At 42.8% G+C, this 106895-nt stretch overlaps 8 protein-coding genes and 1 long non-coding RNA gene across 19 annotated transcripts; 3 read left to right on the top strand and 6 right to left on the bottom strand.

Moving 5' to 3' along the window:
* Nucleotides 1–16132: 16132 nt before the first annotated feature.
* Nucleotides 16133–17514, top strand: LOC131104563 (galactose-specific lectin nattectin-like). Its single transcript, XM_078796768.1, has 6 exons — nucleotides 16133–16270; nucleotides 16377–16404; nucleotides 16477–16562; nucleotides 16842–16970; nucleotides 17138–17246; nucleotides 17322–17514. Exons 1-6 carry the CDS (start codon nucleotides 16208–16210, stop codon nucleotides 17396–17398), a joined length of 492 nt encoding a protein of 163 aa, XP_078652894.1. The 5' UTR covers nucleotides 16133–16207; the 3' UTR covers nucleotides 17399–17514.
* Nucleotides 17515–20481: 2967 nt separating this feature from the next.
* On the bottom strand, nucleotides 20482–21823 carry LOC131104561 (galactose-specific lectin nattectin-like). The gene is made up of 7 exons (XM_058051872.2): nucleotides 21767–21823; nucleotides 21631–21693; nucleotides 21511–21535; nucleotides 21356–21441; nucleotides 21049–21177; nucleotides 20774–20876; nucleotides 20482–20702 (listed from the first exon to the last, which is right to left on the bottom strand). Exons 2-7 carry the CDS (start codon nucleotides 21691–21693, stop codon nucleotides 20626–20628), a joined length of 483 nt encoding a protein of 160 aa, XP_057907855.1. The 5' UTR covers nucleotides 21767–21823; the 3' UTR covers nucleotides 20482–20625.
* A 1071-nt stretch (nucleotides 21824–22894) lies between these two features.
* On the top strand, nucleotides 22895–26142 carry LOC144901810 (uncharacterized). Its single transcript, XR_013629917.1, has 3 exons — nucleotides 22895–22954; nucleotides 25211–25299; nucleotides 25378–26142. It is a non-coding gene; the product is annotated as an uncharacterized LOC144901810 (long non-coding RNA).
* Nucleotides 26143–34122: 7980 nt separating this feature from the next.
* On the bottom strand, nucleotides 34123–36095 carry LOC131104562 (ladderlectin-like). Its single transcript, XM_058051873.2, has 6 exons — nucleotides 35963–36095; nucleotides 35843–35867; nucleotides 35688–35773; nucleotides 35395–35523; nucleotides 34470–34572; nucleotides 34123–34393 (listed from the first exon to the last, which is right to left on the bottom strand). The coding sequence occupies exons 1-6, from the start codon at nucleotides 36032–36034 to the stop codon at nucleotides 34317–34319; spliced, it is 492 nt and encodes a 163-aa protein (XP_057907856.2). The 5' UTR covers nucleotides 36035–36095; the 3' UTR covers nucleotides 34123–34316.
* A 15563-nt stretch (nucleotides 36096–51658) lies between these two features.
* Nucleotides 51659–56694, bottom strand: LOC131104212 (galactose-specific lectin nattectin-like). Its single transcript, XM_058051166.2, has 8 exons — nucleotides 56425–56694; nucleotides 53230–53445; nucleotides 53079–53141; nucleotides 52678–52699; nucleotides 52516–52601; nucleotides 52297–52425; nucleotides 51986–52088; nucleotides 51659–51905 (listed from the first exon to the last, which is right to left on the bottom strand). Exons 3-8 carry the CDS (start codon nucleotides 53139–53141, stop codon nucleotides 51817–51819), a joined length of 492 nt encoding a protein of 163 aa, XP_057907149.2. The 5' UTR covers nucleotides 53230–53445; nucleotides 56425–56694; the 3' UTR covers nucleotides 51659–51816.
* snphb (syntaphilin b) lies at nucleotides 56169–70023 on the top strand. Of its 8 annotated transcripts, XM_058051148.2 has the most exons (8): nucleotides 56169–56332; nucleotides 56469–56563; nucleotides 59565–59679; nucleotides 59875–60027; nucleotides 61213–61383; nucleotides 61886–61993; nucleotides 63624–63773; nucleotides 63853–70023. In XM_058051148.2, exons 3-8 carry the CDS (start codon nucleotides 59630–59632, stop codon nucleotides 65657–65659), a joined length of 2439 nt encoding a protein of 812 aa, XP_057907131.2. In that variant the 5' UTR covers nucleotides 56169–56332; nucleotides 56469–56563; nucleotides 59565–59629; the 3' UTR covers nucleotides 65660–70023. The 8 variants fall into 8 exon arrangements, with proteins under 8 accessions (XP_057907131.2, XP_057907130.2, XP_057907133.2 ...); XM_058051147.2 differs by lacking the exon at nucleotides 56169–56332 and having other exon boundaries at nucleotides 56368–56563; XM_058051150.2 differs by lacking the exons at nucleotides 56169–56332; nucleotides 59875–60027 and having other exon boundaries at nucleotides 56369–56563.
* On the bottom strand, nucleotides 68720–76463 carry sdcbp2 (syndecan binding protein (syntenin) 2). 4 transcript variants are annotated; one of them, XM_058051160.2, is made up of 9 exons: nucleotides 76275–76463; nucleotides 74770–74821; nucleotides 74010–74109; nucleotides 73570–73673; nucleotides 73335–73496; nucleotides 73063–73238; nucleotides 71565–71736; nucleotides 71395–71486; nucleotides 68720–71017 (listed from the first exon to the last, which is right to left on the bottom strand). In XM_058051160.2, the coding sequence occupies exons 2-9, from the start codon at nucleotides 74818–74820 to the stop codon at nucleotides 70963–70965; spliced, it is 912 nt and encodes a 303-aa protein (XP_057907143.2). In that variant the 5' UTR covers nucleotide 74821; nucleotides 76275–76463; the 3' UTR covers nucleotides 68720–70962. The 4 variants fall into 4 exon arrangements, with proteins under 4 accessions (XP_057907143.2, XP_057907140.2, XP_057907142.2 ...); XM_058051157.2 differs by having other exon boundaries at nucleotides 73335–73499; nucleotides 73570–73676; nucleotides 76275–76462; XM_058051159.2 differs by having other exon boundaries at nucleotides 73570–73676; nucleotides 76275–76462.
* Nucleotides 76464–79225: 2762 nt separating this feature from the next.
* On the bottom strand, nucleotides 79226–87938 carry nsfl1c (NSFL1 (p97) cofactor (p47)). The gene is made up of 9 exons (XM_058051156.2): nucleotides 87769–87938; nucleotides 85885–85988; nucleotides 85658–85735; nucleotides 84752–84917; nucleotides 84581–84679; nucleotides 83696–83805; nucleotides 83488–83625; nucleotides 83148–83318; nucleotides 79226–79895 (listed from the first exon to the last, which is right to left on the bottom strand). Exons 1-9 carry the CDS (start codon nucleotides 87868–87870, stop codon nucleotides 79733–79735), a joined length of 1131 nt encoding a protein of 376 aa, XP_057907139.2. The 5' UTR covers nucleotides 87871–87938; the 3' UTR covers nucleotides 79226–79732.
* Nucleotides 87939–95750: 7812 nt separating this feature from the next.
* Nucleotides 95751–99881, bottom strand: LOC131104386 (protein FAM110A). The gene is made up of 2 exons (XM_058051495.2): nucleotides 99406–99881; nucleotides 95751–98372 (listed from the first exon to the last, which is right to left on the bottom strand). Exon 2 carries the CDS (start codon nucleotides 98360–98362, stop codon nucleotides 97013–97015), a length of 1350 nt encoding a protein of 449 aa, XP_057907478.2. The 5' UTR covers nucleotides 98363–98372; nucleotides 99406–99881; the 3' UTR covers nucleotides 95751–97012.
* Between the last annotated feature and the right edge of the window lie 7014 nt (nucleotides 99882–106895).

The following is a 106895-nucleotide window of genomic DNA, read 5'->3' as shown; positions in this document are numbered from 1 at the left end:
AATTGAAGGTGAGTATGTGACATTTTACCATGACATAACCGTACAATGCTTATTTACGTCAACATTGATGGTTAAGTAAAAATGTAGCCATGCTGACATTTACTGTAGACATGACTGTTATGACATCCTCCAACCTGTGTCAGATATTTCGTAGCCCCCGACGTGACATCAACACACCCTGGGCTAGGTACTTTAGCTTGCTGGCATGGAGCAAGCAGTAGCCAGCACTGAGCTGAATTTGAATTGAGTCCACCACAGGATGTTCAATTGAATTCAATGCAATTCAGAGAAATTCCTTCTCATCACATATCTCCAATTGTCCATAGGTATGAATGTGGGTGGGAATGGTTGTTTGTCTATATGTGCCCCGCCTCTCCCCCACGGCAGTTGGGATAGGCTCCAGCATACCCTAATGAGGATAAGCAGTATAGACAATGGATGGAACCTACATTCTTCTTCCAAACCACTTAGCAGACTCTATGACATTAAGCGTACTCCTTAATGGTGGAAAGCGGATTTGGGCGCTATGCACCATATATCCTGATATTTTTGGGACGTATCACAATATCTACTGTAATACTTTAAGCATTTTGCACATAAAGTCCATACAATAGTATTCTTTGGATACAAGTCATGTTTTAAATCTATACTGTAAAGCTTTATTGTAGCGTGCACTTTTTAAATTGTCTAGCAAAAACAACACATTTGAATACATTCTATTTCGGGGTGTCCAACTTAGCCACTTTGGTATTTGTCAAGCAACGCATACAGATATAGTAGGAAGTGATATACTGCACAAGAGAAAAAACACATCTCAGCTAAAAAGCCTACTACTAGTATCAAAATTTTTTTTTAAAGTTTTACAACTATTTCATTTTCAGGAATGTAGCTTGACCTGTAACTTGGGCGCTCTGCATCTGCTCCGTTTCTGCTTCACCACAGCCGACTGTTAGACTTCCAATTCTGATGGGACGCTCATGAACAGGAGGATAGGACTCAATAAACCAAACCACGGGCAGAACTTTGTCTTTTGCCGTCTGCGCCTTCCCCTCACAGCTTTTTCCGAACTCGGTACATCATAAGTTTCGATTTTACATTCCTATTGGACCTATTGTTGTTTTTTTTTCATTTCTGCTGATTTTTAAATTATTTTCCAAATCTTTCAATTTTCTTTTTGTAAATTGTCTTATAATCGTATTTCGACTTTATTCTCATAATTCTATACAATGGGGCTGGGGCTGTCAAAGTTAGTGGAAGTTTCTTTTAACGGCACACTTTTTGTTTTGATGTGCGTCAAACGTGCATTAACGTTCGTCCGGTTTGACCCCGTAGTTGTCACAGTGCAGCGACAAGCAGGAGCAAATATTGAGCAGAAATGGTGAAGAAAGGCGAATTTTGATTGGGAAATTTAGCTTTCAACTTTATGCTGCTAAAATCTTCCACATAGTATTACATTATTCTGGTAAAAGTATTATTTTAGTTCGATTGCCTTTTCCCTCTCTTAATATATTGATATTTTCATTCATTCATTCATTTTCGACCGCTTATCCTCACGAGGGTCAAAGGGGTGCTGGAGCCTATCCCAGCTGTCTTCGGGTGAGAGGCGGGATACACCCTGGACTGGTGGCCAGCCAATCACAGGGCACATATAGACAAACAACCATTCACACTCACATTCATACCTATGGACAATTTGGAGTGGCCAATTAACCTAGCATGTTTTTGGAATGTGGGAGGAAACCGGAGTACCCGGAGAAAACCCACGCATGCACGGGGAGAACATGCAAACTCCACACAGAGATGGCCGAAGGGTGGAATCGAACTCAGATCTCTTAGCTGTGAGGCCTGCGTGCTAACCACTCGATCATGTTGATATTTATTCTTGTTAATTTTCCTGTTGAAAAAAAATAATTCTTGTTAAATTCTAATTTGAGTGTATAAATGAGCCGCACTTTGGACACCCTGTTCTATGATGTTTTATTAACAGCAGTGGACAATATCCAGGTATCTGTCTAACATTCCAGGGGATGAAAAGCCATATACAGAGATGATAATTCCAGAACAAAAAGGCGAGAATTTCAGTTTTTCCTCCTTGCAGGTAAAATGACAGCAACGGGGTCTTTTAGTTCACATCTTTAGCACAAAGAAATGAATGCTCTTCATTGCATTTGCTATCATTCCACTGCTCATCTGGAAGGAAACAGTCCAATTAGTGATATCAACAATATTACCCTCATATATGTTGCAGCAGTACAAGTCCAACACACACACACACACACACACAGATGAATGACATGAGTGAAATCCCAAACATCCATTCATTGACTTGAAATGACAAATCAGTTTACCACTGTCTTGCATTTCAACGCAGTCGTCGCCATTAGGTTCTCCATCTCCATAGTCGGTGTAGTCAGTGGGTGAACCATCCGTCCACATCATGTCCCCCTCCTGCAAGACAACGTCACATTTCAATCGTGACTCTGACCTGTCCGCCCTCGCTACTTGGCGGTTCCAACACCACTCCTTCGCTTTTGGGGTTTTTCAAAAATTCAATAATGAATAAATGATACCTGTTTTGTGGTTGAATAAGCCTATTATTTGGGAAAACATCACATTTAAGCAACTTTTACGCCTTTTTTGTCTAAATTAGGCATTATAAGTACAAAATGATGAAATGAACTAAGATCCAAATACAACGTTGTACACTGGTCACTCGATGTCAGTAATTGTTTGGTGAGAGGAGCACCAGACACCTCTTATTGCAGATTTCAATCATCTCACAACAGTGAACGATGACCATAAATAAAAATAAGGCTACTGTTCTAAAACTCGACATCACTTCCTGTCCTCCACACATCTGTTTCACAAATGTTTTACCTGGACAGTATCATGGAGTCCGATCCAGGTATTTTCAAACACGGCAGACCCTTTCCGAATGAGTTCTTTAACGACTGCATTTTCCAGGGCGCTGTGGATGGACACCAGATTCCCACCAAGAACTCTGCAGACGCTCTGACAAGAGAAAACAAAGTACAAATTGTTTTATACAATAGCACATCAAGGTAGCGCTGCCTAAATAGGCCAGGAATGTGAATACCAAGGTACTGTGAATGGCTTTCAAATCATGTCATTCATCATCCCACAGTCATGCTTTTAGTTTATCTGTGAAACTGGGAACCATTTTGGTGTTGGGCGTCTGGCTGCTATCGGCTAACTGCTCCGTTTCAGGTGGCCATACATCAGGTTGGCGTCACCGCCTCAAACAGCCTTTAGGGGTGGGGGGCATTTCGTGTATAATTGTTGCTGGAGGTCAAATATGAGCGAATATTCCGCATCTTCGGAAAAAGTTACCACCGGCGGGCCTTGATGAAGGCGGAATAAGTCAGATGGCCTGTGGAAAAAAAGGTTAAGAAATGCTAGAATTCCAAGGTTCAATGGTTCTCATGCTGTCACTTTTATAGACAATGTATACGTATTATATTTGTATTCTTTAATACAAATACCTATGGACAATTTGGAGTGGCCAATTAACCTAGCATGTTTTTGGAATGTGGGAGGAAACCGGAGTACCCGGAGAAAACCCACGCATGCACAGGGAGAACATGCAATCTCCACACAGAGATGGCCGAGGGGTGGAATTGAACTCGGGTCTCCTAGCTGTGAGGTCTGCACGCTAACCGCACAACCACCGTGCAGCCTCTGTCCAAGCATATTTTTGTATTACTATTTTCTTTATTATTAGCATATTAGCTCTTAAACACGGCCACAAAGGTTCAGCAAATACAAAATGTGAGCGAGTGAGACACCAACATGTTTGATGACATGTTGTCATGTTGCTGGACATTTGTTTAAATTAAAATGTTAAATTTCCACATTTAGTCCAAAAATGTACATCTCAAAAGAAAAAAAACACCAACAAAATAACTCATAAGGCCAATAATCACAAGGCAGCACGTTTTTGGATCTGGAGTGGAAGGTCATGCGTCTGTGGAGGATATGGAAGACGTCCACTATTCGGAACTGTAAAAACAGGCCTGGTGCTGTTTGGATTCTGCACTGCCCCACAGTATCGCAGAATTGGTAAGACGTTAGCACTCGGACTGTGACTATGAATCACAACAAGGAAGTCATCTTGGAGAGGTTCTCGGCTTTGCAAAGGCAGATGGATCCATTGAGAGACCAGAATGGCCAAAGAGTGGGCCTGTCTATGGGAATGTGGCTACTCTCAATAACCCACCACAGTACCTTAATCTGGATTTGGGATTTGGGACGGACCATCGAACCCAAAACAAAAATCCACATCTTTGAACTTGCGACACCTCTGGCTCCCTTCCACAACATGAGGGCTCACAAGTGAACGGATGAAGTGTCCCCTCTCCCAATTTGGGGGCCTTGGGATCTCTTGGGATGATGTGTTCCTCATTGAGCTGTGACCTTCAGCGTTTACCCGGGCGGTTCGCACTGAGACTCAGGGCCTCCAAGTCTGAGGTGATGGTTCTCAGATGGATTAGGGTAGGTTGAGGACTTTCCCCGCATCTTGGAGTCTTGCTCACGAGTGTGGGACGGCTGAAGTGTGAGCTTGCCAGTCGGATTGGAGCAGCATCTGCAGTAACGAGCTGGCTGTGACGGACCATCATGGCGGAGAGACAATTTATAGATGGATCTATGCTTTCTGCCCTCGCCTTTGATTGTGAACTTTGGGTCGTGACTGAAAGCATGAGATCACAGGTACAAGCGCTTCCTCCTGGACGTTATGGGCATACCCAGCCCCCGGGCAGACCGCGGGCACGCAAGAGGGATTATGTTTTTCTTATGAAGATTGTTTAGTGAGTTTAGTCTGACCATGAAATGTTTCAAGGAGCATCACCAGGACTGTGTGAAACGGTGGTAGTACCTCTGCATCTGAAAATCCCCTCTTCTCCATTTTGAAGATGTAACAGCGTTTGTCCAACTGGGTCCATCCATCGGGACAGTCATCATCTGAAAAACAGTGCTCACTTTAGATGAATAGCACATACGGTACGAGGAGTAGACGTGAAGGTTGAATGGAGACACTGACCACCATCAGACTGAGATTGCTGTGAGGGAGAGAAGACAATATGTCATGACAGAAGTAGAGAGCCTGCTGATGTGTTCCAAACGTTGCAGATTGTTACTTACACTTCCAGTCAACAGCCCACTCATCACATACAGGAGGAAAACAAAGTGAAGAGCAAATGCCATCTGTGGATAAAGCACATCATCATCATCATCCCAAGTTAGTGACAGCCAACAACAAACAACTGTGAGATGTTACCTTTGCTGATGTTTGAGGCAACAACACGACAAGGAGCATCTTTATATATGTCAGCCCCACCCTGGAATGTTCTACAAGTGCTCTCGGGAATCGTCAAGACCACAACCAGGTTGAATTCCTATCTGTATTGACTGAAGTCATGGTCCAGTATGGAATGCTGAAATAGGTGGATACTTGTGGAATGCTAAATCTGGTGCAGGGGTTTACAGGAGTCCGAATAATACATTTTACTTGGAAGGCAGCACCATCCCGACACAACCAGGTGGAATTCCTATCTGTAACGTTCACTGGAGAGAACAGGGGTCCTCAACTGCTTTGGCACGGGGGCCCATCATCACTACTAGAACACAAGCGACACCCCAAATGGCAGAAATTTGAACTCCAATTGAATAAAATGACATTGCGGTGCAGTTTGAATGGTTGCACAGAAACGGTACATTTGGTCTTTGTGGGTCTTGGGACATAGAAGCCAAGATGTTCAGAACATCTTATATGTTCTCAATATTGAGAACATTTATTGTGCAAAAGAGTAATGAGATTGTGGCTCATTTAAATACAAGAAACTTCAAGTATGGGCCACAGAGACATCAAAGAGGAGGTCTCTTTCCTTTTGTTCAACCACCGTCTTTGAGTCTCTGAAGAACTGGAAAAACTGGTGTGTTTTTCAGCCCTTAGCAACATTGTTTTTGGCTAAAAAGCTCCTAAATGTCACACCCAAAGAAAGTATCGAGCTGTCACTCAGCTATGTGAAGTAGAGGCATGACTTTGGACTCTTTTGACAGCAGACAAACACGAAGGAGAAGGATTTGGGGTTTGCTGATATTTTCCATCCATCCATCTGCTTCCGCTTATCCCAAGTCGGGTGGCAAATCCCTGTCTTCCTGGCGAATCTCAAAGTGTTCCCAGGCCAGTTGGGAGACTCCTGGGCCTTTCCCAAGGCCTACAACCGGTCAGACGCCCTCTACAGGGAGGCATCCTGACCAGGGGCTCATCGGGCTTCATCAGGCTTGTTTTGTTGAACGTTGTCATCATGGTGAAATCAGGCCTGTAAAGTATACTTTCTACCAAGAGGAAATGTGCGCTGTTGCTGCTGCTGCTGTTCTGCACAGCCTGGTTTGTGCTGGCGGTGAGTGGAAGACATGGTGGCGAAATACTGCGATATAACCCGGAAGATTTGCTGCTTCTGTGGAACACGTGTAACGGCACAGACAATGATGGGCCTCCCTCTGGCAACGTTATACGCTCATCAGATGCTAGAGTCGCTTGTGTAGGCGTGGCGGGCTGGACCGGAGAGCCTTCTGCCTACCCCCTCGATTGGCCCACTGGCTGCTGGGGCATGGCGGCTCACTCGGGGTGCCCTGGGCTGCGGGATGCTTTGATCTGGTCTGCCTAGCCTTCTTGAGGGTCCCGCTGGAACCAGCTGACGCTGGGGCTTGCCCTTGGGGCGCGGTTGGCGGTACCTCTTTTGGTCTATCCTGGGTCGCACCTTGCACCTCCAGGCAGTGGGTCCATGCTGCTGGTGGCCTGAAGTCTGCAGTGGTGGCTTGGGGTTGCTACGCTGTGGTGGCTGCTGCGGGGACCGGGCTGTGTGTTGGGATGGGGCCTGATCTCGCTCGTGGGGACGGGGGCCTGGGTGGCGTGTGGGGGGCATGCGCCTCAGAGTCGGGCCTGCTGGGGGGGACGATGCTCTCCCGGGCGTTTGGTTATCTGCTAGCACTGGTCTCTATGCTCTATGCATCGCTTTCCTTGTCTTTGCCCATCCACGGTCTGTCTTAGGGCTCGTTGGGGATGGTTCTCCGGTACATGGGTGGTGCGCTGCCGGTTCTGTGGGTGGAGAGGGGGAGGTCGGGCATCCCGGTGGATGGTGAGGTCCGTTGGTGACCTAGTGCTGGTCTTGACTCCTCGGCTCTGGTGCTTGGCCTCCCCGTGACTTGGAGCTGTGGCACTTCCTCTCCGGGGGTGAGCTGCCCAGCGGGTGTCAGCTGGTGCGGTGGGCTGCCTTTCTGCTCGCCTGCGCGCCCCCTCCGCTTGCTCATGCGCGGGCCTCCCCCCCTTGCCCGCTCCTTTGTCTGCCTCACTGCTGTAGCTCCGACGCCATGGTCGAGGGGGGTCTGTGGTGCTATCCCTTGGCAGTCCGTATCTCCCTGGGCTTGGGGCCTGGTTGCGGGTCTGGGACCCCTGGGACCCCCGCCCTATAACGCCCCGGACGCCCCACCCAGGGACGTCCACGGTGTGTGCTTTTGTTTTAAATGGTCTCCCGCCGGTCTCGGGGGTGTGGCTCCCCTCTGGCCTGCTGGTGCCCCGTTGCTGGTTGGGATTGCTCCTCCATGGCCCCTTGCTGGTCTCTTCGGGGGCGGGTCTTGGGGAGTCCGCCCTGGCTTTGTCCACACCCACGGGGCCGGTGGATCTCTGCCGGTGAGTGCTTGACCTGGCTGCACGGGGCGGGGTTTACTGGGTGGTAGAAGGAAGTCCCATTCCTTTTGTCATTCTCAGTGACAATTCACACACAGGCATTCACACATATGAGTACACTTATGCACACATATATGAATATGCACACTAACAGAAGTACACACCTCCATATGTATGTATCTACTGTCTTATCCTTGATGTCTTTATGCTATTGCTATGCTATTATTACAGTAATAATGATGTCAAGCAGTGAGATTTTAATTACTGCAACTGTATTGCTGTAATTGTGTTTACTATCACGGTTCATGTCTTCATTGTTACTATTGCCACTGGTAAGTTGGACTGTTTCATTTCACTGATATCATCTCCATTGTGGCCCTTAGCCATCATTGACATTTAACTGATGGAGTCCTGTTTGTCACTGTTGTTGTTATGGGAATTCTTGTTGCTGCTGCTTTTGTCTCTCCTTCTCTCTACTGTCACTCTACTTGTCACTCCTCAGCATTTACAACAGAAGGGTTTAGCTCAAAGCTAGCATAAAGCATAGCTTCGTGTATTACTCACACATTCCACACAGCCTGAAGTTCCTAACGTTCTTAAGTAAATAAGCAAGTACGTATTTATCCATTTTTCTGTAGGATTCATGAACTTGACGGTCATTTTTTGGATTGGACCACAGACTTTGATCAGCCTCTTTCATCGTCATTTACATTAACAAAGTCCTAGGATAAAAAAGTAATTAGTTATAGTTACTACAGTAAACCTCGGATATATGGGATTCAATTGTTCCCACTGGTTTTGTCCGATATAAGCGAAATCCGTTATATGCGTATACCGGAAAATGTCCGCCACATTCATTACACGGACGCGCAATGCCATGGGGGAACTTTCTTTGATCCATGTTCACAGCCAAAGCTGAAGATTATAACATCTTTGTATGAATTACAGACATGTACATGAGCATGTACAACGAAAAAAAAAAAAAAATTATCAAATCTGTAGAAATGCCTTCTTGTTGCTATTAGGGAGGTTTAGAAACCAAACGATAAACATAAACGCAAACGATAATGACATCACAGGCTATTGACAAGTCGGCAAGTTTCCATACATGTCAATAGCATGTGACGTCATTATCGTTTGCACTTACGTTTATCGTTTGGTTTCTAAACCTCGCTAATAGCAACAAGAAGGCATTTCTACAGATTTGAGAATTTTTTTTTTTTATTTCGTTGTACATGCTCATGTACATGTCTGTAATTCATACAAAGATGTTATAATCTTCAGCTTTGGCTGTGAACATGGATCAAAGATGGATCAAAGGCCACGATGCGGCCATCCGATATGCGAGGGAAATTGGAACGGGACTGGAGATTTTGTCCGAAATAGGCGAAATCCGTTATAAAAAATCCGATATATGCAATGAATTTTTATTGGAAATGCATTACAGAAAAATTGGTTCTTTTTTATCTGTCCCTTGTGAGCGAATTTCCGATATATCCGAGTCCGATATATCCAAGGTTTACTGTAGTTACTTCTCAAAAACATACTTTTAAAGGATTTTAAAGTCAGGCTCCAAAAATAATTTGCCCAGTCACCTGAAAACTCAACATCCAACAGTAAGAGTGGCAGAGGTGAGAAGAGAGCCAGATGACTCGGTCTCTGAAAATACCAGTGCCTCTTTTGCCTCCACATAGTGCTAGAAGTCATACCAGTGCTACTACCACTCTAGCCACAGATACCGCTACAGCAGCCTCTGATACCACTGGGCCCACATCTTTGCCTGACCAAGCACCTGCTGCTTAACTGACAATGCTGCAAACATTACTAAGGCTATTCAAATAATAGGATGGAGCCATCTTCCATGCCTGCCGCATACCATTCATCTTGTGGTCAGAGATGCCATTAATGGTTCGCAATCTATCATCGATAAAGTGAAAGAGGCAGTGGAACACTTTCACAGATGCAACAGTGGCTGCACAAAAACTGAAGGAAACACAGCTCCAAATGAAGATGGATGAATAACGACTCAAACGGGATTGTCACAAGATGGAACTCTACATATTACATGTTGAAGAGTTTTCTGACCAACAAAAATCCCATCGTGTCCACCCTAGCCATCACCAATGCACCAGTCCGCCTTTTATCCCAAGAAGAATGGACTACACTGCAGGAAATGTGCACCATCTTGAAACCATTTGAGGAGGTCACTGTTGAAGTCAGTGCAGAAAGGTGTGTTGTTCTGCAGTAGAATTCTATAGCAGGCATGCAAATTAACTTATACTAAATGAGGGATATCTGTATAATCAGCGGTTGAGTGGCTGAGGGACGAATAAAGGCATATCTTAATCTTAATATTAGTGTGCAGACCTCACAGCTAGGAGACCTGAGTTCAATTCCACCCTCGGCCATCTCTGTGTGGAGTTTGCATGTTCTCCCCGTGCATGTGTGGGTTTTCTCCGGGTACTCCGGGTTCCTCCCACATTCCAAAAACATGCTAAGTTAATTGGCCACTTAATTGGTGTGTGTCTAATGTGGGTGTGAATGGTTGTTTGTTTATATGTGCCCTGTGATTGGCTATACCCCACCTCTTGCCCGAAGACAGCTGGGACAGCACCCCCCACAACCCTCGTGAGGTAGAAATGAATGAATGAATGAGTGTAATCTGTGTTGTACATACAGTGCATCCGGAAAGTATTCACAGCGCTTCACTTTTTCTACATTTTGTCATGTTACAGCCTCATTCCAAACTGTATTAAATTAATCTCTTACCTCAAAATTCTACACAAAATACTCCATTATGACAATGTGAAAAAGTTTTTTTTTGACTTTTTTTTAATTTATTAAAAATAGAAAACTAAGAAATCACATTTACATAAGTATTCACAGCCTTTGCCATGAAGCTCAAAATTGAGCTCAGGTGCATCTTTTTTCCACTGATCATCCTTGAGATCTTTCTACAGCTTAATTGGAGTCCACCTGCAGTAAATTCAGTTGATTGGACATGATTTGGAAATATAATAACTGTCTATATAAGGTCCCACAGTTGACTGTGCATGTCAGAGCACAAACACCAAGCATGAAGTCAAAAGAACTGTCTGTAGACCTGCGAGACAGGATTGTCTTGAGGCACAAATCTGGGGAAGGATACAGAAACATTTCTGCTGCTTTGAAGGTCCCAATGAGCACAGTGGCCTCCATTATTGGTAAATGGAAGACGTTTGGAACCACCAGGACTCTTCCTAGAGCTGGCCGGCCTTCTAAACTGAGCGATCGGGGAAGAAGGGCCTTAGTCAGGGAGGTGACCAAGGCCCCGATGGTCACTCTGTCAGAGCTCCAGCGTTCCTCTGTGGAGAGAGGAGAGCCTTCCAGAAGGACAACCATCTCTGCAGCAATCCACCAATCAGGCCTGTATGGTAGAGTGGCCAGACGAAAGCCGCTCCTTAGTAAAAGGAACATGGCAGCCCGTCTGGAATTTGCCAAAAAGCACCTGAATGACTCTCAGACCATGAGAAACAAAATTCTCTGGTCTGATGAGACAAAGATTGAACTCTTTGGTGTGAATGCCAGGCGCCATGTTTGGAGGAAACCAGGCACTGCTCATCACCAGGCCAATAGCATCCCTACAGTGAAGCATGGTGGTGGCAGCATCATGCTGTGGGGATGTTTTTCAGCAGCAGGAACTGGCAGACTAGTCAGGATAGAAGGAAAAATGAATGCAGCAATATATAGAGATATCCTGGATGAAAACCTGCTCCAGAGCGCTCTTGACCTCAGTAGACTGGTCATGTACCTTGACTATATAGACAGTAGACATTAGCACACAGCCAAGATCTCAAAAGATTGGCTTCAGAACCACTCTGTGAATGTCCTGGAGTGGCCCAGCCAGAGTCCAGACTTGAATCCGATCGAACATCTCTGGAGAGATCTGAAAATGGCTGTGCACAGACGTCTCCCATCCAACCTGATGGAGCTTGAGACTTATTGCAAAGAAGAATGGGCAAAACTGCCTAAAGATAGGTGTGCTAAACTTGTGGGATCATATTCAAAAAGACTTGAGGCTGTAATTGCTGCCAAAGGTGGATCAACAAAGTATCAAGCAAAGGCTGTGAATACTTATGTAAATGTGATTTTTTTGTTTTCTATTTTTAATAAATTCAAAACATGTCAAAAAAACCTTTTTTCACATTGTCATAATGGAGTATTTTGTGTAGAATTTTGAGGTAAGAGATTAATTTAATACAGTTTGGAATGAGGCTGTAACATGACAAAATGTAGAAAAAGTGAAGCGCTGTGAATACTTTCCGGATGCACTGTAATATTTGTCATTGTTTAACAACTTCATAATCGTATCATTCACGTAACATGTTTTTTTTTGTCACTAGCTAAGTGACAGCCTCCAAAGTCATACTGTTGGCTAGGCAACTGCAAAGAGCCACAAATGATTTCCGGAGGAGGGCAACAACACAGACAGAAAAAGACATGGTCAACGGTCTTTGTGCAAGCATGTCGACTCGATTCCAGTCAAGTCGAATCAAACCACATCCTTGCAGATGCTGCTGCTCTTGACCCCCGTTTTAAGAGGATGACTTTCGCTGATGCCAGAACTGCAAATGAGACCTTCCAGATGATATCAACTGCAGCAGGAAGACTCAGTGCTAACAGCAGTGAACCCATCCAGCAACCAGTCGTTGTGGAAGAAGCAGGCAGTGCGACCGCAGCTGAATCAATTGATTGGAGATATTTTCCATGAGGATGGGAGGGTGGCAAAAATGTATCACTTTTCTGTAAATCTATGATGACATCAATCTTATAAAATATTGTTGTATCTCCCACCACGCGCAGGTAGCGGGAACAGTATCAGCCAGGAATCCCACGGCAGATGCTGTCATGGAGGTGTGAGCCTACTTAGAGGAGCCTCTTCTTGCAAAAAATTAGGATCCCCTCAAGTAGTGGGAAAGTCGGGCCCCTGTGTACCCCAGGCTTAGCAAGCTGATGGCCAAGAAGCTGTGTGTTGTGGCGACATCAGTTCCCTCTGAGAGAATATTCTCGAAAACCAGACTGATTATCTCAGAGAAGAAGTCGCCCTCAAGCCTTCATAGATCAGATCACTTCCTTAACGCTAATTTGCCCAAAGACAAGATGGACAGTCAGAAGAAGCCATAAAATATGGAAATGCTTTGCATTTGTTTACATTGCATTTTGCATTGTTCAGTTAAGACTCGAAGGGGCAGATCTCCTGTTTTACGAAAAGGAGCTCATTTGCATACAATTGTAGGACAGTCCACCAGTCAATGCAGAGTTTGTATTAGAAGTAATAGTGTGCTGTATGTTCATATTTTCTTATTATTTATTCTAGTTTTATCTATTTTTCTAATACTTGAAATATTTTCTGTAATTGAAGTCCAGTGTTGCAAGTTAGTTTCTCAGATTTAGATTTCTCAGGGTTTTTTTTACAGAGCAACAAAATGCACCCCAGGACAGTCCATCAGTCTATTGAACAGTTTATTTCTTTGGATGTTTTTTTTATTCGCACTAAAGGCTGTTTTACAAATAAATTCATTGCAGCTTGCTTTGTTTTTTTATGTTTATATACGTTGAAGTCATGGTTCACACACACACATACACCGAATTTGTACATTTAGGGTAATTCAGAACAGTGACGTCACTGCCAAAGCAGTGTTTATAGCACCACCTTGTGGAATAGTTACAATGAATCCAGATCAGACTTTAAAAAGTTATAATCAGTATTTCAGAATAATTCAAACTCATATTGGTGGGATGTAAATTCATTCCTCCCAGTGATTATTTCTATGATAAAACGAGTTAAGGCCGGGCTGGCTACTAAAAACTTAATAAATGTAAAAATGAGCCAAATGAGCCAGTTTTTTGAACGGCTCTTTGAAAGGAACGGCTCACCAAGATCCGGCTCCCCTCAAAAATCCCATCTCTATCTGTACTTCCATTTGGCAGACGCTGTTTGCACGTGGGGCTAGCACGCAAACCTCACAGCTAGGAGACCCGAGTTCAATTCCACCCTCGGCCATCTCTGTGTGGAGTTTGCATGTTCTCCCCGTGCATGCGTGGGTTTTCTCCGGGTACTCCGGTTTCCTCCCACATTCCAAAAACATGCACTGGCGACCAATCTAGCCCCAAGACAGCTGGGATAGGCTCCAGCACACCCGCGACCCTCGAGAGGATAAGCGGTAGAAAATGAATGAATGAATGCTCTAAACACCCGCCCACTCAAGTTCTCTGGCTAGAGACGCAATCTTACTAAACTTTAGCCAATCCTCGTTGCTTATGTGCTCTAAACACCCGCCCACCCAATCTTACTAAACCTTAGCCCAGTGTTTTTCAACCTTTTTTGAGCCCCGACAGGTTTTTTTACATTGGAAAAATCTTGTGGCACACCACTAACCAAAAATGTTACAAAATGTCTCGCGGGCCGCGAGTTTGAGACCCCTGGGTTAAAGGAATATTCCATCCCTGTTCAATTCTTTCCGTTTGAGCAAATAAACCAAATGCAATTAGAATATTTGGGTCCATGTATACTATTGACATAATAGCTATTGATATAATATTTGCAAATGATGATTAATAAATGTTAATTATAAAAAGTTATATTGGATAATTCCTCACGGCACACCTGACGGTTTCTCAAGGTACACTAGTGTGCCGCGGCACAGTGGTTGAAAATCCTAATTGCTTATGTGGTTATCTCACCCCCTCCCTTGTCGCTCTGCGACACTCTCACTGCGCTACAGATTAGTTCTGAAGTCGGTGATATATTTTTAGGCGGCTTCAGTAACGTGCAGTAACGGGGTGTCGAAAATGGTAACGGTGTTATGCTAATTAGTTAGATTACCCGTTACTGAAATGCCGTTATACCCATCACTGTTGTTAACTTTGATAGTTTGGATCCTCTTGCTTTCAAATGCCTTCAAAGGTTTTCTTCCAAACCTTTTTTTGTGTTTTACTGCCCCCTTATGGTTAGTTGTGGTACTGCAGCTCAGTGCCTCGGGCTCTTCGGTATGCGCGCCGTTGTCCACTGCCTAATTCACTATTTCCACTTCAACAAGTTGTCATAAGTAGTCATAAGTGACTCAAAACCCACCGACTGTTATAATGACAAGACCAAACCTGATGTGACTTCTTGTTTAGCCGGCTATGGAAGCTCCTCCGTGGGTTCCATCGCGCCTACAAAGGGGCATTCAACACATACAAGGACGAGGTGGGGGCGACATATTTACTTGTAGAGCACACCTCTTCATCACCACGTAGCAGTCGTAAGTACTCCTGTACAGCAGTAAGTACTTCTGTGTGCTACTGTGCTACTTTTGCTGCTGTCAACCTGAAATGCCCCCTTGTAGGACTGATGAAGGCATATCATGTCAACCATCGGGCTTGAGAGCTTTGATGTTCGACCCCAGGATTCAGAGAGCGGGACCAAATGCAGGTAAATAGCAGCAGCAGGATAAGCAACTCGGGAACGACCATGATTCCACGCAGGGAGAAGCGCACACCTGAAGTAAATACAAACAGAAATCAGGGACAGGTGTGGATGCTTGGGGCAACGAAGGAAGACAGGGCAAAGTCGGAAGTTCCATACAAAATACGGGTGTCAAAAAGGGAAACTAAAGCCCAAGAAGGTAACTTAAGCAAACTGCCACGCAGGAGCCTACACAGGGCGTGACAATATCATATCTTATCTTAGCTTAGTTTATGCTAGGAGTCCACTGGGCCGGCGCCAGTTGGTGTCAGTTGGTGCCAAAGATTGACGTAAAGTGACGTAAATGTAGCTAGTGTCTTATAGCAAGTACTATATGCAGTATCACGGTATTTGGTTACAGCTTCAATTGTTGTCTTCCCCTCTTTTTTCATATTGTGGATCATATTATTATAATATATATGTCATTAGCAGTTTTTCATACTTTGTAGAACCTATGGAAAATTGTTCTGTAATTTTTTTCCAAAGTGAGTAGAAAATGGTCCTAGAATCCTTTTAATCCTGGATCCAGGTGTTGATCGGGATCACCCCCAAAATTGAATCAGTTCTTCCTTATCCAGTTCCTGAAAATACCATCCAAATCCATACAGAACTTTTTAAGTTATTTTGAAGAGAAACAGATCCACCGCGTAAACAACCTCCGTAGTGCGCTTGGCGGCGATAATATAAGGTTTGGCAAAGAAAACAATAATCCGTTTAATTGTTGGGGTGTGACTGCCATTGGCTCCCAACCAGTCCAGGATGAACGTGTTTCCATTGATCATTTAAATGAATAACCTAACGCTGTGGCTTTTCTTGTCTTTCCTCATTGCATACGTTGATATGTTCGACATACAGAACATTCCGGGGTTGCGTTCCAGGAAAGCTGGCATATAAAAGGATGGCCTTGTGTTGTCTACAGCATGAAGCATCATCATACGACACAGACTACTTCTCTCATTCCGATTCCTGTCATATTTTTATTATAGCGAAATTTGTCTATCGTTGCACAGATGGCATCTGGTCTTCATGTGACCGTCCTGGTTTTTGGGTTCAGTGGACTTTTGGCTGGAGTTGTAGGTCCAAGTCTCATTTGCTGTCCTCCGTAATCACTTGTGTGATATTCTCTTTCAGTAACTGCTGTCTGTGTATTTGTCTCTCCTTGTTTCTTTTCTTCACAAGTGGTCTTGGCCCTTCCAGAAGGACAATGGTTGGTAGCTGGGATTTTATTCCATTTTTTTCACACAAATGTTCCATCTATCAAACAACAATTGTCTTATAGGTGTTTGCTGTCCTAAGGGCTGGACCACGTTGGATGACCACTGTTACATCTTCAAAAAAGGAGCCAGGTCGTTTGTAGATGCAGAGGTACGGTAGAAAAGCACGCAGTAGACTAAGAAGGACGAAGAATGAGATTGATGGCAGTTTGTGGAGCACTTGTTGCCACCACCCTTCTATGGAGCGTGGGGGTGAGGAGTCGGGACATTGGTTCAATCAGGGCCACATCTCCTTTTCACCGCTGACTGAATTCTGTTCTTTGGTCCACCCTTTCATCACCATCTGTCGCTTTTCCATGACTCCCCCAAGATGGAATTTATGACCATTTTTTGCCAAGAAATAATTTTTTCACTCAGTTTCTCCCATCAGAGCATCTGCAACCTTCTTGGTGGGAACCTGGCTTCGATCACCAGCGAGCTGGAGAACCGAGTTGTTACTTCACTGGTTGATTCGGGAGAAGCAAGGTCAGCCTGGATTGGACTCAGCGACGCCATCGAGGTGAAACATTTCCCAGTACCAAAGTTGTCTAAAAACCGATAGAAGTATTTATTAGAATACGGAAAATGAAAGCCTCCTCCGGATTAAATGGAGACTAAAACGCAGGGACGGAGATGTAGAACGTTATCTTTAAGAGGGACTCACTCAAATGTGACTTTGCCTTCCAGGATGGAGACTTTTTGTGGACTGATGGCAGAGAGTTTGGCTTCAACCAGATCGACTCCGGAGAGCCGGGCGATAATGACTGTCTGGAGATTTTAACCAAAGGAAGTTCAGGTATAATCATTCAATTCTCAGTACTTCAGCTTCAAATGTAGAGTCTTTCTGAAAGCCACTTTTTTTCTTTTCAAGGTCCGTGGATTGGTGAGTCGTGCGACATCGAGCTGCCATACGTTTGCATCCGAGAGGCGACTTGTTCCAACCACTAATCATACCTCCTGCTCTCGTATCAAAATCAAATCTTTCTTTCTCTGGCTTTACCATCAAGTCTTCTTGTCGTCTTCTTCTCCACATTCCAACCTAGAAAGATCATCAGTGTTGCCAGCTCCACATTCCAACACCTCTTGACGACATATTTTCACAGAAACGATAAATCTAGCCACTTTTTCTGATTGGTTGTTGGGGACTTTGGGGGGTATTTGGAGACTCAAAAGTGATGAAATGATGGCCTATTTTAAATGAACAATCCAGTAATCAATCTTTCTAAAGGTAATGAAGGTGTTTGGGCTCTCCTACATCATATGCAAATGAGATGCAAATTAGCCGCTAACATCATTCAGCGACTTGTAGCAGCGCCAACAGCTTGTTGTATTACTAGCGGCAGTGTTGGCAGCAGTGCAGTCAACTGAAGAAAAGAACAATAAAATGTGTTTTGGGGTCTTATTTTCCACACATTCCATTCTTAACTGACGTTGTGCTTTTCTTGATCATAGAATGGCAACCTAGTCCAAACACAGCACCTTTTTTTTTGTCCCATCCAGCCATTGGGGCAGGTAGTATTGTTGATCTAAATGCCCTTACATGCTAAACAGATTTGGTCTGTGTCAGGAAAGGTGCTGGCTACAACTTCCCTGTACCATGACATTTTATTTGATGTTTTTGCGCATTTGGAGCGACCGGACCGGAGCAAGAAGAAACACAGAAAAGAAGAAGAGAAACTGGGGCCAAACACAGCACCTTAAAGGGGGCCCTCCCTTTGTATTGACTTGTGGACTCATATAGAGCAGCTGCACACCACCGCGGCGTACCTGTGGGCTCGCCCTCTCCGCTGTGATTGGTCATACTCTCATTTTTTGCAGGACTACATTGTTTAAAAAAAAACCTGTGCTGTGGCGGGTCCGAAAGCCTGATTGAAATGTGTTAGCAATATTATGGGTGGACAGATATGACCTTGGACAGGAAGAGCAGATCGGACGGACGGATGTTGGACAAAGTTGATGTGTCCAGGTTTGGCTTTTGAGGAGCGGTTTAACTACAGCTTGCTTAAGGGCAGTGGGGCAATGGCCAATGGTATCTATAACCTCCTTCATCATCCTCGCAGGGAGGACATCTAGAGGACAGTCTGTGGTTTTAGGGGGCAGCCAGGGGGACCAGGAGCTGAGATCTTTGGAATGGATTGTCTGACTGTTGCAACCTTGTCCATAAAAAAACTATTTTAACTGAAATGCGTTCCACGTGTGTCCGGAAACATCAGTAAAAACAGCAAGTGGCCGGATTAATGACAGAATGAATTAACGGACGGCGTACCCACTTTGGGGAAGTAAGATATGTTCATTGATTTCATTTGGGACTCAACGTATAGTCATGCAAGAAACGCTAAAGCGGCCCACCAGCTGACGAAGCTTATGAATTTATGCAACTTGTAGCGTTTTAGTTCCGTTCGGTGTTCGCAGTAAAGCATAAATAGGCGACATGCTGAAGGTAAGCAACCAAAGAATGTTGCCAAAATGATGGCCCAGAGGTGTACTGCATTGTAATGTTCCCGTCTATGTGGAGGTGGAGCTCAAGCAGCACTTTAGCTTGACCAGGAGAACCAGGAGAACCATGGAGAGCTTGCGTAGGCCGTGCCCAGAAAGAAGTCAGTGCAGAAGTCTGCGTGTTTATCTATTTTGGCTGACAACAAACATTTTGCTATTTCTTTAGCTATGATTGACTGGCAACTTCCATGTGTGCCAAAACAATACTGCAATTTCATTGTTTACTCTCTGACAGATATTTCTGGTAAATCCTGTTTATGAAGTTGACTGGTGTTATAGTATTGTTTCAAGATTATTTCCTACTACAAATTAATGTGCACACATTTCTTTTATTACTTTATTACTACTTTTATTACTAAATTACTTTTATGTAATTTAGCTCAGAAACATCTTTTTATAAAATACCTTGTCAACAAACTTGCATTTATTGCAGAACGTAAAAATGAAATATCAAATAAAAATACATGAACAATATCAAATATTGACATTTTCGCCACAATTTTTTCATTTTTCTCTTCGTGACTCCTCTGTATCAAGGATTTTGAAGGGACGGGGTGGTGTGAGTGACAAGGCGGTGTGAGTGACAAGGCGGTGTGAGTGACAAGGCGGTGTGAGTGACAAGGCGGGGCACGCAGTAGTCGAGTCTGAAGGTGACGAGGGCGTGGCCTCCAATCAAGGATCATTAAATATGGACACTGCATTCATGAGCCACTTTGCTTTGAGCATTTCAGGGGAATTGAAGGCGTGGAGAGGGCGTGGCTAGGGGTGGAGTTGCATACGCACATTTGGACAGCAGGTGGAGCTCAAGTAGCGTGAATGTGTGCGTATGCTACTTTTATTCTATGTTTCTCCTCGCGTCTTGGGTTCCTGTCACGGCGCGGCATGTCTGTGTTGCGGTGCGACCCCAGGATGCAGAGAGCAGGACCGAATGCAGGTAAAAATATTTATTTTTTGCAATAATTGTAGCAGCGGGAAAAAGGCAACTAAGACAGCAGACGGACAAACTAACAATGATCCCACAAAGGGGAGATGCACACACCTGAACTAAATACGATTGATGAAATAAATGATTAAGGCAACCAAGGACGACAGGGCAAAACAGGAAAATACAAAATAAGAGTGCAAAACGGAAACCAAAACCTAGACCGGAACTCAAACATAAACTGTCACGGGCAAACCCACACAGAGCGTGACAGTTCCTGGTGCTAACCTGGGTTAGATTCCATTGTAGGCGAGGCCCCAGGCTTTTATGGTCCTTGATTACGTTTACACTTAAGACATTGCAGCAGATGAAGCAGTTTGAGGAAGGAAATCTTTTATTTTCCAGTGCAGCCCCATTCTGTGCTCCTTGCGGCATCAATGTGTTTTTACCCAGACTGACCTTGACCTCGTTCTGCCTATCATTGTCATCATTCTCAAAGCCAGCCTTTGAAACACACAAATCAAGAGAACACACAAGGACAAGTTAGATTTTCTGCCATTCCATAATGAAGTTTGGAATCGGGCGTGTAGAGGATAACACACAAAGACTCATCTCGATGCTTGATGCTTTATTGGGTGGAGAGATTATCTACTTACATTGTAGAAGAAGAACAGAAAACGGTGATAGAAAAGCACTAAAGTTAGATATTGTCTCAGTCCAGTCACTGTTCAAGAAGATACCATGGTAGGAGCGATGATCAGTGTTTGTAACATTCGGCGTCTGCGACGCAAACGTACGGCTCCTCAGTGTCGCACGACTCGCCAACCCATTCACCTGGAAATGAAAGAAATCGGTTGAAGAACGACTTAAGGTTGAAGCTGCTGATTGACGGTAGATCCTCGTACCCCCTGCAGCTTCAATGGCCACACATTCATCGGCGCCAGGCTCGCCCGAGGCAAAGTTCTCAAACACAAACTTTACGCCGTCAGTCCAAAAATATTCGTCATTCTGGAAGACAAGATGACATTCTGATGAGTGGCTTCTACAAAGTTCTGGTACTCCACTGGCATACGGTATCATCATGAAACACAAATCCTTTACATTCTGGATGATATTCCTATTCATTCTGGAAATATTTGTACTCATCCCTAGACAGCTTTGGTCCTGGTCAATGTTTCACCTCAATGGCATCACTGAGTCCAATCCAGGCTTGATTTGCACCCGCCTCCTCAACCAGGTGATAAACGACTGCATTTTCCAGCTCATCGCTGATTGAAGCCAGATTCCCACCCAGAATGTTGCAGATACGCTGGTGGGAGAAGCAGAGTGGAAGAATAGATTTCATTCATCTAGTTCCATCAGATAGTTGGTCAGAGTTGGACTTCTGACAAAGTGTTCAATGAACAAACAGCGGATCACTGCGGATTCCCACAGCAGTCGACCGGTTCAGAGCTCCATCACAACCACCCGGTGAAATGGTTCCATACCTCTGCATCTGCAAAAGTCCTGGCTTCATCTTGGTAGATGTAGCAGCGATCATTAAACTGATCCCAGCCCTTAGGACAGCAAAGAGCTGCAACACAATTGTTAGTTTAGGTGGATAACAACACATGGACTAAGTCATTCAGCCACAGCCACCAACCTCGGTTCCTGCTTGGCCAAGCCCACTATGAAGAAGGAAGGAACACAACATCGATAATTATGAAGACCAGAGTGAATGAAACACAATATCAAATGAATGTTTGTTGAGTTGTGGACTTACTGCTCCAGTCAACAGTCCACTGAGTCCACAAAGGAGAACCAACACGTGAAGAGAAAACGCCATCTGTGCCATCAGTAGACAAATCCTGTTATCATAAATCTGGTAGGTAGAAAAGTAGGATGCCAGGTTGTCTTACCTTTGCAGCGGTGATGGGGGATGCTGAGCATAACAGAGAGCCACCCTTTTATGTGCTAGCTTGACTCGATCCTGGAATGTGCAAGTCAGTTCTGAGACGTCTACGCAACAAGGAAATATGGAATAAAAAAAATCAGTTGTTTTTGGCTGAACTCCAAAATTGACTGTGCTCGGTTTCACACCCACACAATTAAAGACATCATTGTTGCTCTCATTGCCTAGCCTTGCATGGCGACTGGTGTCATGCATACAATGTGGCAGGACAAGCCGAAACCACAGCAAAGGCAGGAAGAGGAGCAATTAGAACCTGTAATCTAGATGACTAGTAGATTAGACTTGGATATTTTTCAACATTGTTGAATTACTTTTTGACTTGCCTTTAATTTGTTGATTGTGGTTATGAACAGAGCAACAATCAAAACAGAGCATAAAACATAGCAACAATTCTGGTAAACATAAAACCACAACCTTTTGTGGGCAAGTCAACACTACTTAATACAACAAAGTCAAAATATCACTAAAATAATGCGATTGTTCCACTTTATGATTTACAGTCCAGTGTGAGATGCCGTTTCTCTTGCTGGGGGTGAAGCGACACCAACCACCTTTGCCTGATGCTCCTTCGACCCCAATAAACGTTTCATGGGAGCCATTGCTAACACCGTAAACAAAGAGCTGGAGGGATATCTGGGCACGCCCATATAAGGAAGCTTGTATGTCATTGACATCACAAAGCTCGGCATTAGAAAAAACTCTCAGAAACTATGAAGTATTCATATTCATACTGTGTGAACTGAACTTGGATCTAGTTCTGAACCTGGAGCAGATGCCGTACCCAGTTGACCATCCTTTCCCCATTCAGGCCAAGATGTCAGGACTAAGCTTGGAAAATCCCATCAGATTTATGAGCATACCAAGCGAGCCAAGGTCCTACCTGGTGGGGACACACCATGGCGTGGTGTCTCCACCAGGTCCCGGGGACAGTCCAACCGCCAGGAGCTGTCCCGGCCTCACCACAGCAGGTCTCCATTACGCTGAGCAGGTTTGGGTGGAAGGAAACATCGCCAAGCAGGCTATCACTGGATCCTGCCCATGAGAGCCAGGCAGCCAGTGGGCGGAGGTCGGAGGTCAGGCTGCCTCTCAGCCATGGAGACCACAGGGACGGTGGCAGTGGGATTCTTGACTCTTGGTATGTTCAGGACATTTGCACACGTCTTCCTACCCCTTTAAAAAAGATGGCGTGAGTGAAAATGTAAATACAGTGAAGAAAATAAGTATTTGAACACCCTGCTATTTTGCTATTTCTCCCACTTAGAAATCATGGAGGGGTCTGAAATTTTCATCGTAGGTGCATGTCCACTGTGAGAGAGATAAACTAAAAAGAAAAATCCAGAAATCACAATGCATGATTTTTTAACAATTTATTTGTGTGATACAGCTGCAAATAAGTATTTGAACACCTGTGTATCATCTAGAATTCTGACCCTGAAAGACCTGTTAGTCTGCCCATTAGAAGTCCACCTGCACTCCATGTATCATCCTGAATCAGATGCACCTGTTTGAGGTCGTTAGCTGCATAAAGACACCTGTCCACCCCATACAATCAGTAAGACTTTAACTTGTAACATGGCGAAGACCAAAGAGCTGTCCAAAGACACCAGAGACAAAATTGTACACCTCCACAAGGCTGGAAAGGGCTACGGAGCAATTACCAAGCAGCTTGGTGAAAAAAGGTCCACTGTTGGAGCTATCATTAGAAAATGGAAGAAGCTAAACATGACGGTCAATCTCAATCGGAGTGGAGCCCCATGCAAGATATCACCTCGTGGGGTCTCAATGATTCTAAGAAAGGTGAGGAATCAGCCCAGAACTACACGACAGGACTTGGTCAATGACCTGAAAAGAGCTGGGACCACCGTTTCCAAGGTTACTGTAGGTAATACACTAAGACGTCATGATGTGAAATCATGCATGGCACGAAAGGTTCCCCTGCTTAAACCAGCACATGTCAAGGCCCGTCTTAAGTTTGCATATGACCATTTGGATGATACAGAGGAGTCATGGGAGAAAGTTTTATGGTCAGATGAGACCAAAATAGAACTTTTTGGTCATAATTCCAATAAGCGTGTTTGGAGGAAGAAGAATGAAGAGTACAATCCGAAGAACACCATCCCTACTGTGAAGCATGGGGGTGGTAGCATCATGCTTTGGGGGTGTTTTTCTGCACATGGGACAGGACGAGTGCACTGCATTAAAGAGAGGATGACTGGGGCCGTGTATTGTGAGATTTTGGGGAACAACCTCCTTCCCTCTGTCAGAGCATTGAAGATGGGTCGTGGCTGGGTCTTCCAACACGACAACGACCCGAAGCACACAGCCAGGAAAACCAAGGAGTGGCTCCGTAAGAAGCATATCAAGGTTCTAGCATGGCCCAGCCAGTCTCCAGACCTGAACCCAATCGAAAATCTTTGGAGGGAGCTCAAACTCCGTGTTTCTCAGCGACAGCCCAGAAACCTGACTGATCTAGAGAAGATCTGTGTGGAGGAGTGGGCCAAGATCCCTCCTGCAGTGTGTGCAAACCTGGTGAAAAACTACAGGAAACGTTTGACCTCTGTAATAGCAAACAAAGGCTACTGTACCAAATATTAACATTCATTTTCTCAGGTGTTCAAATACTTATTAGCAGCTGTATCACACAAATAAATTGTTAAAAAATCATGCATTGTGATTTCTGGATTTTTCTTTTTAGTTTATCTCTCTCACAGTGGACATGCACCTACGATGAAAATTTCAGACCCCTCCATGATTTCTAAGTGGGAGAAATAGCAAAATAGCAGGGTGTTCAAATACTTATTTTCTTCACTGTAAGTACTAAAAAGGGGCAGAATAATCCTTCCTTTGGATGGGAGGCATGCCATCCCCAGGATGACCGATGCTCCCTGATTGTTCAGTGATGTTAAAATGTTGGAATAGACAGTTGGAAAACTTTATGCCGCTTGAAAACTGTCTTGAGCTAACTGACAAAATGTATGTATAATTAGTGGGAATAATGTCTTGTAATGTTTCCGTCGCTTCTAAAAAAGAAAGACGCCAGATTTCTGTCTCCTTTTCCACACACCTTGTAAGTCAGAGTACTTGCTCCTCAATGAGGAGTACTTATTATTGTGATGTCAAAGGCGGCACGGGCGGTCCATGTTTCCTACCACATTAACTTGTGTCGCTTTAAAACTTCTAAACCTCTTTTCTAAGGAGGTGAAGGCATGTTAACGATGTGTTAACGATGACAGGATCAGTGGGTGTAATTGTAGTACTTCACAAGGCGGTGCTGATGTTTCTCCATTTTTATGATGTCACTTTTCCATCTTCATTTCTACCACCAGATCGGGTTTTGTCGTCTTGGCGTATTCATATTCTTTGTCTTTATTGAACACTTCTGCATTCACAGCACAGCAGTCACAGGTCAAGGCCCCCATTTCCCCGGGTTCCCGTCCTTCAAAAGGGGCACCCGAGGGTGTGCTCCAACACTCCTTCCAGGTAAGGTCTATTCAGAGGAGGACCACCGGGTAGGAGGAGCAGTGTGGTTTCCTGTTGACCAACTCTACATCTCCGCAGGGTCTTGGACGGTGCACGGGACTTTGCCCAACCAGTCCGCATGTGTTGTGGACTTGGAGAGGAGGTCTATGGGGACGACTTGGTCCACATTGTCCGACTCCTTTCCAGTGAGAGTTGGACTCCGCCGGGCGTTTAAGGGGGTCCCTATTTGGGGGGCTGCAGGATTGGGTCTCTGCTTTATGCAGATGATGTGGTCCTCCTGGCTTCACCGGGCTGTGATCTTCGACTCTCACTGGATCAGTTTGCAGTCCAGTGTGAAGGGGCTGGAATGAAAATGGTCATGGTTCTTCTTCAGATAAAAATATTTTTCTTTTGCCGGCTGGGAATCAGGAACTCCAACCATTGGTGTCTGACGGTGCTGTCTCCAGGACTTGGAAACAAGTGTAGCTTTCCCTTGCTAACAACGTCAACACAGAAGCAGACATTGGGAGAGTAAGGAAGAGTAAGGAAGACCGGCCATGTGTGACATCACAAGTGTACTGTTTTACCATGCCCCCAGAAAGCGAGCATTCACAGCCACCCCAAACTTCTTCAAGGGCTGACTTCCAAACCTCATGATCTGAAACTTGGGCTGGTTTAACAACAGAATAAAGGAAGTGAACAAATGTAAGAGTTACTGATTGTAAAAGTACCAGATGGAGGGGTAGGATTTAATAAGCTTTGCTTCTTCCTACTCCTTTTGGACATGTGGAACTGTGAACTGATTATGGGATGCACTCAATTGTAATCTGATGCATGTTCAAATGAAATAAAACCATTACCATATGAAGCATTCATATTCAACATGTCAATTTAACACGTAAATTTACATTTAATATTTAGCCGCATGGTGGAAAAAGTGGTCACCATTTCATATCGACCTCATGTTATGGAAGGAACATGCATTCAGTGTATAAAAGGTGAGCCAAATATTCCAAATATAATATAAGTAATAATAGAAACCAACTTGGGGTTTTTGAAAGGTATTAGTACACTGTAAATAATTGCAGTATTATGGTGTTTTTTACGGTCGAGTGGTTAGTGCACAGACCTCACAGCTAGGAGACCAGGGTTCAATTCCACCCTCGGCCATCTCTGTGTGGAGTTTGCATGTTCTCCCCGTGCATGTGTGGGTTTTCTCCGGGTACTCCGGTTTCCTCTCCCATTCCAAAAACATGCTAGGTTAATTGGCCACTCCAAATTGTCCATAGGTATGAATGTGAGTGTGCATGGTTGTTTGTCTATATGTGCCCTGTGATTGGCTGGCCACCAGTCCAGTCCAAGACAGCTGGGATAGGCTCCAGCACCCCCGCGACCCTCGTGAGGAAAAGCGGTAGAAAATGAATGAATGAATGAATGAGTATCTTACTGTTAATACTAAATTACACCCCTTTTACTGTTTTCTAGAAAACAGCACTCTACCATGAAATCATCTTAACTAACTGTATCATGCAGTATTTTTGGCATTCTAGGAAATGCTTCAAGTGAGCTGCGCATGTGATGCTAGATACTCGCCTTTCCCGATCCATCTCCATCTTACTAATTATTTGCCGAGTAGCAATTTTATTTGATTCAGCAGCTAGCTACATCTTCTAAGATGATTGCCAATGAACTAAGTTAATGTGTGTTGACACCTGCCATGTTGCCAGTGAATTCATGAAGCTTTATGATGAAGCCTCTTGTAAACATTTTACAGTCTATGTATTGTTATGTATTGTTGAATTACAGTTGAATTAGGCTAATATTATGTAAGACTATAGTGCATGCAAATTGTGTGGGATTCAACCCATGTTCTTGACGGGGATTGCTGCCTTATTTTCCAGCTTCTACACCAGGGGTGGGCAAACTATGGCCCGGGGGCCAAATGCGGCCCACCAAGCATTTGAATCCGGCCCGCCAGTTGCTTTCTAAGTATTTCAACTTTTAACATACAAGCTGGCAACATGACTTGCAAATCGGATGTCTTATTCATTCATTCATTCATTCATTCATTTTCTACTGCTTATCCTCGGGGGGTGCTGGAGCCTATCTCAGCTGTCTTTGGGTGAGAGGCGGGGTACACCCTGGACTGGTGGCCAGCCAATCACCGGGCACATATAGACAAACAACCATTCACACTCACATTCATACCTATGGACAATTTGGAGTGGAAACCCGGAGAAAACCTACGCATGCACAGGGAGAACATGCAAACTCCACACAGAGATGGCCAAGGGTGGAATTGAACTGGGGTCTCCTAGCTGCGAGGTCTGTACGCTAACCACTCGAATAATGTCTTATTCAGTAAAAAAAAAAAATGTAAAATTCAATTTTACATTTGTGGTCTGATGTTTAAAGTGCTCCTGAAAAAAGGGACATGAGATCATATAGTATGACACTTTTACAGATAATATTAGACAACTAATTCAATGCTAATGCAATGTTAGAATTGTAAGAGTAAAATAGTGTGTGTGTGTAAAATAGATTTTCTGGCCCCCTGGACAATTTTGTTAACTCAACGAGTCAAAAAGTTTGCCACCCCCTAATCTCCAGTACCAAGAAGAGGCTGCATGCACCCTCGAGTTCATCCAGAGGTTAAATACTTTAATTAAATAGAACCTGAATTTTTCTGCCATTTTCTGCCTTTTATTGTGTTATTAATCTGATTGAGTTCAACAACTTTATTTTTATAAATTGAATAAACACAATCATTTTTCAGGTGTTTCGCTGCAATAAACCCGGAGAGAGGCACCAAGACTGTACGAGGCAAAGTTGTATCCAAGAAAACGTCACAACCAAAAAGAGTACAAAAATCAACCCACATGTGTCCACTCTGCTAAAGAGACTTGTGGATTTTGAGTGGGACTTCATTCGAGATGGTGAGATTACTCAATCCCATTAATATGTTTGTCAAAACACTAGTTTGTCTCAATGTTCTAATTGTCTCTCCCTCTTCCTCTCGATGTTACTGACTTTTTTCCTTCATCTCTCTCCCTTACATAGTTGTCTGAATCCCTCTTTTCTTCTCTCGCGCTGATATTTTTTTATTCTCAGTCATTCTTTTACTCATGACATCTCTTTTTTTTACACCTTGTATTAGTTCTATTATTTTCTCTGTTATTGTGTTCTGTTTCTGAATCTACACATAAACTGTTTGAATGTTTCAGGCTTGGGACATTTTGTTCATTAAGATAAGATATTTTTTTATTTTCTACAACTGATACACCTCAAGGCTGGGTAATACAGTATGTTATAATACGGTACAAAGTTGATCAAGTCAATATTTTTGACTCCAAGTGTTTTGTCAGCAGTTGTTTAAAACGCATTTGTTCTGCATGTTTTGTTCCGGCTGCTGCTCGCATCGGCTATTTTTCCCGTGGTGGCGCTGGTCTTGTGTCTATGTGTGTGAACAATGTTTTTACTTGTATGCCAATTGTATTTAGAGGTTTTTTAACAGTCCCACACTGTGCTCCTTCATTTAGGAGTCTAGTTTGGAGTTGTTGTTTTTTTCCCCTCTCCTAGTGTTGTCCCCCTTCTTCACCTCCTTCTTCACCCCCTTCATCGCCCAATCATCCCGTCTTGTCACCCCTTGTCTCACTGCATAGTATGTTGTATATGTATGGATGGATGATTGCACTATTTTGCTTGTACTTCTGTATGAGTGATAAGAATAAAGGGCTACATCATGTTTTCAAGTTTTGAACTTTACATGAAAAAAATTAAAGTGCAATAAGAAGCTGTGTGGGTTTTTTTCTCTTACAGTGTAATCACAGATTGAAAAATCAATGATTATATTATATTATATTATATTATTATTATAACATGTTTTCTTAACAAAAGTGCCTGTAATTGTATGTCATCATATGACTGTTTATGTCTTAATGTCATTTTTCAAAATAGTTTATTATGGTGTATAAATAATACAAACTAAATAGTCATTTAATTGTAAAATACTGTGAAAGTAATTTTAAAACCAGTTCATACTGTATTTTTCATGAACAGTACAAAACCGTGAATTTCAGTGACAATAAAAAGATGTTAATTTTACAGCAACATAATGGCAACCCTGCTGCCAGTTGTTTACCATTTTTTACAGGAAAATTTCCAACAGTGATATATACCGTATTTTCCGGACTATAATTTTTTCATAGTTTGGCTGTTCCTGCGACTTATACTCCAGAGCGACTTATAAATGAAAAAACTGTTTATGTTACACAAATACCGGACACCTTTTCTGTTCATGTTTATTTTTGGTGTAGCTGAATAATCATTGTGTTAGCATATCTTACATCTATTCAGGCTGTTCTCTATTCTTTTATTGTTAGAGCTTGCCTTCCAAGAGGATGTAATGTCTGTTTTGGTCAAGTAGTTTGTAAAATAAATGACTCCAGTGCAACTTATGTATGTTTTTTTCTACCTAATTATGCATTTTTGGCCTTGTGCGACTTATACTCCGGAGCGACAATCATGCAAATACAATCTGCTTTTATGAATGCAATAATAATAATAATAATATTTGTCCAACAGTAATATTGCAGAGCTGGGTCGTGACTGGATGACATTTCATTTCCTGTCAAATAGAACTCATGGCAGACTTGACATGTGCTTGTGTGTCCTCATCTGTAAGATCATGTCCCTCGGCAGCATACCAACCAATTAGCTTAATCACTCACAAAATAGAGGACATTTTAACTGCAGGGAATGTGAAGGTCCCAGTGACTGACGCACCCATCTCCAGTATTCGTCTGTACTGGATGAGCTATTTCCTGCTGCGGTGATGACAACTTTGATTCTTGTCTTTCTAAGCTTGGCAATTTCCAGCCTCACCGTCTGCCGTCTTTTAGACGTGTGTCTCAGCATTCCAGGGTGGACAGGCTGCCATTGTGCTCTACGCGTGACGTTATAAAAGACGATAATCATTCATTTGAATGATGACTGTTACATCTTACAATAAGGTACACAAAATGTGTAGTATTAGTAGTTAACGAGGAACCAACCTACACACACCCTAACCATGACTCAGTAGTTCCTTCCTCAATAATTACTGCTACTATTTGTGTGGACCCATGGAACATCTTACCAATCTGGTGGATCTCAAACGGGGGTCCAAAAAATGGGGGGCAAAACTTGAAAGAAAGAGGGAAAAAAAACACCCTGGATGGATGAAAAGAGCAGTAATTTTACAAGAATAGTCTGAATACAAAGATAATTAAATTGCAATATTCTGAAAAATAATTGTGCTGTTCAATTGTGCTACTTTAAAAAAAGTTGTTACATTAAGATGCAAAGTGCAATCACGTTTTGAATCTGTAGGCACACAAGAGAACAAACCAGCGGAGATGTGTTTTATTGCTCTGTCCTTCAGGTATGTGTAGAATAAGGGTGCGGAAAATAATCAATAGTAATCGATACATCGATGCGGATGCGCGCGATGGGGGTGCATTGGCTCATTCACTGGAATCTAGATTCAACTCCGATGCAAGCGCGTTTTTTTAATGTTCAACTTCGCAATATATGCTGTTCCCCAGGCGCCATGAATGCACCATCATATTTTGGCCTTTTGTATTGAATACGGACGGAAGCCGTGAGGCACATCCAACTACTAGTAAAACAGCATGGAAGTTCTCACGCAAGCAGTTAAGAAGCCACGTTCAGAAGCCGTACAAAAGCAGCACTACGAACATGCAGACCCCCTTAAAAAGGGGACACCACAACGCAGACAAGTCTACCCGCCCCCTTAGCCCGTCTCGTTCCTGGTCGGACACCGGGGAAGAACCAAGCAAATCAGGTCAGTGGCTCTTCAGCTGCTTTCCAAAGCTATTTGTCCGCCCCCCCCCAAACGAGTGCTCAGAACAGCAGAGCAGTTGGCTTCTTCCTGACTTTGGAAACAATTTTAAAAGGGTAGAAGTTGTTTTCCACTTTCTGCTCCTCACTACTGTATTAGCCTAGCTGCTAGCTCATTCATATTAGCAGTATGTTTTACAGACAGGAATATAAACAAACATTGATTCCACTGTTGAAAGTGTCACTTTAACTTTGTTGTTGCTGTACTGTATTTTTTACAGCAGTAATTATTGTTGAATTGTTTTACTCCACCATTGAACCACTGCTATTGGAATTGCATAGCTGATGTGAAAGTGGGAGGAAAAGTTGTTGCTGTTTTAAGATGGCAAAAAGAATGATCAAGAAGTGGTGCATAGTAAAAAAGACAAACAGCACTTTAGTTGAATTTACTGCCAAGTGCCTAGAAGGAATAAAGCCAAATCCTTTTTGTAGGACCATACTGAATTCCATTTTTCCCTTTACTTATTTGAATCATGTTGAATTGCATCATATCGCAAAAAATTGCACCATATACCATCGGATTGCATTGATTTGAACTAAATGACTATCGTATCACATGGCATCGCATTGTGAGGAGGGTGAATCGTATGGCATCCTATCGCCAGAAAATTCCATGTATCGCCATGTATCATATCGCTGGCAGCGCATAGAGTAGACTTGTAGAAGAATCTAGTGTAGAAGTTTAATACTTATGTGTCACTCTTCCCTTCCACCCAGTTCTTTACCTTGGCCACTAGTCGGCAGTGTTTCCACATTAGGTGTAAATGGTGCAGTGTGATGTAAATATATTGCAAATGTAATGCCTGTGATTTGTATCCACGTGAAACAACGTGCTTGGCATCAACAGATGAGAAGATGTTTATTTTATTACTCTGTTCTTCACAATAAACGCCCATGCGCCCGTGTGGGCCACTTAAGGCGCCCGCAAGGCATATTCTAAAAATAGCACTGGTCACAAATTATCATTATTATTTTGTACTTTAAATTTTTAATCAGAATTGCTTACGTTAATGAATTTTGATTTGGATGTATAACGAACTCTGACCTCAGGTCAAAGTTCACGTGTGCGCACATCACGGTGATGAGGAGTTAGCTAACTTGTGCAGTTTAGCCGAAAAAAACATGGCAGAAAGGTGAAAAAGAACTTACAAATTTCACAGTGACTGGGAGGAAGAGTTTTTCTTTGCTTTCTTTTAAATAAAAATATAAGTGTCTCATTTGTGGCACAATGTGGATAGACCTTACAAAAGTTGTCTCAAACGCTCTAATGCGAGCTAGCCACCCGGCAGCGCATTAAGGACGGAAAGAAACAAAACGGCAACATCCAACTACAAGTCATATTTAAAGTTGTTGTTTTGGCTAGTGCGATAAAATATTAATACTTTCCATACTTCAGATTCGGGTTTGATGCTAACCCGTTGATATATTTTAATAAGCAGGGCTGTCCCACTGTGTCATTTTGCCTTCTTGAACTGGACTTTCAGTCATACGTGACTTCTGATGGTGACGGTTTATATTTTCATGTTGGCCATGAAAATAAAGTACTACATCACTCACAACAATGTAGCGGAATAAAGACACAGTCGTTACTTTATGTGGGCACCCATGAAAAGGAAATGAACATAATTGAGAATGCCCATAAAAATGTGTATTTTTGATCTTTATGCTCAAAAAGGTATTCTCAATTCCACATATTGATACTGCTTTACTTTTTGATGTATTAACTGAGTGATGTGTACAAGTAGATTTTAGAGAAACTCTCATTATTCGTCTTTATTCGTGACTCATTTATGTGCCTTAATAGAAGTACATTATAGAAATAACAGTTATCGTCTATTAAATGACAAGTAGGTTAGAAATAATGCTGTATTAAAGTAGGTCAAAGGTCAGTGCATTTTAATCTGTCAATGGCATTTCCCACTGTACTGTTTAGTGGCCACTATGCAGCTGGACGAGCCCACAAACTGGCTGAACCCTTACAAAAAAAAATATATTTATCAATGTATTACTTGAAATATATAGAAATATTATAATATATTATTTTTCCTTTATATTTTCCAATACATTATATATTATAAATACATGAAATAATATATTTTTGTACATATACTATACAATATATTACATATTCATGTAATATATGGCAATATATTGCAGAATATACAAATGATTGCCGCTTTTAATATATTGAAATATATTAAATCCAAATATATAATATATGAGTTTATATATCCCAAATTCTATGCAATTTTATATTTATAAATATCCACCATAATGTATTAAGATTTATATGGGAAAATGTATTAGTAATATATGTAAAAATAGCGTCAAATTTATGTTATGCAGAAGCACTTGTCTGTGTAGCATTATAGCGTGTGCATACAGGGAGGGGGTTGCTAACAGCTGTTTGCCACCACAATTAGTGGCTCTACCAGAGTTTTTTAAACACTGGTAGTCCTGCAAAAAAACTGTGATGGCCACATTAGATGTTACCCATGCTGTAGAAAACCTAATGCTAAAATGCTAAGGCTACTTACCATTGAGAGACATCATGAAGTCACCTCTTTTCTGGAGAAACTTGGGACTGTCCAGTCTCTACTTTGGATGGGATTGGGCATCCAAAGCAATGGCTGAATGTTAAAAGCCCACATTTTAAAAAGATACATCACCTTTATTATGAACTCCGATACCGTTTATCAACGCCCATAAAGTTGGGTTCTCAACAAGTCTTTCTAAACACTTGGGGGTGTGAGCAACCACAGCGGAGTGGGCGTGCCCGGACTTCACTATGTAACAAAATACCACAAAAGTACAAGTTATATGTACAGTTGCTGCTTTTTGGACAGTGTGTTGCCACAGGCCACAGACAATGACATCATGTTTGCAGAAAATGATTAATAATAATCATTTTGATATTGAATAATTCATCATGGCACAGTAGAGTGCCGCGACACAGTGGTTGAAAATCACTGGTGTAGAGGATAACACACAAAGACAGATCTTGATGCTGATTGGTCCTTTATTGGGTAGAGAGATGATCTAGAAGAACAGAGTAAACAAAACCACCACTAAAGTTAGGTACTGTCTCAGTCCAGTCATGTGATTGCTGAGGGAGGGTACGGTGGTAAGAGGGATGATCAGTGTTTGTAACAGTTGGCGGGTGCGACGCAAACGTAGGGCTCCTCGCTGTCGCATGACTCACCAATCCATTCACCTGGAAAAGACAGAAGTTTGATGAATGGCATGACGTTGAAACTCGAGGGAATTGGATTCACTGATGACATTCGTACCTCCATCGGCTTCAATCACCACACATTGATCGTCACCAGGCTCTCCTGTGCCAAAGTTCTCAAACTCAAAGTCTGTGCCATCAATCCAAAAAAATACATCATCCTAGAAGACAAAGTCACATTTTACTGAGTTACTCCTAAAAAAAACGACTGGATGCAATTTCATCGACTGCTTGTCACAATGCAGAAAGATTTGTAAATGACTGGTTGTTGGGATCAGCCATATCATAGATATAAATATGAACTTTACTAAAGTAGGCAGGTGCCTAAATTTGGGCACCCTTGTTGTTATATTGATTTGAGTATATTTAACACTAATTATTGGAACACAACATGTGTTTGGTAAGCTCATTGACCCTTGACCTGCATAGTGAAGCCAATCATGAGAAAGGGTATTTAAGGTGGCCAATGGCAAGTTGCATCTTCTCTGACGAGTAGCACCATGGTAGCATCAAAACAACTGTCACATGAGCTGAGAGCAAAGATTGTTCAATATCATGGTCTAGGAGAAGGATACAAAAGCTAGCTCAGAGATTTCAGTTGTCAGGTTCCACTCTGAGGAACATAGTGAAGAAATGGAAGATCACAGGCTCAGTTCTAGTTAAGGCCCAGAGTGGCAGGCCAAGAAAAATCTCAGATAAACTTAATTTCCCTTCTCATCTATGACTGCGTTGGTCTGCTATATGATATTTTCCTGGGATGGCTGATTCCAACAACTAGTCATTTTACAAAGGAACATCTTGGAAATTATCAGGGGTGCCCAAACGTTTTCATACGACTGTATTTAAAATCTTGATTGTATTGAAAAGCATTATACGGTATCATCATGAAACACAAATCCTTTACATTCTGGATGATATTCCTATTCATTCTGGAAATATTTGTACTCATCCCTAGACAGCTTTGGTCCTGGTCAATGTTTCACCTCAATGGCATCACTGAGTCCAATCCAGGCTTGATTTGCACCCGCCTCCTCAACCAGGTGATAAACGACTGCATTTTCCAGCTCGTCGCTGATTGAAGCCAGATTCCCACCCAGAATGTTGCAGATACGCTGGTGGGAGAAGAATAGATTTCATTCATCTAGTTCCATCAGGTAGTTGGTCAGAGTTGGACTTCTGACAAAGTGTTCAATGAACAAACAGCGGATCACTGATTCCCACAGCAGTCGACCGGTTCAGAGCTCCATCACAACCACCCGGTGAAATGGTTCCATACCTCTGCATCTGCAAAAGTCCTGGCTTCATCTTGGTAGATGTAGCAGCGATCATTAAACTGATCCCAGCCCTTAGGACAGCAAAGAGCTGCAACACAATTGTTAGTTTAGGTGGATAACAACACATGGACTAAGTCATTCAGCCACAGCCACCAACCTCGGTTCCTGCTTGGCCAAGCCCACTATGAAGAAGGAAGGAACACAACATCGATAATTATGAAGACCAGAGTGAATGAAACACAATATCAAATGAATGTTTGTTGAGTTGTGGACTTACTGCTCCAGTCAACAGTCCACTGAGCCCACAAAGGAGAACCAACACGTGAAGAGAAAACGCCATCTGTGCCATCAGTAGACAAATCCTGTTAACATAAATCTGGTAGGTAGAAAAGTAGGATGCCAGGTTGTCTTACCTTTGCAGTGGTGATGGGGGATGCTGAGGCTAACAGAGCCTGACTCGATCCTGGAATGTGCAAGTCAGTTCCGAAACGCAACAAGGAAATACGGAATAAAAAAGACCAGAGTTGCCAACAATTGTTGCTGGTTGAACTCCCACTCCTTCAATTAAAAGAATGATTACTTCCATTGCCAAACCATTGCCTAGCAGGATTATTGTTGCAATGACACATCATCAGTAGGGTAAAACTAACCTGTCTCACGACGGTCTAAACCCAGCTCACGTTCCCTATTAGTGGGTGAACAATCCAACGCTTGGTGAATTCTGCTTCACAATGATAGGAAGAGCCGACATCGAAGGATCAAAAAGCGACGTCGCTATGAACGCTTGGCCGCCACAAGCCACTTATCCCTGTGGTAACTTTTCTGACACCTCCTGCTTGAAACCCAAAAAGCCAGAAGGATCGTGAGGCCCCGCTTTCATATATTTCATATATTCATATATTACAGTTCAGTTACAGTATATTATAGTTCTTATATTACATGCGGAGTTCCCCAGGGGTCAATACTGGGACCAAAACTGTTCAACTTGTACATCAATGATATCTCCAAAGTCACGAAAGACTTCAAGCTGGTATTATTTGTGGATGATACCACTGCTTTTTGTTCTGGAGGGAGTACAGACGAAATCATTAGAAAGATCAGAGAAGAAATGGTCACACTAAAAAGATGGTTTGGTGATAATAGATTGTCCTTGAACCTAAGTAAAACTAAAATCATGCTGTTTGCTAACAGCAGAAAGGACACGCACCAGCAAATACAAATAGACAGTGTAGACATTGAAAGGGTGAAGGAAAATACATTTCTGGGGATCACAATAGATGAAAATATGAGCTGGAAACCTCATATTACAAATACATATACATAAGGTGGCCAGAAATATTTCAATATTGAACAAAGCAAAATTTGTTCTCAATCAGAAATCACTCCACACTCTTTATTGCTCTCTGGTTCTACCATATCTTACTTATTGTGTGGAAATATGGGCTAATAACTATAAAAGCAATCTTCACTCGCTAAATGTACTGCAAAAAAGGTCAGTAAGAATAATTCATAATGCCGCCTACAGAGAATATATTAACTATTTCTCACAAATACTTCAACTTGCTGATATAGTTCATCTAAAAAAGTTCAGCTAAAATAATGCATAAGGCTAAAAACAACCAATTACCAAAAATGTCATCCATTCTCTACAAGAGAGGAGAAATATGATCTCAGGGAAGAACTACATTTGAATGAAGAGTCTTGAACCAGTCATGATGTGCTATACATATCACTATATTGAAACTTACTATGGTACCCATTATGTCATTGGATGGTCATATCACCTTGTACTTCGGTATGTGACAAAAATAAAATTTAAAAATAAATGAAAACATTTAACTATATTAGGAAAGCAGGAAGTGAACAAATGTAACAGTTACTGATTGTAAAAGTACCAGATGGAGGGGTAGGATTTAATAAGCTTTGCTTCTTCCTATTTCCTACTCCAACTGCGGCAACCTCTGCTGGGCCCCCTCTTCAACAAGGGGCGGGGGGTGAAGCGGCAGTCAAGCAGGGCAGGAATACTATTAACTAAATGCTAAAGTGTAAAAATACCCTACTATATGACCAAAAGTATTTGCTCCCCCATCCAAATGATGAGAATCAGGTATCCTAATGACTTGGCCTGGCCACAGGTGTATAAAACCAAGCACCTAGGCATGCAAACTGTTTCTACAAACATTTGTGAAAGAATGGGCCGCTCTCAGGAGCTTAGTCAATTCCAGCGTGGAACATCGGATGTCACCTGTGCAACAAATCCAGTCGTGAAATGTAAATATTCCACAGTCTACTGTCAGCTTTAATATAAGAAATCGAAGAGTTTGGGAACAACAGCAACTCAAGTGGTAGGCCATGTTAACTGATGGAGATGGGTCAGCGGATGCTGAGGCGTATAGTGCAAAGAGGTCGCCGACTTCCTGCACAGTCAATTGCTACTGTGGCCTTCAGATTAGCCCAAATACAGAACACAGAGAGCTCCGTGGAATGGGTTTCCATGGCCGAGCAGCTGCATCCAAGCTACACCAAGGCGATGCAAAGCGCCGGATGCGGTGGTGTAAAGCACGCCGCCACTGGACTATAGAGCAGTGGAGATGCGTTCTCTGGAGTGATGAATCACGCTTTTCCATCTGGCAATCTGATGGACGAGTCTGGGTTTGGAGGTTGCCATTTGGGACTACAATGTGCCGAGTGTGAAATTTGGTGGAGGAGTAATTATGGTGTGGGGTTGTTTTTCAGGAGTTGGGCTTGGCCCCTTTGTTCCAATGAAAGGAACTTTGAATGCTCCAGGATATTCCATGCTCCTAACCTTGTGGGAATAGTTTGGAGTGGGCCCCGTCGTCTTCCAACATGACATTGCACCAGGGCACAAAGAAAGGTGTTTGTCTTTTGTAGGCAAGTAACAGAACCTTAAAGACGCATTATTAACTTGGAGCCACGGCAAGTTGGCTTGGACTGGAGAAATATGGTGGAATTGACATCCTTGGGAAAAGTCCTGCTGTAGCCTTTTGTACTAGGGATAAGCGAGTACACCTGTATCTGTATCCATATCTGTACACCCATCGCCATTTTTGATATCAATGAGACACGCCTGGAGAGTAGCGCAGTCCCGTGGGCCAGTTAGCTTTAATGGCATAACAGTGAAAGCTAATCTTATGTTTGCAAATTATGTCACCGAGCGGCAGCATGTAAATATTGAACACAAGAGGGCCAATCACTGATCCTTGTGGAACTCCCCGCAAGTGACACCACAGTGGGAAGTTAGATGCCGACCTATGTGAAATCATCTCAGGGTCGAATCACCGCAGTTTTGAAAGCCGGCATAGTTTATATATTTATATATTTATATATTTATATATATAGTTTATTATTATCATTATTATTTATTATTATTTATTATTATTATTTATTATTATTATTTATTGATATTTATTATTATTATTTATTGATATTTATTTATTATTTATTATAAAATACAATATTTATAATATTTAAGACTGAGGGAGCTAAAATTGGGAACAGCTCTTTAACAAGATTCACAGGAAGCTGGCCAACCAGACATTGTCTGTTTTGTTGCACTAACAGGTTTTGTAAGCTCGTAAGGAATATTCATTCATTAATAAATATATTAATATATACGTATATTAATATATGAATGTTCAATATTCATTTTCTACCACTTATCCTCACGACGGTCACGAGGGGTGTTGGAGCCTATTCCAGCTGTTTTTGGGCGAGAGGCGGGGTCCACCCTGGACTGGTGGCCAGCCAATCACAGGGCACATATAGACAAACAACCATTCCCACCCACATTCATACCTATGGACAATTTGGAGTGGCCAATTAACCTAGCATGTTTTTGGAATGGGGGAGGAAACCGGAGTACCCGGAGAAAACCCACACATGCACAGGGAGAACATGCAAACTCGAGTGTGGGATTGAACACGGGTCTCTTAGCTGTGAGGTCTGCGCGCGAACCACTCGATCGCCGTGCAGCCCCTCAAAATAGGAAAAGCTAGTAGGACGAAGACTAGATGTAAAGCCAACAGTAGTCTCGGCGGCCGACATGTTTAACCGACCTGGAGGCAGGGTGTCCTTCATTTCATTCCTAATGAGCTCAATTTCATTTTAAAAATTGCATGAACTAAAAAAAATTAAAGGAACACTATTTTTATTGGGCCTGGCATGAATTGAATTAAACCTGTCTGATAATTTTCTGGTTGGTTAAGCAGCTGAGGGCCTCGTTAATCAATTTCAGCTGTATTGGTGTTCATGGAATTAACAACAGGTCCACTTCAGTGGCAACAATTAGAAAACCCTCAAAACAGGACTGGTTTTGCATGTGGAGGTCATTTCAAGTTTCTCTCTCTTGATCTTTTTTGGCTGGTTTTCCACTCGTGCTGATTTTGGCTTGCATAATCATTTCTACTGGCAGTATGAGGCCATTCCTTAAGTTGCACAGGTTGTCCAACTTCTCCAGGATGGCACATCCACACGTGCTGCAGCAAGAAGGTTTAATGTGTCTCCCAGCACAATCTCCAGAACATGGAGGAGATTTCAGGAGACTGGTGGTTATTCTCGGAGAGCTGGACAGGGCCGTAGAAGGTCCTCAACCCCACAGCAGGACCGGTACCTGCTCCTTTGTGCAAGGCGGAACAGGCTGAGCACTGCTCGTGCCCTACAGAATGACCTCCAGAGGACCACTGGTGTGAATGTGTCTACCCAAACAATCAGGAACAGACTTCATGAAGGTGGCCTGAGGGCCCGACGTCCTGTAGTGGGCCCTGTGCTCACTGCCCAGCGCCGTGGAGCTTGACTGGCATTTGCTCAAGAACACCAGAATTGGCAAGTCCGCCACTGGCACCCTGTACTTTTCACAGACGAGAGCAGGTTCACCCTGAGCACCTGTGATAGATGTGAAAGAGTCTGGAGAAGACAAGGAGAACGTTATGCTGCCTGCAACGTCGTTCAACATGACAGGTTTGGTGTTGGATCAGTGATGGTCTGGGAGGCATATCCATGGAGGGACGCACAGACCTCTACTGCCTCGGAAATGGTGCTCTGACTGCCATAAGGGATCGAGATGAAATCCTTGAACCCATATATATATATATCAAACCTCTGTAAAATCATTTGTAAGCCAATGGGACCCATTTAAGAGGAAAAGGAGGCGATTGCTGAGGGCAGTGCAGTTACAGTTGAAGAAGTAATATTACCAGCACTGATTATGGCCAGAGAGACTTCAAATATTATGAAATAATGGTCGTAAAAAGCTAACAGTCGTAGAAGGAAGTTGCATCATATTGGAGGTGGTAATGCCTAGTTAAGAGTTAAGACTAAATTAAAGGTATTTCCATGAATGTGAGTCGGCTCAAAGAAATGGAAATCCAGGTTTTAAAAAAACTGCGTACGTATGTAGTCCGTTTTTTCTCCTGTAAACCTGGAATTTCCCCTATGGGGCTAATAAAGGGATATCATATCTTATCTATTACTGGGTGAACTAGAAAATTTACTTCAGCTCAGTTTCACACCATACAATTAAATAAATTATTGCTTTAACTACAAAAGACTTGCTTGGCAACTTGTGGTGCATACAGTGTGACAGGACAATCCTACACAAAAGTACTAACACGAACAGGTTCAATGACCTGTGAAGTAAAGGACTGATTAATACTATCACCCATACACATGCTGACACTTTTAAAAATATTTAATACATGTCACAATATCACCAAAATAATGCAACTCTGCCGCTTTATTTGAATTGAAGAGTTGGAGCAAAATAAAGTTAAAAGTGTAAAATAGGGGTGCTCCGATCCATCGGTATCGGCCAATATCAGTGAAAATGGATGGTAATGGCTTTAAAATCCCCTCTGTGTGTGGGACTTCCTTCCTTCCATATGATTGTCTTTGTCGAGAGTTTCCTTCCCGAGCTGTCAAAGCCCTTCTGCTGGGATCTGTGCTCTGTGTTGCCAAGTCGGCCATCATCGTCACTCCTTGCTCAGCAATCTCATTGAAGAGGGGGTGCAGCGGATGCGGCTGTAGAGGCCCAGCAGACGTGGGCAAACCTGCGTTTATTCAGGTTCCCAGTGAATAATGTGAGGCGCCTATTATATGAAATACTTGGATGACCTGTACACTTGGAAACTGTGAATGGGAAATACTAGTCATCAATTTGGAATAGTAGATTTTATATACAGTATATGTTTTCCAGAAAATTTTGAGTGCTAACCCCTGATATACATACTATAAATATAGTAAATATATGTCTTACACAAACATACACAAACACAAACTGCTTTTCTAAACAGCATATCTTTCCAACAGTAATATTGCGGAGTCGGGTTGGGGTTTGTTGATTATCGGTGTGGGGGTCCCAGCATTTGTTGCCAATTATAACTTACGGCAGACTTTACCTGTGCTTTGTGTGTCTCCACCTGTGAGAAAAACAACATACCAATCAATCAGGTTAATTACACACCTCGGAATACAAATGACATTTCGGGGAACTTATTCACAATGACTGACACACCCGTCTACACTATTCAAGTGCAGAGATGAAGGAAGTATTGTGTCCTACGGTGACGACAGTGACCATCATTGACTTCATTGTTTTGTTGGTCAATAGCTGTGCCTCACCCTGTGCTAGTCTTCTTTCACCAACGTGGCCAACGTGACTCAGCATTCCAGAGTGTACGGTGTGTCATTTTGGTAAGAAAACTTTATTGTAAACTTAGTAATGAGTAGAATTTTACTTTCAAATTAATCAAAGTAGTTGCTATACTAATTACATTCAATCATGACAATAAAAATAACTGCACATAAACTGAGTAGCACTAATATGTGAGTCAAAGTAGTATTCATCAGACACACAGTTCACGTATCACGTCCGGTTAGCAAGAAGCAGAAATGAAAATGATTATACAAAAGATTGCAGCCAAAGTCAAAGCAACATTTTTCAAAGGGTTCAGCAATGGGCACATTTTCCAATTCATCATGAAATCATTGGACCTATTATGCTTACTTTGGGCCCTTTTTATTGAGTTGTGGACTCCTGTAGAGCCGCTACACAAAATAACCCGCACAGAAAGCTTTCCACATCTTCCAGAATCTGCACCTATCCCAGCTGTGTTTCCTTGCATTTCCTGCTTCCGGCAATACGGTCTGTTTTAATTTATTCCATCCACAGCCCACCTCCAGGCACGCCCACTCCGCCGTCATTGTTTACAAGGGCAACTGAGGACTTCCGGACAGCTGCCGAACCCCTTTCTAATTTTGTCGGTGTTGGAGTTGATAATAAATGTGGTGAAAATGTGGTCATTACACGTTTTTTGCAGGACTATCTTGGGTAGACCCGCTGATTGCGGTGGGAAAAGACTATTAGCATCTCAGACAACAAAATCAACACAGTTGGGACATTGATAAATTGTTACTTACACCTTGCAACCGTTTGGAGCATAGTGCACTTTCATATTGGCCCATGTTCACAAAACAGTCCCGTGTGAAATGACGTTGACAACTGAAAATATTTTTCTCTTGCAGGCCTGGAATCAGGGAATTCCAACTTCCTCCTGCCGCTCGTTAGACCCAAATAAACATTTCCCGGAAGCCATTGCTAAAACCGTAAACAGAGCGTAGCAAAGCTGGGTGGAGGGCAGGCCTACAGCGTATCTGGGCATGTCCGTATAAGGAATTACGGATCTCATTGACGTCAGTGTTTGAAAAAACTCTCTGAAACCGAGCATTCAGAGCCATCCGAACCTGTTCAGAGAAGAAGTAGAAGAGAAGTGAAACTAGCCAGTCAGTTAGTTTATCCGTAATCAAAATAATAAATGAAAGCTGCGTCTCAGGAGCCACTCAGGAGGGGCGCTTCATGTCAGTTATGTCATATGAAATCTACCAAGCTAGCTTGGCCATCTACCGACGTTTCAGCTAAATACCACCTCTCAATCAAAGAGGGAGAAGAACAACTCGCTTGCTGGCAGCGTTGTGTCACAGCCTATACTTTGAGTCCAAAAGGTGCCGGCGCCGTCGTGCCCCATTTGGCACCACACCAGAGCCATCACTGAGTGCAGCCATTTTGCTTAGCATGTAGTGTCTTTCAAGCCTTGCATGGCTAATGTTTTTCTACTTGATGTTACATTTTTCCTTTGTGACTGAAAGTTTCCCAGTCCAACAGTCCCAGTTTTGTGATGATTGTTTATTCATTTTTAGTTTTGTGGGGATTTTTATTCTGGTCTTAAATGTTTATGTTGTAAGCTACGAGTACCTCATATCCTTTTCAGTCCCAATTTGAACCTCCACTAGTCTGGGCATTTACAGACGTCTGTTCAGGGATGGTGTGTTTGAATGTTTGGTAGTGTTCCTGGCACCACCTGGTGGAAAAGACAAGCACTAACAAGCTGTCACATTATGGAACACTACAAACAGCAGACTGCCTATTGTTGACACACCATCAGCACACAGCACTACAATCCCTAACAAGGCCTACAAGTCTGCCAACAAGGGGCCTCACACACGTCACTTCCTGTCTGTTCCGTTTTTGCCAATATAGGGCACGTAAATGAAGTCAAATAATCACACAAACACATGAACGAGCTCAAACTAAATAGGTCCTTACCCTATAGCACCAGTAGATGGAGACTATGCTCTGCTTAGGAGAGTCTCTGCATGTGGAACTCATAATCCACTACACACACACTGGGAAGTGAGGTTTGGTTGTGAGGACAAAGTAGACAAACTCTGACAGAGCGATGGCACCGGAGGGCGGCAGCCTAAAAGGAGGACACCAGTCTTAAGGGTGCTTTTTAAAGAAACTGATGGGGTAAAACTTGAGTTTTACCTGGAGGTGAAGCAGATGCTCACCAGACAACCGCTTTGTTTACGCTGGTGGCGAGAGCTGGGAACCCTGACAAGAATGTAACCAACGTGCTTTGGTTCAACTTAAAGCAAACAGCACATTGAAGATTATGCTGTGGAAGAGTTGACGTTGAAAATGAGACACAATTCCCACACACAGCCACAGCTCTGGCGGCGATGGACAGCAGGCCACACGCTGACATCATCCTGCCGTCTTTGATGGTGGAAAACCAGAGAAGAAACTCCTGCAGATACCTGGTTAGTGTTTAAAACCTGCCCTCAAAGGTATATGACCAGAGGAGGGGCACAAGAACTTAAAAAAGACCATAAAATACGTGCACACATGCAGAAGGAGAGCCCAAGCTGCCATCTGCAGCACCATCTTGGACAACAGCTTGGAAAATCAGGGCTCTACATTAACAACAAAAATGACTTGCCCATGGGGAATCCTTAAGGTGAGAACTACTTGCCCGAACTTGCCCCATGTAAAATGAAAAGACTGCCATAATGATATCATCAAATTTTTGTGGCATCACATGAGAATCTCAAATAAAGATGAAATGATTATCATTTCCTACATAGATCATGACGTTGCATGGAAATCTGGATTGTCAAGAGACTTGTAGGCACTTTGCCTTGATAAATAAAAGTACATTCATGATTGAATAAACATTGTGCTTAAAAAAAAATTGTGGAGATGTATATAAACATGGCATGCCATACTACCTTACACATCGTAGTCGTAGTAAGCAGTGATATTTATAAGTTGTGCACCACGATGAAACATTATTGAATAGACACATTTGTGTACTAGTAAAGTGTTTTTAATCCAGAAAAAAAGCTCAATGGTCAAACAATAATTTGTGAAGCAAAGGTGAGAAAAATACACAGAGAAATGGAAGCGCTAGATTTTGTAGCTTGTGCAAAATCAGCACTTGGTATTGGATTTAATCGGTGGTGTTTCATTGTGACCACTTCAAATTGTCACAGCAATGTGATTAACTCACCTGTGCCATCATTTGATTTGCTGCCGCTAATAAAATACTTGTTTAGGAGGCACTGGTTCATCACTCTTTGCTGTTTCCTTCAGAAGTTGTTGAAGAATTAGACCATGTTGGCAGGGACGCCATGATAAATGTTTTCCTAGTCAAACCATCGCTGATTGGTTGATCGCAAACAAGAACGGGTGTGGGTAAAACACGGACTGCGGTCTAAATAAACGATTCTGATTGGTCCATTTCAAGATTTGCAAGGATTGGTTTGCAAATTACCACCGGAATTACGCAGTCCGTGTTTTACCAACACCCAACAAGAACCGCTTTAAAAAAAACTCTTGGCAGTATGGCATGCCAAAGTGCACTTGCCCGACGGGAATATCACTGATTGAATTTACTTGGACGAATTTTGTTTTAACTTGCCCCGGGCCATCGGTACATCGTTATTGTTCAGCCCTGAAAATGAATCCAATGAGGTTGATTGCTGAAAAAAACAAATACTGGATAGATGCGTTTTTCATGCAGACAGGTTCCTTTATTGACTACAGAGAATATCTTCAAATGTGTTTGACTGGCGGTAAGCAATGACAACTTCACTTTGTGAAAGAAAAAATAGGTCTTGATAGTAAACCCAGAGATACAGAGGCACCGCTAAAGTTTGAGATGATCTGAGTAGAGTCATTGTTCCAGAAGATGCAATGGTATGAAGGCTGATTAGTGCCTGCCACAGCAGTACGCATCTCTGATGCAAACATATGGCACTTTGACGGTGCAGTCCTTAACAAACCATTCACCTAGAAGGAAAAGCAAGATCTTTAAGAATAACATTAGACTCAACCTTGGGTAAAATGCTTTCATCGACTATGCTTTTACCTCCTGCATACGTCACAACACAGGCACCATTATCACTAGGCTCTCCACGGCCAAACTTATCCAAATCAAAGCCGCTGCCATCAATCCATTGAAAGTCTCCATCCTAGAAGACAAAGACATTTTCTTTGTCGCAAGGAATACTTCAACTAGGCACAAGGCAACTTATTGGTGAATATTCCACCTCAGCGGGATCATGGAGTCCAATCCAGGCGAATTTTGCAGCCCCTTTTTCAAGCAGTCCTACAACCAGCAGATTTTCTCGGTAACTGTGGATGGTGACCAAACTCCCTCCAAGCGTTTTGCAGACATTCTATGGGAGAGACAGAGTGAATATAAACATGAACTCAAGGAGATGACTCACTGGTTTTGGACCGCATCACAACTACTGTGTCCAACTCTTACGTACCGCTGCATCTGCAAAGGTCTTGGCTTCAGCTTTCAAGCTGTAACAGTGATCATCAAACTGAGTCCAACCCCTTGGACAGCAACCACCTGCAACACAATTGTTATTTTATGTCGAAAGACCGAGACGAAGCTATTGTTATCAGTCATAGCTACCAACCATATTTGCCATGGTGAGACAGAGACCGCTGTGAAGAAGACACACAGTTTGTTCAATTCAGACAGCTGAACACTTGGTAAATATCAAACAGTTTCAAGTATGGGCAAACAAGACAACTGGAATTCTTCTTGGTTGTTGAAGACATATGACGTGGAATTTCTAGTACAGTTTACAAAACACAAAGGTAGCCCCTTCTGGTCCAGACTCTTGGACAGAGATGGTTGATGGTTTGAGAGAAAGCCATGAGGTGGCCGACTAAGCAGCTACACATTTCTATTAACAAGTCAGTCGGTGATATTTGGACTCACAGCGCCAGTCAACAGTCCACTGATCCCACCAAGAAGGAAGAGCACACGAAGCGCAAGCGCCATCTGTACAATGAAGCCCGATACTGTTACATTCCAAATGTCACATGGGATGAAGTCGGAAAAGGAGCATGTACGGTCGTGTCATCTTACCTCTGCAGTGGTGATGCTGGATGCTGAGGACAACCAAGAGCCATCCTTTTTATATGCTTGATTGACAGTCCTGGAATGGACGGCATCTCTCCATACAAAGGAACGTCATCACACATCATCACAAAACTGACTCACATTGATTTCTCTCACTGAGACTGATTTCCTCTTGGAAAGAAATTCAAGCAGATGTCACGTAGACAATGAAAGGTGGCAATGACTGGGACTCGCCATCAGCTGTTTCACGCTGGTGGAACAGGTAACAAAAACAAAGAGTTGAAAACTAAGCAGGCCACAGAGAATGATGAACCATTGGCTTGGATGTGTCATTCATTTAGTCAATTAGGTAGTTATTATTTGCTTTAATTAGTTGCAGAAATGTCATCTTTTGACAATCAGAATCACAGAAGTTGGTGTCAACCCAACTGCTTTGGAAACAAGACAAGGTAGCTTAACTGGTAGTATTAACTGTGGAACTTTACTACATCTGGATCAACGTATTAACTCTGTGGAAAAAGCGACAGATCTGCTTTCTCCTTCCTGTTCCTGTCTGAGCTGTTAGCTAACAGTGAGAACTCAAACAAGCCAAGAACTCGCTTCCGGACACTGGACTCACCAATGGTGGGCCTGGACAGGTATGACGTTCTACGAAGCCTTGGTCCCTTGGAAGTAAAGAAATTGTTTGGATTTTTGCAAAGCAGTTGTCCCTCAGAATATCCCGGTTGGATTATTGCTCACACTATGTCTAATTTTTTGAGAAATGTGTTAATTATCACCGTTTCATGGTAGACTATGGTCTACTGTTAGTCAAAACATATCGGAATACGAGTGATATGTAGTACTTCGGTCACTAGGCATCAGTACTGACACAAAACATTGAGACATACAACTGTACTTATGTAAGAGTATTGTTACTTTACAACAATTCCACTCAATAATAAAGGATGTGATGTTGCACATATCAGTATCAGTTGATATCGGAATCGGAAATGGAGGGTTGGACAATATCGGCATATCGGTATGCACGTTCAAATAAAATAAAACCATTACCATTACATTATTAGGGATGTCCATTATTGGCTTTTTTGCCGATAGCCGATATTGTCCAACCCTCCATTTCCGATTCTGATATCAACTGATACTGATATGTGTAACCTCACATCCTTTATTCTTGAGTGGAATTGTTGTAAAGTAACAATACTCTTACATAAGTACAGTTGTTCTATAGGCTACCCCACCCATCCCTGACTAGTACATATTTTAGTTATACAACAATACTTTTGTGTTTCTTGTGCCTTGGTTTATGTTATTTCTGGAAAGATTTGAAAACGCACCGAGATCAAAATCTCATTTGCAAGGGTGACCGTCATAATAAATACTAAAATCATTTACAGCCAGGTAAATCATGAAAAACACAAGCAGGCTTGTTAGCTCGCAAGTTTGCTAGCGAGCGGCAAGTTGATCAGACCCTGCGTTAAGCGATACTTCATTCACCTTACTTGTTTACCATGGTTAAGTTAGTTTCTCACGTTGGATGCTCCGTAGCAGCAGTTGTTCCGCTACATAGTTCCCACGCAGGCTGGGGACCGTCAATAAATGACTATTGCGTTGAAGAGAGTTTGTCTTAAAAATGCAATATATTCAAAATCACACCATCAACTTCCTCCTTTTTTGCTGGGCTCTGTGAACAGTGACAAAGACGTATTGAGCACTGACTTGTACCATCCATATTGGATGTGGCAAGAACAACGAATGGAGAGATGTCTACTACAGGTACTGCTTGGAATTTGTACAAACTGGTTTAAAAAAAATACTTTTGATTGTATTTGATGTACTAACATCATGGCATAACACTGAGGATTGCTACGGTGAGACCAACCTCCAAAAGCTCAGGAGAAAGGTTTGGTCTATTTCCTCCAATTATTTTACAGGCCAGATAGCGGTCTGTGTGTATCAGGTTGTTTTTGTGGTTTAAATCGGAGAGTGTAGACACCACTTGCAAGTGTACTTCCTAGTTCAGGCTGCAAGGTCAGATAAATGGAGAGGCATGTTTCAGCAGCAAAGTAAAACAAAGGTTGTTGTTTGCTTTATTTAGCTGCAGAAATGCCAACGTGACGATCAGAACCAGGCCAAGTGCTTTGGACCCATATGGACTAGCTGCATCGGCTGGTTCCCAACAGTGGCCTCTTTGGTACCAAGCTTTGTGTTGCCCTTATAGCCCATGCCAGTCTTGTGCTGGTCTACAATCTTGTACATGCGGTCCTTGGACAGCTTTTTGGTCTTGCCCTTGGCGGTTGAGAGGTTTGAACAAAAGAGACTATTTCTCTGGTAGGACTTTCTTTACACTGAGGAAAACGCCATTTTTGTAGTAGTCGCCAAATCAGCTGCATGGGTCACGTAGGCCCTGGGGAGCTGTCTGGGAATCGGAATCAACTGTTCCAAGCTGGTGAAAGGTGTGAGGGAAATTAAGCGAACAAAAACAAAAACGAGCCACAGAGATTGGTGTCTCGAACATTTGCCGGGGCGTGTCAATCAATTGGCCAATTACCTTGTATTTGTTGTTTAAACCAGAGAGTGAAGACATCACAAGCTCAGATAAATGGAGAGGCTCGCGTCAAGAAGGACATCTAGGGTCAAACTTAGTCATCCAAATTTGCCAGAGAAACAAAGGTTTCCATAACAGATTGGTATTTTGTGCCCGGTGACAGGAAGTCACCAGACAGACGGAACGAAGAAGAAGGAACAAATGCTGAATGGCGAAATGAGGACATTCCAGGCGTCAGTTAGGCTGAGAGCAGCTCCAGAGAGAATGAACAAAGGGAAGGCAGACAAGCATGATGGCAAACGGGTGGAGGAATAAAAAGGTTGGGGGGAGACAGTAATGGTCTTTTTGCATCTTGTTAAAATATAGATTTCCCAAAACATTATTACTGAGATAGTCCTTCATCAAGGGTAATTAACTTCAGGACACAACCAAAAAAACCTCCAGAAGGCTGGTTAGTCTGTCTCTCTGGTTGAGAGAAGCCAAATCTGTCAAAAGCTAAAGTGTACTCTCTAAGTACACATCAAATATTGTTGGATGCAAAATGCAGAACAAACAGACAACTTTTGATTTGACTTTTCATGCAACAGCATAAATATAACATCAAGATGACAAAGAAAACAACTAACAAAGTCCTTTCAGTGGATGTGTAAAACAAACGCCAAAACACGTGTGGTGGTGCCAGAGGAGGTTTTCCAGGGCTGTGTTGTCCTGCTCTGCTAATGACACGCCACCTCTGACCAGACACTCCAATTAATACTTCTATCCAGCGCTAGACAACTCTGCTACTAGTAAGTGTTTCTTCTCAATGGCATCATGGAGTCCAATCCAGGCACCCCCCGGCCCTGCAATGACCAGACTTCCTAGGTAACTGGGTGGAGACCAAGACACTCCCAAACCTCCTCATGGTGAAAGGAGAGAGAAAGTAAACATTAAAACCGACAATCACTCATTCTTGGAACTAATTACCAACATCCTAATACTACTACCGTGACCTGGATGTCTGAGAAGCTACACATTTGTATCCACCAGTTAGCAGGTGGAATCTGGACTTCCAGCTCCAGTCAACAGTCCACCAATCCCACAGAGGAAGAACACATGAAAAGCAAACGCCATTTTTGCCACAATAGAATCCTTCCTTGTCCCGCCTCATTTGTTCCAGTCCCGACCGTGATAATTAAATTCCGACAAAGTAGGATTCCTGTTTATAAACTTCATATTTGTATACTTAGAGCATCTCAAATTGGAGCTTTTAACGTTGTTGGAGCCCTCTACACATGAAATGACAGCCCCGTGGTAACCTTTACACTAGCATTACCCAATATGGATAAGATATAAGATATAATTAGACGGCCAATGAGCCATTTAAGACATAACAAAGTACCATACCAAGTACTTCCTACGGTCTCATCAATGTGACTAGAGTAGAATACACATCAAAAGTATGTATTTGAATGCATCTTCTGAATGCCTGTACTGTACTTTAGTTGATTTTGCTATTTTTATGCATTTTTACTCCAAAGCGACACTGAGCTTCACTGTGTGTATGCATCACCATTTTCCCCAAGTATAGGCCTTCTGTTAAACACATGTGTCATTTTCAGGCCTTTTCTACAAGTTAGAAAAAGAATTCTGAAAAAAGAAATACTGAAATAAGACACACGTTTGATGCACACAGGTTCCTTTATTAAGTAGAGAGCTTTCAATCGTGTTTGACTGATGATTGGCAATGTCCAAGCCAAGAAAACCTGATAGTAAACCCAGAGATACAAAGACACCACTGAAGTTTGATCACCGTGATTAGAGAATGACGCTGATACAGGAATCGTGAGAGGTCGGTCAGTCGTGCTAGGCTGTTTCGCGTTTGGCACAGCAGCTCGTATCTCTGATGCAAACATACGGCTTCTCCAAGGTGCAGGGCTTAACAAACCATTCACCTAGAAAAAATAGCCCAACACTTTAAGATTGGCATGACACTCACTCGTCAGTACATTGGATTCACGGAATATACTTTTACCTGCCACATAAATCACCACACAGGAACCATGATCACTAGGCTGTCCGTAGGAAAACTTATCAAAATCAAAGTTGGTGTTATCAGTCCACCGAAAGTCTCCATCCTAGAAGCCCAAAACAAATTTTAATTAGTCACTCTGAAAGACAAGATAACAAAACTTTGGAGTGTTTAAACATTCACAATTCAAGTTTTATTCAAGGGAATACGAGTCGCGGTGGAGCAAGAGTATACTTCCTGCTTCCTTCCTTCAGGTTTATGTGAAGATGTATTCCGGAGGAATACAACAACATTGCTACTGCTGAATGTTTCACCTCAGCAGGATCATGGAGTCCAATCCAGGCAAACTCTGCAGGCACCTGTTCCAGCAGTCCAAGAACGAAAAGACTTTCCAGGGAACTGTGAATGGAGACCAAATTCCCGCCATGTTTTTGGCAGTCATGCTAGAGTGAAAGTAAAGACAAACAGACGGATCCCAAATGAACAACAAATAAGCAGCTACGTCACCGCTCCTGTGTGAGATTCTTGCATACCTCTGCTTTTTCAAAAGTCGTGGCCTCGTGTTTGAATATGAAACAGTAATTATCCAACTGAGCCCAGCCCTTGGGACAGCAACCAGCTGCAACACAATTGTTATTTTAGGGAGAAACAAAACCATCTTCTTTTGAAAAAATGTCATGAAGTCAGTTACCAACCATCGTAGTAAGAGTCAGACCACTGTGAAGAAGAAAAGGCCTTCAAGTCAGACTTCTTGACAAATATGAACAGCTCAATAAATGACTCTCCGTTCCAAAGCTTTCTTTGTTTAATATGCAAGACTTGGATCAAGGCAACTGGAATTTTACAGTGTAACTTCTGGTCCAGACTCTTGGACAGAGAAGACTGATGATTTGAAAGAGGGGTGAAGGAAGCCCCCGGGCCTCACATTGTGTGTGTGGGAGATAAATGAACAGTTATGCTAAATCTCAGGCACACCTGGCAACAAAGGACAAGGGTCAAGTCCAGTTGCCTTGATTCTGTCGTAACATGGATGACTGACAATCTACACATTTCTATTTACAGTCAGCAGGTGGCATCAGGTGACATTTGGACTTACAGCGACAGTCGCTACTCCACTGATCCCACAAAGGAGGAAGAGCACACGAAGAGCAAATGCCATCTGTGCAATAATAAACAAATACGCTTATATTAACAATATCCCATGAAATGGAGGTAGAAGAGGAGCATGTATGGTCGTGTCATCTTACCTCTGCAGCGGTGATGCTTGATGCTGAGGACAACGAAGAGCCGTCCTTTTATATGCTTGCTTGATAGTCCTGGAATGCTGATGGCATCACTCCATACAATGTGACGTGACACGTCATTTTCGCAGTGACTCGGTTGATCATTCTCTAAACGTTTGTGAGACTGATTTCCAGCGATCACGTAGACAATGGGGGCGATCTGGCATCACCTGTTTCAAACTGGCAGTGGGAGGTTTGACAAAAACAAAGAGTTGCAGGATTGGCCACAGTAGACGGCATTGGCAAATCAACTGTATGTACGTACTTCTTGAGAAAGAATTCAGTTATTTCAATATATTTATTGGAAATGCTAATATTCCACTTTCATCATGCAATATGGTTTTAAAATGACTTGACTATGTTTCTGCTTTCAGTAAAGCTATTTCAACATAAGACATTTTGCAGCTGTAATTGCAATACAGTGATGGTGATATTTATACTGGCCCATGCCAACTTGGCGACTCCTGAAGCAGCTGACAGGGACCAACAGGCCAAGCCACACTCGACTTTGGTGGGAGTCGAGGCAAAACTTCAGCTGCTGGAGGGTTTTGGTGAAGCACGATGTTGACATGTCTGTTGAACCTCAACCGAGGATATACTAGTTGGGCAGTTGAAGGAACATGTCGAGGCCCTTCTCAATCCCACTGACATACCTTCTGAGGACTCAAATGCAGACTTGACCATCATCTTGGCTGAGGTATCTGAGATTGTCAAAAAATTCCTGAGCGGCAAAGCTCAATGGATAAATGAATTTTGCCCTGAAGGCCATGTATGTTGTGGGACTGACTTGTTTGACACGTCTTTTCACATTGTTTGCCCAACTGCTCCACACTCTTACGGTGTCCTGTGAGGGGGTGGTCTGGGAGTACGGGTTTGGGAGCACACTGCAAGGTTAGTAGTTGGTTGACCCTGTTCCTTGTTAAGGTTGGCCTCCACCAAGGCTGCACTTTGTCACTAATTTAGCTCTTTTTAGGTGCAGGTAGGGTAGTGTGAGGGTCAGTACTGTGAATCACGCTGGTTGGTGAAGTGTTCCGGGCATGCTCACCTGGGAGGAGGGTTCATGAAGGACCGAGGACACACTAGAGGGATTGGGGCCTGGGAATGCCTCAATGCCCCCCACTGGAGCTGGAAGAGGTAGCTATAGACCGGGAAGTCTGCGCTTCTTTTTTCCAAGTGAAAATAAATGCATGGAGGTCACGTCGCCACTGCCTGGGAATTAGCATCAGATGGTCCAAGCCAAGGGAAGGGGAAGGTAAGGGGTAAGGTAAGGTAACAAAACAAAGACAGGCCACATTGATTGATAAAACATTCACCAACGTGAGTCATTAATTAGGATAATTAGGTCGTCAGTCTTGGTGGTGGGGAGGATCTGCCAAATGATTGGACGAACACAGAAAAGGTAACCAGAGAAACTGGAAAGAAGGTGTTTGGTGTGTCATCTCGACAAAGGAAAATGATGAGACTTTGTGGTGAAACAAAGAAGAACAAAGGTGATGTTTCGAGTTGTGGCAACTTCTCCTTATCTTTGGACTTTTCCCTTCAGGGGTCGCCATAGCAACCCAATCTCCTCCATCCAACCCTGTCCTGCATCTGTCTCTCTCACACCAACTACCCTCATGTCCTCCTTCACTACATCCATAAACCTCCTCTTTGGTCTTCCTCTACGCCTCCTACCTGGCAGCATCCTTCTACCAATATATTCACTATCTCTCCTCTGGACATGTCCCAACCATCTCAGTCTGGCCTCTCAGACTTCATCTCCAAGGTCTCTAACATGTAATGTCCCTCTGATGTACTCCTTCCTGATCCTATCCATCCTGGTCACTCCCAATGAGAACCACAGCATCCTCATCTCTGCTACCTACAGTTCTGCTTCTCGTCTTTTCCTCAGTGGCAGTGTCCCTAGACCAGGGGTCGGCAACCTTTACTATCAAAAGAGCCATTTTATCCCCTGGCTCACTAAAGAAAAATAGACTGGAGCCACAAAACATAATTAAAAAAAAGCAGCGACGTGCTCACATTCAGAGCAAATTGCGAGTCTCCCAAAATTTTAATTAACTGCCAGATTTGGAGGGAATTTTGGTCAGATTTTTTTCAAAGATGCGTATTTTCCCCATTTGGGTGTTAAAAAAAATACTTCAGCATTGTGAAGGGAGCCACAACAAAGAGGTTAAAGAGCCACATGCGGCTCTGGAGCCGTGGGTTGCTGACCCCTGCCCTAGACCAACAACATGGCTGGTCTCACCAGTTTTGTATACCTTTCCTTTCATTTTTGCTGAAACTCTTCTATACCACATCACGCCCGACACTTTCTCCACCCGTTCCATCCTCCCTGCACACGCTTCTTCACCTCCTTTTCACAATCTCTGTTGTTCTGGACCATTGACCCCGAGTACTCCAAATTCTCCACCTTCTGCATCTCTTCTCCCTGTAAGCTCACTCTTCCACTTGGGTCCCTCTCACATGACACACATATACTCCGTCTTGCTGCAGCTAATCTTCATTCCTCTCCTTTCCAGGGCAAACCTCCACTCTTCTAGCATCTCCTCCACCTGTTCCCTACTCTCACTACAAATCCCAATGGCATCTGCAAACATCATAGTCCATGGAGATTCTTGTCTACGCTCATCTGTCAGTCTGTCCATCACATAGCAGACAAGAAGGGGCTCAGAGATGATCCCTGATGCAGTCCCACCTCCACCTTGAACTCTTCAAAGTCGATATTAATAAGAGACTTTTTCATCTCTATGACAAAGCGGAGATTAAATATAGAGCGTAACGCCTCTTAGCATATGTGGCAAAGTCGTGTGGCGCCCTCTGCTGTTAATAAATATGTACCAGTGACGGCTGCAGTGGCCAATGTGTCCATCAGATGGCAGCATGTGCACGTTTACAGCGGCTTGTAGATACCGGAAGTGGCTTGTTTCCTATGTTTGTCAACATTATTATTATTATGATTATTTCAGCCTGTAAAATAAAAGTGAGTTTGGGGGGGTGAATTAGTAGTATTATGATGATGATTATCCAGCTAAACTGAACGTCATAGCTGCCGTGGAACTGAAGTGAGGTAGGATGACGCAGCACATCCATCCTCTCTCCTTGCCTCCTCCCTCCTCCACTTCTCATCATCACACACTCACCCTTTCCTCCCCCTCCTACCGCTGCTGCTTTGAGCTAACGTCCTCTCTGTCGTCCGCCTGCAGCGGTGCTCTCGGCCGCGGGGGGAGCACACAAAGATGGCGGCCACAAGGCTGACGGAGGACTAACGGCGCCAACCGAGAAGGCGGGAGGCCCGCAGGTAAGACGCCGCTCGCGGTGAAGGGGGTTGGCGGTGCGCACCAGCCAGGGAAGGGGTCGCTTCTGCGCTCCACTCTAGGCCACATGGGCACGGTGCACGCGCTCGGGGGGGCGTCCATGGTGGTGGGAAGTCGTGACAGATTCTTTGGCGCAGCGGCAATTTGACCTTGCAGCATCTCCGCCTCTCGGGGAAGGGGCGTTTGGGGGGGGGCACAACAACACAAGACGAGTGAGGGCCGTATCCTGCTAACAGCTAGCATCAATGTCTGCCGCATAGTTACTGCACTTGTCCTCAACTGGTGGCCTGGGACCCAAGAGTGCCTCAAGGATCCATTCCGGCTGGCGGTGTCACACTGGATGTTCCTCTAAAATGCACAATTATCAATATTGTTGTTGTTATTCATGCTTCAAAAGGTGTCCTCTTTAAAAAAAAAACAAAAAACCAAAAAAAAACAAAGCCATTTTCTTGGTTGGAAATGGTTTTATGACAATTTTCTGAGAATAAACTGTGCTAATATTAGAAGGACAAAAACTATAAAAATCCAATTTTAATTTTTTTTGAAAAATTAAGTCATAATTTAATGGGAATACATTCATAATATTAAGGGAATATTATTATTATTATACATTGATTTTATGGGCGACCAATCCAGATGGAACCCGCCTCTCACCCAAAGTCAGCTGGGATAGGCTCCGGCATACCCCCGCGATCATAGTGAGGATATGTGGCATAGAAAATGGATGGATATTACAGGAATAAAGTCATAATATTACAGGAATAAAGTTGATATTACAGAAATAAAGTCCTATTATCATGGGAATAATGTCATAATATTTTAGCAATAAAGTCATAATATGATAGGATTAAAGTCATAATATGATAGGATTGAAGTCATAATATGATGGGAATAAAGTCAATATGATAGGATTAAAGTCATAATATGATGGGAATAAAGTCATAATATGGTGGGATTAAAGTCATAATATGATGGGATTAAAGTCATAATATGATGGGAATACATTCATAATATTATGGGAATATTATTATTATACATTGATATTATGGGCGACCAATCCAGATGGAACCCGCCTCTCACCCAAAGTCAGCTGGGATAGGCTCCGGCATACCCCCGCGACCATAGTGAGGATATGTGGCATAGAAAATGGATGGATATTACAGGAATAAAGTCATAAAATTACAGGAATAAAGTTGATATTACAGGAATAAAGTCCTATTATCATGGGAATTGTCCCGCCCTGTGTGGGTTCCCTTGTGACAGTTTGTTTGTGTTCCCTGTCTGGGCTATGGTTTCCGTTGTTGACGCTCTTATTTTGTATTGGACTTCCTGTTTTGGCTCATCTGCCTTCGTTGCCATAGTCACCCACACCTGTCCCTAATTTCTGTGTATTTAGTTCAGGTGTGTGCTTCTCTTTAGTTCAGGTTTGTCCGTCCGCCACCTGAGTTGCTTTTCCTTCTGCTGCAATTATAGCTAAAATAAATATTGTTATTATATATTATTGCATTTGGTCCTGCTCTCTGCATCCTGGGGTCGCACACAGACATGCCCTACCGTGACAGGAATAATGTCATAATATTTTAGCAATAAAGTTATAATATGATAGGATTGAAGTCATAATATGATGGGAATAAAGTCATAATATGATAGGATTAAAGTCATAATATGATGGGAATAAAGTCATAATAGTAGGAAAAGAAAATGTAGAAATATAATTCAAGAGAGGAAAAAGCTGCTGCAAAGTTGACATGCCGTACCGTGACAGGAATAATGTCATAATATTTTAGCAATAAAGTCATAATATGATGGGAATAAAGTCACAATATGATGGGAATAAAGTCATAATATGGTGGGAATAAAGTCATAATATGGTGGGAATAAAGTCACAATATGATGGGAATAAAGTCATAATATGGTGGGAATAAAGTCATAATATGATGGGAATAAAGTCACAATATGATGGGAATAAAGTCATAATATGGTGGGAATAAAGTCATAATATGGTGGGATTAAAGTCATAATATGATGGGAATAAAGTCATAATATGATGGGAATAAAGTCATAATATGATAGGAATAAAGTCATAATAGTAGGAAAAGAAAATGTGGAAATATATTTCAAGAAGAGTTGCAAAGTTGCTAAGTACAGTAAAGTCTCGTTATATCGATATTCTCGGGAGTCGGAAAAAATTGTTCTATAGCATAGAACAATGTCGAGCAGCTTAAATCAATCTTTGCTTAAGGATTTCAATACCAAAAAAGAACACGGCGAACGGCTGCTTCCAGTCAACTTTATTTTTCACACTTCCACCACCAGAGCACAGCACACACACCGATTCCCGCACTTCCTGGTTCACAGGTCATGCTCAACCCGCCCCACCTAGCTGGCCAAACACATGCCTGTATAGAATCTATACACACGAGAGAAACCACGAACGCCAGCATGTACATATGAAAAACAGTGATTATTGCAAGCGATAAAAAGATATCTGAATACAACACAATTAAATACATGTATTTGTACGCTTGTGTCTTCGTTGGAATAGGTGTGTATGCTATGTCAGTTGGTTCTTCTGTTGCAGGCATGTGTTTGGCCAGCTATGTGGGGCGGGTTGAGCATGACCTGTGAACCAGGAAGTGCGGGAATCGGTGTGTGTGCTGTGCTCTGGTGGTGGAAGTGTGAAAAATAAAGTTGACTGGAAGCAGCCGTTCGCCGTGTTCTTTTTTGGTATTGAAATCCTTAAGCAAAGATTGATTTAAGCTGCTTTTGTATCGATATAAGCAGACCAAATTGACTGGCGGGAGATGAAAAGGGCATCGTAGTAACCGGATTATCATAATAACCGGGTATCGTACTAACGGAACTAATTATATCATAAAAGACTAGAAATTTGCCGGGAAATGAAAATAGTATCGTAATAAGTAGTAATTCGTTATAACCGATATCGATATAATGAGACTTTACTGTAGTTTTCTTGGCTTGCAGGCTGACGTGACTCAGCTCAAGAGACAGCAGAACCCGCCCGGAACCACCCGGAACCGCCCGGCCCCATGTCTTCACCCGCTCCAGCCGCTAGGAGGACTGGCTCGGGCTCTCGCCGGTAAGTCCTGAACTCATATCACGCTGAAGGTAGCTTTGATGACGTGCTGGGACAGATAGTATTAACATACCGTACCTTGATGGGTTCGGGCCTAAGACCTTCCCAAGGCCCACACCCCTCTGTAAAAGGAACGTGCCTGCAGACGGCTCTCAACGTGTGGCATGGCTGTCCTCCTCTCTTCTCCCCCCCTCTCAGATTCAACCCTCTGAAGGCGCTGCAGCCCAAACGTCGCTTGCAGCAAATACTGGCCTCCTCCTCCTCCTCCTCCTCGCCCATCCCGGCGGTCTCCTCCGGGCCTGGGGCGGCTGCTACAGCGCCGGTGGCCATTCCGCTGGCACCGCGCCCCGCGTGAGCCCTCCGCCCCCGCCCCCACCCCCACTCTGACAGACAGCATGATGCGCTGCTGCTGCTGCAGCTCTGGCATGCGTAGTGTTGGCCACCCGAGCAACAAGGATGCATTTGGCAACACAACACATGAGCTGGCACGCTAACCCCCCTAAACTCCCACCCCCACCCTCCACGGGACCCTGCACTCATTGGATTATCATTCATCGTCATTCCACTACCCACAAAGGAAAGGAAATGTAAGGATGAAGGAAACTTCAGTTGCTCAGCGTAGACCCCTAGCTGTCATCGAACAAGAAAACATTTTACAAGAATAAAAGACAACTGTCATTTCATGAGACTAAAGTCAAAATATTAGGAGAAAAAAGTCATAATCTAACCAGAAAAAAGGATGCAATTTTATGACAATAAAGTCAAAATATTAAGGCAAAAAAGTCATAATCTAATCAGAAAAAAGGATGCAATTTTATGACAATAAAGTCAAAATATTAAGGCAAAAAGGTCATTATCTAGCCAGAAAAAAGAATGCAATTTTAGGAGAATAAAGTTAAACTATTAAGGCAAAAAGTCATAATCAAACCAGAAAAAAGGATGCAATTTTATGACAATAAAGTCAAAATATTAAGGCAAAAAGGTCATAATTTAGCCTGAAAAAGGATGCAATTTTAGGAGGATAAAGTTAAAATATTAAGGCAAAAAAGTCATAATATAATCAGAAAAAAGGATGCAATTTTAGGAGTTAAAAAGTTAAAATAAAAAGTTAAAATATTAAGGCAAAAAAGTCATAATCTAACAGAAATATTTTGACTTTAATCTAATTTGTTTTTTCATGTCCCCCACAAGCTGGCTGCATGTGTAGCAGGAGGAGAGGTGCATCCACCTGGGCATGCGCTTGAAAAGGGGGTGGCTTCCAATCAAGTCATCGATGCTATGAACGCAGACTTCTCTCCCTCGCGCTCCATGACAACATCGGTTGTGCTGCTGCTGTGTTGTACAACGTCAGCCTACGCGCTGGTGGAACAGCACATGATGCTGCCGGAGCCCGTCCTGGCCACTCTCGCATGTGATTGGCTAACAGCCCCCCCCCCACGCTGGCTTTTAGCGCCCCCCGATGCTCACACATGCATCTCTACGTGCCGGCAGGTTAGCGTGTGTACGAGCTAACATGTTGTTGTCATCTCTGCTCAGCTTTGACTACTGCAGGTTGATGGAGGTAGACTACGTCCCCATGGAGGGGGGCTACATGGTCTCCATGCGCCCCACTAAAGGCTATGCACCCACGGCCAAAGGACACGCCTCCACCAAGTCTCCAGACCGACACAGCCGTGTGACAAACTCCCCCGCCACCCCTCGCTCCCGGTCTGTCCACAACCCCCCCTCCACCCTCAACAGTCCTCCAGCAGGGTCTCCCAAACGTGGACCGACATACTCTACATCTGGAAAAGCCCACTCAAAGATCCTCTATAGAAGAAGGATCTGCTGTAAAAACACCAAAGATCCTGTATGTGACATAACAGGAGGGTTCTCTACACAATGGGATCTACTGAAAAAATGCTCGTCAGAGATCCGCAGTTTGGGAATCCCTGCAGAGGAAAAGGAGAATGACCTTGCATCACATCGTGCCCCATTGTGTCACGTCTCCACTTGCACTGCTGTTGTTTGTCACCCTGGTGCTTCTGAAAGGACGTGAATTCGTGTGTCGCCACACGCCGGCTTGTGTACGTTTGTGCATTTCCATTGGCACCTGCTCTTGTCCGTCACTTGTCATGACACCATATTTCCTTGATGACCACCTGGTGTGTTTTTTCAGACGTCAGCAGGACATGTCAACTCATTTCTTTGGTTGTGTTTGTGGAACTAGGCGGTCCCCTGCGGCACCCAGTACCAGAGATCCACACAGCAACGCCTCCCTCAGCAGCAGCAGCAACTCAGGCTCTTGTAAAGGCAGCGACTGCAGCCCAACCAAAGGGTAAGAAGATGCTGTGCTTGGCCACTTAAAGCTGCATGAATACACACCTTGTCGTTCTCTTACACTGTATGGCCATTAAATGGAGCCTTACTGTCCTCTAGTGGACATGTGGCGATACTACACCCTTAAGTAATAATCCCAGTGTTTGACGTGACGTCACACCTGGTATACAAGCGTTTTCCTGAGTAGAAGTCGTGGTTAAACAGTGCAAAAACACCGCACGGTTGTGCTGGAATAGTTCAAATGTGTATTCGCTAACCGATTGTTACTCTCGATGAATGGAGCCGAGTAAACCAAATTTGTTGGAAGTGGAAAATGTGAAATGGAAGAACGTCCAGCGCTACTCCACAGACGGTTTGCAAGCTAGTTGGCATGTTGTTTAAGTATAATTTTCACGGGGTCAAGCGCCTTCTCTTGTCTTGTCAACAATTATATTATATATTATATATATATATATATATATATACCGTGTACAACTGGAGGAAATCATTTCAGCCATATATACCGTTATTCTCGTTTACCTCTAAAATATTCCACAAACATACTGAGCGTTTACGTGGTTTATGCTTTATAATGGCGTGAAAACCCAGCAATTCAGCGCGGCTCATCCGGGACTTTGATACGACGTATCACATGACCGGAAGCCACTTGTAAACACACGCCCAGCAATATGACTTGATATTATTGTAACAAAATATGACATTAATACTGGTTAGTACCATTACATTGTGTGTTGTAACAAACTGGTAGGTATTTATTTTGGATGTGTGTGAGGCAACACGGCGCCAATTAGCAAAGCTACATACACAGCACCGAAATCAAATGGATTCACCTTAAAGTCCGCTCGACGGTCGAAGACATTTCTCTGATCAAAACTTTACTAGCCCGCAGGTCGTCCAGTTGACATGGTTTAGCCTCTCTGGGTTAGCCACACATGCTAATTGTCCAACTTAACCAATGAAGCCATCACAGCTGTCATGAGGTTTTATAGCACAAACCTTTGGAAAACTGATCTAATACTGCATAAATATGGTTGTTCATCTTCTTTTATTGGTTGTTGGCAACCAGTAAACATCCTAGTATTTATGATTTGACTTTGTGAACCAACGCAGTGTTGAGCACCATCGTCAGCACCATCACTTCCGTTTCACACACCGGCTTTTAAAATAAAAACAGATCTTTCTGAGTCGTCATGTGATATTTACATTTGTATGTATATGCAGAAGTATGTGCTTTAATAATTAGCATGCTAGGCAATTAGTAATTTTACCAGAATAACGTAATATTATAAGAAAAATAAACGTCATTTCAGTAGCACAAAGCACATATTAAAGCAAAAAGGACATTAAAAGTTGAGAAACAACAAAATAAAATTGTATTTTTGGGGAAATTGAGTTGTGGAAAAAGTCCAACCATGGAAACAAAGTGATAACATTCCGGGGGAAAAGATTGAAGTTATTTTAGTGGCATGCAGTTGAAAGAAAACAAGACTTCTAAAAAGTTGTAATATCGGAAACAAACCAAACAAAAAGTTCTAATATTTAGGATAATCGCATTAGGAAAAGAGTGATTTTATGGGAATGACGTCATGTTGTCAAATGATGAAAAATGTGTTTGGTCGTTCTCTCAGACGTCACCAGAAGTACACATCATGCACCGACAACCACGGCATTCGGCCCCCGCCACCGGAGCAGTACCTGACACCCTTGCAGCAGAAGGAAGTGTGTATCCGGCACCTCAGGGCCAGGTTAAAAGAAACCATCACCACGCTGCAAGACAGGTGAGCGGTTGAGATCTCTCTCTGGTCTCTCTAAGCCAGGTTCTTGATATTCTTTTTGGGTTTCTGGAATTGCTCTTAGGGACACAGAGATCGATGAGTTGAGAGAAAAGCTTTACAGGATGCAGGAGGACTGGGTTGAGGAGGAGTGCCATCGTGTGGAAGCTCAGCTGGCCCTCAAGGAGGCGCGTCTGGAGATCCAGCAGCTGAAACACGCTGTGGACACGGTCCGCACCAGGCTCAGCGATGCCGGGGGGATCAGCGGGGACGTGGGTGTCCAGAAGTACTTCCAGGACATCAACACTCAAAACCACAAGCTTGAGAACCTGCTGCTCAGCATGGAATTGGCTCAGGCTGGACTAGCCAAGGAGGGGGAAGCCATAGCAGGACGCCGGAACCGGGTTGGGGGTTCTGCGCCGGCGTCTGTATCTGGGGAGGGTCCAGGTCTAATACCAAAACCAGCAATAGGAGGGAGGGGTTCTTGCTCCTGTGATGGGTCCCCAGCCCGCTCCATCACCAGGAGCTCCACCTACACCAAACTGAGTGATCAAGCGGAAGATCGCAACAGTACCGATTTTCCTTGTCTTTCAGCAGATGGCACTCAGGACAGCGGCTTTGTGTGCTGCGGGGAAGGTGGTGACGTCCCGAGTCGGGCTGACTTGCTGCTAGAGGCCGCCTTTCTTTCGGAGGAAACCGCTTCCTTGCTCAACTCTTACGCACAAACCTTCTCGTGCTCCATACCCAACTCTTTGCCTCACACGTATTCCAAAACTTTACCTCATTCCTTCCCTAACAACCACTCGGTGCCCCACACCATGCCGCACTCGGCCACCTACGAGAGGCTGTGTTCGGGCGACCGTCTTTCGCCGTTCCGTTGTGGTCTGGGTGGAGGCGGCTGTATCAGCCACCCCTGCCTGTCCCACCATCACCTGTACCTGCATCCACTACGTGAGACGGGCATTCAGACGGAGAGCTGTCCCATTCCGGCGACATCGGGGTGCCCGTCCGACCTGGATACCATCGCCGAACAACGTACGTTCCGCTCCCAAGCCTGCAGCCCGACGTCCACATGGTTGTCTGATGAAGGCGAGGAAGAGCTGGACTCCATCACGACCACTACATCCGTAACCACAGCGACGGTCATGAGCGCGGCCACAGAGCCCATTCCATGCTCCAAATTGCCTCGGGTCAATTCCATGCCGCGATCTGCCACTGTGGCCTGTTCCATGGAGAGTCCCGTCTGTGAGAACGACCGAAAGGACGATCCAGAGGAAGAATCTGCCGCAGTCGACAACCAGGGTCTAACCAGTGTCCACCTCACAGGGGGTCAGCTGGACTCAGAGGCAGAGAGTTTGGCAGGAAATCAGAAGGAATTGAAGGAGAGACATGAAGGCCTATGGATTGGAGAGGACAGACTCGAAACACTCCAGTCAGAAACACCAGGACCGAGTCCATGTAGTAGCCCAGAATCACCACAAGTCTTTGAACATCCTCACACCTCCCAGCCTAAAAAATCCTGTTCCCACGAGGAGGTAGCCCGTGTCCTTGTCCTGAAGGATGACCAGGAAGTAGGAACAGAAGAGCAAGGCTGCGAAGAAGTCAGTGAAGCATCGGCGGAGGAAGTGAACTCCGATTCTGCCTCAGGGCCGGTTCAGAAGAGCTACTGGAGTCGTCATTTCCTGGTGGATCTCCTAGCCGTGGCAATCCCAGTCGTGCCGACGGTGGCATGGTTGTGCCGTGGTCCGGTCCGAGATGGACAGCCTATGTACCACATCGGGTCACTGCTGAGGGGTTGCTGCACCGTGGCCCTGCACTCGCTCCGCAGGGGCGGCGGCCTGAGGCATTACCCTGCGGGCGGGGGAGGAGACCTCGGCGGATCCCAGATGTGAAACATTAGTGCCACGTTTGACCATCGCAGGTTTGAATCTGGAAAGTCTTCAGTGAGGAGGGTGTCAGGTGAGTCCAGATCCAGCCGTGTGACTGGGTTGTCCCACCTTCTGGTGCAAGGCTTTGGAACGAATGTGCAGTTCTAAAAAAATACATGACTGACTCAGATTAGCACTTTGCCGGACATGTACGCAAAATAGTCTGGAGTGTACCTCCAAGGATGTCTCCTAGGTGAGATACTCCGTCTACATGTAAAACTCATCTTAGGTCCTGGAGGCACAAGCCCGCAGTTATTATCAGGAAGAGTCAAGACCCTTTGACATCAAAACACCTTCACAAGGCTTGAACAAGAACCAACTTGTACCACTAATGTGGACTTATTCAAGAACTAAATAGGCTCCAACCAAATTCCTGAGCCTTTAGATCTTCAAAGAACCAACACATACACCTTCACGCTCCAACAATTCCTTGTACATGTGCAATAAGCTAGCTAGAAGATACTCGCTGGCTCAGCTGGTCTCATCCTCGACTAAGGCAAGCTCTCTCTGTGCTCAATAGTTCCACCAAAAGCTCTCGTTGTCTCGTTCTGCTGTCGCTCTGGACTACACGTGGCCCGTCCACAGACCGAACCTCATCCCGTACGTAACAAAGCTCTTTCTGCGAGACATCACTCTCAATTACGGTGGACCCTCGAACGTCCCACATCACCAGAACTTTGAGATTGTCTTCACGTGTTTAAAGTAACACTTGTGTACCATCGTACAGGTTTGATCAAAAATTGCTAGAATATGGATTTTGCACATTTCGACCTTAATAGGGTTTTAAGTAGAGCTACAATATCACCTGGTCAAAAGTTGAAAACCACGGAATTCTCAGAATTCTCATTTTCTGCCAGGGAAAAGCTAGGAAGCTTTCCCCTCCTGAAGGTGGTGGGATGGTGGGCTCCATCAGCCAGGCCTCCATCAGCCAGGCCTCTGGCAGCGTGCCATTCCTGCTGAGCTTGGACGTAGGAAGACGGTCATTCTACTTTTTGGAAAGATCCTCAGCATAACCCAACAAAGTCAAGCGGTAGGCCCCAAAAATGACATCTGGGATCTGGGACCCAAATGAAGACCCTTACTGGTGTCGACTTCACAGCAAAAATGCTTTAGTCTCTGATGAAAAAAAATGGAACCTTGACAGTCCAGATGGCTTCCAACGTTGTTGGCATGACAAGGAGATCCACCTGAGATGTTTACTACCCGGCATAGTAGTCCATCTGTCCACCTTTTTTATTCAGTGGAACACTGGAGTTTCAGGTGGTGCGGGGTCGTCAAATGGTGACCGGTGACATGCAGATGTTGCGGCGGGTATCCCTAATGAGGGATGAGGGCCCCGGTCTGGGTGGTAACAGCTGGGTTCTTCAACAGGACAACACCGCAGTTCACAATGCTGGCTTGACCAAGGACTTCTTCAGGGAGAAGAACATCACTCTTTTGGATCCCGCAAACCTCATTTCGATCCAAATGTGCAAAAGATCAATTCTAGCTGTTTTTCAACTGGTCTTAAGATTGTGATCAGGTCTGTACTCCCAAAAGATTTGTTCTGTAGAGTAAAGTTGTTTGTTCTCTCAAGGAATTAAGGTTTTCATCGGGCTGTGATCTCCGGCCTTTATTGGGATGCGAGGCATTGTTCTCAGTGGGAGAAGGGTGGACTGATCCCTCCAGGTCGGAAATGAGGTCCTGCCCCAGGTGAGTTTCAGGTATCTTGGGGTCTCGCTCACGGGTGAGGTCGGTGCAGTGTCTGCAGGAATGCGGCCGCTGTACCGGACAGTCGTGGTGAAGCCGGAAGAGCTGAGCCGGAAGGCAGAGTCGAGAGAGGAGCCAGTTGTGGTGGCTCGGGGATCTGGTCCGGATGCCTCCCAGATGCCTCCTTGGTGAGGTGTTCCAGGCAGGCCCGGCCGGGAGAAGGCCCTGGGGCAGACCTAGGACAACCTGGAGGGATTATGTCTCACAGCTGGCCTGGGGCCAGGAAGTCTGGGTTTCCCTACTGAGACCATTGCCCCCATGACCCGGACAGGCGGGCCACTCGAGTGGCGGCCAAATCAGGTTGAGTTCCGAGGGTCCGCCGTGGCAAAGGTTTTAGTTGTGATGAGGATTTACTTGTGAATGTTTATTTGCTGACTTTGTGTAAATATGTAAAAAAGCCAAAAGCCAAATGTTTGTCATCCTGACACGAGCAGATGTCGAAGGAAACGGCATTTCAAGACAGGAAAAGAAACGTGACATCATTTCTCTTTTGTGTTTTTGCACTATTGTTCACTTTATGACTTGAATGAGCGTACAGTCAGCGTACAGTCAGGACGTCCTCTTCGAACACGCCTCATTGTTCCCCACATGGATTGGGACATTCATTCATTCATCTTCTACCGCTTATCCTCACGGGGGTTACGGGGGTGCTGGAGCCTATCCCAGCTGTCCAGTGGGACATTTGAATAATATTACAAGAAGGTGCTAATGTGTTTAAAAATAAAGTCTTAAAATTCTGGGGAAAAAAACTTTGAAAGCCAATTAAAATGCTAAATATTTTTATAGATTGTTAAAGTTTCAAAATAGGACAAAATCAGAATTATTTAAAAAAAATGCTAAATTGGTGTTAAGGGTTCGCCCTTCCAGGAAAAAAGGAGAATGATATTACGAGGCCATAATTTTATCATATATTATTGGTGTGGGTGTCCTGTTAATACTGTGTACGACATGCGGTAGTGTCACATGGTACGAGATGTCAGGGAATATCATCATCATCATCATCATCATCTCCTCATCTCATTGGCTTGGCTTTGCTTTGTGCAAACAATGGACGTCTTGTCTTTTCCATCACAATGTTTGTGTGCTCTAAATGCCCCCCATACGCAGTCAGTCTACTGTATGCTACTGTATGTATACCAACACTCAATAGATAAATAGTCTATGTATGAAACGATGCTCCTGTATATGGTATACATCATAGATTGTAAACTAATGTACTTCAATGCAATACTGTACTCGTGGACGCATTCATGATTAAAGTATGACACACACGAGTGATAATCATTGACCTTTATTCGTCTGACTGTACGAGCATCGTCATTACATTCTTATGGAAATGACTTTTTAGCATGCATAGCGCAAACTTATTATGGGATGGAAGCCCCTTTTCCGCCACACAGATCCAACTGGTACGTCAGAATTACTTTCAGAAAAGTTCACAGTCTGAATGATCAGATGAAAAAGTCGGAATTATGAGGTTACAAAAATACAAATGATGAAATGAAAAGGCAGAATTATGAAATATAATGTCATAAGGATAATTACGAGATTTAAAATCTTAATAGTAAAATAAAAAGTCCTAATTATGAGTCAAAACTATGAAATAAGTCATAACTATGAGATAATTATGACATAAAAATGTAAAATTATGAAATTAAAGTCCTAATTGTGAAATAAACAGTCCTAATTTTGAAATAGAATACTTATGAGTCAAATAAAAAGTCTAATAGAAAAGTGAAATGATGAAATGAAAAAAATCATAATGATAATGACAAGACAAAACATCTAAATCATAAAATGAAAAAAATGTTAATTTGGAAGAAAAAAGTCCCAATTAAGATTTTAAAGAAAACAAAATCCAAATTGCAAGACAAAAAAGTGAAATGACATAAAAAGGTAAAATTCTGAGATGAAAAGGCAACATTGTGAGATAACAGATCCTGATGATGAGATAAAAAGTCCCAATTTATGAGATTTCAACATTTTATCTCATCATGTGGACTTTTTAATCTCGGAATTCTGACCTCATCATAAGGGACTTATTATCTGGTCCTAGCGACTTGATGTCATCATGATGACTTGATCTGGGAACGATAACTGAGCTATGATGTAGCGATGGTATATTACTTTCCATCAGTGGCGTAAACAGGTTTCCAACATCAGCGGCCAGAGGATTACTGTTCAAAGAATAACAAAAGGAAAGAAAAGGCTGCTTTTGCTGTGCTCTCCCTTCAGGAAAAGTGGAAAGTGCACTTGGTGGCTCCGCCCATTTTGGCCCAATTCATACAAAATATGATCATCATCTTCAGCAGGCAAGCGACAAACACGCTACCTGTTCCTCAAATGCAACACATTCAATACCCAGCAAAAATACAGCGTAATAGCATCCTAATTATGACAGCAATCATCACAATTATCACATAAAACTCCAAATTACGAGATAGAAGTTGAAATTATGGCGATAAAAAGTCCCAATTGTGAGAATAAAAGTCAACATTATGGGAAAAGAAAAAAAGTTAAAAGGATCAGATTTTGAGACAAAATATCCAAATTGAGGTAAAAATCCCAAATTGTGAGATTTTTAAAAAAAAAAGTAAAAAAAAATTATGAGGAAAAAGTCCAAATTACAAGATTTATGAGATACAAAGTCCAGATTGTAAGAAAAAAAGTTAAAATTATGGGATTAAAAATCCTAATGATGAGACAAAATATCTAAATTGAGGTAAAAATCCCAAATTGTGACAGACAGTCAAAATTTTGAAATGAAAAAAAAACCATCCAAATTGAGCTAAAAACAAAAAATTCTGAAAATATAGTTCAAATTATGAGATTTAAAAAATCCAAATTGAAAAAAGAATTGTGAGATATAAAGTCCAAACTGTGAGGAAAAAAAGTCCAAATGACGAGATTAAAAAGTCAAAATTCTGTGAAAAATGTCTCAATTGTGTGATAAAAAGTGTAAATGATGAGGTGGAACGTCCAAATAATTAGAAAACAATCAAAAGACGAGAAACAAAGTAAAAGTTGGTCTTGCTGAGCTTCTATGTGATCACTTGGAGTTTTCATGTCATATTAATGACTTTATTGATTGGTTGGGGGGGGGGGGGGTGTCAGGAGGAATATTCCAGCAATGTCTTTTGGTAAATGTATTGTTTATTGTAAAATGATTGTAGATATGCTAAGTAAGTACTATGTGTGTGTGTGTCTATATATACTGTATATACTGTGTATACTGTATATACTGTATATATACTGTATATACTATATATACCATACAGTGTATCAAGGGTGGAGGTGTGCTTCCAGCATCTTAGAGCAGACAAACAAAAAGGTAGGGAGCTGCGGACTCGGACATGTCTTGAAAATAAAAAAGCTAAAGACACGTTGGACTGACCTTCATCACCTTCATCAAGGTGAATGAAGAGGAAGAAGGCATAGTGATGATGATGATGGGGTGAGGAAGGAAAGAAAGAAAAATAAAAGACACGTGGCCGTCCTCCATGACCTCTCCATGACCTTCACACCTCAGGGATGGAATGATCCATGGACGACTTCAGCAGGCTCGTGGACATCCTGCATGGACACACACACACACACACACATATGAGACACCACAGCACCCCCTGCTGGACACTCTAGACACGCAACACTTTGTTTTCCACTTCAATGCACGTCATAGAGCTCATAGGACGGACACGGTTTCACCCTGGAACAGACTATTTACTTTGACATCATGATTGTAACAGTGCACTTGTATGATGACACTGCCTGAGATCAAAGAATCATTATGACATTATGAGATAGAAACACTTGAAATGATGTCATAAAAAGTCCAAATTATGGGATAAAAGCTCCCAAGTTAGGAGAAAGGTCCAAACGATGAGCTAAAAAGTGTTCCTGAGAAGATGAAGGTGGTCCAGTAGGAGACATTGAGGTTATTTGCGTGTTACCGTTTGATCATGTGCTCGTAGATGAACTTGGGCATGATGGTGATGGTCATGGTGGTCGGGGAGGAGTTGAGAATGTCCTTGATGAGGGGATCCTGGAATTGGAAGGCATGGATTGGTAGATCCATTGATCGATTGATAGATTGGTGTTCCAGAGTAGAAAGGGGCGTTACCTTGAGGCCGATAACGTTCTGGCCGTTGATCTCACAGATGTAGTGCTCCGTCAGCAGGCCGTTACGCGCCGCCGAGCCGTCCTTCACCAGCGATGTGATTTTGCCAGACTTGTAGATGAAACCCACGTGGCCCGAACTGTCCTTGTGCATGGTCACCGTGCGCTGGAACGGCCTGCATGCATTTCATAGCAGATACTGGACGTCTGAACACGCCAACAAACACCAAAGCACTGAAGTCATCCAACCACAAAAAGGCACATTTGAATGACGAGCATCATTTTACTAGCGGAGTTGAACAATGTTGGACAATACTTTGTTAACCAATCAGGATCATACTTTGACAAACAATAACAAATAAAAACCTAAACAATCACTCAATCACTCAGATTAAGTGGCACAAAAGTCACAATATTATGGGAATAAATTCACAATATTATAGAAATAAAGTCACAATATTACAAAATAAAGCAACGATATGTTGGGAATAAAGCGATAATATAGGAAATAAAGCAACGATATTAGGAGAATGAAGTGGTAATATCACAGGAATAAAGTAGTAATATTAGTTGAATAAAGAATTATATTACGGGAATAAAGTGGTGATATTATGGGAATAAAGTGATAATATTGTGTGAATAAAGTGGTGATATTAGGGGAATAAAGTAATATTAGGGGAATAAAATGATAATATTGTTGGAATAAAGTGACAATATTAGGGGAATAAAGTGAAAATATTATAGGAATGAAGTGGTAATATCATGGGAATAAAGTGGTAATATCATGGGAATAAAGTGGTAATATTGTGTGATTAAAGTGATAATATTGTGTGATTAAAGTGGTAATATTATGGGAATAAAGTGGCAATATTATGGAATAAAGTGGCAATATTAGGGGAATAAAGTGATAACATTGTGTGAATAAAGTGATAATATTATGGGAATAAAGTGGTGATATTATGGGAATAAAGTGATAATATTGTGTGAATAAAGTGGTAATATTAGAGGAATAAAGTGGTAATATTGTGTGAATAAAGTGGTAATATTAGGGGAATAAAGTGGTAATATAATGGGAATAAAGTGGTAATATTAGAGGAATAAAGTGGTAATATTGTGTGAATAAAGTGGTAATATTAGGGGAATAAAGTGGTAATATAATGGGAATAAAGTGGTAATATTAGGGGAATAAAGTGGTAATATTAGGGGAATAAAGTGGTAATATTATGGAAATAAAGTGGTAATATTAGGGGAATAAAGTGGTAATATTAGGGGACTAAAGTGATAACATTGTGTGAATAAAGTGGTAATATTAGGGGACTGAAGTGGTAATATTATGGGAATAAAGTAGTAATATTATGGAAATAAAGTGGTAATATTAACTCCAATATAAACTCCAGAAAGATGATTTGAGAAAAGGGTGAACTATGTGTAAAAGAAAGCCAAACAATGAGGTGAGAGGTGAGAGAGCATCAGCGCTGCAGAGAGCAGACAGGAAGCCTCACCTGTCCCTGACCACCATTTCTATGCGGGTGTCGGCCGCGGCCTTCAGGGCCTTGTGGGCCTTATCCACACTCCAGCCAGCGCAGTTCTGGCCGTTGATCTGAAGGACCTGGTCCCCAAAACGCAGCCCGGCCAAGGCAGCGGGGGAGTTGGCCTGCACCAGCTGGACAAACACGCCCTGCCCGAACAAGAACGACCATCAACGAGTCAAGTGTGTCGACATGTGATGTGAAAGCCGATGGATGAAGAGAAGAAGAGCAAGAGTAGCACTCACGTTGTCGATGGCACGGAGGCGGAGCCCCACCTTGCCGTCCTGGTCCTTGCATAGGATGATCTCCCGCAGACCTTGGCGGACCTCCGCCCTCCTGATGCCCACGTCCGAGCCTGTTACAGGACACACCATCCCCCCCACAGCCGAGTAGGGGGACACCGCCACCTGCTGGAAAGGAAGGACACGTGTCAGCCATATTTGATCCCATCCTTAAAGAGATAGCGTGCTTTCTGCTTACATTGTTGTTGGCCGCGGGCAGCACGGCCAGGTTGTTCTGCACCTCATCGCTGTTGAGACGCAGACCCATGTACTCGCCCAGATCCTCCAGGCTGGGATACAGGCCTGCTGCACAAACACGCACCAACTCCATCAAAAGCATGCTGGCAATTATTATAATTATGTTGTAAGGAAGTTAGAATCAGATCAAATCAAAACTCCAATTTATGAGATAAAAAGTCATAATGACAAAATAAAAGCCATCATTTGGAGCTAAAATGAGTCCCAAGTGTGTCATGAAATTGAGAATTGAATTTAACGATACAGGCAACGATACAGACGTTTTATTTTTGATGGCTTCAAGATTTTCAGTGTCACAGAAAAGCCCGATGCGTCATCATTGCAATGTTTTTCATATTTCTTTATTCTGCCAAAGAGAATAGACGTTGTGCATGGACCTACCGGATGGCGGCATCCCGGCGACGGCAGGCTGCTGCAGCTGGCTGCCCACCTCGCTGATGGCTGGCACGGTGGCGCTGGCGGGGGTGAAGCGGGCCTGGGCCTGAGGAGCCATAAAGCCCACCATCATTTTCACAGCAGGTAACGTAACGCGCTCGTCACACTAAAAACATGTTCCCCCCCAACTGGGAGACAGAGTCTCACCGATGCCTCCCAGGTAGTGTTGTGACGTTCACGAATGAATCGGTTCTTTTGAACGGCTCATTGCCATGAACGATGGGAACCGAGTCGCAGCTGGGAACCGTACCGCTGGGAATTGTACAACGCGTAATTCAAAACAGTGACGTCACTGTCAAAGCAGAGTGTTATAGCACCACCCTGTGGAATAATAATAATAATAATAATATAATAATGATTATTATATAATAATAATTCAAACTCATATTGGTGGGATATCTAAATTCATTCCTTCCAGTGATTATTTCCATGATAAAAACGAGTTAAGGTCAGACTGGCTTCTTAAAACGTAAGAAATATAAACATGAGTCAAATGATCCAGTTTTTTGAACGGCTCCTTGAAAAGAATGGTTCACCAAGATCCGGCTCACCTCAAAGAGCCAAAAATCCCATCTCTACTAGATGCCTGAGCCACGTGCAGATTATGAAAAAGGCCAGACGGAAGGAGTGTGCCGGGCTTTGACCTCATGAATATTCCCGCCCTGTCGCCATTTCACAACAACTACTTGGACATCTTCCGTCTTACCATCATCACCTTGTCCACCTTCAGGTCCTCCAGGGATGGGTACAGAGACATCCTGCAGAGCACAGCAAGACACAAGCGTTAGCAGCACTAATGCATGCCATCCTCCAGCATCATCAGAAATAAGGTCATCATCTTATGGCAATAGAGTCTTAGCATTAAGAAGAGAACATTTACTAAATTATTTTTGATGTTTTTAAACATGTATAAATTCCTAGCATATGAAAATGTAAAATGACTGCTAGAAAACAAAAAGCAGCCAGAGGAAATGAGGGCGGCTAGAAAAGAGGAAGTGAAAGTCAGCTGACAGGCGTTCTGACTGTAATCACACGTCACTACTCCAAATATACAAGGATACGTCAACAGTCCAGTCAACTTGACCGCCTTCTAAAACCACATAGAAAACCTGTCTACCACCTTCCACATGATTAGAGCCCTCTACACATGAAATAGCAACCCTGTAGTCATTATTACACTCCTAGTATGGGAGACATAATACATAGAAAACCTGTTTTCCACCTTAATAAATACACTTTTAACATGATTGGAGCCCTCTAGACATATAATAACACCCCCATAGTCACCTTTACACTCCTATTACCCAGTATGGTAGACATAATACGGGAAAACACGGCATAGAAAACCTGTTTTCCATCTTCTAAATACACTTTTAACATGATTAGAGCCCTCTAGACATAAAATAACACCCCCATAGTCACTTTTACACTCATTTACCCAATATGGTGGACATAATACGAGACAATACAACATAGAAAACCTGTTTTCCACCTTCTAAATACACTTTTACCATGATTAGAGCCTTCTAGACATAAAATAACACCCCTATAGTCACCTTTATACCACTATTACCCAATATAGTAGACATATAGAAGACAAATTCCTGCTCAAGCAGCGTCACAGTTAATGTGTTCCCCCTCAGGAACCTTAGTGAGGAGTCTTGTGAAGGGGTCTCAGTGAACACTAGTAGAAGAGTGGTAGAGTAATACAGTAGAAGAGTAGAAAAGTAGTAGAGTAGAAGAGTACTAGAGTAGAAGTGTAGTTGAGTAGAAGTAGAGTAGAAGAGGGGATTAAGGTGGGTGGAGCGTGTTCTTGTTCTTCTTGGCAGAGTTTACTGGGGTGGGAAGCAAGTTGAGACTAGAAGGGAGGCTTGAAAGCCTCGCCGAGATCGAAGAAAGCTTTTGCGTGCCATTACACCGGAAACGCAGATAAATCAATAAATCAATAACTAACTAAGATGATGAATGACACAAACAGGAAGTAAGAATGGGAAATGTATTGTTTCAGTCAGAGGATTTTCGTCACGATCAACATGACCGCACGCATTTGCCGCTTTGAGTATTCTTGCTTAGTTTTTTTTGATGTTTTTTTAAAGGTGGGGAGAGATGTCTTCCTTCGTGGCTAAACGCTGATCTCAAGTGACGCACATACGCAGCTCAGCTAGCACGTACCGTTAGCATGTACCGTTAGCCTCACACGACAACACTCACCTGGAAACAGTACAAGGTCGCTTGCTTCTTCGGATAAAGGTCCTCGGCGAGCAATCGGTTCAAATGTGAGCTTTTGCTGGGTCTTAGTTTGCTGTTTGTTTTGGTGCTCTTTCTTTCGGTCTCGTTGTTCAAGGAAGGGGATTCGCGGAAAGTGACGTCACACGAGTCCAGCTCGTCTGGACCTCTACCAGGGCCGTTACGTCACTAGCCCGGCCCATTCCCATCACATGACCTGGGCTCGCAGCAGCTGACATAAGCGTGAAACAACCTTTGGATACAGTATTTATTTTTATGGGTCCTTTTATAAGTCCTTTTACAACTTTTAATTTAATTAACTTCATCTTAGTTATTCATTATATTTCTATCTTGGAAACTTGTTAATAACATTACATGTTATAAAGTGCTAAATCATGCTTCAGATTATGAAATGTTGATGAATGTTTGAAAATATTTTAGAAAATGTTCAACAATGTTTTAAAAAAATGCTTACAACAACACCACAAAATTTTATAAAATGTTGAGGAATGTGGGGAAAATGTTTTTAAAACTGCCACAAAATGTTAGAGATGTCAGAAAATGTTGAAAGATTTTGTAAACAATGTCAAAAAAATATTGCAAAATATTTTTTTAAATATCAGAAAATGTTTTTTAAAACAGACAATGTCGGAAAATGTCTTTAAGTGTAAAATTTTACATGATTTTGTACATGTTACATTTTTAAATGTTGGGTAAAATATCAGAAAACTGCTTGGGCATCTGATCATTTTAGTTGGTTATTGATTTATTGATTTATCTGTGTTTCCGGTGTAAATGCACGCAAACGCGTGAGTGCGTTGAGTTTTCTCCGGATACTCCACTTTCCTTCCCATTCCCAAAACATGCATGTTAGGTTAATTGGTGACTCTAAATTGTCCATAGGTATGAATGTGAGTGTAACTGGTTGTTTGTCTATATGTGCCATGCCCATCCATGGCAAGGTTTGCATGAATAGTAAATAGTATTAGCAGACCCAGAAAGATCCAAAACACACCAGCAAAGCATACCTTATATCTAATTGATCTTACCTTTATGAATTTCCACATAGTATCAGCATTTGGGAGCAAATGTGAGGTGAAAGAAAACGGTTAAAAACACTGTGGGAAATGTCGCTTTCAAGGACCATCCAACAAAGTCAGACCAGTCGCCAGCAAAACTGGAGGATCTCTAACTACATATAAAATGGGACTTTTTAAATAAAATGACCTTGCTTTGCAAAATGAACATCCACGTACATTTTTACAAAATGTTTTTTTGCACCTGAACGTCTGCTGCAGTCGGGTGCTTGGGAAAACAGTGCATCCGGAAAGTATTCACACCGCCTTCTACAGTATTCACTTTTTCCACATTTTGTCACGTTACAGCCTCATTCCAAATTGTATTAATTTAATCTCTTACCTCAAAATTCTACACAAAATACTCCATTATGACAATGTGAAAAAGGTTTTTTTTTAACTTTTTTTGAATTTATTAAAAATAGAAAACCAAGAAATCACATTTACATATGTAAGTATTCACAGCCTTTGCCATGAAGCTCAAAATTGAGCTCAGGTGCATCTTTTTTCCACTGATCATCCTTGAGATCTTTCTACAGCTTAATTGGAGTCCACCTGCAGTAAATTCAGTTGATTGGACATGATTTGGAAATATAATAACTGTCTATATAAGGTCCCACAGTTGACTGTGCATGTCAGAGCACAAACACCAAGCATGAAGTCAAAAGAACTGTCTGTAGACCTGCGAGACAGGATTGTCTTGAGGCACAAATCTGGGGAAGGATACAGAAACATTTCTGCTGCTTTGAAGGTCCCAATGAGCACAGTGGCCTCCATTATTGGTAAATGGAAGACGTTTGGAACCACCAGGACTCTTCCTAGAGCTGGCCGGCCTTCTAAACTGAGCGATCGGGGAAGAAGGGCCTTAGTCAGGGAGGTGACCAAGGCCCCGATGGTCACTCTGTCAGAGCTCCAGCGTTCCTCTGTGGAGAGAGGAGAGCCTTCCAGAAAGACAACCATCTCTGCAGCAATCCACCAATCAGGCCTGTATGGTAGAGTGGCCAGACGAAAGCCACTCCTTAGTAAAAGGAACATGGCAGCCCGTCTGGAATTTGCCAAAAAGCACCTGAATGACTCTCAGACCATGAGAAACAAAATTCTCTGGTCTGGAGAGAATTGTTTGCGCCATGTTTGGAGGAAACCAGGCACTGCTCATCACCAGGCCAATAGCATCCCTACAGTGAAGCATGGTGGTGGCAGCATCATGCTGTGGGGATGTTTTTCAGCAGCAGGAACTGGCAGACTAGTCAGGATAGAAGGAAAAATGAATGCAGCAATATATAGAGATATCCTGGATGAAAAACTGCTCCAGAGCGCTCGACCTCAGGCTGGCATACAGCCAAGATCTCAAAAGATTGGCTTCAGAACCACTCCGTGAATGTCCTGGAGTGGCCCAGCCAGAGTCCAGACTTGAATCCGATCGAACATCTCTGGAGAGATCTGAAAATGGCTGTGCACAGACGTCTCCCATCCAACCTGATGGAGCTTGAGACTTATTGCAAAGAAGAATGGGCAAAACTGCCTAAAGATAGGTGTGCTAAACTTGTGGGATCATATTCAAAAAGACTTGAGGCTGTAATTGCTGCCAAAGGTGGATCAACAAAGTATTAAGCAAAGGCTGTGAATACTTATGTAAATGGGATTTTTTTGTTTTCTATTTTTAATAAATTCAAAACATGTCAAAAAAAAACTTTTTTACATTGTCATAATGGAGTATTTTGTGTAGAATTTTGAGGTAAGAGATTAATTTAATACCGTTTGGAATGAGGCTGTAACATGACAAAATGTAGAAAAAGTGAAGCGCTGTGAATACTTTCCGGGTGCACTGTATGCTGTGCTCTTTAAATGCTTTAAAATGTTGTAGAAATGACACTTGTGTACAACTGGCTTCTTTATTATAATGTGAGATCCATGTCTACATCAACAAACATAAGCGTAGAATCGTATTGAATAGTTGTGTTTTACGAGCGCGCACCGGCCTCCTCACACATTGATCATTTATTCCCTAAAGGTCCAAACGGGTTCCCTTGTGGCCCCAGGATGCAGAGAGGATGTCCACCACCTATCTTTATAATCTATTACATATTGTATGGTTAGCCACTAATCATTCATCATGATCAGTCGGTCAAGAAAACAATAATGCAAAAATGAAGCTGGGATCATCCCGACTGCACCGGAACCCATCTGATCCATCTTCAGATGAACAAAACTCATGGAGGACTTCTTGTGCTGTCACCAGAGAAAAGGGGAATGATGTGGGGTACAAGCGGACGTGTCTTGGACCACCATCATCATTCACTGCAAAAACACCCGGATCAATCAGAAATGAAGAGGTCCCAACACAAGTCCGTGACTCCAGGGGGGTCCTCATTGTAGCCGCTGCACGATGACGGCGTTGAGGAGGTTGGCCTGCTGCAGTGTCTGGCTCTCGTCCGACAGCTCCTTGTTGGGGAAGGTGGTCATCAGGACAAACTCCCGGGCAGCCATGGCAGGCCGGGCTGCCACCACGAATTGCCGCAGGTCTGACACCCTGGTAACGACACGACGGGGGAGATTTGATGCAAAGCGAATTTAAGTTTCTGAAGGATAACATCGTCTTTGGATGAAGTGTATCCACTGTGTTCCCGTTAGGCACCATAGCGCTGCCATTTCAACTTAATGTAGTACTGTAGAGCAGTGTTTTTCAACCTTTTTTGAGCCACGGCACGTTTTTTACATTGGAAAAATCTTGTGGCACACCACTAACCAAAAATGTTACAAAATGTCCCCATGACCTCACACGTCCATCAAAAAGTCTATCGGAGGAACAAGGTAGGTGTTGCCACACGGACCAATATTACATTGCTCTGCCAGTCTTTACACCACAGACACTCCACAGTACTATCCACATTTACATGACGAGTTTTCTCTTTCCAAATGACCTTTCGGGAAACATTGGTATCCATGCAAAGGAATATTCCAATCTCTTGTCTACATGTGCCGTGAAAATCAAACAGAATAGTCAATGGGGTATGCGCAGTAAAACGTAAACATCAACGTCACGTGATACCGGCTTCCCCGAGTTTTTCTTTCACTTGTTGGAATAACTCTGCATTGCCAGTTTTTCGTCTGTCCAGTCTTGAAATTTAGTTTGGATCAATAACAAACTTTGCTTAGCAGTCCAATGCTGATTGCTGGCCTCCATTTTTAAAAGTGAAGAACGTCTGGATCTGCGTGTTACGTCATATCTGAGCATGTGCTGAAAGAACGCACCCGGGATAAATTTAAACAGGAAAAGATCAAATTCAATCTTGCTAATATTTTGTAATTAAAACTCGGGATATGTTTTATATAGATATATATTTTCTTTTTTAATAAAACTGCACTTGTGAATGGCGTATAGAAGTGTTTAGATTCTGTTTCAGAGATGGCGGCAATGCACACAAAAGCTGCTTGCCAACCGCCAATAAACAACAGAAGAAGAAAAACACCATGAAGAAGAACGCACCATGACAAATTTCCGTTTGAGCGGGTACAAGATACCTGAATTGGATTGGGGAAAGGAATATTCCATCCCTGTTCAATTCTTTCCGTTTGAGCAAATATACCAAATGCAATTGGAATATTTGGCTCCATATTCATGGCTATTGACATAATATTTGCAAATGATGATTAATCAATGTTAACTATAAAAAATGATATTGGATAATTCCTCACGGCACACCTGACAGTTTCTCAAGGTACACTAGTGTGCCGCGGCACAGTGGATGAAAATCACTGCTGTAGAGTACTGCAGCTACAGTTGTGCCCAAAAGTTTACAGCCTCTGCAGAATTTAAGATTTTTTTGCCTTTTCTCAGAAAATAAAAAAAAAACAAAAACCTTTGTCACTCATGGTGAGTGGTTATTTTACTCTTTTTATCATCAAATCATAATGACAACAGAAGCTTGAAAAATGACCCTAGCCAAAAGTTTACACACCACAGTTTTTAATACCACATCAATAACAGCTTGAAGTCTTTTGTGGTAGTTGTGGAAGAGGATCTTTATTTTCTCAGATGGTAAAACTGCCCATTATATTTGGCAAAGAACCTCCAGGTCCTGGAAATTCTTGGGCTGTCTTGCATGAACTGAACAATGACATGGAGGTCAGGAGACAGAGATGGTCGGTTTAAACTTGGCTTTCTTCTGCTGGAGTCAATGGCAGGTCCAAGAACGTCCAAGAACATCCTATGTGCAACTTCTGGGCTGATGAGTGTCGATTTTCTTCCAGTATTTTCTGATAACATTCTGCATTCAACCTTTCCATTTTTCTCCCATTTTCCTGTGCCTTTGTAGCTCACAAACATCACTCCAAATGACTTTGTTCCAAAGGTTGAGGCTTGTCTCTGTGCCTTCTGGTGTATTCTAAGCGGGATATTTTGTGGTATTTGCATAGAAATGGCTTTCTTCTGGCAACCCGCCCATGCTGCACAATAAGTGTCGTTATTGTGGATCTGGAAACATCTAGTCCAATTTTTTCTGAGAGTCCTGTATTTCAGCTCAAGTTATCCAAGGGTTTTTCTTTGCGTCTCAAACTATTTTCCATGCAGTTGGTGCAGAAATTTTTGTTGGTCTGCCTGACCATGGTTTTGTTTCAACAGAATCTCTCTCTCTCTCCACTTCTTGATTTGAGTTCCAACACTGCTTACTGGCCTCTTCAATTCCTTGGATATCTTTTTATATCCTTTTCCTGTTTTATACGCTTGGGTTACCTTGTTTCGCAGGTCCTTTGACAATTCTTTTGCTTTCCCCATGACACAGAAACCAGAAACTTCAACGCAGCTCTAAGCTTTTCTACACACACATTGATTCCAAGCCCATACATCACAGGTCACCTTTAGGCACCATTCAAACCCATTTGTGTCAACTTGGGTTCATGTTATCGGGCCAAAACCACCAGGGTGTGTAAACTTTTGGACAGGGTCTTTTTTTTTTTTTTTTCTGTCATTATGATTTAATATATTTTCTGAGAAAAGGCCAACAAATCTTAAATTCTGCAGGGGGGTGTAAACTTTTGGGCACAACTGTATGTGTTTTGACAAGGATCCAAAAACACTCCAGTACAGCGGAACGGCGCCAGGACGAGGCACGATCACAGGAGTGAAAGAATTTCTTGTGTCCGGCCTCGTAGGATGATGGTTACAAATTCATGCCAGTATGAGCAAAGTGTTTAAAGTGTATGGTGAGGGCTTTTACAGCTGTAAAACATACAGTCATGGAAAACATTGATTGTTTCTTTGGTTTATTGATCCATTTGAATGGCTGGTACAACTAAAGGTACATTTGATCGGACAGATATAATGATCAGAACAAAAACACCTCCTAAGTTGAGTTTCATTCAAGAGCTGACATCTAGCAACTTCCATGCTTTTCTTCTTCATAACTAAAATGACTTTAGTTCTTCCATCAATAGTTATAGCAGTGTACTGCCAAAAACATAGAGATATTGTGATATTTGTCCAAACAATGCTACTTTCAGTTGTACCAGTACCAGGCATTCAAATGAGCAACAAGGCTGGTCTCATGGTTTTTTCCATGACCGTACGCCTCTCTAGTGGCGTGGGAATGCCATGGGATCCGCCAGGAGGAGAGGGAAGTCAGGGCTTCCCCCAGCTCATAAGCGGTAAATTGATGGATCTTTTTGTATCCATTACTTGAGTGTATTGTTTGTATTTATGCATGTCTACTCCAATTATTATTAGCTATCTTCATCCAAAGAGGGAAAGTAACCTTTACGGCATTGGGGGTTGGGTTGCAGTCACCTGTGGCTATGGTTGAACTTGTGAACCAGCCTGCCGCCGTCCGCCAGTCGGATCTGAATGTTTGTGAGGGGCTGAGAGGTGTCCAGGCTCACGCTGGCACTGGCCTGGGCTTCGTTGGCCGCCTGGTCCTGCTGAGAGGTGGCGGGAGCTGAGACCAACTCCGGGGTGGCACTGGAAGAAGGAGCGGGAGAGAGAGAGAGAGAGGGCTATTTTATTCAACATAGCAGAGAAATATGGCCATTTTAAATGAATCACTGGAGGTGCAGGGTTTGAGGTTGGCACCCAGCTTCCTCCACCCCTTTCACTGCGGGTGTGTCCTTGAGCAAGACGCTTGGCTCACCTTCCCAGTTTCTGTCCCTCCCCTCCAAAGGCTTTGAAGGCCACCTTGGGCTTGCTGAAGTCCTCGTCCCTGTGGTCCTCCATGTCCAGGTTGACCTGCCCCCCACGAGAACGCTGCCTAAGCTCTAAGGGAATCTCCCTGCAGTGGAAAACCAAAATAATCATCATCGTGATAGAGGTGATGGAATAGCTGGCGGGGGAATAATTACCCCCTGCGGATGGCCTCGAGGAAGTGAGCGTTGCCAGGGTCGTTGTAGTTTCTCAGCTCGCCGTCGTCCAGACTGAAGCCCGTCTTCCACAGCTTCAACACCACATGTACCTAACACAGACACACTTAGCTGTCACACTTAGGATGTATGATAACCAAAGACGTAGTAACTGGATGGAATTATGATGCTGTCTGGACTTTGAGAGGCGCCAGCGGAGATGAAATATTCAAATCCAATTTCATATGAACAACCTAAGAATTACGTTTATTTGTAGTTCTAAAAGGTCTTTTTTTTTTTACTTTCCTACGAGGTTCTGAAGTATTTTTGGGTTGGTTTGCTGCTGACATTTAAAATCAACTTTATTTCATGTTGCTCTGTGGTGCTTTTGGTATGGCGATAGGATTATATTTGACTTTGTCTACATTTATTTCAAGGAGACAATGGACTATTATATTTTAGCGGCTATTTTTCTGTACGTTTTTTTTATGAAACTTCACACTTCTCACAGGATATAGTATATCATGTATGGATATTCAACAGCCATTCTGTTCATCATTTTCATGGACACAATTTTTAGGCACAGCCAAGGCATCAAAGTCGTGTTCATGAGTGAGGGAAGGTGGGAACGTGAGGTCGACAGGCGGATCATTGCAGTCATGCGGTCGCCGTACCAGACCGTCATGGTGAAGAGCGAGCTGAGCCAGAGGGCAAAGCTCTCCATTTCAATTGAGAGACATTTAAAAAGTACTTTTCCTTGAACAGTTTTCATTTATTTCCAAAAGTAATCCCTATATCTCACAGAAATTTGTGATTTTTTGTAAAGTTGAATTTTCTACGTGAAGTCTAATTTTGTGTTGGAAGTATTTGATGGGTGGAACAACTCACGTCCTGTTGTCCTGTGCTGGCGTCGCGTCTCCCGCCAGAAACATATGCGGACTCCTCTTCAGGAGCTGCTCCCAGCCTGTATCCACCCCCATCGAAGGCCTGAGAGGAGCAGACAGAACGTCAGGGCGGTATTTCAATCACAGCACATATAATGGTGTTCTCTCCTCTTACTTTAGCTTTGCTGAATTCCCCCGGGCCTCTCCCACTGCGGTCCAGGGGCACAGCTCCGTGCTCCTTGGCTCCTTTAAACAGATCCTCCACCACCTCATTGGGACTCTTCTTCTTAGGAGGCCCCACAATTTGCTGCCCGCTGCGCTCAGATCCCCCCGCAAAGAACCTGCGCATGTGGGTATCACCGTGGCGTTACGACCACCAATGTGCATGCGTGGTTCTCACTAATTTAATTTAGACCATAAACCATAACCAAGAAAGTATTCCATCGTGTATTTTCAAGTATTCCACACACACACAGCTAGCCCCGCCTCTCCCCACTGGGACAAAGACTGAATGACTAACAGGAGGGTTCACTCCCTCCATTCATTCATTCATTCTGCTATAGAACCAACACTCCCAAGTGTTGAGACACATGCACAGAGAGAACTCTTGTGTCAGGCAGCCCGTTTGGTGGAGAGAGGAGGAAAACAAACACGCAAGCACATGTCAATATATCCGAATATCAAAACTTATTTTTTAGCATCATATCAAAAACAAGCATATCGTTCATATTGATACAGACCAGAGGTCTCTTGTTTCAACATGGCGCTGCCCGGGTGGCAGCTAGATAAAGTACCTCCATTATTTCCGCCACGTTTTAAGTGTTTAACAGTGCTTTATTTGGACTTTCTTCTTGTTTTTGTGCCCTACCAACCTCTTAAGCAAGTGTGGCGCTATGGATGTTCATCTTGTTATGTTTGGGTCTTGCGGGAGACACATTCATTCTCAGCTCCGTTGTTTACACTTGGGAAAAGGCTGTAGCTGTGAGCCACACGCCTCCTTCCGTACGCTGAGCAAACGGGGATCCCCGCGGAGATGGGGAGGAGAAGAGGCTGCACAAGTCTGTGGGATGACCCATCTTACCTCTGACCTTCCTCCTCGTCGCTTTCATCTTCAGCCTCGTGCATGAAGTCTCTGAAGGACGTCACTCTGTGCTGAGAGCTGATGAAGGAAACAAACATCACATTCCGTTCTCATGCAAAAAGGTACTCTATCATGTAGTATCAGGAACATGAATGTATGAAATCTATTTATCAACCATGGAAAAAGCTCCTCCCAGCACTGATCCGTTATTGTAAATTGCATTATACCTTGGACCGGTAGATCTGGACACAGAGGAGCCGCCTTCAGGTTGAGGCAGAGTCACAATGTCGTCATCATCAGGTCCGTCCTCAAAGAAGCTACCAAGAGCAAGCTGTCCAACACGGAAGAAGAGATTAGTGGTCAAATGAATACACATGGAAGTCATTCCCTTCAAGAGACTCGATGCAACTCGCTCCAAATAGCAAAAAGTATGACACCACCAGTCGCAGCAGCAGTCCCCAGCATGTTACCTATAGAACACATTGCACCAAATAAATCCCAACTACAATGAAAATGCATGAAAATGGTGGTTACATTTGTGTTGAAGCCAAATAAAACATGGTGCTCATGGCCAAGTGCAGGCCAGGAAAAAAAAAGAATAATATCATTTTAGTAGTATTGAGGCGAAATATTAAAGAAAGGCATTTCATAAAATTATATCAAAATAAAAACCAAAACAAAGTTGTAATTTTTGCACAATGAAAATTGAAATAGTTGCGGGAAAGTTGTGACAAGAATATAGAGAAAGAATTCTTGTAATTTAAAAAGGAAAGGGTTCAATTTTATGAGAAAAAAATATTATCTTTTTCGTAGCATTGTGTTGAAATATTAAAGTAAAAAAGGCTTTAAATTGTAATATTATGAAATACAATTATTTTATTTTTTGGAAAAATTTGTTTGCAGAGAAAGTTATAACGTTGTAAGAATACAATCAAAATATTATTGTTAAAAAGTCAGAATGCAAGTAGACATTTTACAAGAAGAAAGTTGAAATAGTTGAGGAGAAAAAAACAGCAGCAATTAGAAGGAAGCTGCTATTTTATTAAATCAACCTATTACGTCAAATTCTAACAAAAAGGTTGCAGCTTTTCCACAATAAACTATTAATATTAGGAGGAAAAATAATGTTATTTTAGTAGTTTGCACTAGGTGGCCCTCACTGCTATACACACTGTCAGGTACACATATATATATATATATATATATATATACCAGGTATACACATGATATATGTCATGTCAGGTATACATGTACTATACATGTCAGGTATATGTGTCTGGTATACACATATATGCCAGGTATACACATGATGTACTTGTCAGGTGTACTACACGTGTCAGGTATACACGTTAGAGAAACACATAGGTATACACATACTACACATGTACGTAGCACATGCACAAAAGCAGTCTCAGAGAAGTGAGCGTCATTGTATGCTTGATGTAGTACACATTCGATCTTAGCTCATGTACTCGTAGCTAAACTTTGCGAAATCGCTATCACTGGCGGACACCAAACATATCTCAGGAGGAAGACGTGAGATATAAACAATTCCCAACGTTGTTGCTATGCCTAACTGTGACTCTGCCTAGCAACAAGTGGGCAAACATGGCGTCATTTTGCTGTAAAGTTTGAATCATTGACAACAAATTTTTGTGTGTTGTCTGCTCACTTCTTAGCGCGGGACTTTTGTGTACAAAATACTGCGAGTGAAGAGTGTTTCTTTTCACTTTTAAGCAGCTTTTTGTTTCATGCCATCGGGACATGAAATGCTGTCATGATTGGAAGCTCATGTTCAAAGTAGCAAGGCGGCATCGGGCTCACGGCTACAGCTAGCTAGGCGCCCCGTCCATCATTCAACGCGTATGGTGTGTTTTCCAAATAAGGTGCCACATTGTGTCGGCCGTTCTTGTCAACATCGACATCTCTGCCCTTTGGTCCGCCCATAGCAAAGGGAGTTCTCGGCTATTGTCAGCCAGTGACTTGCATAAATTGCCGGCAACACATGCTAACGATAGCCGGGCAGGCTAACTGATTGGCGGTGCTGTGTGTGAGCTAATACCTCCACATCCCAGCAAACACCGCCGACTCACAGGCGACACAAGCAGTACCTGCAAATTCCAACTGGTGGACTCTAAGAAAAAGCGGGCCCTCTCCTCGTCGACGCCAGTAACGTTGATAAAGTCCCGCACAGACTCCTCTTGGCTCGCCATTTTGCTTTGCTCAACTTCACCTTCCGCCTGGGAAACAAAGCAGTGAACGTTGGTTCCTAGTTTGGCCCAATCACAACAGCGACAAAGACGAAACTAAATAAACACTCCGGACCACTCAGTCTCAATAAATAGATTATGAAGTGTAAATCTTTAATCTTTGTCATGTCATACCAATCGCCAAATTTCGTTGTGGGTTGTTTTTTGCGATTTATTGTGTTGCAGGTTTACGACTCGCCACAAGATGGCATCTTGTGGCGAGTCTATGCTTGTTCTCAACTGTCATTTCATCATAAAGACCTCTTTTTTCTGAACCTCTTTGATCAAAGGTTTGTGGTAGTTATGTTATTGTTCCGAACGCTCCTACATTGCTAAAATGCTTCTAAAATTGTTATGATGATATGAAGCTAGTGCCGCATGTAATCAGTGCTAATATTCATCACACATTATGGGGGACACCTTATGTTTTACATAATCTTACCTTACAAAATACTTAACTTAAATAGTATTTGACTACATTATGACTGTATTTTAGGTTTATCCCATATGAAATGAATCCACTGTTGCTCCACTGGAGTTTACATTTCTATTCGGTCCAAGGCGCCAACACATCCAGCATTTATTTGGGGCACAGCGTCTATCAGAGCGGAAAAAATGCTAGACTAAAATAGAAGCATAAACAAGCAGAAATGAACTGGGGGGGGGGGGGGTGCATTAAAGTGAAAAGAAGCAGTTAACACTGTTTCGCCTTTCAACATTTCTTCTAGCTTGAGGGCGCACGTGATGAGGCAATAACGCCTACTTCCATGTCAATGAGGCAATCACAGCAGGCGGCTGGAGAGGAGGAGAGGAAATAGGCTTTTAATTACACAAAAAGTAAAAAAAAGGTGTGTGAAGAACTGTCATTAGGTTCAAATGTTAGCCGTGTAAAAAAGTAATAGATGGGTGTCGGATACAATAAGCTTAGCTTCTTCCTACTCCTTTTGGACATGTGGAACTGTGAATTGATTATGTGATGTATTCAATTGTAACCTGATTAATGTTCAAATAAAATTAAACCATTACCATTACCAAAACACTGTTAGCATGTTTAGCATGTTCGAATGTGAGCAGTGTGAAAACACTGTTAGCTGTGTTATAACACTGCTAGCGTATGTTATAATGTTAGCTCTGTGAAAACAATGTTAGCATGTTCAAATGTTAACTGTGTAAAAACAATGTTAGCATGTTAGAATGTCAGCCAGTCCAAAGATTGCTGTGGCCGGTGAGGATGAGGATGTGAGCAAGGCTTTAGGGTGTGAAGAGGAAAAGGGAAAAGGAGGAAGAGGCGTATTATCTCCTTCCTGTCCTACTGGAGCCCCACGACGAGTGTGTGTCCTTTATCACTGGTGCCAGATCTCCATGGTAGCAGACACTTCCCTGATAGCAGCGGAACACCAATGCTTGGTGTTTTTTGCCCATCAAAGACTTTGCTGGCTTTTTCTGTCTTTCGGATTTTCTCTCCCAACAGCCTGGCCGGATTTTTACACCACATACTTCAAGTGACCCAGTTCTGGATCAACAATGCAGCAGATTATTGGTTTTACGGCTTGGATGCAGGGGCAGGATCCAATTGTGGGTTTAGGTTATGTTTGTGGTTGAGGGTGTTTCAAAGGTTTATAGCTTCCAGGATGTGCATCCTAAATATTGGTGGTACAAAATGAAGTAGAATATGCTAATTTCCCGTTTGGGTCTGGCTGTTTTCGTCGTTTATGCAAAGCTCCTTGCAGAGAAGCTCTTAATATGCAAGAAAGCAAATTCTAAAAATATCCCTTGCTTCACAGCGACAGAAGGAAACAAAAAGTATCTTTTTTTGGGAACGACACTGGTGGATTTGTTATATTGGCTTCACATTAGCATGCTAGCAACATGTGACCATGAAAATGAGCAGCAAGCAGTCATCTGTGTAAGGTGGGATGCCCCTGGGGGCACAGAGCTCTTCATCAAAGGCTGCTAAAAGAGTAAACGTAAAACACTCTCGTCTTTGTGTGTGTGTGTTTTGGGGGGAGGGGGGGTGTTACGGCTACATGAGACACTCCAGACAAGCTCCAAGGCCTTTTCAGACCTTTGAAGTAGGCCATCGTGACACAAAACAACACAAATACACTGTCTTTACGTAATACCACATGACATTCCGCCACATGCCTCCTAGACACACACACACACTCCTCTCATCTGTATTTGATTGGTGCTGATGGAGACAGAGGAGGGTCGCCGTGGTAACAACAGCCGGGGGGCAGGATGCCCCACATCCCGCAACACAATGTAAGTACAACATAAGTATAGTTAGTAGAAACGTATGTAAACACTGAGTGATGTCATGTGAGGTGTTGACATGCTAACAATAGCATAGCAACAGTTTAGCCATTTCCATGAGTAGCATTAACCTCGTAACATTTTTTGACATTTTCATAAATATTAACATAGGAAGACACTTAGCTCTGACCTTGCATGCTAACGTTTTAGCCATTTTTATAAAAACAAGCTTATATAAACACTGCTACCATGCAAAGTGTTGGCATGTTAATGCTACCATTTTTTTGCCATTTTTATAAGTATGAACAAACACAAACGTTTTGCTCTACCATGCTAGATGTTGGATGCTAACATTTTATCCATTCTCACAAGTAGAACTTATATAAATTCTTGATGCTGTCATGCAGTGTTGGCATGCTAATGTTAGCACAGGGGCATTTTTGCCATTTTCTTTAGCATTAACACCGGCAAACACTTAGCACTATCATGCTAGGTTTTACATAGCAACAGTTTAGCCGTTTTCTTGAGTAGAAACTTATAAAACACTTATAAACACTTTGTGCTACCATATTAGGTGGTAGCATGTTAACGCTACCATATTTTGCCATTTTCATAAGCATGAACATATGATACTTAGATGTTGGATGCAAAAATTTTTGCCATTCTCACATGTAGTAACTTACACACTTGATGCTGCCATGCAGTGTTGGCATGCTAATGTTAGCGTGTAGCAGAGTTAGCCATTTGCACAGCCACATTTGAGCCAGTTTAATGAGTTGAAACTTATGTAAACACTTAGTGCTACCATGTTAGGTGTTAGCATGTTTGCGCAAGCATTTCAACCTTAGCATAGTAGTACATTTTCATAAGTATTAACAAATGTAGACACTTAGCTCTGCCATGGTAAATGTTGCATGCTAACGTTTTATCAATTTCCATAAGTACAAACACTTTGTGCTACCATGTTAGGTGTTAGCATGTTAACGCTACCATTTTTTGACATTTTCATAAGTATGAACATTAGCAGTCACTTAGCTTTACCATGCCAGATGTTGGATGCTAACATCCAAGCTGTTCTCATAAGTGGAAACATTAGCATAGTAGCATTTTAAAAATATTTTTTAGAAGTAGTAGCATATAAAGATACTTGTCTCTGCCATGCTAAATGTTGCATGCTAACGTTCTAGACATTCTAGAGTGACTTATATAAACTTATATAAACACTTTTTGTCACATAACATAACATAACATAACATAACATAACATAACATAACATAACATAACATAACATAACATAATAACACAACACTGTTATGCGTTGGCATGTTAGCATTAGCATAGTGGCATTGTCTTTAGTATTGACACTGGCAGACACTTAGCGCGATCATGCTAGGTTTTGCATAATGTGTCATCACGCCGCTCCGCTCGCTTCATCTTCTCTCCAAAAGAGAAGCTGGCTCCCAGGCAGGAAGCTAAGTAGGTCGCCACCACAAGACAATGTTAGGAGGAAGGAGGGTGAGGGCAACATCGTGCAATATTAACACCAAAAAAACATCAAACCCCACGTTTTTTGTTACTAGTAAAAAAAATGCAAACATTCTATCATATAGCTCATGAACTAATACAAAATAATTAACATAAACATGAACTATTAATGGATTTATACAAATAATTGAAATACATATGCCAATAATATTAATTAATACAAAGTATTGATTTGGCTATACTAATAATATAAATTCAGCAATTAATCATGCAATACAAAAATATTTAAATAAGTATACTAACACTACCCTACTAATTAGAAGGGTAATTATCTAAAATGAGTGAAAAATAAATAAATAAAAAAATAGATATAGGTAAGCCAATAATAGCAAATGAATGAGCAGTTTTACTAGATTGTAGTTTTATTCAAGGATGAGTAGTTTTACTAGATTGTAGTTTTATTCAAGGATGAGTAGTTTTACTAAATTGTAGTTTTATTCAAGGATGAGTAGTTTTACTAGATTGTAGTTTTATTCAAGAATGAGTAATTTTACTGGTTTGTAGTTTTATTCAAGGATGAGTAATTTTACTAGATTGTAGTTTTATTCAAGGATGAGTAGTTTTACTAGATTGTAGTTTTATTTAAGGATGAGTAATTTTACTAGATTGTAGTTTTATTCAAGGATGACTAGTTTTACTAGATTGTAGTTTTATTCAAGGATGAGTAGTTTTACTAGATTGTAGTTTTATTCAAGGATGAGTAGTTTTACTAGATTGTAGTTTTATTCAAGGATGAGTAGTTTTACTAGATTGTAGTTTTATTTAAGGATGAGTAATTTTACTAGATTGTAGTTTTATTCAAGGATGAGTAGTTTTACTAGATTGTAGTTTTATTCAAGGATGAGTAGTTTTACTAGATTGTAGTTTTATTCAAGGATGAGTAGTTTTACTAGATTGTAGTTTTATTCAAGGATGAGTAATTTTACTGGTTTGTAGTTTTATTCAAGGATGAGTAGTTTTACTAGATTGTAGTTTTATTCAAGGATGAGTAGTTTTACTAGATTGTAGTTTTATTCAAGGATGAGTAGTTTTACTAGATTGTAGTTTTATTCAAGGATGAGTAGTTTTACTAGATTGTAGTTTTATTCAAGGATGAGTAGTTTTACTAGATTGTAGTTTTATTTAAGGATGAGTAATTTTACTAGATTGTAGTTTTATTCAAGGATGAGTAGTTTTACTAGATTGTAGTTTTATTCAAGGATGAGTAGCTTTATTTAAGGTTGAGTAATTTTACTAGATTGTAGTTTTATTCAAGGATGAGTAGTTTTACTAGATTGTAGTTTTATTCAAGGATGAGTAGTTTTACTAGATTGTAGTTTTATTCAAGGATGAGTAGTTTTACTAGATTGTAGTTTTATTCAAGGATGAGTAGTTTTACTAGATTATGCCTTTGTTACGGGATGTGTGGTTTTACTTTATTATAGTTGCATTAAATGGGGCTCCCCCCACATTTCGTCACCATTAACACCCACCCACCCGAACATTCGCTTAGTTGCATGCAAAGCTAATAGCTTAGTGCTCAGCTTTTATTTCGGGGAGGTGATGTCCCTGAAGCCTCGCAGTTAGCGTTGGAACAAAGCTATGCGGGGAAAAAAGGCAGCTCATTTGCGTAGATGCCATCTTGTGTGCACACGTGAGGAGGATACGTCTTGCACGTCTCCATTAAGGCTGAAGCCAGCATGTCTAAACTTATGAAATATGCAACACACACACACGTTTATGTGCACACAAATACTGAATAAATGATACATGTTGTACTTGTACAACTTGTACCCAAATCCAAGTGTGCAGCCATGAAGTCTGCAGTGTGTGTTTGTGGTCTTGGGCACAGAACTAAACGCTCTCTGGTTGCGTGCTGGAGTGGAAAACGAAGAGGAAGGTCACGTGGCTTCCGAGCGAGAAAGATTGAACATCTCTCCTTGCCTCAACTTTCCCCAAATACACCACAAAGTAAAACACGCTTACTTGCCTACGACAAATATCCACCATCACATAATCTGGTAGACAACCGTCACTTAGCATTTAGCATGCTAACGCCTTTTCTCTGCTTTTCAAGATGTCGTGTTGTGAGCCCAAACCAGGTGTTAAACGTCCTTCAGTCCCTGATGGTATCAGCTTGGGGACACATCAAGTGGAAAGGATATATGGATGGACACCACACGGTGGCGCTGTTATTCAACCCCAGAAGTGGGCTTGACTCAAAGAGTTCTAAGAGTTCAGAGAGTGTTTGCTTTAATTAGTACGAAATTTGGTACACACTTTTAGGGGACCGGCAAGCACATGTATCTCAAATTTAAGCAAGATTGCTTAAAAAACATGGCTGCCATGAAGCACTTAGCAACTCATTGTCCATGAACCACAGAGCATTTGTCTGGTGATGGTAACACTTTGTGGACATCTCTACAAGTTATTTCTGTATTCTGGGGTGCTGATGGTTGGGATGCGGCTTGCTCATGAGGCGTTAAATTACGGCCAATTAGAGATGCTAAACCAAGCAACACACACAAACAGTCGACAAAAACAGACAAGCGTATCGGACACCTCTTGGGGCTTGCATGAAAAATTGATGTCACCATGCACGTCGCACTCTTTGCTGCTAAATCTTTCATTAGCATTCGCATTCTTTTCACGTTATGTTGCTAAGTGGGACAGGAAGCCCACCTCCGCTACTTCCTGTCTGACTGCTACCAGTCACTTTCTCATATAATAACATGATAAAGTGTCCTCATACGTTTGTGAGGCACTTTGTATTGTACCAGTCAAAAGTTTAGAGACATCTTCTCATAGAATAATATTGTCCCAATACTTTTGACAAGTATGGTACCACTTAAAGGTTTAGAAACACCTTCTCATAACATGATAAAGTGTCCCCATACTTTTGGCAGGAAGTTTGCACAGTACCAGTCAAAGGTTTAAAAACACTTTCTCATATAATTATATGATTAAGTGTCCGCATACTTTTGATGTGTCGTGACCGATTCTTTCTGTTTGATAACAAGGGCTGACACTTAACTGTCAAAAAAAACCTACTTTTTTACTTAAAAAAGACCTTTAAAAGCATCCACTGGTAGAAAAAGTCAAGGGTGTGTTTTGTCTTTCACACCAGAAAAGACAGGAAGAGTGAGTGTGTGTATGCGTGTGTGTATACGGTTAAAAGAGGAAGTGACATTTTGTGCAATTCAGTTTTTGATGTTGAAGACATTTTGTCTGCGTTGAAAGAATACATGTGCGGTTTTGCAAGAGGATATTCATTTTTAAAATAGTTTGAGTAATGAATGACATTCCTTCAAGCAACCTCAAATGTCAAGGTGACAAAAACACTTGTGAGAAAAAACATCCCCCCCCAAAAAATCACTAAAAGTGACACATTTAACTAAACATAATGCCATCATCCCTTGCTGCATTTTGCATCCTGCATCTGCACGCTTGACGAGGACCTTTGAGGCAAATGACGCGGTAATTGGAGGCCATTAGGTTGTCGGTACATCAAATTCTTGCTGCATTTTTGTCATATGGAATGGGTCACCCGGCCCTTGGATTGGCCCCGTCATCACACACGGTAACATCCCTGATTTAGATGAACAAAGACGGCAAGGCGCTACAAAGACAGATGGACAGAGATAACTACAGCCTATTGACAGCATGCTAACATGCTAACACTGACGACACACTCACTTTCCCACGGGATAGAAAGCACACACACACATACACACCGTGTCGTCAAAAACACCGTGATCCCTTCTGGCTTAGCGTCTTAATCAGCTTATCATGGCATCAAGCGAGGACATGGATGAGGACACATGGTGCCGCTCAAAAGTATAGAGACAACTTCCCATACAATAACATGATAAAGTGTCCCCATATGTTTGACTGGTGGTGTGCACTCGGGTTTTTTTCTCTCTCAATATTTTGACATAATTCCTTTTCAAATTACAGCTGGTTTTTAGCCTCGAAAAACTATTATTCATTTTGTCTTGTAAATATTCTTCTCGTAATATAGGACTACTAATAATCCCATAATAGAAATTTTTGCACATCATAATTTTTCAAAATTGACAACTTTATTCATTTTTTTATCCACAATTTAAAAAAAAGGCCCATGTGTAAGACTTTATGCTACTGAAATGACATAATATTACAGGTTTATTCTCTTACTTTGCTTTGAATATTTTCTAGAATGAGCAGCGGGCCAATAAAAATACAGAATAGCACAATAAAATAACAGTCAGCACAGACAAAGTGATTGTTTTTAATTCTGCGTGCAAACACAACTTCATTTAAAGCCTTTTTGCATCTTTGGCCGTCCGGTCTCCAGTCCTCCATGGCGGACCACCGGGGGGTCCGACGCTTGCTGGCTTTGTGCATTTACAGTACTTCCATCCTTGAGCGCACTTAGTAGACTCCTTTTCCAAATAAATATTATACGGCAACCACGTCTTCCTGAGACATCTTTTTCATGGCTGTAAAAATACGCATGCTAGCCGCTCGGGCAAAGCACCACGGCAAACACCCAAAGCATTGACACGCCGTGCTAGCATGTTGACGCTAAGCTAAGTGGTCAAAGTGTCAACGTACACAAAGTCGCATGCCCACAAAATATATTGACAGTCTTGTGCTTCAAACGCTAACTTTTTTCAGACTTTTCACAGCATCGGTGTGTGTCTCTCTGCACACACACACACACACACACACACATACGAAGGCTGCGTTCACACTTGTGGTTCAGGACTCTGGTCCAGACCGAAGAAAAGGTGCGTACCAAAGGTTGTACAGTAAAGAACATTTCCGTAAAGAAAGCACATAATTGGAGAAACCAAATGCATTCTGCTGCTTTTAGCAGCTTAGATTTCACCAAAAGCTTGTAAAGTATACTTTGAAAAGACTTATTTTGAGGCGTAAATGAAATATTGCATATTGCTGGGTGAAATATGGAAGTCTTCTTAGATTCTGCTGTTTTTTTTGACAAAAAGCTTGCACTTTTGGAGGCCCATTGACAAATCCAAATAACGCATTTGGGATGCAAGCGTTGGAAGCGTGCTGGCAGAGTAAAGAAACCTGACAAATGTGAAGGCACCCTGAGACATGAGAGTACCTTTGAGTACCTTTCTGGAGTATTGCTTACAAATACGAATTAAATACAAAGTACGATTGTGGACTTCAGACTTGAGCTGACAGCTTGAAAGTCTTCCAGGGAAGAAAAGGCCACAAAAGATGAAGTCTTCCCTTCTTCTCGTAAATCCAAAACAGCTTTCCAGTCAGTTGGCGGTCTACAAGCTTGAAAGGACGCTGTTAGCATCCTGCGCTGTTAGCATCCTGCGCTGCTCACGCCCTGCGCCTGGCGGATGCCATAGAGCCACTTGATGACTCGGGCGTTCCTCTCGATGACCGAGATGCCGTACGGGACTCGCTCTCTGGCATCGTCCTCATCGTCCCGTCGGCCTGGCTCCGCCTCTTCCCCGCACTCGGAGCTGGGAGTGCTGACGCTGCGCAGCTTGGAAATGGACACGATGTCTGAGTTGGCTCGGGTGAAGCGCTCCACCCCGCCCATGCCCTCCACCTCGTCGGGGTCCAGCCCGCAATAGTTGAAAAAGCGCTCCAGATCGGCCGTGGCGCGCGAATAGCGGTCGCTCAGGTCCGACTTGGAGCGGTGCAAGGAAGGGTGCTTACGGGCCGAGCCTTTGGAGCTTGCGCTGGACAGGCGGGTGAAGGCGGGGGAGGCGGGCGGGATCATGCTTGTGCGGACTAGCATGGGGCTGGGGGGCAGGTAAGAAGGAGGCGGGGCCGTGGTTTGTGCGGTGGTGTCGGGTTGAGGTGGGTTCTGGGGGGCAGGCGGAGGCACCTTGGGGTGTGCTACTTGACCCTGGGCAGTCTGTCGAAGTCTGAGCGGGGGCATCTGGGGCTTCCTAATTTCAGCGTGGGGTCGAACATCCACCCTGCGCACCATGACGGTGTTCGGAGAAATGTAAGCTGATGGGACAAGGATGCGGGGTGCCCGTGCCGGAACAGGGGGAGGGCGGTGGCTGGGGTCGGCTGGGGGGGTCCTCAGGCTGCTGTTGAGTGGAGAGGAGGTGCAGGAAGAGGTTGAAGAGGAGGTGGCGGTGCTCAGCGGTTTGAGGTTGCTGAGGAGTTGGTGGCTCTGCTCCTGCTCCACCGAAAGGCTGCTGCCGATGCTCTTGGCCCCCGACGACGGTGACGACGACAAGGGAGAGGTGGATGACGACGACTGGGAGGAAGGAAGGGGGGCGTCGCATATGTTATTGATCAGATTGTTCAAAATATCCAAGTTGAGAGGGGGTCCCCTTCTTTCTCCCACTTTCCTCACGCCGCTACCGTCCCCGCTGGATGGGCACCATGGACTCTTCCTGGCGGCGGGAGTGCCCATATGACACTGCAGCGTCATGGCCGGCGGCACGAGGGGTTTCCTGATGATTGGCGGCTTGACGGGAGCCTGTCGAGTGAGCGCCACTTGCTGGCTCTTGACGTACTTGACCTTGTCCGCCTCGAGGCGCTCCACAGCGCTCAGCTTGCGCCCGGCCGACTCAGCTTGGCACCGAAAGTAGTCAGGCCCCTTGTTGAGTATCCTGAAGGGCATGGCCGAAGTGAGGGGCGCCCTGGGCAGGCGGCCGTCCGAGGGCCGCAGGGTTTCCACTGGCATGGTGGTGGCGCTGAGGGAAAGAGAGGAAGTTTCAAGAGGACGTTTTTGATGGCTCTGTATTCACTGTAAATTCAACATAGACCCTTGGAACCATTGGGTTGTCTGCATGGGGCAGGGCCCTTGAGAAATGCACCAAAAAACTACTTGGCTCACAGCACCATTGAGACTAAACACAGAGGCTAACATTAGCTTACCCCAGGCCTTAGCCGTTTTAGCGTCCACTTTGCTGAACTCTCCTGAGTTCCTGCTGCCCTCAGTCTCATCCGGTTTTCCTCCGGAAATCATTTTCATTTGAAACGGAAACACTAACTGCCTCGTGTTGATCTGAGGTCAGTCATGGCATCCCACAGGGTTCTGTGCTATGACCTGTGCTGTTCAGCCTTTTGTATACCCGTTTCTTTCCATCCATCCATTCATCCATGTTTGTTTCTCAAATTCCAACTCAATTACTTTTCATGACCATTATATTATGACTTTATTCCCATAAAGTTATGACTGTATTATCATGTTATAAATGTATTCCACCAAATATTATGACTTTATTCCCATAAAATTATGACTGTATTATCATGTTATAAATGTATTCCACCAAATATTATGACTTTATTCCCATAAAACTATGACTGTATTGTCATGTTATAAATGTATTCCACCAAATATTGACTTTATTACCATAATATCATGAATTTATTTCCACAACACTATGATTTTAATCCCATAATACTATAATTTATGAGAATAAAGTCATAATGTATTGGTTGGAGTGAATATAATGAAAAATAAATATTATGGGGAATAAAGTAATAACTTTTTCCCCAAACAAATGTTCCAAAAACGCCAAATGAGTTTTATATTAGTGTATTGATGTGTTTGTGTTGGTGTATGTGGTCACGTCTAGAGAGTGAGAAGGCCAGTGTGTGTGTGTGTGTGTGTATTGTTTCTGAAAGAGGACAATAAAGGTCCCACATGTCCTTTTCTCCACTCTTTTGTACATTTCCTACGCCCCCTCCCCCCGGCCCCCTCCACCGTTAAAACACGCTTACCACTCTGTGTTGAAGTACTCGCTCCTCTTCCTCCTCTCGCCGCCGTTATCCTCCCTTCCTTCCTCCCTCACCCACTCTCGGGGAAGAAGCGTCAGTCCGTGGACGGCGTACAGAAACACGGGGGGGTGAAATTCTCCATGATGATTAAGCCTCCTATCGGGGTCACGGCTGAGATTGAACAGTGGAAGCCAGTGGGGAAGCGGTGGGTGGGGGGGAGGGGTGGAGCCAAAATCAAATCAGACAGACGTGTCTCGCTCACACACACACAAACACTAAAAGCACACACACACACACACGGAGGACACACACTTTGCTCAGTACTGAAAGCCAACAGGCGGGACGGCGTTTTTATACCACGTCTGGCTCCTCCCCCCCACCACAGCCAATCACATGCCGGGCCGGGGAGCTCACCATGACACGGAGGTGCGGCTACAGTTGGCCTCCCGACCAATGGGAGCCCTCCCCCCCAGATGAGAACAAGAGCTCAGCGAGGAGGGTTTTCATTCAAATAACAATTCTTTGAAAGGGAGAAAGTGTGTGTGTGTGTTGGGGGGGGGGGGGGGGGGATCAACGGCCGCAATCTTAAAATGAAACAAAAAGGCCATAAAACATTAAACAAAATGAATTAAAAATACAAATAGAAAAACTTGATAAAGAAAGGACTTTTTCATAAAATGATTGTTTTATAATAATCCAAAACGTATTGCATTTTTGTGTTTTTGCAATTAAAAAAATTGAAAAACGGGCATAAACATTACAACTTAAATTATATAAATATTTTTTATAATAATATTTGTATAATACATTTTATGTAAATAAATAATATATGCATATATCTACATACATATGTGTGTATATATATATATATATATATATATATATATATATATATATATATATATATATATATATATATATATATATATCAAATTTAACGCGTTAATGACCAGTGGCAATTTTGTCGACGCGCGATTAAGCTAGAACAAATATTGATGGGAAATGGAGAAAGAAGAGAGTATTTAGATTGGTAAAGTTACCATCAAAGCCCTGGCAGATGGCTCTTGTAGCAAGACCAAAGTTATTTGTATCTACTGTCGCTGGGTTTGACTTATCACAGATTCCATGGCCTGCCAGAGACTGGAGCAGTGCAGCTATTGTTTTTATTGTCATATACAGTGCTACCTTGGCATAAGAGTGGCCCAACTAACCAGTGCTTTTCACATTTTTACATCTCTCTGATAATTTTGGCATTGAACTGCCAGCTAAATTGGACTTCCAGCTGCTATTGAAAGAAGTTGGATTAAAATGTGAAAAAATACTGCAATTTTACAAGAATAAATGTGCTAAACTATCAGGGAAAATATTGTCATTTTAATAGTACAGAGATAAAATATTAAAAAAACATGTTTTTTTTAAGTCATAGAATGAGAAACAAAAATACAAAATAAAGTTGTGATTTTTTGAAAAATAGATTGGGTAAAAAGTTATAATAGACTGAATAATAAAATGAAGCCATGTTCCAAAACCAAAATGTTCCAAAACTAGAAAATGGACATTGTTGGACAATTATAAAACATACAGTATATACAGTGCATAGCAGAAATAGAAAAAAGCAGTGTATTTAAGAGAATGAAGTTAAAATATGAAGAGAAAAAGTGTTGTATTCTACCAAGGAAAAAGTTATAATTTTATGAAAACAAACTTGTAATATTATGAGGAAAAATAATGTATTTTATGGGGGATCTGTTTGTATTTTTAAAGTTGTCATATTAGGAGAAACAAACCAAAAAGAGTTGTAATTTGGGGGAAAAAGGTTGAGGGAAATTATTGGAAGATTAAATATTACGGAAATGAAGCCATGTTACCAAAAGAAACGTGAAAACGTGCTGTTTGTGTGTGGGAAGCGACTATGAATAACCAACATTCCGTGTTTGCCGATGGAGCGTTCCAAAAAGGAGGTAGCGACGCGCCACAGGAACCCACCGCAGCCTCAGAGCGAGGAATGAAAGTTGCATTTCATTACGGAAACTTCCAGCATTCCACGGCAGTGTGGTTATGCTGAGCACGCAGCATTCAAGCCTTGTTTTTTCACCCTCATGTGGAGGAAAACATGACCGTACTCCAGACAGGGACAAGGACGAGGTCTGTATTTACACACACACTGTATAAGATGGGAGGATATACAGGATAATATACAGGGTATACAGGAGGATATACAGGATGTACAGGAGGATATACAGGAGGATATGGGAGAATATACATTAAGATATGGAAGGATATACATAAGGATATATAGGAGGATATAGGAGGATATACAGAAGGATATAGGAGGATATACAGAAGGATATACAGGAGGATATGGGAGAATATACATTAAGATATGGAAGGATATACATAAGGATATATAGAAGGATATACAGGAGGATATGGGAGAATATACATTAAGATATGGAAGGATATACATAAGGATATATAGGAGGATATAGGAGGATATACAGAAGGATATAGGAGGATATACAGAAGGATATACAGGAGGATATGGGAGAATATACATTAAGATATGGAAGGATATACATAAGGATATATAGAAGGATATACAGGAGGATATGGGAGAATATACATTAAGATATGGAAGGATATACATAAGGATATATAGGAGGATATAGGAGGATATACAGAAGGATATAGGAGGATATACAGAAGGATATACAGGAGGATATGGGAGAATATACATTAAGATATGGAAGGATATACAGGAGGATATAGGAGGATATACAGGATTTTCAGGAGGATATACGAGGATATACAGAAGGATATAGGAGGATATACAGGAGGATATAAGAGGATATACAGAAGGATATAGGAGGATATACAGGAGGATATAAGAGGATATACAGAAGGATATAGGAGGATATACAGGAGGATATAAGAGGATATACAGAAGGATATAGGAGGATATAGGAGGATATACAGAAAGATATAGAAGGATATACGAGGATAGAGAAGGATATAGGAGGATATACAGGAGGACATAGGAGGATTTCGGAGGATATAAAGGAGGATTTCAGAGGATATACAGGAGGATATAGGAGGATATACAGAAGGATATAGGAAGATATAGGAGGATATACAGAAGGATATAAGAAGATATAGGAGGATATACAGAAGGATATAGGAATATACAGGAGGATATACAGAAGGATTATAGGAGGATATACAGAATATACTTTAAATTTTTATCTCGAGAGAGAAAGAATAAGAAGAACTTTTCTTACCACATAATTAAGTTTTTTTAAATCTCATAATCTGGGATTTTTGTCTCTGATTTGGACGTATTTTGGTTTTTATACGGCTGATGTCATCCAGAAGTCAGACTGCTTTCTGACACTGCCCGCATAAATCAGCTGACAAGACACATATCAGGACAACTCTGAGGAAGACGACAAGTGAGCAGTTGAAAATGTCAGGAAGAAAAAAAGTAGTCTGTAAAATGAACTGTTTAGAAGGTTTTTCATGTTTTAAATGTCTTATTTTCTCTTATTATGTGGGTAATAATAGGAGTAACAGGAGTGTGGTACACTCAAAAAATAAACGTTTAGCCTCAACAAAAAAAAAATCAACGCAACAGTTTCCATTAGTCTTTCTTCGTTATGACAACTTAATTTGAAATTGCTTTGAACCAACAAACAATATTGCATTTCACAAATTAGCTTTTCCTCTTCACTCAAAGCTCATTTTAAGTAATGCTTACTGAATAATTGTTGTCATAGGGACAAGTTTTTAAGTTCGTAACTCAAAAACATATGTTAAGTCAACTTTTATTCAAAGTAGTCTAATTTGTTGTCTACTTAATTATAACTTTTTAAATAGAAGTAACTATATATATATATATATATATGTGTGTGTGTGTATTATGTTACCAAGCTAATTTTATTATGTCATGGCAACTTGAATTTAGTTTTAAGCTTACCAACAATAAAATTTGAGTGTATATGACATGCTAAATTAAGTTCATGTAATAGCCAACATTATTATTTGAACATAACTTAAAAAATAAAGTTAGCAACTTAGAAAGTTCATCTAAATCAATTAATTACATTTTTTACATTGCATTTATGTATTAAATCAAGTGGTGTCAACAGATACTCTGAATTAATTTTTAGAGTGTAGGAGGTGAATATAGGGGGCCTATTTCATGTCTATAGGGCTCTAATCATGTTCAAAAGTGTATTTCAAAGGTGCTAAACAAGTTTTCTATGTTTTCTTTTCTTTTATTTTGTACTGGCCTGATAGCTGGCTGCCAAGAGTACAAAGGATTTCCTGAATGGATCAGACGTCCCCCATCACTCGTTCCAATAAGAAGAATTTAAAGTGCCGGCGGCAGTCAGAGAACATGAGCTGCCTTCATTAAACAGAGGAAAAACTCTTGTTAGGACTAAAGATGAGGCGCTACTGCATTACTTTGGACTTTCTAACAAGTCACTGTCTGGCTGACTAACGCCGTACACATTGGCCATGCAACACTGAACCAGCACAACACACACACATGCGTGACTGCGCAGTGTGTGTGCAACACGCAGTTATGCAAGCATTTTGCAAGAGTTGAGTCAACTGCAACAGGAAGCGCTGAAGCATGAGCAGTCTGTGATTACGACACAAAGATCCATCTTCATCCAATCCACCCCACTTTCACCAGGTCTTCATAGTTGAGGAATAAGCTCTCCCAGGTAATTCTCCGTCTGTCAATCATTGCTCATCATCATTGTGCCATCCTTTTCCCAAACGCTGGCATTGATTGGCTGCATTCCTTTTGCAATGTAGCGAGCGACGCAATACGTGAGCACACACCATTCGGCTTGTATTTGCTTTGGCGATGGAGGTGCTCAGGCAGCAGAGCCTTCATCCCAACAGTTAGCACTTCCTGAGGCATTTGGTAGGCAAATATAAACAAAACAGTGTAAAACGGTGCGTGCTCATAGACCGTGTCGCCGCCGACATTGCAAATAAAAACATACATGCAACTCCTATTTCAAATGTGAACGACACATTAATGACGATGAATTATGAATTCTACTATAAAAATATACTTTTGGTTCATATTGTTGGGTGTCCGGACCGGATGAATTTACTGTACATGATTCCTTGTGTTGCCAAGTTGCTTTGCTTTTCCTACATTTCAGGTTCAAAGTCTTTGGGAAGAAATGCCTAACCAAAAAACAAGATGCCACTGCTGTGCCATAAACTGCTCCACATTCATGCCCAGGAGTATTTTTAGATTGTGGGCAACAGCTGCAAACCACCTGCTCCTCAATGCTCCTGCTCCTGGTGATCCACTTCAGGAGAATGGTGACTCCTTGGACGAGACCAAAGAACCGGCGATCCACTTCAGGAGGATGGTGACTCCTTGGACTGGTGACTCCTTGGACGAGACCAAAGAACCGACGATCCACTTCAGGAGGATGGTGACTCCTTGGACTGGTGACTCCTTGGACGAGACCAAAGAACCGGCGATCCACTTCAGGAGGATGGTGACTTCTTGGACAAGACCAAAGAACCGGTGATCCACTTCAGAAGGATGGGTGGTGACTCCTTGGACGAGACCAAAGAGCCAGTGATCCACTGCAGGACAATGGTGACTCCTTGGATGAGACCAACGAACTAGTGATCCACTTCAGGAGGATGGTGACTCCTTGGATGAGACCAAAGAACCGGATGTCCACTTCAGGAGGATGGTGACTCCTTGGACGAGACCAAAGAACCGGTGATCCACTTCAGGAGAATAGTGACTCCTTGGACGAGACCAAAGAACCGGTGATCCACTTCAGGAGGATGGTGACTCCTTGGACGAGATCAAAGAACCGGATGTCCACTTCAGGAGGATGGTGACTCCTTGGATGAGACCAAAGAACCGGTGATCCACTTCAGGAGGATGGTGACTCCTTGGACGAGACCAAAGAACCGGTGATCCACTGCAGGAGGATGGTGACTCCATGGACAAGACCAAAGAACCGGTGATCCACTTCAGAAGGATGGATGGTGACTCCTTGGACGAGACCAACGAACCAGTGATCCACTTCAGGAGGATGGTGACTCCTTGGACGAGACCAAAGAACCGGTGATCCACTTCAGGAGAATAGTGACTCCTTGGACGAGACCAAAGAACCGGTGATCCACTTCAGGAGGATGGTGACTCCTTGGACGAGATCAAAGAACCGGATGTCCACTTCAGGAGGATGGTGACTCCTTGGATGAGACCAAAGAACCGGTGATCCACTTCAGGAGGATGGTGACTCCTTGGACGAGACCAAAGAACCGGTGATCCACTGCAGGAGGATGGTGACTCCATGGACAAGACCAAAGAACCGGTGATCCACTTCAGAAGGATGGATGGTGACTCCTTGGACGAGACCAACGAACCAGTGATCCACTTCAGGAGAATGGTGACTCCTTGGACGAGACCAAAGATCCGGATGTCCACTTCAGGAGGATGGTGACTCCTTGGACGAGACCAAAGAACCAGTGATCCACTTCAGAAGGATGGTGACTCCTTGGACGAGACCAAAGAACCGATGACCCACTGCAGGAGGATGGTGACTCCTTGGACGAGACCAAAGAACAGGTGAGCCACTTCAGGAGGATGCTCTCATCGCGGACAATCCCACCCACCCACCCACGCCCTGCAGGGGGAGCAAGCAGAGCTCATTCCCCAACAGATTCCTCCAGTTCCGTTCCCACAGTCACACCCTGCCGTCTCAGGCAAGGCTGTCCAATGTGCAACTAAAGGAGAAAACTCCGTGTGGTGGCCGCAAGTGTGGGATCCAATGAGGTTCTCTGAGCCTTCATCTGGAGGCGGCCACTGGAAGAGGCGGATGAGGTTTGTCACAGACACAAATGCAACCAGGCTCATGTTACTTGTCTTCACGCTCGTGCCCAGACAGGCTCCATCTGGGTCAGCCGCTGGTGAAAGCCCAGAGGTCTGTGGTTCCATGTTGGCCTGCAATGAAAGTTATTTTCCAGAGCAGCGTCCTCCCTGGATGTGTGTGTGTGTTGACACTCCCATGCTTCCATGTGGGCCACGTGAGCAGAGTAAATATTTTGAAGAGGTCTCAAGGGCAACACGTGACTGGCTTGGAAGTCCCCCCCCCCCCCCCCCCCCGGCTGCTCGGCTGACAAATGCGGCAGTTAACGAATAAGCTTATATGTACATACTGTATATATTTCCCCTTGCGGGCCTTGGGGGCGGGCTTGCAGCATTTGGAGCATGCTCACAAGGGACACAAAACCTGTCTCAAAGTCCACGTTTTTTCCAGAAGGGAAGCAGAAGTCAGAAGTTTGCAACGTTGACGCACATTCAACCGATCTGCACGGCTCCGTCCCTTGCCACTTTGCCACACAGTTTGAATTCACTCGAAAATATGATTGAATCCCACGGTGTTGGGGTTGACTTCTATGTCAACTAAATGTTACGCAATGTTTCATATTTGTGGCCT

Source organism: Doryrhamphus excisus, linkage group LG15, assembly GCF_037039965.1.
Source record: "Doryrhamphus excisus strain RoL-2023G ecotype Guam linkage group LG15, RoL_Dexc_Guam_v1.1, whole genome shotgun sequence".
In the NCBI taxonomy this organism is placed as follows: domain Eukaryota; kingdom Metazoa; phylum Chordata; class Actinopteri; order Syngnathiformes; family Syngnathidae; genus Doryrhamphus; species Doryrhamphus excisus.
This window is presented reverse-complemented; position numbering and strand designations above follow the sequence as displayed.

What these genes read in the sequence shown, in the direction of transcription:
- snphb (XM_058051148.2), top strand. Translation starts at nt 59,630, where the DNA reads ATGTCTTCACCCGCTCCAGCCGCTAGGAGGACTGGCTCGGGCTCTCGC. An exon ending in CCGCTGGCACCGCGCCCCGC is followed by an intron (nt 60,028 to 61,212) that starts GTGAGCCCTCCG and finishes ATCTCTGCTCAG; the next exon opens with CTTTGACTACTGCAGGTTGA. An exon ending in ATCACCACGCTGCAAGACAG is followed by an intron (nt 63,774 to 63,852) that starts GTGAGCGGTTGA and finishes AATTGCTCTTAG; the next exon opens with GGACACAGAGATCGATGAGT.
- LOC131104563 (XM_078796768.1), top strand. Translation starts at nt 16,208, where the DNA reads ATGGCATCTGGTCTTCATGTGACCGTCCTGGTTTTTGGGTTCAGTGGA. An exon ending in GTGGACTTTTGGCTGGAGTT is followed by an intron (nt 16,271 to 16,376) that starts GTAGGTCCAAGT and finishes TTTCTTCACAAG; the next exon opens with TGGTCTTGGCCCTTCCAGAA. An exon ending in GCCCTTCCAGAAGGACAATG is followed by an intron (nt 16,405 to 16,476) that starts GTTGGTAGCTGG and finishes ATTGTCTTATAG; the next exon opens with GTGTTTGCTGTCCTAAGGGC.
- sdcbp2 (XM_058051157.2), bottom strand. Translation starts at nt 74,820, where the DNA reads ATGTCTCTGTACCCATCCCTGGAGGACCTGAAGGTGGACAAGGTGATG. An exon ending in CGCCGGGATGCCGCCATCCG is followed by an intron (nt 73,677 to 74,009) that starts GTAGGTCCATGC and finishes GTGTTTGTGCAG; the next exon opens with CAGGCCTGTATCCCAGCCTG. An exon ending in TGCCCGCGGCCAACAACAAT is followed by an intron (nt 73,500 to 73,569) that starts GTAAGCAGAAAG and finishes CTTCCTTTCCAG; the next exon opens with CAGGTGGCGGTGTCCCCCTA.
- LOC131104386 (XM_058051495.2), bottom strand. Translation starts at nt 98,362, where the DNA reads ATGCCAGTGGAAACCCTGCGGCCCTCGGACGGCCGCCTGCCCAGGGCG.
- LOC131104212 (XM_058051166.2), bottom strand. Translation starts at nt 53,141, where the DNA reads ATGGCATTTGCTCTTCGTGTGCTCTTCCTCCTTTGTGGGATCAGTGGA. An exon ending in GTCTGACTCTTACTACGATG is followed by an intron (nt 52,602 to 52,677) that starts GTTGGTAACTGA and finishes ATTGTGTTGCAG; the next exon opens with CTGGTTGCTGTCCCAAGGGC. An exon ending in CGACTTTTGAAAAAGCAGAG is followed by an intron (nt 52,426 to 52,515) that starts GTATGCAAGAAT and finishes CTTTCACTCTAG; the next exon opens with CATGACTGCCAAAAACATGG.
- LOC131104561 (XM_058051872.2), bottom strand. Translation starts at nt 21,693, where the DNA reads ATGGCGTTTTCTCTTCACGTGTTGGTTCTCCTTTGTGGACTCAGTGGA. An exon ending in TTGGCCAAGCAGGAACCGAG is followed by an intron (nt 21,442 to 21,510) that starts GTTGGTGGCTGT and finishes ATTGTGTTGCAG; the next exon opens with CTCTTTGCTGTCCTAAGGGC. An exon ending in GGCCATTGAAGCTGCAGGGG is followed by an intron (nt 20,703 to 20,773) that starts GTACGAGGATCT and finishes TTTCATTTCCAG; the next exon opens with GTGAATGGGTTGGCGAGTCG.
- nsfl1c (XM_058051156.2), bottom strand. Translation starts at nt 87,870, where the DNA reads ATGGCGAGCCAAGAGGAGTCTGTGCGGGACTTTATCAACGTTACTGGC. An exon ending in TCCAGATCTACCGGTCCAAG is followed by an intron (nt 85,736 to 85,884) that starts GTATAATGCAAT and finishes TTCCTTCATCAG; the next exon opens with CTCTCAGCACAGAGTGACGT. An exon ending in GAGGGACAGAAACTGGGAAG is followed by an intron (nt 83,319 to 83,487) that starts GTGAGCCAAGCG and finishes TCCTTCTTCCAG; the next exon opens with TGCCACCCCGGAGTTGGTCT.
- LOC131104562 (XM_058051873.2), bottom strand. Translation starts at nt 36,034, where the DNA reads ATGGCACAGATGGCGTTTTCTCTTCACGTGTTGGTTCTCCTTTGTGGG. An exon ending in TTGGCCAAGCAGGAACCGAG is followed by an intron (nt 35,774 to 35,842) that starts GTTGGTGGCTGT and finishes ATTGTGTTGCAG; the next exon opens with CTCTTTGCTGTCCTAAGGGC. An exon ending in GGACTTTTGCAGATGCAGAG is followed by an intron (nt 35,524 to 35,687) that starts GTATGGAACCAT and finishes TTCTCCCACCAG; the next exon opens with CGTATCTGCAACATTCTGGG.